The sequence below is a fragment of the Corvus hawaiiensis genome, chromosome 3, assembly GCF_020740725.1.
Source record: "Corvus hawaiiensis isolate bCorHaw1 chromosome 3, bCorHaw1.pri.cur, whole genome shotgun sequence".
Classification (NCBI taxonomy): domain Eukaryota; kingdom Metazoa; phylum Chordata; class Aves; order Passeriformes; family Corvidae; genus Corvus; species Corvus hawaiiensis.
In genome coordinates this window covers 58,266,504-58,396,116 of record NC_063215.1, presented here as the reverse complement: position 1 = coordinate 58,396,116, position 129,613 = coordinate 58,266,504, and the positions used below count along the sequence as shown (strand labels likewise).

The 129,613-nt window shown below is 42.5% G+C and overlaps 1 protein-coding gene and 1 long non-coding RNA gene across 5 annotated transcripts; one reads left to right on the top strand and one right to left on the bottom strand.

The window, feature by feature from the left end:
• Positions 1-26,372: 26,372 nt before the first annotated feature.
• Positions 26,373-107,663, top strand: SGK1 (serum/glucocorticoid regulated kinase 1). 4 transcript variants are annotated; one of them, XM_048297340.1, is made up of 14 exons: positions 26,373-26,390; positions 59,879-60,094; positions 82,930-83,005; positions 102,166-102,241; positions 102,679-102,754; positions 103,199-103,303; positions 103,750-103,833; positions 103,935-104,066; positions 104,351-104,463; positions 104,666-104,789; positions 105,121-105,216; positions 105,327-105,482; positions 105,590-105,679; positions 106,403-107,663. In XM_048297340.1, exons 1-14 carry the CDS (start codon positions 26,388-26,390, stop codon positions 106,568-106,570), a joined length of 1,515 nt encoding a protein of 504 aa, XP_048153297.1. In that variant the 5' UTR covers positions 26,373-26,387; the 3' UTR covers positions 106,571-107,663. The 4 variants fall into 4 exon arrangements, with proteins under 4 accessions (XP_048153297.1, XP_048153296.1, XP_048153298.1 ...); XM_048297339.1 differs by lacking the exon at positions 26,373-26,390 and adding an exon at positions 36,168-36,711; XM_048297341.1 differs by lacking the exons at positions 26,373-26,390; positions 59,879-60,094; positions 82,930-83,005 and adding an exon at positions 99,258-99,583.
• LOC125322936 lies at positions 26,656-82,958 on the bottom strand. The gene is made up of 4 exons (XR_007202297.1): positions 82,882-82,958; positions 80,722-80,832; positions 27,821-27,946; positions 26,656-27,525 (listed from the first exon to the last, which is right to left on the bottom strand). It is a non-coding gene; the product is annotated as an uncharacterized LOC125322936 (long non-coding RNA).
• Positions 107,664-129,613: the final 21,950 nt, after the last annotated feature.

The window sequence follows — 129,613 nt, the reverse complement described above, 5'->3', positions numbered from 1 at the left end:
AGCAGAGCCCCGGCCATGCGGCTGGAGAAATAAACATCTCTCTGAAACAGCTATCAAGAATCTGTCTGTCCGTATATATATTTCCTTTCCACGGGACTCCTGGTTTGATATATGCGTGTTGCAGGATCCCCACTGCAACAGGATTTGACATGTGAGACCACATTAGTGTGACTTGCTGCAAATTTGGTATGTGGGGGTGTGCAAACCAGGACAGCTTGTGCAAACCAGGACAGCTTGTGCAAACCAGGACAGCTTGTGCAGTCAGGGACAGAGAGGTCAAGGAAAAAGAGTGTGACAGGACAGAAAAGCATGCTGCTACATGCACTTGAGTCTTCTGGTCACTCTGCTCATTGTTCCTGATGGCACTTTCACAGATTAACCATATGCAAAGGTGTGGTGCTGTGTAGTGCCCACCCAGGGCAGCTGTACCTGTGGAGGTGACTGATGCACAGGACAGTGTTTCCTGACACGATGCTGACAGCCAAGCAATTTTTTTACGAGCCATCTACCTGTTTCCAGGAGTGTTGCCCTTGGTCAAGTCTTGATGAGTTCATCAGGAGCTGGGAGTGCTCCATACTAAAGCAAATTGTTCCACTTTGGGGATACCAGTTTTAAGGTTCCATAGATCATTTTGCTGGGAAGATTCAGTTAACCTAACAGAGATGAAAATTAGAACCTGGATCCCTCTTGCAGCTTTACACTCTGGTTTTGCATGCCTCTGCATCCAAGACAGCCCTTCAGATTTTCCTCCTCTGTAAGGCCAAGAAACAGGTGCTCCCAGGACGTGACTCCCCTTGGCCCCAAGTAAAAGGGGCCAAAGGGAGTAAGTAAAAGGCTGTAGTGGTGTGAAGAGTTGACAGCAGCCGCTCAGGTGTCCCCATCCCACCCCTGCAGAGGCCCTGGCAGGGCAGCAGGGGTACAGGAGCTCAGCCCCTTGACAAACTCTAGCCACTATATCTTCCTTGATCCCAGTGGCAACAGAGGCCAGGCTCTTAAGACGGCCGCCAGTTCCCAAGCTGGTTCATGGGGCACTCATTTACCTCCCCTTTCTCCTCCCACCACCACCCATCACTGGCAGATCCCATGCTCCCCCCCTGTCCCTGCCATGGGGATGCTGGGGGCATTAGAATCGCACCGCCACAGCAGCTGGCACTGGCCCTGGAACAGGCCAGACCCACATGTGGGCTTCTCCCTGTGTGCCCGTGTGGAGTGCAGCCCTGTGGCCTTTCTGAGAGCCCAGCAGTGCCTCCTTGACTCCTTGGGAGGCAGGGAGTCCTAACAGCCTCTTGCCACTGTTCATGCCCCTCACCCAAATACTTCCTTTTAATAGCTGATGTTGCGGTATTCTAGTTAAAATCATGGTGGCCAGAGGCATGGGTAAACTCACGAGCAAGTGACCAGGTGATTGAGACCGGAAAACACAGCCAGCATGGCAGCACTCCAGGACAAGCCACCCTACAGGCAGCCCTACAAGGAGCTCTTTGTATTCGGCCAGGCAGCACCATCAACAACCCTGCCATGTGCCACACTCTCTGAAAAACAAGAGCATCTGCCCAGGCGCCAGAGCTCTGGGTTTTATTAGAGCATGCTGGTATTGCCATGGGAGTTTCCCTTCCCCCCACCCCGACCCCCCCACTTCTCTGTGTCTGTCCCTCCCCAGCACCCAGTCAGCACAGCTGCCCCAGTAGCCCCATCAGCCAGTCCAGCATGTAGCCACTGACTTCCCAGGCTGTTTGCAGATGATCAGCAGCATGGCTCCTCACTTTTGATAATTTCCAGCTTTTCAGCATTGCAACTTTAGCAACATTAACATAAGCTGAGTCCACCAGAGAGCCTCATGATCAGTAACAGGGACAGCTTTTATTGCATTTCTTTGTCCTTTACTCATAAAACCATTGCCTTTTCATCTTCTTGATGCACTGCTTGTCAAGTTGCTGGTCAGGGATTGAAGGAAATGCCTACTTAGATGTCAGAGAAGGTGACATGGCTGTCAAACATGCAGTCAATTGAAAATCACAGGGAGTGCAGGCTGGCTGCAAAGGCGGAGGGAAGTGTGCATACATTGTGCCAAAAGTAATATTTCATCAGTTTGGAGGGAAATGTTAAATTGATTTAAATTATATTGAGTTTTGAAGGTGCTATACTGCCACTTATACTCACCTTTCTTCATACTTGATTCCAATCCTCACCTCTTGTTGCAGCACTGAAGATCTCCCAGACAGGAGATCAGTGATTTCCCAGACAGGAATACAGCTTTGCAAAACATCTGTGTAGAGCCTGATCCATCTGCTGTGTTTGCCTACTCGCTCTGTGTAGAATCATAGGATCATAGAATGGTTTGGGTTGGAAGAGAACTTAATGATCACCTAGTTCTGACCCCCTTCCACTAGACCAGGCTGCTCTGAATTCCAATTCTCCAGCCTGGCCTTGAACATTTCCAGGGACAGGGCATCCACAACTTTTCTGGGCAACTTGTTCTAGTGCCACATCACCTTAACTGTAAAGTATTATTTCCTAATATCAAATTTAAACCTACTCTCTTTTAGGTTTAATCCACTTCCCCTCATCCTGTAACTACATGCTGCTCTTGTAAAAAGGTCCTTGTGTTTTTCCTTGTAGGCTCCCTTCATACCCAGATACGTAGGTTATAATCACATAGCTCAGGAAGTGTGAAGGGATCCAGGGGATGAAATATGAGAAAACTGTACTTGGTTTAAGGCTCCTTTTCTCTTCTTTGACAGTGTATAAAGTCATTAGTGTAAACACGAACAGGGCCAGCAGAAATTTCCTCAGCAGAAGTCTAACGGAGAACTGCAATCAGACACAGAGCTACTCCTGAGCAATGGCTGCATGCCTTAGCTGACATGTGGCACTGAGCTAATGAAAGTCACGCAATTACCCTCCAAATGGTTGTCACTGAACTGAGAGCTTGTACAGTGGTAGCTTTCATGGCTAATAACCGAAAATAGAATCAGACCTCACATGAGCTGTGTAAATGTGCACTGTTTAAAATTAACTTCTATTACATGGTAGGATGGGTTATATTTACACCCCAGAAGCAGACAGCAAACATAATTATTACTATAATTATTTAGATTGCATTGCCTAGAAAATGATGTTTTAATTCTTTCTTCTTCTAAGTCTTTTTGAAATATGTAAGGGCACAGAAAACATGCATAAAAAGAACAAATGTGCCTTTTTAAATGAATGCACTTTGACCATCATGAATGGTCAGTAACAAGATTCTTACCCTGTAATGTTGGACATGAAAGTTATTTATCAATTTGCAACCTTTTAAATATATCTCTAGTATTTAGAGTGCCAGGATACAGTGATCTCTATGTATGATAGCACAGTGCAGATGATCCTCTCCCATGCCTTTCCACATGCTGATCAAATGATGTTCGCTGTCCTGAAACTATATTTCATCCACATATTACCTCCATCCTTACCCACTCTTTCCAAGAAAAACAACAGAGAGCTCTGCATGGCTGTATTAACAGTGAGAAAGTGATGACTGGTTACATGAGTCTGGACTTGCTCTGGCTCACAGCTGGCCAAACAAACCTCCCTGCATGCTGTAGCCTGCTCTTCATTGATGAATCACAAGCAGAAGTTGAAGAACTTAAAACCAATAAACCAGTTTCTACTAGCCTGCATTTCAACCTGCGATTTTAAGGGGAATATGTTGGAATGGGTAAAGTAGCTTGAGCCCTCCTCCTCTCATTAACTCCAGCTGGTATCAGGTGGTTTGTTCATGGCTTCAGGGCTGACAAGCTTTTCTATTTTTGTCTGAACTGCACCCTGAATATATTTTCCCCTTCAGTAGTCACAGAACATGTTGGCTGATTTGAACCAAATTTGACAACCTTTGGATATATTGTTCCTGCGAGGTTCCTGCAAGGGTCACACGAACAGACTGCTATTGGAGGGGCCTATGAGTGAGGCTCAGACCTTCAGAAACTCTGGGTATTAGCTGCAGAAAGGAAGAGAAAGTCAGATAAAAGCACTGAGTACAAAACATCAAGTCAGTCTTCTTACAGAGATGTATCTCTTGGCTGATTTAACATAACAATATTAACATTTTCTGTCCCCTCTCCTTGTACTTTTTCACCTTTCAGCTCCCCTCCAGAATAATGTTCTAGCAGTGAAAACCATTGAGGGTTTCAGTCATGTCTTGAATTTGCTTCAAATCAAGGAGTAGGTTCAAAAGCTAAAGAGAAACAGAATATATGCATACAGCTCACTTAGATATGTCCCATTAAAAAATAAAAGGCTAAAAACGTGACTGAAAGAGGCATGCCAATAATTCTTGGTTTACACCTAAGGTTTTGTTTTTGCTTTTTTTCCTTCTCACTGAATAACTTCATTTGTGACAAAAGATTTTGTAAGAAACTAGGTATTTCTCATGGGCATCTTATAGAAGTGACCACATACTGAATATAATTTTAGGTTTCTTCTTCTGGCATAGCCTTTCTCTGTTTCTTTCTTATCCAGCTGTTTCTGAAAACTTTAATCTTCAAGTTCACAGAAGGGCTACCAGGCACAAGACCATGGCTGTTTGCTAGTCCTGGGATAGGCTCCTCACACAGTGTAGTGGGGAGCCCTGCGTGCGACAGTGGATAACAGCAGAAGTGAAGACAAGCTGATGGAGCACTATGACAACCAAGCCCAAACTCCTGTATTCCAAATCTACTTACAGACAGGTATCTGAATACTTTCACTTAGTGTTCCCAGGCTTTAATTTACATTAGAAAGGCTGTGTCAGTGCTCTTCCTTCAAACACACTGAGTGGACATTACACTTTTCTTCAGTACCATGACTGATGTTGGCATTTATCGGGTTGTAAAATGTTCTTTTAACTGGTGCTCAGAAGAGTGCCAGAAGCAAAGATTTCTTCCTCTGAAGTTTAAATTCCCCCAGGCAGAGAAAGGACAATTAAACCTGTGTCAACTGACCACAACTCGGTTGGACATTTTAACCCTTTACCAGAAACATAATTATGTTTTTCTTGTCCAGCTATGTTTTAAATTGCATTTTGAGTGCAGTGTGCTCACACTGGGATATTCTTGAAACTCCAGCTAGATTAGGTTATTAAAGGGAGATATGGAGAAAGAGTTCCATTTTCTTGATTCTGATAGGGAACAGAAATGAGACAGACTTCAAGATGCTCATCGCTGCCAGGGTACTTGCATGAGGAGTTTGGGCATTGTCAGGATGGGCCAGTGGCTGAGAAGGAGTTTGTGTGACTTTGTTTTAAAAGTTTACTTGGGTGGTGGGCTTAATGGCCCAAGAGAATTGTTTGAATTCCTGCATGTCCCAAAGACTACAGTTATATTAAGCATTGGTTATAATAAGTGTTTCAGATTTTTTGAGAAAAAGCTCTGTACCAGGTACAAGAACAACCAAGTACTGCACCCTGAAGACCCCTGACAATGAGGAATTCCAGCCTGCAAACTACAATCCGTGCTGAAGATAAAGGGAAAAAAAATCTCTCAAGATCCTGCTTGGCTATCTTTGGGACAAAAATGCTTTTCCCACCCCAAATCTGGTTATTGCTGTGACCCTGAGCACCAGGGGAAGATACACAAAGCAGAATGCTGAGAATGTTTAGTGCCTTTTGCCAGTGGTCTACCCAGTCATTGTCCTGTTTCCAACTGGTGACCAAGTTCTGACACTTCAGAAAGCAGTAGGTTGATAGGGAAGTAATCAAAATATATCTTGGAGACAGAGAGAAGGAATTCTTTCATAGCCTGAAGTCAATCATGTGAGCTACTCACCACTGATTACAGGCTGTGATTTAGAGTTTCTCCCACCAAAGGACATTTATCAGTGATTGGATCTTGTCACACCTTCGTCAGTAAAAGTTTAAAAGCTCTCTACTCTCAGATATTTATCCTGTGTGCTAACACTTGTACAAAACACCCAAATCACTTCAGGTTTCTTTTTTTCAGTAACTTGAATAAATTGTGGTCTTTATGTATGTCTCCCCTCCTACAGTCTGCTTGGCAGCCCACAAGCCAGCTTTGTGGCTCCCCTTTGAAACCTCTGTAGTCTTTCCTCAGCCTCCCTTAACAGCAGGGACCAGAAAGGCAAGCCAGCATGGCTAACTAATGCCATACACTCACTTCTCTGCTTCTGCTTTCTAAATAGCTGTTAAACACTTTTGACAGAGCACTTAAAGCACTTGTTAAAGGTAGCAGCAATAGTGTTCCTCAAGGTAAACCTCCACTGCACTCACGGTTACTCACCCAGGTTTCAGGAGGTGCCAGGGTTCAAACTCTGGGTTTGGCACAGACCCTTTGGGCAATCTTAAGAAATTAATGTGACCTTCCTGTGTTGCCATCATTGTTACCTCATCCTCATTTCTGTAGGACATGTACAGGACTTGCACTGCACCTTTTCCACCTGGTATATCTGCAGGCACATCTGCACAGACAGTAGCTCTGCCTTCCCTCTGAGTCAGACGAGTGAAAGCCTTCTCCAGGCTGGAAGCTGTTAGGACGTGTTACTGAGGGCTGTGTCCCTGCTAGTTTTTCCTGCTTCCCCATGGAAAAAAAAGGCTAGTGAGGGAGTTGAATTGACTGTTGTAAATACAGAGTCTTGGTGCTGAAGCTGTCTCAAGTCTCACATTTCTCCTGTCTGGCATCTGATTCTGCCCTAACTGGGCTCAGCCCGATTTCCTCCTTCAGCCCTCCCCAGTCCTTCTGGAGGGCTACATGAAGGTTGCATTACAGCAGATGGAGGTCTCAAAACCAAATGGGCTGGCAGAGGCAGCCCTTCCCCTGCCACCAATCCCACACAAGGGCAGAAAGCATTTAATTTGCTCTGGAAGTGGGAACATGCTGTCCTTGTGTTGCTGCTTGGGAATGCTGTCATGATATAGCATCAAGGTGCTTTCTGATGACAGAGACTCCTCGGGTGGTGCAGCTGCTGGGTTGAGTATCTCTTGTGTGCTCAGCTGCCCTGAGAGCTCTCCTGAAAGTCACAGCTGCAGTGAGACACCAAACCTCTCATGTGCAGTCCCTTGCCCTGCAGTTGCAAGCTTTTAGCTTGCAGTGAGTTTAGTCTGAAGTACTGTGTACAGCAAGTTTTTAAACCTACTATTAATCGTACGATCCACTAGCAGTGTTGTGGATATTTTACAGCTGGGTAATAAAATTATTATCTCCAGATGGAAAGTCCTAAAGCCTTTGTCATTACAAATAATAAGTAATAACATTGTGAGCTACAAGTCTCCTTTTCCCCCATCACCATTAATGGTGGAGCAGTGCTAAATTTATTTCTTCGATTTTAGAAATGTTAAAATGATAGCTAAGCTTCTTGACACATATGATGTAAAATAGCCATACAAATTCACAATATTCTTTCAAAGTATGGGCATATCCAGGCACTTCTACTGCACAGAAGCAGGAATCATGTAATGCTTCCTATGGCTTGCTATGATTTCCCTACACCCTTGCTGTGTGGGCTTCTGTGGTGGCAGAGGGGATGATAATTAAAATGGCAAAACGGCAAAGGAATGTGTAAACTAGTAAAAATCTAGGGAGAAGGTTTTGCTATTGTTCCTGAAGCATGACCTAAACTCATTTATTCCTTTGTTTATCAATTTAACCATTTATTTGTAAGGCTTAAGCCTGGGATTTTCTTGTTTAATTCCTCTGAACAGTCAGCCACCAAACAGTCTCTGTGATGCTTGTTCTTGCAAATATATGTCTAGACATAATTTAGATTAATTCCCCATAATAAAGCTGTCAGTTTGAATATATTACAATGCAAGTGCATAATGTGCAGTTGAAATGAGAACTCCAAACAATCTTTGCTCTGGCTTACCTGGTGTGTCTTAATATACTGCAATTATTCCAGTAAGAAAAAAAACAGGGAACAGGTTTCTTCCTCATTTAGAAGGGGAAGTTTTACAAAGTTGGAATTTAATCAATTCAGATTACATATATTCAGAGGCTGATCCTACAGTGTTGCATGGCTTCCTCTTTAATGGCTACCCATCTTGCTTGAGTCTTCTTTTTGAAAGGATTAAAAGTACATTTTAATGAATTTTTGGTACTTGTGTCAAGCTTATTATTACAGAACATGAGAAGGTATTATAGTCTATTAAGTATGGGCAGTTCCTCTCTGAAGACAATTTCATTGCCATACAGCTAGAGACTGTGTTCCTCCCTGTCACATGTGCAAGACACATTTATGACTGACTAGAAGAGACAATGACAGCCCTTTGTAGCAAGAGAAAATGGGACTTTCTAGAACTTGCTGCCCCAGGCAATTTGTCACATGGCAAACAATATCCCCAACAAAGGCTCATGGTCCTCGCACCTCTTGAAAGCTGTGAAAGAAGTAAACAGATAGTAAGAAAAGTGTAGTCACCTTCAACTGGGGTGGAAAGTCAGACCTTCTTATTGAAAGAACTATGGAAAAGCAGTCCTGGAAATGGAGGGCCAGGAAAGGGCTGGCTGCTCTTTACTTGTACTGTACTTGAGGGGATAATCTCCATATATATTCTCTGACAGTGGCTGGGACTGCAAAGGGAAATGTCTGATTTACGTAGCCATTTTAACCTATAGCTAAAGCAATTCTGCCTGAATGTTAAACAGTTTATAGAATCACAGAATGATTTAGGTTTATCAGGCTAATTGACTGATATCTGTGCATAGATATGTATGCATGCATGTGCATCTACACAACTCTGCTCTATAGTATGCCTTGATTCTCTGTGCTCTTGTAGGAGATTTTCAATTCTCTCTACTGGCACCTTGGTTAGTGGAATATGTGGCTTGGCCACTCCCAGAACTGTGTCCATCTCCACTTACACCTTAGGAACTGGTAATTTGAAAGTGTGATGGAAGCAGTGATGAAGTGAAACTCCCAGCCACCTCTCGTACGTACTGTACGTCATGTCCTAGAGTAAAAATATGTTTTAATATCAGCTACCTATTTGGGAGATGGACAAATTTTACAATTTCAGAGAAAATTTAAGGCACATAAAAAATTAGATGACAAGCTCCAGGCCCCACAGGATATCTGTACTATTGACAAAGAATCTATGACTTGGAAATCTGGTTTTATACATTGATCAAAGTCTTTCAATGTCCTTATATCATCCTCCTCAGAAGCATATGGTTCAAAAGGTGTGAAGGTTAAAGAAAGAACAAGTCTAACCTGCACCAGGAGGGCTTCTCAAAAATTCTCTCTCTTGGAAAGAGCAATTAATTCTGTTCCAAATTCATTCTGATGGCATGAAATCACTACTGGCTTTGCAGGTATGAATCTAAATAAACAGTGCATGCCAACCCTGCAGTACTGCAAGCAGACTTCTCACATGCCTGCCTACATAAAACCCTGCAGGTAAAAGAGCTACATTACCCAGAACATTTTGTAAACCATTAATCTAACTTATCCTTGCAAGAGAGGTTAGTTTTACAAATGCTCTTCCCCTCAACTTCCAACGATGAAAAAATCACCCTTTTAAGTAGCTGCTTTCAGGTATTTGAAAAACATAGACCCCTTAAACATTTTAATTGAACGTCTCAAAAATGCTGCCTAGTGCTTGATCAATTGCCTTTAACTTTTTGCTCCAAGCATTCCAGTAATTGTGGAACCAAGCAAACGTGAGTGCATTAGAAATTCTACAGGAAATCAAAGAGCTGTGTTATATTACGCATAAGGTGAAGGCTTGGTCTAATCAGATTACCACAGAGACATTTGGTTATAAGTGTTTTGCTCTGTTTTTTTGAGATATAGAGCACTATCCCTGTCTAAATCCTGAGCAGTCTAAATCCTAATCCTGTAGGTCACTTCTGAGAAATTATGTCAAGTAAATACATTTTAACATGAAATGTCATAAAAGCCTTCTTTGGTTCAAAATGAGAAATAGTGAATTTTTAAAAATTTTTATCATGAAAAGGTACAGGGATCCATGGGGTTCAGGGATTGATCTGTAATCAGCTAATGCATTATGTAAATGTGCAACCCTCTCTTACGAAATGCAAGTTTACAGAGAAAAAGAAAGAAAGGGAAAAAACTGCATTGAAAGAGTTTTTGTTTTTTTTTTTTTAGTCATCTATTCTTTTTAAATTCTCAAACACCTGGCAAGCAGTATCAGAAGTAAAATTTTCTCACGATTTCTTTTCTAGACATTTCCTTCACCAGACTAATTTTAAAATTAAATGAAATATGTCATACAAACTCTGGTCCTTCCTACAGCTATGCAATTACTGAACAACAAGCTCGAAGATATTTACAAGAACGATATCCTTGCCCGGTTTTCCACAGCTGTTTCTGCTCTTGCCTCCCATAAGACACTTGACAGAATAATTACCAAGCATGACAGTATATCAGCTTGATATTCAGACATGATTTTTACATCTCTTGGCATGGCATCTCAACAGAAAATGCAGTGGCAAGCAGTAGCGGCAGCCGGAGGGAGAGCCCCCATAGACAGAGTTTGTCCCAGGACACTCAAAGAGTTAAAAACCACATGGTAATCTTCCCATACTATCACAGGCAGTTAATCTTATTTGAAGGAACACATTTTGCCTGTAGACATCGTAGCCTCGGGGTGTGAGCAGGAGAGGGGTGCGCGGGGCAGAACAGGAGTGGCCGAAGGGCACAAGGGAAATGGCCGGGAGAGAGCTGCCAGCTGCTCTGGGACCCAGCCCACGTGTGACCTCCTTATCCAGGTAAGGAAAGGAGCACCTGACTCGGTCCCCACATACCTCTCCCCCACCCCTGCGCAATGCAAATGACGCCATTCCCCGAGCTGGATTGCTGGGGGAGCAGCTGTCAAAATGCCCAGCGGCTTCAGTGAGACCAGGATTTCACTAGTATCTCTCAAAGAGGAGAGATGCAGTCTGCTACAGTGAAACGATGTTGATGCCTCCTGGCAACCTTTTAAAGCCCTTCCCGTCCTGCCCTGCAACCTTTCTGCTGCCGATAGAAGAACCATGTACGCTTCGATGCCTTCAAAACACACCGCAATGTTACAGAGAGATTTCATTCTCTAGAAGGTGATTATGAAGTACTCGCTAATTATAGGAACTGCATTAAAGTATTCCCAAAGAATATATCAGCCTAAGGGCAGACAGAACTATTCCCAAGAAATAAAATATTAGGCTACTGGGCTTTTTTTATGCTTGCTGAGCATCCTCCAGCAATATGCATTTACTTTAAAATTATTTATCTGAATGCATTTGAATTGATTATTGTCACTATCCTATCACAGGGAATTACGGTGCATATTTGTAACTGAAGCTGCGCTGTCTGGTTGGAAGCGGTCACACAAGATGCAGATTTTATTCCCTGAGTGAAGAATGCAAGTATTTCCATAGCAAAGTATTCATGTTTAAAGTAAAGTCTCCTTGAGTGTGGGTGTTTATAATTCCAGATTCCTTTAGAGCAAATATTTGTGTCTATAAAATTCATTTGCAAAAGATTTGACAGCATGTGTGCAGAAAATAAAGGTCAAAACCATAAAAGCGTACTGAAAAGGATAAAAGTAAAGTCCTTGAAGTATGGTGTGTGAGTGTTGGCATGCATGTGCTACAGGTAAGAACCATTTTAAAAAAAAGTCTGTACCTGCGTAGATGTAAATGTGCATTTCCAAAAATACATGCATTGTAGGTTGCTCTTTCTGTACTCCATAAAGATTCTGTGTGTGTGTGTGTGTGTGTGTGCGCGCAGACGTGCACGTGTGCTTGAAGGAGAGAAAGGGAAAATGAGGGGGAGAGTGGGAGGAAGATAGGTACAGAGCCAGAATCCTTTTTTTTTTCCTCCCATCAAGATGATTATAGTGTCCTTAGAAATGAGAGGGCTCTACTAAAGATTTTCAGCTTCAAAGAAAAGTTCTCAGTGAAAGCTCATCCTCTCCTTCTCTCATTAGCAGGCAGAAAAGCCTTTAACATAACCTAGCATAGAAAAGCAGAAGGGTGTACTTCCCTCCCAAGTCAGGCAAAACATTTCACAGGCACGTGACTGTCTGAAGCTAAAGAAGAAAAAGAAGCAGTAAGACTTTTGGAGGACTATGAATACAAACTTGAAAATATTAATGCAACTTGGAGCTATTCTATTTAGGGGTACCCTTTGACATAAAACTCTCATGGTAGTTTAATTTCTGGTGTCAATGTCCTATTTTTTCTATCAAATTTGAGTTGGATTTTTTTTAAATCTTCATTTTATTTCCCCAAATAGACTGGCTGTGTGTGTGAGAGGGAAAAATCTCTCTTACTTGCCTGTGTCTAGATGTTGACAATGGCTCCATGTGTTCTGTCATGCCCTAGAAGCTCCCAGCCATCTGCTGAACGTGCCTGCAGCTTTGGCACAAAGTCGGCAGCTGCAGGTGTGCACTGAGGCAGATCTCATGGCTGCCCACTGTTATCTGTGTGATCTGGGTTGAATCCATCCTGCACACTCAGGGTGCAGTGAGGAGGATGAACATCTTAGTAGCTGAAAAGAAATGCAAAAATCACTGAGCTCCAGCTTATCAAATCACATCCAGCAGCTCCCACTTCACAGTGCTTATGAATGTTCTTGTTTCAAATCAAATTAATCCATGTTGAATAATATTACCATTATTTTTTAAATCCTATGCATTTAGGGCCAAGCCGTAACCTAAAAGGTTTACTTTGTTCGGTACAGCAGAGCCTAGAGAATTTCCATAGTGTTTTGAATCGTAGAACAGCTTGGATTGGAAGGGACCTTTAAAGGTTACCTAGTTCCAACCCCCCTGCAACATGCAGGGACATCTTCAGCTACATGAGGGTGTTCAAAGCCTCATCCAATCTGGCCTTGAATCAGGGGTGAGTCATCCCCATCTTCTCTGGGCAACCTGCTCCAGTGTGTCACCACCCTCTCCCATTTGCAGGACCCTTACTTGGCTTTGTTGAGCCTCACGAGGTCCATGCAGACCCACTTCTCAAGAGTCTTCTCTAAGAGATTCCAGTGGTCAGGTTTTATTAATTTCTCCAGTTGCACTTGTTCTTTTTTTTCCATGTGCAGTGCAAATGGATTTTGTGGCAGCTTTCTTTTCAGCACTGAATTATTTTACAATACTTGGATTTAATGCTAACCCATGACACCTGCGTTTCCATGTTACCATATTGAGGTAGAAGTTACTATTGAGTGATAACAATAATAAAGACTAAAGGAAGCAAAAAAAACCCCTTCCATTTTCTTCTCTCCCTTCATGGAATATTCAGCTAGCACAAATGGGAGTTGCAGGTCCATTTAGTGCCACAACTGAAAACACAAATCAGACACTGATGCTGACATAATGAGCAACTCTGTACGCCTGGGAAACTATCATCCAGCTAGTTTGCATTACAAAAGAGTCAAAGATATTTAATGGACAAATGTGGGTCTAGAGATGCTAGGTCTAAGGCACTACTAATCTGTGTCAAGTATGAAATCATCTGTCTAATATTAGATGGCAAGTCTCCTGGCACAAAGCAGTGTGCATATGAAAATATATTTTTCCCTGGTTTTCAATATAATCCCTGTGATTGCCAAAATATACAGGAACTGTAGAAATTTTATGTACCAGAAGAAAAGAATGAGGAGTGGGAGGCTGATATACTGTTTGTAGTAAGTTAGGAGAGCTATAGAATAAATTCTTATGAAATTTAACCAGAAAATACATAAATAAAAACCCCATAATTTTTACAGTCATGTGTCTTGTAAACATGCAGACATGCTGTGACTCCCAGCCTATACTGCCCCACCTTTTGCAGCACTTTTGTCAATCACCTCACAAATATAAGCTGTGTAATTACTTGGTTTATCTCTTTCACAGTTATTATCTGAAACACTAGGAGAGCAGAACAGGAACAATTTGCATCTGTTTTAGCTCAAATGCAAACCTATAAGGACTGAAAAAAAAAACCCCAACCCCTGTGAATTGAACCCCTTAAATACTATATAAGACCTTTACTGCATTTGCAGTTTGGATAAAAATGCAATTTTCTGTTGTAAGTCCATAAAGAAACAATATTTTCTTTGATTTCACTGTGGTTCACAAGACCTCTTCAGTGTCAATGATACCCAGAGTGAGCTTGTCCATAGGCAAACTGTTGAGTATTCTGTCAGTCACCATTAGCAATTATCTCAGTATGCTTACAGTACAGTAATATAGCAATTCTGAGTAGGCTAGAAGAGATAAATGATACCTCTACTCATTCAACAGTTTTTTCTTGAAATAAATTACAGACACTTAACAGTTCCCAAAATATTCCTTAACGACTGATGAAAATATAAGTCATCTTAATTCTTTAGAAGTCATACAGGACTGATAGAACACCATACATCTCTTTAATTTCAAGTCTGCAAATTGAATAGTGGAGCTGGCAAAATTAAAAAGGATTTCTTGGAAAACATTCCATACCAAAGGTAGTTTCATTTGAAATTAATCAATTTCTGCAGCACTGCAATGTCCTGTTTCACTTGTTACCTTTAGGCAACTTTTCAAAAAACAGTGGAAAAATTTAAAGGTATGATATAGAAAGCCGAAAAGGAAATGCAATAAAAGAGAAGCAAAATACAAACAAACTTTTTTTCTTTTTTGTAAAATCTGTGTTTTTTTATTTCACTCAGAGGTAAATAATGATAACATAAAATGGAAGGAGGAGAGACATTAAGTTCTTTCCTGCCAAGATAATTCAATTTGACATAAGCACTGAAACTGGGGGTTTTTTAAGTTGCAACCAAAGACCCCTCAGAAAAAGTAACTCTACCCCAAAACTTTCGAAAGCTGGGCAGTGGTGAGGGAGGGGATCCTGGATTTCATGTGATGGTTGGTATCAGGCCAGCATGCACCATGGATGCAGCGAGCACCCTGAGCACACCTACACTTTGTTTTGTCTCTGTTGCTCAGTACTCTGAGTAGTCATTCTCACTAAGCTCCTTCAGTCACTCTTGTAAGCGTGACCTTCTCAGGGTTCAGCTCATGATTGCTTGCACTGCATTTCCATAAAGCTGAGCAATGATCAGGAACTTTGTTTTTCATGTAGCTCCAGGGGGAGTGTCTAAAACTGACATTGAAGCTAAGAGCACAAGATTAAAAGAAACAGCTCTGTGTAATAAGTCCCGAGTCACATTGTTGTAACAACAGAAGAATGCTCTGAAAACAAGAAATCTCTTTTGAACTCTGAGGAGTTTTATGGCTCAGTACTTATAATCACTAAATGGAATTTCCATGTATAATGACAGGAAGCAAACTTCAGCATATTTCACTCAATCACGTATAGAATTTGGATTCTATTAAACATAACACAGCGTAACATGTCTGTTCCAGATGAAGCCTGAGCAGATGCTGATATTTTCTATTGCTTTTGTGATCCTTATGGTTTCTACCTGTCCTGACATCTAGATCTGTATCAGGTGGAAAACTCCTTTTTAATTTCAAAGTTAATCTGGCTTTATTTGATCCAAACTTTGCATGCATGGTCCTGAGGTTGCTGTGGTAAGGTTTCACCTTTAAACACTGAGCAACATCTTATGCTAGAGGGTCACCCAGCATTAACCTGAGATATACCAAACCTTCTTACCTCTTGACTCTGTATCTCAGAGGAGGCAGTACTGAGAACAGGCCAAATCAATCTGTGTCAAAATGCAGGGGTAGAAGGTGGATGACATCATCCAGTCAGAACTCACCCTCTCTGCTTCAACATGTTTCGAATGGGCGCTCTTGGATAGTGATGCAGGGCTGTGCCTCTAACATGCTAAGCCTCCTCTTCTGCTACATGCTTGATACAATTTTCTCATATTTAACATAACCTCAAAGGCATGGCAAAACTTGTGTAAGAGAGGCATCTATACTGAGACCAATTTGAGTGTAAAGGTGCAAAATCTCATCTCCTGTAATAGCAGACTGGCTGGCTGGAGGTGAGCCATGGTATACGCTTACAAAGCCGAAGACATCTGCCTTTGGATTTAGTTCTTAATGTGTTGCTGCTGGCTAAGCTGCTAAATTATTGTTGTCTTTAACTCTGTCATGAAGAAGCCTTTGTAACTGTGTTCTCCTTTACATGCAGTTCCATAGCATTAAGATATACCGAGAAGGTAAATATCAATGTATTTTGATTTTTTATTTTGCCTGTTTCCTAGCTGGTCAGACAGGGAATATTAAAAGCAGCAATTATAGAGAAAATGAAGGCATTAGAATGTTTTTGGCCACAAACTGGATGCTTGCAATCTGAAGGATGCTGTTGTGGTGGCCCTCTCTAGGAAACAGTAGACTGAAAGTGTGAGTATTTTTAGACAGAGCCATTCCTTTTCTGACAAATCAAGAATATGGTGCATTAGGAATACAGGTGGTATTAGGACAGTTCAGGGTCCTGTCTCGGTTTTGAAAGACAGGTGTCTGCTAAGGAAGGCAGAGGCCCCCCTTGAAGTGGCAGATATAACCCCTTTTCCCTCCAAGTTATTATATTTTGAAATCAAGAGCCTTTAGGCGAAGATGTGGGAAATAGGAATAACAGTTCTTTACTATATATATATATGTATATAACCAGTCAAACAAAACAACAACAACTATGGCAGTAACAGCAATCACAAACCCAGTCCCAGCCTTCTCGGCTGTCGGGCCCTTTCCCCTCGGGTGCAGTTCCGCTCGCAGCCGGCAGGGGCGCTGGCGGCTCCCGGTGAGCAGGGCAGGTGCGATGGTTCCCCCGCGGCTGCAGGGGGCGCTCCGGAGCGAGCTCGGGAAACCCGCGGCTCTGGTGCCCTGGGATCCCGGGAAGGATGGAACAAAGGCTTCACAAACCGCTGGGCAGCTGATCCCGGGCTCTCAGGAACAGCAGGCTGGAATGGCAGGGACGAACGCAAATCCCGGGTGGCAGACGAGATGTATCCAGATGGGAAAAAACCACGGAGGCCCAGGCAGGCAGGGTGAGCAGGGCTACAGCGTAGCGAAAGCTCGAAGCAGCAGCGGAGCAGGACAGCCACAGCTCGGTCTCCAGCAGGGCAGGGAAAAGCGGCTTTTGGGGTCCCGGCGTTGCTTTCAGCAGGAAGAAAGAACGGCCAAAAAGAAAGCAGCAGCAGCTCCTTTCTCTGCAGCTTCTCTCTCCGGACGCTCAGAGCGAACTGTCCCCACACCCAGGTGTAGACAAAAGAGTAGCCAGGCCCGCCCCACTCCCCTTTTTGTCTTTCTTAAGTACAGCTATTTATTTGTCCCCTAGCAACATGCATATGGGAGAAAATTCCTTTAACAGGAAAACCTAAGACTAAACTAAAACCCCAACATTATCCACCCCGAATTTTTTTCCATACTAACATGTTACATGAAACTTAACTTTTTTAACCATATAAATCTATGCATTACCCAAATTATATACAAATATACATGCTGATATTGATACAAGTGCAGAGCCATGGGTAGTTCACCCTAAAACAAGGTCCTCTTGAGGTAAGCATCGGGTCTCTCCATCCTTTTGCATCACCCACCAGGTGCAGCCTGGTCCCTGAGCAAAAACAACCCCACGGATGGGTTTGTCTTTGCTCAAGGCAGACTTTACCCAAACAGTTTTTCCAAGCATACCTCTCATGTGCACCACTGGAACCTTATCCCCGTCTGTTGTTTGTAGGGGTTCGGATTGGGCAGGGCCTGCTCGGCTGGTGGAACTTCGAGTGTTAACTAACCAGGTGGCTCTTGCTAAATGCATCTCCCAGTTTTTGAAAGTCCCCCCACCCAGTGCCTTCAAGGTGGTTTTAAGCAGTCCATTACACCGCTCAACCTTCCCAGCTGCTGGTGCATGGTAAGGGATGTGGTACACCCACTCTATGCCATGTTCTCTAGCCCAGGTGTTTATAAGGCTGTTCTTGAAATGAGTCCCATTGTCAGACTCGATTCTCTCAGGGGTGCCATGCCTCCAAAGGACTTGCTTTTCCAGGCCCAGGATGGTGTTCCGGGCAGTAGCATGAGGCACAGGGTAGGTCTCCAGCCACCCAGTGGTGGCTTCTACCATTGTGAGCGCATAGCGCTTGCCTTGGCGGGTTTGAGGCAGTGTGATGTAATCAATCTGCCAGGCCTCCCCATACTTGTATTTGGACCATCGCCCGCCATACCACAGAGGCTTCACCCGCTTGGCCTGCTTGATCGCAGCGCATGTCTCACAGTCATGGATAACCTGGGAGATACTGTCCATGGTTAGATCCACCCCTCGGTCTTGTGCCCACTTATAGGTGGCATCTCTGCCCTGATGACCTGAGGCATCATGGGCCCATCGAGCTAGGAACAGTTCTCCTTTATGTTGCCAATCCAAGTCTATCTGGGACACCTCTATTTTCGCAGCCTGATCTACCTGTTTGTTGTTACGATGTTCTTCATTAGCCCGGCTTTTGGGGATGTGAGCATCTACATGACGGACCTTCACGGATAGCTTCTCTACCCGAGTGGCAATGTCTTTCCACTCTTCAGCAGCCCAGATTGGTTTTCCTCTGCGCTGCCAGTTTGCCGCCTTCCACCTTTCCAGCCAACCCCACAGAGCATTGGCTACCATCCATGAATTGGTGTAGAGGTAGAGCTTTGGCCACTTCTCTCTTTCAGCTATGTCCAGAGCTAATTGGACAGCTTTGAGCTCAGCAAATTGGCTCGATCCACCTTCTCCTTCAGTGGCCTGTGCAACTTGTCGTGTGGGGCTCCATACAGCGGCTTTCCATTTCCGGCTAGCGCCTACAATTCGGCAGGAACCATCAGTGAAGAGGGCGTATTGTCTTTCACTCTCTGGTAGCTCGTTATATGGTGGGGCTTCTTCGGCACGTGTCACCTGCTCCTCTTCTTCTTCAGAAGATAACCCAAAAGTCTCACCTTCTGGCCAGTTTGTAATTATTTCCAAGATCCCAGGGCGACTTGGGTTTCCAATTCGGGCGCGCTGCGTGATGAGGGCAATCCATTTGCTCCAAGTAGCGTCGGTGGCGTGATGCGTGGAGGGAACCTTTCCTTTGAACATCCACCCCAGCACCGGTAGTCGGGGTGCCAGGAGGAGTTGTGCCTCTGTGCCGATTACTTCTGAGGCAGCCTGGACTCCTTCATAAGCTGCCAGGATTTCCTTCTCGGTGGGAGTGTAGTTGGCTTCAGATCCTCTGTAGCTTCGGCTCCAGAATCCCAGTGGTCGGCCCCGAGTCTCACCAGGCACCTTCTGCCAGAGGCTCCAGGACAGACCATTGTTCCCGGCTGCAGAGTAGAGCACGTTCTTCACCTCTGGTCCTGTCCTGACTGGGCCAAGGGCTACGGCGTGAGCGATTTCCTGTTTGATCTGAGCGAAGGCTTGCTGCTGTTCAGGGCCCCAGTGGAAATCATTCTTCTTGCGGGTAACCAGGTAGAGAGGACTCACGATCTGGCTGTACTCGGGAATGTGCATCCTCCAGAAACCTATAGCACCTAGGAAAGCTTGTGTTTCCTTCTTGTTGGTCGGCGGAGACATTGCTGTGATCTTATTGATGACCTCAGTGGGAATCTGACGTCGTCCATCTTGCCACTTTACTCCCAGGAACTGGATCTCTCGGGCAGGTCCCTTGACCTTGCTCTTCTTGATGGCAAAACCAGCTTGCAGGAGAATTTGAATTATTCTCTCTCCTTTCTCAAACACTTCGGTTGCGGTGTTCCCCCACACAATGATGTCATCAATGTACTGCAGATGTTCTGGAGCCTCACTCTTTTCTAGTGCAGTCTGGATCAGTCCATGACAGATGGTGGGACTGTGCTTCCACCCCTGGGGCAGTCGGTTCCAGGTGTACTGCACGCCCCTCCAGGTGAAGGCAAACTGAGGCCTGCACTCTGCTGCCAGAGGAATGGAGAAGAATGCATTGGCAATGTCAATAGTGGCGTACCACTTTGCTGCTTTGGACTCCAGCTCGTACTGGAGCTCCAACATGTCTGGCACGGCAGCGCTCAGCGGTGGAGTCACTTCATTCAGGGCACGATAGTCCACAGTCAATCTCCATTCCCCGTCAGACTTGCGCACAGGCCAGATGGGGCTGTTGAAGGGTGAGTGGGTCTTGCTGACCACCCCTTGACTCTCCAGCTCGCGGATCATCTTGTGGATGGGGATCACAGCATCTCGATTTGTCCGATACTGCCGGCGGTGCACTGTCGAGGTGGCAATTGGCACTCGTTGCTCTTCCACTTTCAGGAGCCCAACTGCAGAAGGATTCTCAGATAGTCCAGGCAGGGTGTTCAATTGCCTAATGCCCTCTGCCTCCACAGCAGCAATCCCAAATGCCCACCTGAGTCCTTTTGGGTCTTTGTAGTAGCCATTCCGGAGGAAGTCTATGCCCAGAATACACGGGGCCTCTGGGCCGGTCACAATCGGATGCTTTTGCCACTCCTTCCCAGTCAGGCTCACCTCAGCTTCCAAAAGGGTCAACTGCTGTGATCCCCCGGTCACCCCAGCGATGGATACAGGTTCTGCCCCCACATGTCCCGATGGCATTAAAGTACACTGTGCCCCAGTATCAACCAATGCATCATATTTTTGTGGCTCTGATGTGCCAGGCCATCGGATCCACACCGTCCAGAAAACTCGGTTCTCCCGTGCCTCTTCCTGGCTAGAGGCAGGGCCCCTCTAGCCCTGTTTATCATTCCTACCCTGGGCGTACATGCTCGAGGTACCTTCAAGGGGATCCGACATATCATCCTCCCTTCTGTAATGCCTGGCAGCTCGGTCACGGGAGGCTGAGGCTACCTTCACCTTAGCGGAACCCCCTCGGTTAGTGCCTCCCTCCTTGAGTTCACGCACCTGCGCTGCCAGGGCAGAGGTGGGTTTCCCATCCCACCTTCTCATGTCTTCCCCATGCTCACACAGGAAAAACCACAGCTCAGCTCGTGGGGTGTACCCTCTCTCTCTAGCAGGGGGACGACGGGCTCTGACTTGGGGGCCTGTGACTCGCACTGGTGCCACACTGACCCTCCTCATCTCCTCCCTCATCTCCTCCATCTTCTCCTTCATCTCCTCTTTGAGGTCCTGGACCACAGCAGAGACATGAGCTTTCAGCGGGCCATTGATCATGCTGTCATAATGCCTGAGCCTGTTGGCAACAGAGCCCACTGTTTCTCGGGTATTGTCAGCATCAATCATTGCAATGAAGGTGGTGTATTGCGATGGCCCTAGCCTTGCCAGGTTCCACATCATCTGTCCTGTGCACCTGACCTTATCGGGGTCATTATCATGCTGTCCATCCTTCCCAAAGAGTACCTCTAATATTGCCACCTCTCTTAGCTGTTGGATCCCTTGCTCGAGTGTCTTCCACTGCATTCTATGATGATACTCCTGCATTCTTTCTTTGTGAATGAACCTTTCTCTCACACTCATTAAGAGCCGCTCCCAGAGAGAGAGAGGCCCTGGCTCCCTCACAAATATCTGGTCCACACCTGGGTCCTGGGTCAACGATCCCAGATACCTTGCCTCACCACTATCCAGTTGCACACTTGTGCCCATAAGGTCCCAAACCCGAAGCAGCCAGGTGGTATAAGGCTCACGCCCCCTTCGCACAATGTCGTTTCGCATAGCACGGAGACTGTCGTGCGACAGGGACTCAGTAATGATTTCTGGCTCTGGCTCTCCTGCTGGTTGTGAGGGCCCTGGTTGCCCATCATCATTAACTGGTCGTACTGATTTGGTCTTATACTTCCTCCTTTGCACAGGGGCGACTGCTGCTGGCTGTGGTTGTCCTTGTGGTTCAGCTGAAGTCTGGACGGTTGTAACATCCGTGGGTTCCACTGCTGCACCATCGGACTCACCCTCTTTGGGGCAGGGAGAGGGTTTTTCACTAGCTGAGGAGGTGTATTCCCTTAGCAATTGGCATATCTCCTGGCGCACCTGGCCCATCTCCTGGCACATCTCCTTGCGCACCTGGCCCATCTCCTGGCATATCTCCTGGCATATCCCCTGGCGCACCTGACCCATCTCCTGGCATATCCCCTGGCGCACCTGACCCATCTCTTGGCACATCTCCTGCATCCCTTTTGCCAGTACCCCCACCCAGTTTGGGTAGTCCATTTCTGAGGTGGACTGTTGGGCAGTATCAGTCTGTGGGGCGGGATCTCTAGTGTCTGGGGCTGTGGCAGGCTCTGGCTCTGGGGTAGGATCTCTAGTGTCTGGGGCCGTGTCAGGTTCTGGGGTAGGATCTCTAGTGTCTGGGGCCGTGTCAGGCTCTGGAGCAGGATCAGGCTCTGGGGTAGGAACTCTACTCTCTGGGGCCATGTCAGGTTCTGGGGCAGGATCTCTAGTCTCTGGGGCTGGTGTCCGAGTAGATATCCAAGCCAATCTCAACTTATCCTTGAATGCTAAATAGAGTAGGCCTATCAGCAGCAGATGGTTAGTATTCAGAGGGAATTTAAACCCTTCGAAAATTGATGGGGTGGGCCCAAAGAACTGGTTGAGGGGTTGGGAGAAAACTTCCCCTGGTGTCATTTCCTCACAGAAGGTACCATTGTTAACATAACCCCAAAAACATGTGCTCAGTGTGTGATAGCTGTTTATCCATGTGCCCACATTCCGGAGGAAGTTAAAAACCCATGAATTCCTCACCTTCTCGACCCATAACGCAAGCTGGATAACAGCAATGGTAGCCTTAGTCAGAGGACCCATATTCAAGTAAGGAGCTGCAAAAGGGAAGAATATAGCCACGGCTACATGCCACCCAAACCAGGGTAAACTAGACCACATAGTGCTGCCTAACAAGGTTCCAATATCCAGCACACAAAATAAAGTTATCGAGGAACTGTTATTCCTTTTTCACCTCTATCTCTTAATGCCCTCAGGCCCCACGTTGGGCGCCAAGATCTGTCTCGGTTTTGAAAGACAGGTGTCTGCTAAGGAAGGCAGAGGCCCCCCTTGAAGTGGCAGATATAACCCCTTTTCCCTCCAAGTTATTATATTTTGAAATCAAGAGCCTTTAGGCGAAGATGTGGGAAATAGGAATAACAGTTCTTTACTATATATATATATGTATATAACCAGTCAAACAAAACAACAACAACTATGGCAGTAACAGCAATCACAAACCCAGTGCCAGCCTTCTCGGCTGTCAGGCTATTTCCCCTCGGGTGCAGTTCCGCTCGCAGCCGGCAGGGGCGCTGGCGGCTCCCGGTGAGCAGGGCAGGTGCGATGGTTCCCCCGCGGCTGCAGGGGGCGCTCCGGAGCGAGCTCGGGAAACCCGCGGCTCTGGTGCCCTGGGATCCCGGGAAGGATGGAACAAAGGCTTCACAAACCGCTGGGCAGCCGATCCCGGACTCTCAGGAACAGCAGGCTGGAATGGCAGGGACGAACGCAAATCCCGGGTGGCAGACGAGATGTATCCAGATGGGAAAAAACCACGGAGGCCCAGGCAGGCAGGGTGAGCAGGGCTACAGCGTAGCGAAAGCTCGAAGCAGCAGCGGAGCAGGACAGCCACAGCTCGGTCTCCAGCAGGGCAGGGAAAAGCGGCTTTTGGGGTCCCGGCGTTGCTTTCAGCAGGAAGAAAGAACGGCCAAAAAGAAAGCAGCAGCAGCTCCTTTCTCTGCAGCTTCTCTCTCCGGACGCTCAGAGCGAACTGTCCCCACACCCAGGTGTAGACAAAAGAGTAGCCAGGCCCGCCCCACTCCCCTTTTTGTCTTTCTTAAGTACAGCTATTTGTCCCCTAGCAACATGCATATGGGAGAAAATTCCTTTAACAGGAAAACCTAAGACTAAACTAAAACCCCAACAGGTCCCTCTGCAGGCTATCAGATAATGAACTGGATGGTTGCTCTTTTAATGACAGGTTAAGCAACTGTTTGATTTCCTTCTTGCATATGCTACACAATCTATGGATTGTAGATGACTTATTTCTAGTTTATTTCTCAGAAAAGTGAAGCAAGATAGGGAATTACTGGGTTTTGGTTTATCCTGTGTGGTGGCTGCCAGACTCTGAGCACCTACGTTAACTTGGACATGAACATCCCCCACAATTACACATCATCCTATGTCCTCCCTGCCCTTCACTTGTCCATCTGCACTCAGAAGAGATGAAGTTCACCTGTAAATGATTTTGCTAATAGTTTTCACTGGCTCTCACACTGCCAAGAGAGCATTTGTCTCCCTCAGAAGAGCCTTGCAGGGGGATTTGAAAGGTTAATTAGTGTGGGTGAGTATTTTAGCCTAAATTCTGTGTAGCCCTAACTTAAGCCTGCCCAGAAAAGCTCAATCAGATTTGTATATTTGGAGATAGATAAAGTCCAAGGTTTTCAATATGGGTCACAGAAATGGAGACCTTGGTCCAAGTCAAAGTTAGATTAATTCAGCTAAGTCTAGACATCAGCAGAATCTGTCAGTGACTGACAAGGTGACCCTTACTGGTTCTTAGACTGATGATTTGAAGCCTTTGTTCCTTTCCTTGCTAGATGCCTGAGAGGATCAGAGTTTGCCCTAAAAGCATTGTCGGGTGGCATTGTGACCTCTTAAGTGCCCTGTTGAACATGCATAAGAGTCTTACTCCATTAATAAGTGATAGATATGTATCAGTATGTTAATGATTCCTGGCTCTGCATGTCCATCTGCTCTGACCCATGCCACACACCTAAAGGAGTGACAGGGTGCCTGCACAGATCCAGTGACTGTCCTGCCAGGAGTAATTAGGTGATAAACAGATAAAGAATGAGTTGCATTACAGGGCTGGAAGAACAACTGTCAAGAGCTTCACTGTGCCACTGGCCCAGAGGCACCAGCCTTTTGCATTTGGCTCTCTTGTACTTGTGAGGACCTTTGCACCTGCCGCTGGTGAAAGAGGCACAAACTCTCCTTGCAACCACTTTGGATAAGTCTTCATGGCATACAGGGAGATTGCTTTGCCTGCACTTTGAATAAAACCAACCATAGACCAGCCATAGACTCATGGGGCTCCAAGGCAAGACGTAGCGCTGAATAACAGTGCTGGTTCAGGGCCTCCAGGCATCTGCCAGACAGTAACCCTGACCGTGGTTGTGTCTTGCCTCAACACACAGCACAGGCGTTGCCTCACTGTTAACCAAAAGTCCTAGTCACTTTGGGAACAGGCTGCTCTCGTGCTCATGACAAAATCCTGCAAAAGTGAAGCTGATACAGCAGAGAGCTGCCTCTGACTCAAGTCTCAGTAGTGCACTGAACTAGTGCTTTGATGCTTAGGTTTGGTTCGTGATAAGGATCTACGTGAAGGTCAAAGTTTTGCTTTTATCATGTAGTCCCTGCAGTGATTTCAGAGCTGTTACTGAAGAGGCAGTGTCTTTTTGGCCATGACAACACTGTAGTCTTAACTAAAACCATCCAATTAAGCAGTGAGTAGTTGAGAAGCCCAGATTTGCTGTTCTGCTAAACATGGTAAGAATTTTAACATTCCTCTTAGCATGTGAGAGAGAAGAGGTCAAAAAGTAATATATTAAATGCTCTTTTGTTGGAAAATCAGTCAATTACTTGTGGTTCCAAATTACTTTATTTAAGATCAAAGGAACGGCATTTAATAAATCATGGAACCAGCAACAGAACTGTATAACAGAAAATCAAAGGATTTGCACATGAAATATACACTGATGGATCAACTGTCTATTGCTGGCTGATAAAGGCCTAACATTGTGCAGTAGCTATTTTTATAATGTAATAAAGTCTAGGGAGAAAAAAAAAGTGCAAAATATTAACCATTTTAAACTTACATCTGTCTGAAAAGAAATGCTAAAAAATAATATGCCCTCAAATAAGGAATTTGTAAGTTTGGATAGGTTTCACAACACTGACATTGTCTCATGCCTCCTGACTAAAACCAATGGTACAGTATGCTGAGATAATCAAATGCTGACATGTGTGCAAGAGCTGAATGCAAAGCAGGTCTCTGATCTGTAGGAATTTTTGAGATTTCAAAGCTCACTCAGGACAAAGGGAAAAGGAAAATAAATTCTCTGTGATGTTATAGTAATAAAAATGACTGTTTTAGTCAAAACATGTTTTTTTTTCCTGATAATTGACTTTTATTTTTTAAACCTTTTCCATGATCCATAATGAAAATTGCTGCAGAAAAAAAAGATAATCTTATATCAGAAAAAAAGACTTCTGCTTTAAAGAACCAAAAAGAGGTATTTGACAATTTTGAATTTAAATTATCCTGGAACTTACTAAAACCAACCCCCTTCTGTGAATAGCTTCAGTTTTGACATACAGACCTTTGCAATGAAAAGTGCTTTTTACTGGAAATGCTCTAATTAGTTTTGCCTTTCTTTTCATGGCAATGTCTGACATATGACATTGTAATATAATAAGAATTCTCTTTAGAGAATGGAATCATTTTCCATATGTTAATTTTGTTTATGATATATTAAAATCAAATTTTCTAATTATATTTTTCCAGCACCATCAGATGTCTCTATGTGTGATCAAGAATACAGTCGGACATAATCCATTATGGTATGTATCTCAGCACTAATGCTATTTGTTAATGGATATTTTTGACATTATCTGAACTGAGACATTTATTATAAGTGATCAAAGGATTTCTTCAGCCAACCTGGTACTTGACAACATACTGAAAGATGCAGATGTATTTACTATAAATCCAGCCTCTGTGAATGCCATGAAATTTCAAGGAGATAAATATAAGACTAATGAAAAACCTTCAGAGTAAAACACAAATCACAAGAAGAAATTTGAAGGGAGGTTTTTAATGGCACCAGACTTCCATCACTGAGATTTTCAGAAGATTGCAAGTCCTGTGTAGGGATGAACAGACTTTTAGAATTACCAGTTTCTCCAGTTGAGAGCACTGAGATCTAAAATAGTGACACGTCTTGTGCGTTACTCAAATATTTAGAAGTGAGTGCTTGTGTCACATGGACGATTTATAACAGGAGTAGTAGAACATGTCATTAGTGTCTATAAAATGGAAGCATCGGAAAAGCCTCTACATAATCCCAGCTAAAATGGTTCCACTTTTCAATGGTTCATATTGGAGCTTTCCCATCCAGAACTATGTCATACATGAAAATTCATTAGTAATGCCAGCTAAGTGCTAAGGGACATTACTGCTGAGGCCCACAACTGTTACTCAGAAAAATTCAAGTCTTATTGTGGAAGAGTGTTTAATATGAAAAGGCTGAAGTCATCTGGCAAAACAGCTTTATCTGGGTGTTCATTTTCTCATATCTTGAAAACCCGTTTCATTTTCACAAAAGGATGCCCAGAAAATGGCCTGACACATTTTCTTCACACTTTCAGACTACAGAGAGTTTATCTTGAGGAAATTGAATACTTCTCACTTCAGTGATGTGAATATTCTCTTCACGGTTCACTCCTGTTATCAGTGACATGGAAACAACACCCGTGGTCTCAGCTGCAAGTGTCCCTGCTTTGGGCCACAATTGCACACTGTTGTCAGTCACTTCACGCCCATATCTGCTGACATTAATTACAAATACTTCTTCCCTCACTGTAAAATGTGTAATTATCCTGGGGTTTCTAAGCAACAAAGGTGTAGAGTTGCTCCCCTCCTATGCCACCTGATAGCTACAATATTCCTTTGTAATAGGAGACCACAGTGGAAAAGCTGTAAAGGAAGCAGAGGTGATAAACATCAGCTCATTACTATGTATTATTCTATGAAACTCTCAGACCTGTAGGCACTGGACACAGAAATCCAAGAAAACCGGATCCCTGCTACAAACAGTTCAGAGTCTTAAATCGCTGTTTCACCAGTGCAAACATATAGGAGAAATATCAACAACTGTAAAATTCAAAGTTAGGCCAATAACCACCTGGAGGTGATCTTCATGGATGAGCGTGAAGCAAAACATATTACAGTGGGGAGAAGGTCGTGAGTAATGTGATATGCATTTAATTACCTTAGGAACAAGTTTGTGAAGGTCTTTCCAATGATGCCTTCTCATTCCAGATGTTCAGTGCAGGCATGCTCATACTTTGTAGGCAATTACTAAATAAACTCTGGTAGGAAGTCACAAAAGCACCTTCTGGAAGGGAAGAGTGGCTTTGCATTACAGGAAAAGCACTAGAGGACATGTCAAGTGCAGAATACTTTCAAGTAAAGTAAAAAGCATGAGTTGGTATTTCCCCTGGGATTCTGCACAGAATGGTCAGGACTTACCAGGCTATCCAAAACACTGCATTTCTGTTAGTTTTTACAACTAAAGGAGAGTGTTTCTGTTGAGTTTTTCCAGAATTTCAGTCAGGCGATATGAATCACAGTTCTGGGGAAGCCTAAAAATGTGTGATTACACAATGCTAGTCAAGAAATATAAAAATTACTGCAGACACAGACAGAGTCTGAAAACACAGCAGAAGCCTCAGAAAATGGAATAATTTTTCTGCTAGAACAATTACAGTGTAATCAAAGTTTCATTATAAATGAAACTGCAATTCCCACATTGCACATATGAAACAATTAGTGACTTTAATTTGCCTTGCTATAAAGGGAGTTTTGCTATGGCTAAGTTTACTCTGAAAATAGAGTCAAGTTATTTGGTTGTAACATTACCTGGATGTTTTCCAATGACTCCAATATATAAATATTTTCTGATACAAGTCTCTTTTGTCTTCAAACCACCAAAAGCATATGCTTCTGGACAGGCAACTTATCCCTCTTTCCTCCTGAGAATATGTCACATGCTCATTTGGACTGTGCTGCTGCTTAGCCCAGATCTTACAAGCAGGCACAGATTGGTTGGCAGATCTGGAGCTATAATGCAAAAATCAGCCATCCTCAGTTGCCCTTTTGCAGGGATGGATGATGATGTGACTTATCAGAATGTGTCAGTGTTACACTGCCTTGGAGAAATACCACTTGCAAACACTCCTACACAGACAGCTCATACCTTGGGTCTGACTGCAACGGGAAACGGTGGAGCTACAAGTTTGGGAGAGAAACAGTGGAGACTGGGTGGATCTTGGCTCTGTCTCCCCTACATGACAGCCACTGTAACTGTACTGCATGTGGGTTGTTGAAATTTTTAGATTTTATGAGCCAGCATTAATAAGCTATTTCTCTGTGTCCCCCTCCCCAACCAAGTGAGGGAGTGAATGAGTAATTGTGACTCATCTGATACTTTTGAGAGATCAGGTTTCTTTAGAAAATTTCTAAGTTGATGTTGGTCATATCAGAATATTTTTCTCGTCTCTGTGCCATAGAATCATAAGCCAGCTCATTTTAGATGGACTACATGCTATTGTCTACAAGATGTTGATTTTGTACCATTGAGTTTTTCTTCTGCTTCTACATGGCAAGGTAGAGTGAAACAAAGGAATTTCAGGTCCCAAATTAAATGTAGTTATTTACTTGACTGAAGTAGTTGGAACACTTCCATTCTATTGAATTGCTTTTTTAAAGAAACAGAGGGAAATTGCTGTGGTATAGGGAGTGTGGAGGCAGTGACCTAGAACAGGTGAAAAGGAATCAAGAAGGGGATGTCTAGAGGTAGTCCCCCAAGGGCCAGCTGGCTAGGGAGAGGGAGCAAAAGCTGAGGGTGGCAATTGCTGGGTTTCATTAGGCAATCCAGTCCAGTTTGTATCTAATGGCTCTGTGATATGAGTGAAAAAGGCAGCTGAGATAAAACAACAACCTGGGAAGTGAGCAGATATTAGCTGATCTGCAGACAAAAAGAATTCCCCCAAAAGTGAAGGACAATGGCAGCTCACACCTAACTGCTGTGACAACCAATCGATTTTTTTTTTTTTTGCCTAGAGGGATGGTGGCTGTAATTCGTTTCTCCACCTGCTAGTCAGAGTGAGCAGATTTCCACAGCATGAGAACTCAAGCATGCATGCTGAGCCTGCTGGGGAAAATGAACAGTATCTCCACCTTGACAGCAGTGGGAAATGTCCTAGAGAAGTGTGTGTCCTAGATGTTTTTTCTTTTTAAACAAAATGCATATATTTGAATGAACTTGCAGTAGGAAGCTTAGACTACCAAATCCTTACAAAATGATGATGTCCTCCACAAAGCATGCTTATTTGTAATGTCATCTAAACCCAGTACTGATTCCACATCTAAGTTGTCAGTGGTGGAGGATTGAGACCAAGTCTTCTGTGGGTAACTAGGTATTATTAATGATTTTCAGTCCTGGATTTCAGTTCAGGGCAGCTGCTAACCCACTCTCGAAACACCATGGTTTTGTTTAAATCTGTCCCAGCTTGGACCTTTACCAATTTCTGTCTGCTCAGAAGCTGTATAGTTCATAAATCCCCATCCCTGTAAATCTTATGACAGTCCTATCCTGGTGGATAGCAAGGGAAGTAAATGTAAGTGAAATATTCTCATGTTAAGACCTTTATTTCAGTTTTAATGCTTTTTTTATCTGTCAATTGCTTAGGTATTTTGTAGGGGCTTTACTTCTCTGCAGGCTTCCTTCTACCTGACGAGCTCTGTCTGTTGGCCGGGATAACACACCCAGCAGCAGCTTGCAGGCAGCTGGGGAAATCCCGCTGCTGCTGGGCTGCGGCACAGGAGTGCTGTGCCGAGGCCAGGGCCAGCAGTGGCCCGGGTGCTGTGGGTGAAGCAGGCAGAGTTGCAGGGAGAGCAGGCACAGAGAACTCATTCAGCCCTGCTCTGACTCTGGCAGGCACTGCCGTGAAGGTACTGCTAGGGTTGGAGGGAGGTTTTGCTTTGTGAATGGATTCGAGGAGTGAAAAAAGAAGCCAGGGAAAATTATTGACTCAGTAAGGTTTCCATAAAATTCAATTTTTCCCCCTAATGCTTTTTGGCTCCCTATCTATAAAAACCTTACAGATCAATCAAGATACAGTTAGGAAATCTAATTAAGGGCCTACAGTAATAATGATGACCTTCCTCTATCCTGTTTTTTTTTCTCCTAGATTGGACTTCTCTGTGAAAAACAGAGTCCTGGCACAAACAAAGCATCTCTGTCTATTCCAGTGAAGTTTTGCTTGCTTTAGAACCAGATTTCCTCTTTCTCTCTCTTTTATGAATGTCAGTTTTATTTCATTTCATGGTTTCATGTATCATTTTATTTTCATTCCTCCTCTAAGTAACACTCGAGGAAATGAGATGCCTGAAATAATCAAACAGTGAAAGTCAAGTATGCAAAAATTAAAACCAGCTACCCACTTAGGCACTTTAGCTAAGCTGACTGATCTTGGTCATGGAAATTTTCATAGTTTGAATTCTGCTCAGGTCAGCAGCAAGCAAAGTTCATTATTTTCTGGTGATTGTTTTGTGGCCTATAGGATATAGATTGACGTTTTCTTCCCATGGAATAGGTTTTATATCCCCTGCTCTCTGTAGGCTAGAAATGGGAACTACATACAGCTGGACAGAAGGGGATTTCAGCTCACCTATAAAATATGGAACAATTGCTTCCAGGCCTGGAAGGATTTCAGGCTATCAGACCTTCAAATTGCTTCTGATATTGTGTATGAATAGAAAGCATTGTAAGCCATTTTTAAGAAGCTTGAAATGCTAGGGAGGAGCTAGATTTCCTTTTCTATTCAACCAGCACAAGCTGTGGAAGACTGGCATCATCAGCTGGGTCAGGTGAAGGACAGCCTGGAGTGCTCTGGCAGGGCCCAGCTCAGTGCCTCTAGCTGTGCCATATTTCTGGACAGCACTGTACTTCTTCTCTCACAGCTGAGGAAACCCCCCCATCTGCATTCTTCTGTCTTCCTACAATACTGTGGGTTTTATCTTACTGCAGGAAAGTACCATAACTTACCTAGGATCCTAACCTGTCTTAATTTTTCCCTAAATAAAACTAGTGCTAGTTCTGATCAAGCTTCCAAAGTGATAAAACGCAGTTTTTTCTTCCCAACAACTTTATTAATGTTAGTCTTTTATTGCTAGGCATTGTATTTCCAGCTTTAACTTCTGGTGTGTGAATGTGGTGCCTGTATGTTGGATCTGTTACCCTGCCACTCACTGCCCCGTTCCTCACAGTGACTGGAGGAGCATGGAGCGAGCACAGAGGAAGAACTGCTGGAAAATCTGGCTGACAAGCTGCACCGTGCAGTCCATGAGGTCATGAGCTGCATATGGTGAGGGGCAGGGTTGGCAAATACAAATGGAAACTGGGGGAAAAGTGATGCTTGTGAGCAATGCAAGACAAAGAGCACATGAGAGCTGGCCTGAGGGTAGTGTCCACACAACAGGATTTCAAGGTAGATGCTGGCAAGGCCAGTAGCTAGAGGAGCAACCACAGAGGTATCAAGAACTGCTCTAAGGCAGAGCTGAGATGAAAGCCATATGGACACTCAACTAGTCTTATTTCTGGAGATAGCATAAGGACTGGAAAATGTTGAAACACCCATTCTTCTCTCTTCAGTTACCGTTCTTACTTTCTGAGGTGGTTCTGGGGTACTCTGGTAAATGAGCTGTGCCCTTCTTCATCATTGGATACCAGGGTAAAATATCAGTCATGGGTGCTGAAGCTATCCACCTTTCCCTGCCCACAAAGGAAGGAAGGGAAGCAATACTCACAGACTGAGCAGCTGTGTGAGAACCCATAACATTCTAGAAATTATTTGCCACATGTGGTTTTGGCCCCTGCCAGAGATGTAAGCAACTACGAAAGCAAAGAGAACCACAAAAAAGGGCTGTGATACTAAAAACTGTGACTTCACACTGAACATTCTTCTTAGTCAGTGGGAGAAAAAGATTTAGTCTGTTAAGGTTGCAGCTAATTAAACTTGCCAATGTAATCTACTTGTTCCATGATAAACCTTGGACTGATTTACTACCTGTTATCTGTGACATTACATTTGTAAGCATTTAAAGCAAGGCAAATTATTGGTATGCTGTGTTCATAAGAGGCATGACAGAATTAGAATTCTGGTCCAGGCTTAGTGCCCTTTGCATACTATGTCAGTCTAAGTTTATATTATTTCTTCAAGAAGATCTTCAACAAAAAAAACCTTCATGCTCTCCCTGTGGGTCTGCCTCACAGGGGAGGGGATTCAGATGCTACTGTGTGCTTTGCAGCTCTCCAAAATTTTGTAGCTAGAATATATGTGTATTTCTTTCCTGACTGCCCTAATAAAAAACTTATTGTATCATTGAGGGAGTATATGACAATTTAATGGAATGGCTAAAGGCTGTTAAAGCATGAAGTACCTGTAGGACTTGTTTAAAGTGTTTGGTATATCTGGCAGGCCACCAAGCTGATGAAAGCCCTTGATGTTTCGTGACACTCACAATAAAGCACAACTGAGGGGGTTGGCTTGGCTGAAGTTCTTATTTTCCTACTCAATTTTTATGCCTTTTGATTGAAGTTAAATGCAGTGAACATGGAGTTTTATTTTCATTTTAGGTTTAATTATGAAGCCATGCTTTTGGCATCATAAAAAAGTGAAACACTTTTTCTTGGAAAAATATCTCTGGCTTTAAATCTTTAGCTTCTGGTGTAAAAACAAATATGTGGTGTTCCCCTTTTCCTCCTCTTTTATATTTTTGATCTCCTGTGCTTGATACAAGCTCTGCAGGCACAGAGTTGCCCTCTGATATCTGTAGTAAAAAAAAAATGTTTGCAAATAAAATCCTTTGAGGCCACAGAGCCAACAGGATTTCAACTGAGAAGAATTCTTATCAAAATATGGATATCCTGGAGAGGCCAAGGAGGGCTCTCTGTGATTCAGGGATAGTGTCCTAGGTCATTCTCCTTGCAGCAATGCACCTGCCTTGAAAAATAAACTCCTACAGTACTTTAAAACTATCAGACTACTTTAAAAACAGCTGGAGTTTTTATTTCTCTAATAAAAATATGCTTAAGTGCATAATTTGTTTGGCTGAAAAGAGGCAAACACCCAAACAAAATAAATAGCAAGAAAGGTCCAGAGGTCAAGGCCCTGGCACCAGGACCCATGAGATATCTTCACAGGGCCAGTTGCCACCCCCAGCAGCCTGCAGGGTGCCAGGTTTAGAAGGCTGGAAGGAGAATGGCATTTCAGTCAGCAGTCTGGAAATCTTATGGAGGAGGTAGAGACAACACAAATGCTTTTGTGAAGAGAAGACAGTGCCTGCAGGAGAAATATCTGAGGCTGAGAGACAGATCAAAGGTGTGGCTGAATAGATAAAGATCTCAAAAATAAATGTACGTGCACAGCAAGCTGCCTGGTTTGCCTGAGTGAAAGTCATTCTTTTGGCAGTCATTTTCTTGCATTTCAGATTAGCCAACAAAGCACGTGGTGCTCAGAACAGAGTACTGAGAGACACCACCAGTAGAAATTGGGCACTCGCCATTGTCTACATCTCTATCTGTAAGCACCAGAATATAGCTCTGACAGCTCTAAAGCACAGCAGAGGATTAATGAGAGATCAATGAGACTGAGGGACTGGCTGCAAGGTGGAGGAGGGTGGTGCTCACTCCAGGGGAGCCTGGCTGAGGCATGTTGAGAATTCCATATTTTCTGAAAATCCCCTCAATGTCCCTCTAGCTGGGCCCTCTGAATCGCGATCAGTTTTCAAGGGCTAGGCTGAATTGCTCCTTGGTAAAATCCATTAGCCCCAGACAGAGGAGCAGAGTGGAAAATTCCCTTTGTCCTTGCTCCAGTGACAATTAGTTATATAAAGTGAAACAGTTCTGATGAGATATTGGCTTTTCAGCCCCTTGCTTCAGACAGTCCTGGAAGAACATCCAAAATCAAAATTATGTCTTTTGTGCTGCTTGGACCTTGAACTGCAGCTTCCCAATGAGTGTTCTCATTTGTGACCTGGGATGGGGCTGTACCTTCTCCTCATAGTTCTGACCAGAATTTTCATCCTGAGCCCAAGAAGTATCTCTTAGAGTATTATTGTGACCACTGTGACTGCTACAATTAAGGACAAAGGGGAAGGACAGGAGAAGGACAGAAAAAGGACGGGAAAGGATGGGAAAAGGAAAGGGAAAGGGAAAGGCAAAAAATGGGGAAATAGGAAAGAGGAAAGGAGGTTTTGAATGAGTGCTATGGTGCTATGTCCTTAAGAAATTCCAAGTCTAAGATGAGTGGAGTCAAATTGTTTACAAACAGTTATTGAGACTAAAGGTACAAAGTGGGGAAATACATGTTGCTGACTTGTAAAAAGATTGTAGCCTACAAGCTGCTCAGCCTGGGGTCTCAGCAACTTGCAGAGGTCCGAAGACCTGTGGGATTCTCTGGGAAGCAGCCATGGTAGTAGATGTAAGTTCATAGTTTCACCTCTACATGCAGTATGGAGAAACTTGCACTGGGATAGGATATACAGCATAAGTACTCTTATTTTTAAAGGATCTTCAAAAAAGGGGATAAAAGGGACAGGGAAGGGTGACAGAGTATCTTCAAAGACCACTGAAAAAGTCTTCCACTGAGAAATGTGAAATGCTCAGTCTATTTACCTAACCATGGAGATGATTGACATTAGACCAGTATCCTCAAACGTACTTTATATTACAGGGCTCACCAATCTTACAGAGAAAGGCTGGATGGGAAGCTATGGCTGGAACCAGAAGCCAGATCAATACCAGAAATTAAGTCCTTTCTTGAAACTGAGGTTTATTAACCTGAACACAGGCTGATACGAAGTCATGAAAACCCACATATTATTGGATTCACTGGACTTGGTGAAATTTAACTCAACTGAATTTAATAAAAAGGAAGTTAAAAAGGTGTCATTTCTGATCCTTTTAGTCTTATTTTTCTGTAATAAAATAACCCTTCTGGCTTTGAGAGCTATATATCTATATTTCTACAGAAATACCTGAACAAATGGGTCTGTGTCTGCTTGGCTCACATTTATCTGCATCATATATAGCAAATGTACTTTATAGGAACTGCGGGTTTCCTTTAAGCTCATTGAACTCCCTACAGCATGTCCTGTCACATAACCCAGTGTTGCATTGATCATCCGATGGGCTTTTTTCCGAAGTACCACTGTTTAAATCAGAACAACATAAAAAATCCATTTTTTAAAATTGACCTGTGTTTCTTTTCTTTTTACTCAAAGGCTGTTCACGTATAAAATGACAGCTACCCCTGTCACTCTCCCAAGGGAAAGATATTGCCTTTCAGCACTTCTTTGCCTGAGGCTTCCTACTATCCTTTGTATGGTTATTTGTGTTCGGCTGCTCTGCCTGTGCATCTCTCCTTCTCTCTCTCTCTCTCTCTCTCTCCTTCCTCCCCCTTCCCCTCCCTCTCTCCCTCCCTCCCTCTCTGTCTCTCTCTCCCTCTCTCTCTCTCTATGCTGTTGCTGAACTGCAGCTCCCACTGAAATTTGCACAATCAAAACCAGCTCTCATCTCAAACAGCAGTGAATCACACCACCTGAAGAAGAATAGCAAATTGAGCACGGTATCCTCTATCCTTATACAGCATGTGGTACCAGTAGCACTCAGGATGGATGGACCTGGGTTTATGTGAGACCCACTTAGCCTGAGGTCTTCTGCCTGTGATCTGGAAGCTGTCACGGGATTTTACAGGAGTATATGTATTTAGGGGATGTTTTTAAGAAGCTAATAGAGAGCTGCATCTGAAAGCTGGAAAAGGCTGCTGCTGCTGCTGCTGCTGGTGCTGCTGCTGCTGCTTCTGCTGCAGTAGCTGGTGCAGCAGGATGAACGTGTAAAGGACAGCTGTGCCGGTGAGCCTCCTGTCCTGCTCTATCTTCATTAACTGAAAGGATACAGAAGAAAACACTAAGCAAGTGCCACACTGGCACACTGGATCTATCACTGTGTACCCTTCACTGTGGAAAATGGTCAACAAAGACATGAATGGATTTCCAGTCAAGAAGTGCTCAGCCTTTCAGTTTTTTAAAAAGAGGGTAAGATTTTCCTTTAATTCTTTCTTTCTTCCTTTCTTTCTTTTTCTTCTATTATTGCTGCATTTGTTACTCAGCCAGAGCAGGCAGAAAGTCACTGAAGAAGGAAGGGGCACTGGTCTCCTACTGTAGCGAGTCCATGGCACGGGCAGTTCTACTGAACACCAAGGGCAGTGGCAGCGTAGGTGAAGAGGAGCTGGGCAGGGGGACGGGGCTGGGGGCCCGAAAGGCATTGTGTCAGCACTCTTTGCTGTGGAATGTGTGCCTCTATCGCAGCTGACCCCAGGGCTTGACGCAATACAGCCAGCTATTCAGGCTGGGATAAGGCTCTCCAAAGCAGAGTGCAGGGATGTTGCAGCTTGTCTCTGACACGCTCCTCCACACCACCTACAGTTATGACTCCCTCCACACCTTCCATTCACTTTCCTGAAGTGTGGCATTACCCACATCCATTCATCATCTCACAAAGTAGGAAAAAAACTAGAACAAAAAAGCATTTGTGAGCTCAGGAAAATACTTCACAGCTTGTAATTTGCCTGTAATCATAATTAATGCAGGAGAAAAGAGTAAGACTGAGCTACACCTGGATTTGATTTTCTTTTCTATCCTTTAACTTAGATATATTAGGATTTAGAAAACATTTGCTATGTATTTTATTGGATGTTTTCCTCAAGGAAATGCAAGTGTAACTCTCTCATCACTTTAGTTATGTCCTTTCTGTTTCTTTGACTCTTTTATAGTGACAATACTGCACACTGTTTATTTAACTTGAGCAACAAAGTCATTTCCATGTGGCAGCAGGACAGGTATTCTGAGTAAGTCTGGGTAGACCCAGACAGGAGGAGCAAAGCATCAGAAAGAGATTGTTAGCAGGGACTACACTATGGAAAGGATTTCCTGAGTGATTAAAAGGACAACCCTCTTTTTAAACAGACTGGAGTAGGAGCAGATAAGCTGCTCCATTCACTCATTAGTTCATTCATTCATTCATCCCCATTCATTCTCTCTCTCTCCATTATGGCAAGAATATGGCCAGTCCATTTAACCCTTCAGGCCAAGAAAATGAAGCCTACACCAGTAACTAATTTGCAAGCTGGGGTCAAACCCTTTTGGGCATGAAGATACCACATTTAAGGGCAGATGTGGAAAATACTGGCAGGAAAATACTCAGAGGAAAAAAGTGCAGTGTAAGCCGACATTTGTTGCTTCCAAGGTCGTTTGTAGAAGTCTCAGACTGATAACACAAACAGCATGCAAATTCAGCCCGTAAAAATGGTTCTCATCCCAAGATGCTTCTCATTTAAGTACACTACTACTGTAGTAGTATGTCTGATAGTCAGCTTTCCAGCAAGGGTTTATCTGTTTTTTTAAAAACTGCTTGAAGGTTTTAATATAATTGTATTTTTAAAGAGGAAAGTAACTGGCATGCAATTCCTGTATAAGGTTCCTGTATTGGCAACTGTCTTCTATCTCTGTTTAGAGCCACTGAGAAGTTACCACTGGAAACCTCTACCTAATTTTGTTCTAGAAGAAGGGAGAATTTTGATCTGTGGTTTTGGGTTTTTTTTCAGAGCTATACTGATAATCAGTGAATTTTCAGTTGAAAGCAATTGTTAATTGTACTCACATTTGAAGAAACTGGCACACTGATACAGTCCTGGACAGTGGATCGGGACAAATAGCTGTCTTTGGTTTCTGAAGGTTTTAATTTTAACAGATGTTGCCTTTTTACTATTTTGATGAATATAGATGAAATCACTAAAACCAATTTAGAGACAAAAAGAAGGGAATTCTCTCCCTATACATTTAGGTCAATAGATATATGTTTTCATTGATGTTTCTCTTACCCCTCTTACCCTCCTCACAGGAAATCCCCATTGTCCAATGTCACTGCTTGAAACACACAAAACCAAAAAAAGCTACATGTTCATAACGTGTTGCTGGCTCCCAGCAATATATCTTGCATTTGCTGGACTGGTGACATGCTGCATGTTAACTACTGGCAGAACAGGGAGAGATGGTTCAAGAGTTGATTTGGTCCCCTGCCAGTGATCTGTACTCTCTGACTGAACAGCCACCAGAATCCTGCGTGTACAGAAGCATACTTGCAAGGTCTGAGTGTAGTGTGTGGTAGAGGGGTTTGTCAGGTTGCAGTCCCACAGCACCAGTGCTCCATAACCAGTGGATGCATCCCACATCCAGAGTGAGGGGCAGGTCTTGCACTGCAGAGCCCGGCAGTCCTGGCTGCTGGGTGACGTATTGCTGTCCCTCCTTACTGGCAGATGCCTGAAACCCAGAGAAGGAGATTTGTTATCTGGGTACTGCGTAGGCTTCTCCCAGATCACCAGCAGGGTCTATGATGAAACAAAGGATGGGGCTCCGATCTCTCCAGTTTGAAATCACTGTGTCTGTCTCCTCAAAATCTCACATTTCAAGTAGAGGTGCTTTCCAAGTCTAATTCTAGAAAATCCAAATCAATATAGATTAAAACACACTAATTTTTGGGAAATGCTACTATTTTTTCAACTCTGTTAGATTTTTTTTGGAAGAAGGTGCCAGATATATCTTCATTATTGTCATTTTCCATTGAGACTTATGCTTTCATTAAATTGCAATCCTGTTTGTTGCTGTGTCCGAGTGCAGAAAGGACTGGCAGAGCTCTGTGGATTTAGACTAGGCTGAAAGTGCATTCAAACATTGACTTGAATTTGAGGAACAGATTTTTTTTAAGCCTGGCTTATTCTCTGATGACAAAGTACTGACTCTCTGGGATGCTGCCTGCTGTGTCAGATGATTCAGGGTATGGACTAATCATGTCCAGAGGTCAGAGAACAGGAAGGAAAAGCTGAAATTAAGGGCAGCACACTTAATTAAAATAAAAGGGGAAATAGAAACTTTTTTTTTTGCAGAAAAGCCTGTAGCACTCACTTTTGATGGGGTTGGAACAACAAAATAGGGGGACTTCATCCACTTAAAATGGGTGCAGCTTGGAAGAAAACCAATGGATTTACAATGCCTGTCTTTTTTTCATTGCAAGAGGTGTAACAAGTAATTGTGCCTAGAATCAGAAGTTTTAATAGTTAAATATTGGATTTTAAGTAAAGATGGCACAAGTCTAAAAAGAGGAGGGGAGAGAAGAAGATAGGTCATATATAGATATAAGGGGGAAATCTGAAGTTAATCCAATGAAGATAAATTATAAACACCATTGTTCAAATAATATTGGGTCATGGCATGAAAGGATTACCTTCTGACAAGGCTGGGAGGTTAAAAGACATTGTTGTCTAAAGGCACATAATTACCTTCTTTTTTACTGCCATCCTTTTCCCTGTCCACTGACATTGCACACTGGATACTGATATAAACAGCCCATTAAACAGCTTTGGCTATAAATGGCTGAGAAATCCCTCTTTTTCATATACTAGCAGCAATTTGACTTTCCCAAAGTTAAATAAAAATGTTTTGCTAATTGGCAGAAGTCACATCCCTCTGTTTTGAGGGGCTTGCAGGTCTCATTCTTCAGAGCTGGGCAGGATTACTCACACAGCAGGACCCTGCCACTTCAAAAGATCACTGAATGTGGTAAACCTACAAATACGCTATTCCTCTTTGGCCAACAGGATATCCCGGGGCAGAGTGGCTTTTCATTTTCACCTACTGCCATCCCTGCCAGATGTTTTTTGGCAGGTGGCTGTTTGTGGTATTTGCACTGCCTCTTCTGTTGCATTGGCCTACCTTATAAAGATTTGGATAGTATTTTACAATATATGACCTTCTTCATATCAAAGTAACATGCCATGTCATATATCACAACACCAACCAACATGGTTAAACCAGGATGAATGATCATGAACTGTCCCTGCCACTTAAACACTGTACTCATTATGGTAACCTCAGTGAATATGGAAATTCATTATCCTCTTAGGTCTGGACCCAGACCAAATACAAATTTATTCACAATGTGAAGAAGATAAATGACTGATAAATGGGAAAAGAAATAGCTGTTTTCCATAAAAGGAAAAAAAAAAGAAACAGGGCATGTCTTAGAGAGGAAGTTTATTTCAGGGATTAAGGATTTGCTAGTCTGAAACCTGATAAGGGAAAGAATATCCATAATCCTTTTTCACTGAGAAAATTTACATTAATTAGGAATTTAGGTCAAGCTAGAGTGAACACATAGGAAGGAAGAGCAAATAGCAACCTTTGTTTCTATGCAGTTTTTTTAAATAAGTAGTTTGTGGAAGCCATGCCCTTCTCCTTTCTAGGTTGATATTTTATGGCACTACATACCGGCAGCTTTCTCCATACACAAGCTGAAGAGACTAACTCATAAACATCATCATGCATGAAGATGACAGCTCAGGCTGCATTAGGGCTCAAGGCAATACATGGCTGAGGAGACTGCAGAATTACCTGAATACTATTTTTAGGACTACAGTAATTTAGTGATACAGAAAGCCCTTGAATGTAGTACTTCCAGCTGACTTCCTACAGATTATGCTCCCTCTGGTAGATTGTGCTGTGGGAAGACTGCTCTCTGCTCTGCCACTTTTACAAGTCTAGAAATTCATTTCAGGGCTAGAGTTACCTTTTATTTAGGGTAATTGGGAGCTTACTTAGAAGAAAATGAGAGACAAAGCTGACTGTACCTGAGGAAATTCTCAGATTTATATGGGATGACTGATTATAATGCTACTTTTCTTAGCTGCTTGGGCCAATGTCACAAAAGTACATAAATTTTAAAGCTGATTTCCAGAGACAAGGATCTTGGCTGACTGCAAACAAGGCAGAGACTTGCTTCAGCAGAGACTTTTTTCCCATATCCCTTGTTCTGTGCAGTGAGGTGCTGAGAATCTGTGGCTCTTCTTAGCATCAGCCAAAGTTGTAAGCACTCAGCCTTGCCCACCACAGCCCCAAATGCCTTCATCAGTCTATAATCTGAGCATTGCAGGCCACAACTGCCACGGGGCTTTAAGGTAACTGAGATGAAGGTGGCCTTATATCTCTGTCAGTCTTCAAACCTGCTACAGACGCTCATTGAGCTGACCAGTAATTTTCTCATCTTCTGTCTATCAACTGTTTCCTGAAAAAGCCTATTAAATAAACACATGGGATGAAATATGAGAATGGATCAGAAACAGTGTAAGGCCCCAGTACTGGTTTTCCATATAAAAATCTGTTTTGTTCTGTCTTCCCATTAAACCAAGATGAGTTTTGGGTTGGGATCAGTGCTAATATTTTGGTTTTCAGCTAGCATACAGGAAAAAATTTATGAGACAAAACTGGCAACACCTAGACAAGAAAGTATCTGAGTCCCTTGTTCAAAACTGAAATATGAAAATGTTAACACTAAAGTATAAAAGCTTGGAATAAAATAAATAAAAGGAAAAAGAAATAGGGAAGGATAGAGGAATGACAGCAGAATGAAAGAAAAGGAAAGAAAGAAAAAATATCAAAACAGAGGAAAGTCTTCTTATTTCTTTTTCCTTTCTCCCTCCTCTAACCTCTTTCTTTCTCTTTCATAAAAAATGTAATACTAGAAAGCACATCCACACTCTTTAAGCTTAAGCTTGATCTTCTTTCCTAAACATGTCTTGTAACTCCTACCACAAATATGTCAAGCTAATGCTTGAAATTGCCCAGTTCTCTTCCAGTTTTGGAAAAATCACTCTGCTTGAAAATTCAGAAACCTCCTCTCATTTTCAGCCTAGTTTTACACATGACCAATTTATTCCCATGTGCTCTTCTACTAACACAAAGCAACAACTTATACTGCTCTTGTCCTTCCCTCATATATACCACTGGAGTATTTACAGAGAGCAGTCATTTCTCCTTTCAGCTGTATTTGTCTAAGCTAAACAAGACAACTTCCTTTAGGCTCTTCCTTTAGGATAGACTTTCCATTGCCCAGTAACTCTAGCAAAGGGACAGCTATCATATATGCTGGCCAAGAGATCTCTTCGGGGTTACTGAAACATCCATACTGTCCTCTTTCAAAGTTCTTTCTCATGGAATCTGCTACACACTTCTAACCTCCATCCCACTCTTCTCCTCCCACTCTCGTCCTCTTTTGCTAAGCAGATCTATGTGTCACTGGCAAATTTTCTGAGCACAAACCTAGGTTCTGTATCAAACCCATCTCCAGTAGTAATGTTCCTCTTGACAATACACTTTTAGCTTGTTCCTTTATCTCATGATTATTTTTGTAAGACTATTCTTATTCTCCATTTTAACTTATTTCCCCTGTGTTATCACTGTGTTACTGAGTTACCAAAGAACATATGGATTGGATTATCTGCATTTGCTTCATCAAAGGAAGATATCAGGCAAGCCTGGCATACTTGTAAATGCATGTTGCATGTTTATCTCATTTTCTACTGAACTCTTTAAAATTTGCTCTCCCTTCAGATGTGTCTTTTACATAGTTCCATAAGGTTTTTTCTTCTATGCTGCACATCAGTGTCCTGGAAAACTCAGGGCACAGAATTCATCTAAGGATTTACTTTTTATCTCACCTCACTCTGACAAATGGACTTCTTTAACTTTTTTTAAATTTCAGATTCTGACTGGATTTTTCCAGACACGCTCACAGCTCTTCTACCACTTTCAGGTCCTCATTATCCACCATCACTAAAATCAAATAGTAGTGGGGGGAGGTTCCTTTGAGAGCCTGCTCTGACTCATTCCTTTCAAGATCAGATTAGATATTGCTTGAGTCTGAAGAGTGCTTTGGTCTGCCTTCATTACATGCCTTCAGAGATGAGCATGGCTTCTGTTTGGGGAAGGGCCAGCTGTGAGATCTCCCAGTCTTCTGCCAAGTGCATATTAACTGTTTTAAATGCCACAGAGTCTGAAGTCAAATTCTTAGAGCAATTCTACCCCTGACACAATCATATGCTATCATAGCTCAGCAGCCTCAGTATCATTTACCCTTAGTCTAAACATCCAAATTGTCTGAAAAACGTTGTGATGCAAGAAAATGTCAGCAAGAAGAGCAGCACAGAGGGTTTTGGACACCCTTAGCTGTGTGGTAAGAGGTGACGCAAACTGAGATACTGAGAAAGCAGGCAGCTGTGTCTGCTGAAAAATCAATGTGATTCCTCTGCCAAATGGGGAGACTGATAAATAGAATCTGCAGGGGCTGGGAAGGACTAAGAGTTTGGAGCAACTCTGTGTATATGTTACCCTATCTGCTAATTAAAGACCTGGATTTGATGAGGGTTGAAAGCTCAGGGGAGGTCAAGGGTTGTGTCCATAGAGAAAGGAATCAGAGAATTGAAAGCAAGGAGAAAGCTTATATCTTTCTAACAAATTGGCTGATGGAAGGAGGAGAAAACAGAAGGACAGGAACCATCTCTACAGAAAACCATGTAAATGGAGATGCTAAAGCCGTGGAAAACCAAGCAAGACCTAAATACACAAAACAGTGCTGCAAAATCAAATCAATAACGCAGTATGTTTTCTTTCTAAAGAGCATGTTATCACAAAATAATTGCCAGTGGTTGTTATTTACAACAGTCACTTTTATAGCAAGACGATTAAATGTAGGGATTAAGAAAACAATAGCTCCAAAGGCAATAAATCTTAATGTTTATTGAAGACTCTGCACTGAGAGATTTCCAGATCAGCTCACAAGCAATTAACCAAGACTCAAAATGCCCTTACAAGGTAGAATAATCATACCCATTTCACAGATAAGTGCACAAAGAGAAAATAGGTAACTCAGTCAGTCAGACAAATTCATATAGAAGACAAACATTATTCTTTCTTTCCTGACCCTTACTTTAAGTTTCCACCACTAAAATAAAAATTTCCATTTCTTGAAAGAGCAGCAGCAAACATCTGCTAGGGTTTGTATGGCTGAAATTTATGCAGGCATTTTAAGCAGCTTAACAACACCAGGACCAAAATAATTTTCTTTCAAGTGGTCAGAAATGTTTAATACAGTCTTGCTGACATGGCAGTGGCATCACAAGATGCTAGATACTGTGTTAAGTTGAAAAGCTAATATTTCCAGTCTACTCAGCTCATTAAAAAATTGCAAAAGAAAAAACCATGACAAATTGGGATTCTGCCTGCCCTGCAAAGTCAAGAGTGCCAAGGGACATGTTTGTATTAGAAGTGTCTTCCAGCATGACCAAGCGTGTTCCTGTACTGTGGCGCATCAGGAAATGGCTGAAGAGGTGACAGCCTGAGACTGGAGCCTGCTGTGCTCCATAACCCAGTGCTTATTTCACTGCTTTTGTGTCTCCCACAAGCAAACCCCAATAATCAAATTTCTGCATAACATCAGGAGCACAGATAGCGAGCCGTGCACGGGGTGGGGACAGCCTCTCTTTGCTGGAGATATGGACAGACTCTGGTTTGGTGTACCAGCAACAGCAAACCATTTAATGTCCCAACTCCAGTGAAGGAGGAGCTGTATATACAGTCAGATGCTGCAGCTCAGTAGTCAAGGGGCCACTTTTACAGATGCCAACAACCAGTCTGCTTGTGCTCTTCAGGGTCACAAATATTTGTACACTGTGCAAACCGTCCCGTGGATGTTCAGTTGTCTTCTGAAAAGGTCCAGAGGACTACATGTGCTTAAAAATCTCTGTTGTCAGGCAGTACACATTAGGGCTTTTCTCAAAACATTCAATGTTCAAAAGGAGGAAGGGGAACCCTGTGTCCACTGCCAGCTGATTACAGATGTGATATGGGGATGGAACATGGCCCTGGGGTTCCCATTCTGGAAAGGCTCCATTCTCACCTACCCACAGCAGCACTCTTTCAGCATCCCTGTGGGCTGGGACCTTTTCAGGAGGTATTTTTAAGGAGCTACCTTGCACCAGTACTGGGTGCTAAAGGAGTACGCAGGAAAACAAACTCATTGCTACTCAGACTCCTGTGTAACATTTGACCCTGGGAAGCTACCTCAGCTATCATAAGAGACATCATTTGGCCAGCTGTCTAGATTGCAAGCTCTTCCAAATTGAGAAAAAGAGACTGACAACACCTAAATAATTCAGGTTCAAATCTCAGTTGAGACTTCATGGGCACAAATAAGATAGTGAAAATTGCTGGGTACTCTTGCCATCAAAATTATTTTATATGACTGACTGGGAAAGAGTTGGGAAAGAGATCTTTAATTTTATTTTATGCTCTGTTTTTATTAGATATTTGTCTTGCTTCAGTCAGTTCTTATGTATGCTTTTTACTGGGGCTGTTAAAAGTTTTCAAGTGTGTAGCAGAAATAAGTGAAAAAGGTTATTGAGTCAAATACTTGAACTGCAGGTTAATGATAAAAATTTAGATGTATTGAAAAAAATTTTACCCAAGAATAGGTCTGTAAAATGGCTTGAAATTCTTTCCATGTTAATTAATTAAGATCAGTGAAAAAAATACACAGTTCTTTCAGTACCTTTAGTTTTCGAAAAGGATCCCTGCCTTATTCTAATGAAAGACTGTTAAGCTTTAATAGCCTAAACTGTAGGTAGGTTGGAATTTGAATAATGATAATTTATTACTTACTTTAAAATTAATTACATTTTGAAGCACATTGACATTGTTTGACACAGTCTGATTCATGCAAAACTTTGGATCCCGTGTTCCTCAAGGGTTAATTTAAAGGAGGGCTCCTTGCAAGGACAGGAGTTGTAACAACAACTTTTCTGCTTGGAGTGTTGGAATAAACCTCTATGCTATGGGAACAAAGTCACTGTGGGAATCCTCTGTGTAAAACCTTTATGACTGTTAGGCTGTGATACAAAGAACAACTGTAAGAAAACTCATGTGATGAGAAGATAATGGAAGGTAATGTTGGAGGAGGACAGGCTGTGATACACAAAGCAAAGCAACCTTTAGCTCAGTAGTGTGACCATTTCTTCTCAAGCCAACAGACTGGAGGTGTGATTAAAACCAAATCTGCTGTGCCTCCAAGTTTTGTGTTCAGTTTGCATCCTGGCTCCATGTCATCATCTCTCCTGCTCCACAGACACCCTGTCCCTTTATACAGCAATATGACTGACTTCAGGCTGATTTCTTGTTCATCTCAGAAACTGGTAGACAAAGTTAATTAATAACCAAGCCTTTTTATTTAGGACTACTAGTCAGGGATGGTCTTGAACTCCCAAAAAAAAAGATACACATGAATGCTGCTTGATGTTTAGCAGCACTGTAGATAGGCATCCTAAAGATGCAGCCTTCACCTCGAGGTATTTTTAACACCACCAAGACCTTTAGAGAGGTGGAGAGGCAAGAAATAACACAGTCATCAGAAGGGGATTTAGAGTCTCTCTTCATTATCTTGGCCCTGACACTTCTGTTTTAGCTCCTGCATTTCAGTTTGACAATGTCTCTCCAGTGCAGGAGTTATGATGCACATGGTGGAGATGGGAGATGTATATTTTTGATAAGGAGATTGTGAGATTTGTTTCACCCTGTCAGAAGCATTCATTAGTGTCCATTCTTTCCTAAGCCTATGGTATCCATGCATGCACCTTTCACCAGCTCCCTGTGAGAGGAACAGGTCTCATTTCAGATTCAAAAGTTCCCTTATTTTTTATGTCTCTTCTTTTGTGCTGCACTTTTTTTCTTTTTTTTGGTACAGTTGTAAGAGAGCAAAGGTGACTGCTCCAGGATATCTTGCTTGGACTAAATAAATTATTTCCTTCTCTACTTAAGATTAATTAAGAAATGTTGAAGGGAAAAAAGGTCAGAGCTGCTCTGAGATTGTTCATTCCATTCCCCAATTATTCCGTATATACTAAGCCTGAAAGAGCTGTCATTAGATATGAGACAAGCCTGGTGAGGTTCTCTTTCTGTGCAGTTCCAAGAACACTGGCAGTCCTCCAGAAGTCAAATATATAAATAAGTCATCCTCTTTTCACCAAATTTCTTCTGTTTACCTTACTTGTCTCTTTTTTCTCTTCAAGGGCTAACCTACCTGGACCTTTCTCATGTAGTAACCTGTGTACTGAATAGGCCCATACAGAGATGAAGAGAGAGATTGCTGCTTCTCCATTGCAAGCTGCTAGAGAGTTCAGCCTAGCAGTGTGCTTTATGAAGCTCTTGGAGTAACTTGTATGAGTCTTGGAAAACCCCAGCAGCTTCTGCACCCAAGTATCTTTGCAGATGTGTGTTTATATGGGATCCAGACAACCACTCTGGGTTTCATACCAGTGTAGGTATGCCACCTAAAAATTAGTTCCCTTGGCCTAGCAGGTGAATCAAAAGCAGGTGTGCCACATGCCCAGATGCTCTGCCAGTGAGAGAAATGATTCACAGGGATGGAAAGGAGCTGAGATTGGTGCATTTGCTGCTTTTCCAAATGTTGCCTTTAGTGAAGAAGTTACTGGCCAAGTGCACAATGCTAGGCCATCATCTGATTTCCCTTATTTCATGGTCACATTACTAGGAAAACTATTCAGAGCATTTAGAAACCTATCTGTCTCAGGTATTTTCTCCTTCTCCTTGCCTTCTTCATTTTCTGTTTGCTTTAAGCAAAGTGGTACCTCTTTCTCCATTTCACTTATTCTCTGACACAGTAACTTATATTGGTGACTAGAGGTCCTGTAAAAGGATTTACACACCAAATTGAAACCATGTAAATCATCCTACCTGCAGGGTATTTTTAACATTTTCTCTGATGTCATAATTATTGTTTAACCTGTTTGGCATTGAACCCTCAAAAAATGTTGGCATCCTCAGAGAAAAAATGTGTTAGCTTTCAGTAGCTTTTGCCCGAAATAACTTCAGAATATTTTTTTTTTTTTTTGCAAAGTTAAGCAAAAGAAAATCCACACATAACCAAGCATATGGAATAAGAGACTCAAAACAAGCTGCCTCAGTCACAGTCTTCCCAAAACCAACAACCTACACATGTGGAAGGCTCCAACCCACAAGCTGATAAGTCAGCATTGGTGACTTACACTTTAACTCATGTTTCTAAAACAAAGATCTTTATTGCCATCATCTTGTAAATAAAGTGAAGACCACAAGGAATAAAAGTGCTGGGTAATATGTTTCTTGTGTGAGTGTGCCCCTGGAAAAATACTAAGCTAAGAAAGGAAATAATGTAAGCAGCAGAAAGAAAGCCTCCCTTGTTTCATACTTCTTGAGTGTGTCTGGTTTGCATCTGTTACTACATTTTTCACTTAAGAACACTTATTTCTTTAATATATATGAATGACTGGTTTTGACTAGCAGTTTGAAAATGTGGCTTTACTCTGATTAACTGTACTTTTTGTCTGTACTTAGCTCTTTTAAAAACCGTATTTCTCAAGCTATTTTAAAGCATGAGCAAAAACACCACATGGAACAATTTATTGAAATGCCAGGCAGGTTTGACAGGTGCAGGAGAAATTGCTTAGTTTCACAAATTGAAACAGCTGCAGTTTTATAGGTGATGAAATTGCAATGGGATGGGGTTTCACATTTGTTGTTCATCTTGTGTTTGCTGTTTTGTTTTTGAAGCATTGAGTCACTTCCCCCTCTCCAAGGAGGACTCCTAAGACCTATTTCCCAAGTGGAGGAGGCATCTAGTCACCACAGAGTGAGAGGAAGCTTGGTAAAATTCAAACAGATTTCAGAGTAGATTGAAATGTAACTAGAAAATAATGGTTTTCTCCTCATGGGACTACAAATAAATGTTGCTTGCAGCTTTTGGAGTGGGAAATGCTATAAACATTTGGTCCACCTTTCAGATAGCCTGAGCTAAGATTTCATTACATATCTCTAAAGAATATCATGCACAGAAAATTTCAACTCATTAACCAACAAATGTTAACCTCATAAGAGTCTCTTGTATCAAGGAGGTTTACTTTCACTCTGTGCAATTGCTAGACAAAGATTTATTTTCAAATTATTCAAGACCATATGTTCTCCTATAGTGACAGAGTATGTATCAAGTGGTCTGCTTTCCATAAGTTAATTTCTATCATCCTAGGGGGAAAACAATCAGTGATGAAAATCAGTGAATGATCTTAAAAACATTGGTCACATTTGACAATGAATTAATTTGTCAAAACACTTGAACTATAAATCCTCCTCCTAGCTTAAATCCCTGCTGATGACGGCGTTTTAAGTCATAAGTTCTTGCATGGTTCAGAATAAAAGAATATTTTAGATCCTGATGGAAATTTATTGGTGTCTTGCACACTGCATCTCAGCTGGGATGCCATTTAGAAATGGCTGATTTGAGTGATGGGAATTTTCTGTTTCTTCTCAAACATTATTCTTAGCAAAGGCAAACTGGCCACTAGAAAAAGTTAAGAAAAGAAATGGTGGACATTTTCCTGAAAGATATGCCTTTGAGCAAACAAGTTGCCTGGGACTTTGAGCAACTTGGTCAAGTTGAAGGTGCCCATGGCAGAGGGTTGAGAACTAGAGGATCTTTAAGGTTCTTTCCATCCCAACCCTATTTTATGATTCTATTATTCTATGTCTCCTTTGACTTGGAACAGAAAAGCAAAGGCACTTGCTGTGTCTGTGTTACCCAGTCTGATAGGTAACAGGACCACCCCAGAGTCTTCAAGTGGGGCTTCTGACCAAGGCTGTGGCAGCCTCCCCCATGGCACTGCCGTGCCACACTACACATGGGCCTGCACGGGCTGCTGAAGTCCCTGCTGCCAGGTCCCAGCCCAGCCTTGCCTGGCAAAGGAGCTGATCTGTAAAAAACTACTGTCATCTTTCACCAGGAGTCCCTCCGGGAATATTGCAGCTTTCTAAGATATATGGTCTGTCTCACAGCTCTGTGAAGGTTTTGGCATGTCTCTCCTGCAGGGCCAGAAGGACCAAGCATCCTAAATCATCTCCCCCCAGTGGTCCTGGTTGCTTTGAAGACTGACAAAAAATTAGGATGCTGTGCAAAGTTATATAACAAATTAGAAGGGTCACCTTCTGCCAAATCAAAAGGAGATTAGTGAAGTGCAGTATTAGGCTCAAATTCGAAATAGGAAAGTTATTAATTTCAGGCCACACAAAGTATACTTCCGTACTCTGACAGTGTGAAGCTTTTGAATAGCTAAGGATGACTATTGAATGGGACTTGGTGCTGTAACCAGTCATCCATAGTGTTCTGCCACTGCAGTCATTTTTCTTGCTCTGCAGTTAAACTTTATAATACTGGGCTATTTCAGCCCAGTTTACTGAAGGATGCAAAATAACTGTTGCATCAAGAAACTGAGATGGAGAAAAAGTACACTGAGGTATCTTTGTTTTGTCTGGACTTTTTTTCATTCACCTACCTTTGCTGCCCATTCACATCCAAACATGAATTCCCTGGCTCTTGTGTCTGGATCAGATGCTCACAGTACCCTGCAGACTGATTTGAGGCTTTGACTAATAGCTGTGGGATGTGGTGTTTATCAGAGCAGGAGTTAAAATAAACGTTGCCTAGGTTTACTGACAATCGGCTTTGCTCACATAAAACAGAGAATAGAGAAGAGAAGGTATGAGCGAGCAGCCTCAGACTATTTGCATAGGATTTGGGGTTGTATTGTTCCTGTTGTTTTTATTTGATCTAGATGAAAAGCACTTTTAACTTGGTAGCCTGGAAAGATTAGACTTGCACATACACAATAAGCCCCATTTTGTTTTGTTTTCCTCTTTGACATAATACGCAGAGGGTGTTTATACACCAGAATGGACAATGAATCTATTGTCTCATCTTGTGTAGTAACAAGTGCCATCAGTGCTTGCAATCGATCCAAGAGCTCTTACCTGATTCCAACACATCAGTTATTTATTTATTCACAGAGAAAAGAATCCCATGACACTAACAATTGTTATCATGGACAACATGGGAGGAAGCAAGAGAGGAAAATCTTAAGTGGTACCTATTCAGTTGTTTAGATTTTTTTGGTGCTACATTACAAACAAATCAGTATGAGGGCAGAGCAAAAGTTAATTTAGTTATCAATGTGAGATGTGGGTTTTACAGACTTTCTCCTGCACTGCTGGAGCTGGCAAGGGATTTCCCATTTGCTGGAACAGGAAAATCAGCCAGGCAGTTTTCTGTGTGCTCATTAACACTAGTTATTTGCAATACTGGTGTGCCTAAATTTTCTGCTGCTCTTCATGTCTTGACTTACATGGTTTACAGCTTTTCCAGCAGGAGTATTTTAAACCTATATTTAGAGGATTCCAGATTCCTTCAGTCGTTTTGGTCTCCATCACCTTTGGGATTAGTGCTTGAACGCAGTCACATGTTGACATATTTTTTTAAGGACTTTGCTGACTTTCTTCTGTGGCCTGGAGACATGTCATTCACACTTAAGATCATAAAAATCTGCCTTATTTACTTGATGTGTTAACATTGCAAGTGATGACAACAACAAGTACTGAAAAGTTTGCTATGCTTTCCCTTCGGTAGATCTGACTTCTGCCAGATGCTGTATATTCATTCCCCTGTCTTGCAATACCAAAGTGTGTTGGGGCTCCTCTGCAGAACACTCTAATTCCCTGCACTTCTCCACCCCGAGCTGTGGCCAATTTGTCCTTCGCCAGATCTTTCTCACGTGCAGGTAACCTTTCTCCTGGCACATTTGGAGGACTAAGCTCTCCATGAATCCAGGCCATGCACACCCAGGCTCGGGCAGGAACAATGTGCTCTGCTATTTGGCCTCGGTCTGCTTTTCAGCGAGCAGCTTCTCGGCTTTGCAGGGAAAGCAGCAAATGATGACTATGCAGCGAGTTGCCCTTCACTTTCCCTTTTAAAATAAAATGTGATTATTAATCAACAAAGTGATATGTCTCGGGGATCTGCAGGGAAAAAAATAGCTCGAGGTGATTTGACAAACTGATTATTTTGCGGTGCCGCATTTCCCGTGGGACATGACAAATTAAATGTCAGAGCCAGCTAGAGAGTAGTGCTATATCTCAGTCGGGGCATTAATCAGCCTGCCTTTCGTTTACCACTTTCCACTTAAGTAGATGACTCTATACAGTTTGAACAATGGAGCTTTTCATTCCCTAATCTCCCTAATTGTAATTTAAATAGCTTTCCTGACAGTCGCCCTCAAGACTGCAGGGGAGATGATTCCAAGAGCTCCGTGTCCACCTCGGGTTTACATAATGGATGAAAATTCAAATCCCTGTCTAGGGTGCAATTAGATAACGTCAGGAAAAGGAAAGAAGGGGTCGGATGAACTGCAATCGGAGAAGGAGAAATGTACATTTGATATCACAGGAAGGCAGAAATAAAACACGGGCACATACACTGACCTAGATCACAGTCGAGGCATGTGGTATTGGCCGGTAGGGAAAGGAATATGCTGAGACTTTGTAATGCAACATGTAGAGTAAAGGAGCTGACTAAAAGACAGAATAATCATAACTGATGCAAACAAATTTTCATGAAGAATGGGCATTTCAGTACAGAAAAGTTCAAGGGCACAGAGTGGTTTATTCCCATTTCCCACAAAAATATGAAAAAAAGCCCGTCCAAAGTTTCAGAGGGTGAAAATTCTGCTGTACAGACCACATGGTTGCACATGCTGTCAGATTGCATTTGATACTATTGTGTTGATGGGTGTGATGTTTCATTGAGAACTGCCTGATAATACTGGACCTCCAAGCAGTTTTTTCCACAGTTTCCCTCAAGCCATTCCATCATTCAGTTTACGCTCAGTCCTCAGCAAATGTCTGCAATTTTAGATATCTAATGGCCTATCAAATTTGTCTACAAACTTGTACCTTTTTTCTTTCACACTAACATTACTCCAGGATATGGATCTTCCCACCCTATTCCCAAATCCAACTAAAATCATTGGTCTGTTACAGACACTGGGGCTTAGTGCAGGGAAGTGACTCCCACATCCACAAAGGACCTAATCCTGCAAGACATTATGTCCCTGCATAACCTGCCTTTTCCTTTCCTATATTCATTAGTTTTGAAAGTCAAATGTTCAGCTGTGAAGCCAGAAAAGAAGCTTGTCATGTCCTGGGAAGCACCAGGTTTTCAGAGTCTCCAGAGATAGAGAGGATGCTCCAGCGTGGTCACTGGTGCCACTGGCATCTTCTTCCTCCGAGCAAAAGCCACACCTGCATCGGTGATGGCTCCGGAGAACAGGCTGGTGTTTCTCTCATGGAAAATATTGCTCATGATTACAGTGATGGGGACTGGCTTATGGATAACTGATTAAAGTGTAAAATGTGCTGAGTCGACTGATACCACTGACAACTGAGCCATATGAAATTAAAAGCTGTATCTGTTTGCTATTACATAACAGGAAAAAACTGGAGTGAAAAAAACCTGGAACTTGGCAAATCTCATTTAATCACATCTGGCAATTTTCTAGTCTGAGATTATCACTGTCGGATATCATGTTTTTAGAAAGTAAAGCAAACAATGAAACTTCAGCAAACAAGGCTCAGAAAATAAAGGGCCTTTAAAAAAAATACTTGTGTACCTTTCAGCAATGCTACAGGCCATGCTTGGGAAAAGGGCATTTAGAGCTTTTCTCTAACAACAGTCACATTTCAATTTAGTTTGATATTAGTGAAACATGGCTATATATTAGAAGGGTGCACAAGACTCCTCTGAACTCACTTTTCTTGGAAGAACAGGGAAAATTTTCATCATTTTTGTTTGTTGTCATTGCAAGAAATGCCAGAAATACCAAACAACTTTGACTAGTTCCAGAGTTCCTTTGGTGGTCCAACAAAACTACCAACAGCAAAAAAATTCTAAAATTTGACAGAATGCAGAAGTGTTTATTCCCAGTCATGAAAGTCTGTGAATATGAAGCTGACTGCATTTGTTCAAAATAATTTGTTCTACCTCAATAAATAATAATAAAAAGAAAGTAAAAATGTCATTTGACTTGGAAATGTGAAATTTTTTATTTTGGAAAAGTTGGAATTATTTCCTTTGAAAACCTCAGAACTCTTTCTTTTCAGAAATTATTCAGATGAGTAGTTATATTGAAGCTGATTAGGTTTCACAGATAATTTTGGTAAACTTCCTTTTTCTTGCTTTGCATTTTTCATCCTCTCCAAGCAAGGCAAGACAGGGGTTCTCTGAAGCATTTTGAATTAACTTCTAGCTAATAGCAGTAAGGCAATATTTGACAAATCTCAAGCCTCTCTGCACAAATGGGTACAGCTGATCTCTTGGTCAGCCTTAGAAGGCATCAAGAGACAGCAGCCCTGAGTGTGACAGAGCTGATGTGCAGCTTCAGTACGGTGGCTGACCAGCCGCTGTTCAGCACACACCACCAGCTTCTCAGACCCCTGTCCATCTGCCCAGGCCTACGAGGCTGTCCCTTCACAGAATTAGTGTGAGAACTGTGATTCTCAGGAATGCAGCTGTAGTTTAACCAGAAACTGCTGGGTGCTCCACAACAGGCATGTAGTAGAAGCAATTTCCAGCAGATACGGTTTGTTGATGAGAAGAAGGCACAAAGAAACTGTAGTCACGGTACAGCAAGAGACACTGGGAGCTCCTTCTGTTCTGCTCAATCCTACTTGGATTATTTCAGACACACTCAGAGAGTCTGCTGCTTATACTCTGTGACGGTGGATGAAATTGCTGGGTGAGATTAAAGGGCCTTGCCTTGGAAACAAACGTACAGAAATCTTCAGAGGAAGTTCAGAAGAGAATTGCTTCCTGCAGTTAGGAGCAGGCTCTAGTTTATTAAATGGTAGATGGATATCATTATAAGAATAAAAAAAGAACGTGTTTGAATGATCAAATATTCCTCATGGTGCCACGAAGAATTATGCATCTGGCACTGTGGTATTGGTACTCTGGGGAGACCTTATTACACCTTCCAGTACCTGAAGGGGCCCTACAGGATGTCTAAAGAGAGACTTTACAAGGGCATGTAGTGACAGGAGAAGGAGGAGTGATTTCGAACTGAAAGAGGCTTAGATTATGTATTAGCAAGAACTTTTTAACTATGACAGTGGTGAGGCACTGGAACAGGTTGCCCAGAGAAGTTGTGAATGCCCCATGCCTGGAAGCATTCAAGGTCAGGCTGGATGGGGCCTGGAGCAACCTGGTCTAGCAGAAGGTGTCCCTGCTCGCAGCAGGGAGATTGGAACTAGATGATCTTTAAGGTCCCTTCCAATCCAAACCATTCTATGATTCTATGATCATATAATGCCCTAAATAGTAAATTATCATCTGCTACTTGTTAATCTCAGTTTGTCAAATCAGGGAAGAAACTGTGAGAAATTTCTTTAAAATTCTTTTTATTTTTGTGCAATTTAGTGTGGGAGTTTTTTTAGTGGAAGTGAATTCAAAAGAAATGAACCTTTGCACTTTGAATCCTTTAGTGATAGTTAAGATAGCCCAAGTCAAACAGAGCTATAGATCTAAGGCACTTGTCTAATGTAAATATAAGTATTAAAGCCTCAAAAAATCTTTGAAATCTATTAAGGTTAAAACTAGACAAAAACCTATAGTGTAGACTTACAATTCAGTGACTAATATATACACATAGCATTTCAATAAACTTAAATGAGACACTCTGAAAAGTAACATATAATCTACAAGCATCAATAGAAACCTAAGACCTGCATAGCAGTGGCCACGGAAATTGGTTTTCTTCCAAAGTCTGATCTTGACCTTGCTGCTATGAAGTTGTTGCCAATTCCTGCTTTCAAATGGGTATTTTCAATGCTTTTGGACATGGATATATGTTGAAAGTCAGTGGTGAATCATTGCATTTTCTACACTCTTCTGTGCATTTAACTGTGCTATTTATGAGTTTCAAAATGCAAATGTAGTGTTTGTCTGCAAAGGGATACTGAGGGGAATTAGTCTGAATCAGCTGAAGTAAAATTAGAGAGGAGTTGAATGTCATTAAAGTCCTCCTGAACCTCTCAATTCAGAATAAAACCTGAAATTTTAGCTTAGATAAATGGAGTACATGGCTGCAGAGTTAATTAAACCCACCGTAACTCTGAACCAAGCAGTCCACACAAGGGCTGAATGTGTATTTACCTAACTTGTGATTGGACCAGCAGGTTTTAGCACATCCATGTAGGCAAGCCCTAGAAGCAACGCACATGCCAGGTGCCGGCACAGCTCCTTGGCAGCCGTGGTAGCCCAGCCCAGCCCAGCACGGCTCCCCTCGGGCGGCTGCCAGGCACGTCAGGGCGCGTGGGCCAAAGGCTTCAGAGGAAAGAAAAACAGCTTCCCTGGGCTTAGCGATGCTGGCCTTGGGTTTCTATTGAAAATTTGTAGATTATATATTACTTTTCATAGTGACTCAGTGAAGTTTATTGAAATGTTAGGTGTGTCTCGCTGAGTCAGCACGGCATGCTGCACTGAGCAGACCTGGCTGGATGTACGTGAACCTGGACTTTGTCCGACCTAAAGAAGGAAAACAGTTTTTAAAGCTCTCCTCTGACAGTGCATTTGAACTGTGGGTGTGCTAACCTATTTGAACTGTTTCCAACTGTTAAAAAGAAAAAAACAATTCCTGCTGGTCCATTCAATCTCAAACCTGGATGCTCCTGAAATTTTTTCACCTTAGTTTCCCCAAAACTCTGCATCATTAAACAGAACAATAATATGATCAGATCAGTGTTCATAATCATTTTTCATCTCTCAGTACAGGATATAATGGACAAATAATACGGACCTATCGCATGAAAACTTTGATTTAGTCCAACATTTTTAAACAGCAAAAAGTAATCCATAAAAAAAGATATGTATCTGACTTAAAATCAGGAGTCAGCTTGGAATAAGTGATAGTAAAAAAAGTTCTTTAGAATTCAGCCTGAACTCAGGGACCACTTGCTGATGCTAGAGATAGAAGATGCCACCTACACTCTGATGTGTGAAGCTTCATAAAATACACTCTGTGTTACTTTCCCTCAACATTAAAGCACTGGTGGTTAATTTTTAATTTATGATCATTATACTGCAGAATGTATATTTCATTGCCATTAAAAGGTACAGCTACAAGATCATTCCATACCAACAGATTTTGGTGTATCAGAAGTACCCAGGACACATTTTGAGTGCTTTTTCAAACACAGGCAGGCTAGAGATATGTAAATGGAAACACAGGACAGTGAAAAAACAGGTGAAGTTACAATAGAAATTATTGTTTAACTGTATCACTGCAAATGTCATTAATTTGAAATCATAAAACCAAACATCATAGGGTCTAAATGAAAGCTTAAATCCACATTTACATGTGAATTCCATATTCAATTGAGAAGTCTCAAGGAAAAGACTGGCCTATGTTTCCTGAATTTTTAAAGAAAAATGAACCTGCAGCTCATTGCAGCCCCCATCCTTTTCTGCTGTCAGTTTGCTTCTTCATCCATGCACATTTCTGCACACTGTGTGCACCCATAGAGATATGACTGAAGTTGCATGATATCAAGGAAGAAAGGCAGAACCAGGTCAGAAAACACTTAACTGATCACCAGGTCTAACTTAAAAAGGACAAATTCAACAGATATTTACTTCTCTCAGAATCACATTAAATATTTTGGATGTTTCCCATAATAAAACTACACTGGGAAATCAAGCATGGGGGTTGTTTTACCACTAATATAATTGTTATTTTCAACACACCAAAATCTGAAATTAGATCAAGACACATAACCACGTAGTTATTTGGGAGGAATAATATATTTAGTGATATGCTTAATAACCATAGAATCAATTACGCGTGGCAAAAAGAATTTTTAAAAAAAATCTGTCTGAGTTAAAAGATTAGTTTCAATATATATTTGTTGAAATGAATTCTGAAAAAAGTAATCCCTCCCCCTACAACTTCAACCCACCAACCTGAAGCTAAAGCAGTCTGGATGGTTTTGTGGGGATCCTCCAGAGCATGGAAGTAGAGGGTAGTATTATCCACACGAACTGACACTAAAACATGCAAATGGGGAATGCACTGGGAAGTGGCTCATTTGCCCACAGAAGGAGAAGTGTTTGCTTGGTTTCCATAGAGAGGAAAGAGAAATTTTCCTAATCTTGAGATTTCCGGCAGGTCAGCACAGCAGGGCAATTGCAGGCGCTTTGCTCATGGAGGAGTGAGCAGCAGAAGGCTGGTTAGAGATGTCTCATTCTGTTTGTTTATCATACGTGATCCTGGCAACCAGTTGCTGTGATATAGACTTCCACTGTTAATCATGCACTTGCCATCCTGCTCATGACTAATGTAACATAAAATGTTTGTTTTCCTGATGTAAAGCATCCTCCAATGGCAAATATCATCTTCTAATGAAGAATGGAGATGCTGAGGTCAGGGACACCAAGATCACAGAGCAAAGAGATTGCATCCTGTCACTAGGAGGGCTGTCAGCCCTGGCTGTCTCAGCCCTCCCCCTCCAGGCTGGGAGAGTGTGTCCTGAGACATCCCTATCCATCCTTTGCATTCAAATGGCAGATTTCTGATCAGATTCAGTGCAAATATACCACAGCTCACATAGTGGTCTTTTTGCTTTCACAGTGCAAAATAACTTGGAAAAAGAGCTCAGAAAGGTCTCTCACTCCTCACTTAACTCCTTAGAAAATCCAGTACTTTTGATTCACATGGCAGAAAAGAGACAGTCACAGAAGTGAAAGGAAAAGCAAACAAAGTGCACGAGGCTGACACTGTGCCCTGCCAGCGCAGTGTATTATGCTCATAACCAGTGTCCTTCCTGCTGTAGTGCACTGGGTCCTAGCTGGGAAGCTACAGGCATGAGGAGAAGGAAGGTTAGAGGAGTCAGGGTCAAAATCTGGGGCAGGTCAACAACCTGCCAACTCTTGAATGGAGTGATAGGAGGCACAGAAAAGGCTGAAATAGTTTATGAAGTCAGAGATGATACAGGAGAAATTGCTGTTGAAAGAAAGGACTGCAGAAAGCAAGTCTTGCAATTCTATTCCTGCAAAACCAGTCTACTTGTTCTCATGGGGGAAATTGAGCTGTTTAGGCTGGAAGTATTTGCCTTGGGTAGTTGTCTCTCTCTTCTTAGCAGTCTACTGTGTATTTCAATATATTTATAAAGCCTTTATTTTGTATATAAACTTATGGCAGACTTGCACAAAGCAGCAAAAAATTCTCAGCATAAAGAGCCTGGCTATGCTGATGTGTGTTCACCCTGACTTGGCCAGGTACTTTCTCCTACAGAAAATTCCCAGTCTGTGCTGTAATCCTCATTGGAAACCCTATTGTGCCATCCCAACTGCTGTAAAGCAAAGAGAGTCCATAATCTCTTTCTGTGTTGGCAGGTGCGGAAGTGGATTAAGAGCCCGATGGTCAACGTTGAAAAGCATCCACAAGCCAGCCTCAAATACCCGGGGTCCACTGTGATGAATTTACCTGCAGGGGATTCAGAGCTTGAGCCTCCACTCTGCCAGACCTGCCTGAGCGACCACCCTTTCCAGCGAGGGATTGCTCCTCAGGAGGTGGAGTCCTGCTCCTGGGAGACCCAGAGAAACAGCAAAGTAAGCCACTCTTTCCTCCCCACAAACTTTGCATGTTTTACGCTGATAGCAGGTCTGTACTTACAGTGGGTCTGTATTTATGAGATTGTGTGCCCTGGAAGAGAAGGGATGCTCCAAAACCTGAAACTCTGCTGACCAAGGCTGTTGTGCACATCTGGGCTCTGCTTTCTACCTTGAAATTTGGTACCCATGAAAAACAAAAGACTCTTCACTAAAGTGCTGTGATGAACTCTCACAGTATTTGAAGAGATTAGCAGTAACAATAAGTATTATTTCCCTGTTTTACAGAAGCTGAGGTGAGGATAGGTGACATCATCCTTCCAAGATAATGAAAAGGACATGGACTTGCTAATTTTTTTCCTTTAGTCCCACAAGTACAAGACCACCCTTTATCCCCCCTACCCCCCAAACCATGTCTAGCTTTCTTTTTAGAAATTAGAATTTGGCTCAGGGAGTTTTCCCAGACAGGAGGTGGATGATTCAGTGGGTCTTCTAGCAGAAGGGGAACCCTGTTTTTCCTCAAGCCATGTCAGTACTTTATAGACGACACCATTCCTCATCTAGTGCTGGGCAGCTACACACAAATGTGAGGATGGCAAAAGTGTAAGGGCTGAGATGAAATGGTCAAGAAGCGGCTTTTCTGAGGCAGACTTTGGACCTTTCTTTCATCATTCAGCTCCACCTAATCCCTGTGGAAAAAAGCCAAATGCAGAACAGAAAGTTTTGCTCAGAGCCCGTCATCCCTGACAGAATTATCCCTGTCTGGAAATGGTGCACAAAAAAAGGGAGAGAGTTGTAGAAACATAAAAGCAAACAAATAAGAATCTCTCCAAGTACAAAGCAGAGCAAATGTGACAAGGCATTTATCAGAGCCTTAGCATACAGCTCACAGCAGAAACATTTTTTTCAAGCTACATCTGCTGCATTTTTAAACAGAGAAATCCAAGCAGAAGGTAAAAATGGAAGTCCTGTGCTCTTCTGAAAAACAGCAAAGGCATTGTGGTGAAACATGTGCAAGTGAAGGAGCTAATTGCTCTTCCATTTTAGTTCATTAAGAAGATTAATTTTGCTCAGGCTGAAGCATTAAAAAATGAAAGCACCAAAGATGCAGGATTCTGCAAATCCTTTGCCTTGCTGTAAATCACATGTACTCCTCCTGTACAGACTCACAACTGATTTCCATTAAGTTTCACATGCATATGGGATAGATTTGGCTGAATGCAGATTCCCCTGGACCTCTCTCGCAGTCTCCTTACCGCAGACAGTGGAGAGGCTGCTTACTTAGCAGCTGGAGTCTGCAGCAAGAGAGATATTTTGCACGCTGCTTTAAAAACATCATTATCTGGCAAAAGACTTCTTGGATAAAGCTATCCTGCATAAGGAGCCTTTTAAGTAAGTTAAAGCACAGAGTCCTTGATGTGATTAAATGTAAGGTCACTGCCTCTCTCTCTACAGTAAAACCAGGCAGGAAGCTTTTAATAATAAAGGCTGAAGGAGTTCTGTATCTGACCTTTTCAAGGTTTAAAGAGAGTTTCTGGGTGAGATCGTGTTCGAGGGTTACAAATGGCACAAGCTGCATAAATGTGAAATAACTCCCTTCACTTTAAACCAATGAACTTGAACAGATAGTTCTGTATTTCAAGGAGAAGAGAACATGACCTCTGTTAAATCAGCAGGGAGCTTGGATTGTGCCAGTCGTCTCTCCTGGATAATTCTTGTTTCTTTTTCTCCACTGCTCTTCCTTCTCTGTTTTTCAATAATGCAACCAGGTACTGGTATAATGATTATGGTTCCTTTGCGCTGTGCTCAACACCAGCTCATACAAGGGTCCTACTGACCCTGTTCTTTTGCTCAAGGGCAACCTAACTCAAAAACAAATCAGCTGTGAATTATTATTAAAGGCTTATTCTAGGCAACAAGCTTTTTCTGACAGGCTTCAGGCTATTCTGATCAGTTTGAAAAAGGCCTTATAAAAACCAACCTGATTAAAACATGTCACCCAAAGGGACAAATATCTGTATTCCCATTCTTATTACTAACACAGAACAAGGGAAAAAATCATTACTGCTTGTTTACTGTGCTCGTAATTATGTAATGGAATCTTTAAAGATTGACTTAGTGTAAGTAAGATTATTTTGAAACTAAAAGTATTTTAAATAATGATTTTTCTTTCTTGCGATATGCCCTCATTTCTACCTCCCCAGGCTTTTCCATTAAGGCATGTGCCAGTTGGAATTTATAAAAATTATTACTGATGTAACCCCTACTAAGTCTCCTCGGTTATTTGTATGATAATGTATTATGTCTGTATTTTGATGACTTTTTTTCTGCTTTGTATACAGTGGACTAGATAATTACCAAGCATTGCCAGAAAATCATGCTAATTTTCACATGACTGGCTTACCTAGGTATATTATTGTTTCTTGTAACCGATGTGGATTAGTTATATGGGAGCTTATATTTGCTCTACTAGTGTAACAGCTGAAGCCCTAGGGGCTTGGACCACTGCCAGGGTAGTGATTTACAATAACCAAACCTCACTTTTCTATGTCTATCTGCATAGTTCAGGTTGCACATAACTCATTGGCTTGATGAAGAGGGTAAATTTGCTTTCAAAATAAATTACCATGCTGTGCAATGAATACCTCATGTGAATAAGCTGGTTTTGAAAGAGTGGGCAACCCACCTCTTAAGAGTTGCATGGCAGTCTGCTAAATAGGGAGAAGCAAACATGGTGAAAATTGGGTGTGATTTAAATCTCTCAGGTGAGGGTTTACCAAGCTGGGTTATAAGAAGCAAATCATACTCACATACACACACACACACACACACACACATAAAATTCTTTCATGCTCTGCGTGACCTCTGTATTCCACTTGCACTGTATTGTTATGTCCTTGTTTCAAACCTTAATATAAATAAGCAAAAGATAGGACCTTGTTAATGAGCTCAAAATATCTTTCTTTTTTTCCTCAGAGCCAAGAGCTAGGTTCAAGGCCTGTTTTGTTCTTTTCTCTTTGTCTAAAAAAACTTCTTCTGCCCTATCCATCAGCTGGCATTTGCCCTGAAGCACCACAGACACATCTCCATCTCACAGACCAAAGCCTTGAATGTCTAGAGCTGTCTTTTCTTTCCAAAGCTAAAACCCCTGTGCAGCCCCTGGCTAAGGGATGAGAGCAGGGAAAGGGGCAGCTAATGTGTTCACTCCGTTTAGGCAACGTGACTTCAGATTGTCGGAAGCACGTCCAGTGCGGCTGTGGCAGTGTGAGGGGCGCTCGGGGCGCTGAGCGGGGCGTTCGGCCCCAGAAGGGGCCTGTCCCCATGCCAGGTGCCACATGGCGCGCTTTGATCACTCTCTCTCTGATCACTTCTGTGAGGCAGGCATTGGAAAAGGGATGGAGGCTCCTGAGGCAGTTGCCTTGTCTTCCTCCACCCACAGCAGTCCATCCATGCCTAGTGACTTCTGTAAAGGAGCACCAGGAAAATCTTAATTAGGGCTGCAGGGAATTCAATGCTGCCACCTTCTTGGATAAGTCCTTTGCAGCTTAGTGGAAGTTAATTACTCTCACGGACACTTTTGGATCATGGTATTAGATCCATAGCAGGAATTTATTTTACTATTGAAAGTCATTCAAGGCTCCTGTGTATAGAAGAGCTCTTGATTTCAGTCAGATTTCAGCACTTTACCATATTTCAAGTCTTGCTTCAGAGATGAGGAATGTTGAAAGTAATGTACCCAAGCCAAAGGCTGGGCAATTAATTGAGACAGTTCTACTTACAAATCTCTCCTACAAATAACTTACAGCTTCTAGAAACTTGCATTTGAAATGGGGTAAGAATATGTTTCAGGCAAAATATATTGCACAAAGGGGCATCATAAAAATAAATGCCTTTTAATGGACTATAAAAATGTGGAGATGAAAAAAAATCTGACTAGCTCTCCATAAAGAAAGAGTTTGGTGACAGATCTGAGTGGAAAGATGGTTTTCTCATACATTTTGGGTAAATAACCCTCCTACATTTAATAATCTGCTTTGGTAATGAGGCACCCTGTGATTTACACCCTGGTAAGTGCTAGTTAATACACTAACATATGCACGTACACGACAGAGGAAATGAAAATCCTGAAAGCCCAGTAAGGGAAAAAAATACTCCTAAAACCAATATGTGTGAAAAGTGCTGCAATAAAAGACAATTTGGAAAAGAAAAGTAGATTAAAAAAAGGAAGTTTGGGTAACAGAATTACAGAACTGTTCAGTGAAATCAAATCTGGAGAGGACTGTGAGAGGCTCTAATAAACCTAGACAAATTAACAACCTGATGGCAGATTACACTTGATAAGAGACAGAAGCACAGTAATGCATTTTGACGTAATAATTATAACTACTCAACACACACTGTTGGGTCCTGAATAAAGTGTGACTGTTCTAGAAGGATGCCACAGAAAGTAGCTTGGCTCAGGTCAATCCCACACTAAGCAAAGCAGAAAATCTCTGCATTTATTTAAGAGTACAGCCCTCCATCCACTCAATCTACTTCTGTCCCATATGGAGTGACATGGGGAAGAACGTCAAATAGATATATCTAGTGTGGGTTAGGACAGAGCAGCAACACCAGGGTAACACATGCCTCTGAAAGGCCTTGCAGAGCAAATTATATTACTTTTTTCTTCATCCATATAGTGAAATCCACATTGAAGTGGCTGGCAGAGACCCTGGTAAGTAGGATCCTTTGGAAAGAGGCTGTCAAAGAGCAAAGGACGGACAAAGAGGCCAATGCTCCCACAAGCCTATAGCACAGGCTGACACTGGTGTGAGCTTTATTGTCTTGCTGGCATACCCCATGCAGTGATTTAGGAAAGACTTATGAAGATCATCTCAGTGAGTTTTGGTTTTTCTTTTGTCCCTTCCTGTTCTTTCTCCAGGAAAAGGAGCTGGAGAAAAAGAACCATATTATTAACATAATTCCAGAAAAATTATGCAGCTTTATATTCCTGCTCCATATAATGAAAAGTAATGAAAAGTAGAAATAGATCTGGAAAGAGAAAATTTAAAAACAACTGAAAAATTCCTATTTAAGCACAGAAACAACAAGAAAATATTGTATAAAATATTTGTGGAATAAAAGACTTAACATTATAAGCAGACTTTAAATATAAAAGCTACAGGGATATGGAACCGTCTGCCAAAACAGAAGACTCAAACTTGTTGACATCTGGCTGAAGTTTCATATATTCATGCATAGAATGTTCCTGCCTTTACAGTTGGTTATTCCAGATTTCAGGGTATGTTTTCCTATGCCCCCTAAGACTGGAAGATGGGGGTTTATCTCACTGAGCTGGGAAACTGTACCTTGTGTTCATGAAAGTGACACACAGAGATAATCTATTGGATAACCTTTTTTTCAATGGTCCATGTTAGACTGACAAGGATACTTGCAACATAATCCTAAGGAAGAAAATGTTAAAACCAGTAAAGGAAATAGTTCCATGCTATGTGTAATTTAACTTCAGACAACCACAACCACTGGAACTCCACAGTTTCTCTTTGACTATTTTTCATGTACAAGTAAACCCAGTCATGATATGCTGCTCCAGAAATGTATTATAGCACTATCTGAAGATTAAAGAGAGTTTAAGAGAGGAAGGTGGTTCAAGATGAGCAATTAGAACAGTAAAGAAGGTATTTTGTACTTCTCTTCATTCCATAGTTTCTGCTTGTAGAAAGTCCGTCTTTTCTGGATCATCACAAGTCAAAGCTGTAGCTTAATCTTGTGAGTTGACAGTCTCTAACAAAAAAGCCATTTTTCACCAGCAGAGCTTACAGCTATTTCCTAAATAGTTGTTTCTAGCTGGCTACACCGAAGCTCTTTCAGCTAATGACATAAATGTGTCACTAATGAGGTTTTGATGGAATTTGGAATGGAGTATGTTTGAATACTTACCTCCACCCATAAGTACAGGCTTATTTACCTGCCAGTAGGTCTCTGTGCTTTTGGAATTTGATCATGTGTATATACAAAGACCGAGGACTCAAACATTATTTTATTGCAGATCCTATAGCTTTAGCAAGATGAAAGCAATCGTAGATTTCTCTGTTGCTCAGATTTCTCAGCAGCTGTGAGCATCAGCTGGGAAAGCAACACGTGAGTGAGGTGGGAACAGGCTTTGTTTGAGGGATTAAATCTAAATGCACTATGTAGTTCCATGGGTTTGTAATGGATTGATATACGGTTATTATGGATAATATTTATTTAGACAAGTCAAAAATGTTTAACACAAAGGCATTTTCAGATGGAAATGGCAAAGCATAGTTTGCAAATGCACAGGCTAAAATTATGTGTAATTTCAGTGAATGGGAAAGACTGAATAGCAGACAATTGCCTGTGGGGTGTTTTACAGTCCCAACTGACAAAGAGATTGTCTATACAGCACAGAGCATATAAATCAGCTACATGGCTCAAAGAAAGGATGTGATACATCAATCATCTGCTTTACAAATATGCAGTGAGGCACTCAGTCATTTGTATGTCCATCACAGGTCTGTTCAAGTGCCACAGACTTAGTAAATTAATTGGACAAGTCAATATCAAAATCTAAAACCATGTTCTCCTCCTTTTTGAATGCTGGTTCAACACTACTGAAGATAATTAAAATATCTCTTATTTTAAAGAAACTGTCAAGTGTTTTCCCTGAGGATATCTACAGCTGGAAAATGATTCATTATTCTTTTCATGGGGTTCCCATAATACCTGAACTGGAAATGACATCCTTTTCTCTCTCTTTCTTAAGTTATTTTTCTTTTAATATGGTATCTGTCTAGCACCTTTTTGAGCCAGAGATTTGAATGGCTTTGCTGACAGTCAAAGAGATCAGAGAAAAGTACTCCTTCCTACATTAGTGATAGTAACCTGAAAATACTCAGCAGAGTGGGTATGAGGAATTTGGACCAAACACAGTAGACCAAATTTCTGTTTAATTTTGTTCTGTCATGCAAGACAGACAAAGCTCATTTCTGATTATCAAGTGGTCAGCCCCATAAGGCCAAGAGATTTGCTCACTAGAATTGAAGAATGTTCTCCATTTCTCCAGAATTCAGCTTCTGGTAATATTTAGTACCTGATATCAAAGAAGAAAGTGAACAAAACCAGTAAAAAAGCACTTAGTTTGAAAAGAACTTTTTTTTTTTACAGTCAAATGCTGTGCTAGATTCCTTTGGTCTACAAAGGTTCTATTTAGCAGGAGCAACTGGAGTTTGATTTTAATCTGTTTATTGCCCATCTTGTAATCATTGCTTCAGCTCATTTTGAAGATAATTCCATCCTTCACAGTAGATAAATAAAGGAGTCTGTTGCATTGTGTGACAAGGTCATAAAAACAGTCTGACAGGCAATTGATACTCCCCTCTTAAAGAGTAACAGCACTAAAGATAAAACAAACTCTTTCATATATGTGTTGATAAGACCACATACAGACAGCTAAAGATCTGCAAAATAGCTGGGTTCATCCCCTGGCCAGTTTGTGTCCACCCCTCCCTGCCACGAGACATTTCATGGACTGCCTAGACTGTGCTTTGAGTATTGGCAAGGGCTAGTCCTGTATGTCCTTTCTCTCTAAAGAAATTCATCTCTGACTCCAAAACATGTTTCTTAAAGAAAACCTTGTTTCTTCCTCTGGCTACCCTATATGCCCCAGTGCGTCTACCCCTAGAAGTCACAGACATAACTAGACACCCAAAGTGTTTCGGTCAGTGCTAGTAACACAGTGAACAATTTTGTTCTCATCTTAGCATTGGAGATGTTTCATTCCTTTGCAGTTTATAAATTGGTGTCACCATTTTTCCATCTAGAAGTTCTAGATAATGTCTTATTTACAATTTTCCTCTTTGCACAAATAATAATTGGCTAAGAACTCCATAGTAAAGTCATGTATTCTGTAAATCCCATTATAATGTTAGTTAATACACTGCCTGCTGCCCATTTAAGGTAATTTAATGGAATCCACACCCCAGGACTCCTCAGTGTCCCTTCTCTTAGTACAGTGTGCTTGCTCTAAGTCTAATTATAGAGTTTCCATTTTGTGAAATCTTTTCACCCCTCTGAATAGTCAGTTCAGGATGTTCTAAGAGTTTCTGTAATGCACTCTCTGGATTTGACGGATGCATGATAAATCAAATCTTTTGACCACTTGCATTAATGGAAAAATAATTATTTCCAAAGCAGCAGTGCAGCTGCACAAAAACTTGGCCTGTATTGCATCACACCATATTAACATTTACCATTGAAACAAAAAAATCCCCACCCTGCTCAGGCTCAAAACAGTCACACTCTCTCAAAATTATTTTGGAGCCTTACTGGAAAAGACATTACTGTTTTTAACATCCCGTGGTAGTTTTGCATAAGTTGGAGAATTCATTTTATAGGGCAAAAAAATTTAAAATTTTCTGAGACAGAGCTCAGGGGGATTATGGGGTGGGTGTCATCCCATCTGATTTCTATAAAAGGCATATGAGTCTGGAAGAAGGAGTCAGGCCCATGGGATTTCCAAAGATTAGAAATGCCAGTTTAAAGGAACTGAAAATATATCTAAACCTTCTAATCAAGAAATCCTTAGCTGTGAGCTGTCATATGAAACCATGTGGGGTTTTGCTTTCCTGTGAAACTAAGAATTTTTTTGCAGATAAGTGGACTTACAGACAGAAGTAAAACCAAAACAAAACACAAATGTATTAATTCCAATAAACATTTGACAAGTGATGTGGCAGTACCTGATAACATCTATTGCCTACAGTTACATGCTGAAGTCTTGCACACATTTAAGTGCTTCAGAACAGTGCTGAGCAAGCAATAGAAAAGACAAAAAGAGGTTAGCTGTATTTCCCATAGGCATTAAGAATGGTCTTAAAGAGAATGTAGTAGGACCCACTCTTGCCCTTGAAAGATAAGAAGAGCTGCTGAGAGGGAGTACCTCCCGCATATTATTACTGAAAGTGTGAAGTGGAAATCTGAGGACTACAATTTAGATAACTGTCAAATCTGTTAGGTGGGAAAGACAAGCACCTCCCTACTCCCAAAGCATATTCTAACTACTACTCGGTAATAAGCTTGTCCAGGTGAAAATGGAAGATGCTGTGAATGCCTCCTTTTGCAGCTGCATCCCTCTCTAAGAGCACACACAAAACCTTGAAGCTTGCTTGAACCCTGGGCAGCCTTCCTGAGACCCCTTATTTGAGTATTAAGGGGTTGCAGGTTGAAGTGCAGGTGCGAAGGAAAGTTACAGCTCCTGCCTGCTTCCTAAAGGTCTGATTCTTGAGAGTGGCCAAGATTTGCCATCGGGGATTCACCTCGACTTCAAGCAGACTCGTGGAAGGCAGGAGAAAGAGATCTGATTTCTACAGGTTGGAAAGACCTGTCAAAATTGGAGCATTTGTTGACAGGCTTGGTCTATTAGATACAAACAGGGATTAATGCCCTTGAGAAGCTCTTCAAAAGTCACTCTTGAAAGGCAGGAGTTAGATAGCTGATGCTAACATTTTTCCCTCTATTGTCAAGATATTGGCTGTTGTTACTCTTACTATGAAGCTCCTAGTGCTGCTAAACAGGTACCTGCAGAGGCTCCTATAAACTTAGAGTTACAGATTATACCTAGAAGGCTGATGTCTAAAAGCCAGCATTTATTAAGATGATGATGTTTGGTTTCTTAAGGATTGTTTTTTTTAATCTAGCCTGCAGGAGTTGAGGCTCTTTGAGAGATAAAGATATTTTGGCTTAAAAAGCAGTCCTTTCATCAAAACAATTCCCCAAGCCCCAAGATACATTTACTGAAAGAAAAATATAGCTACACGCAAAGCCAAATGCATACAGAAATACAACACAATCCTTTTTTCTACATAGTAAATGACAGCTACTGAGGGAATGGCTACAGATGAAAAGAACAAACTAGCTTTCTTTTCAAAGCACCAAAGGGAAACACATGGAACAATGAAACTGTTGAGTAAACTGTCAAGAAAAATATCATATATCTGAAAAGAAAAGTATCTTTAAAATCCGACTACTATAACTGGAAGAATTTCGGACATCTGTGTACTTCAATCATCAGTTGTTTTTGTCAGAATTGGAAGTCCAGAATTTTTCTGTTTAGTTTTGCTTCCCCATGCATCACTGAAATGTTACAAAGTTTTCAGTTCCAGCTGACTCTGAGGGTGGCTTTTGTTTTTCAAATTCAGCATGTCAGCTAACTATGCTTATTATATTACTAATGTGTCAAAAGCATTTAATATCAACATTTGGATTGATTATAAGCATTGATACTGACAAAGTTGTCAGAAGTGACCAGCAATGTTAGGTGCTTTGCTTCTTGAATGCACAGGCACTGAGCTATTCTTTAATAACTTTGCAGAAAGTAAGAAAGGCCCCTCATATGCCAGGGACCAGTGCAGGGCTCAGGCCAGGATCTCAGAAACTGTGGCACTCAGAGCCGGCAATACCTCTAGGAACTCTTGCTCATTATTTCTCATAATTGAAGCTACTCAGCAGTGACCTTCAGGGATAACAGCTTTTAAAAGGAAGTGCTCCCCTCTCTAGGAGCACACAAGGCAATATGATGAGAAGGGAACTTCTGCTCTACAGTGAAGTTACATAGTTATTGCTAGTTTTCACTGTCTTATTTTGGTTCACATTCTGGCTAGATAATGAAGCAACTGCCTGGGAGGGATTTTCAAATTCTTCAACTTCGATCAATGCAATCTTGTCCTGAGGAAGAGATAGAAAAACTTCTGCCAGTACTGTGTTATCCAGTGTGATCTGCAGAACATACATGCCCCATGTGCAAGCAGACCAGAGTTTTGTGACCACATCAATTTCTAAAAGCCACGTGAAACAGGGATGACATAACGGTGCAGCAAAGTGAAGTTCTTACCACAGGTTGTGTGGCTGTTTGAACACATTGCATATTCAGGATGTCACTTCACACATGAACTGCAGAGTAACTTTCCACTCTGATAAAGCACTGCTTAATACTTTCCACACTCTACAGTTTTGGGTGGACTCTGAATATCAGGAACTGGAAATAGAAGACATACGTAAAAGATTTTTATGCTCAGGTAGTTCCTCGGTCAAAATGTGCCTCTTGTACTTGCTGCATTATAGGCACAACTGGAAGACGAAACTCAACCGCAAACCTGTCATTTTCTGCACTACTTACAGCCACTTCATTTCAAGGTTTTGCCTGCATTTGGAGGGGCATTTCACACTCAATTCAGAAGACACTCTAACCACAGGTCTGGCCCCTCCTTGTCCTTCCAGGCTTGTCCCTGGTGGCAGTGATTGTAATCTTTGGCCCCTTTGTCCTCTTACAGCTATGGAATTGCTGCTGTAGTCTGTGAATCTGTGTTTTTACCACATTAGCACATGCTGAAGTCTGTACTGAACCTACCCTTGCCCCAGTCTATAACTGGAGGAGCACAAGAAAAAGGCAATTTGGACACTCTCCAAACCTGTTGCTGCAAAACGCAGATTGTATCACTGCCATGGATGCCATTAGCAGCCTGATTCTTCCTTACATTTCATTCCAGCAATACTGAGAAGAGTGGAAATAAGACCTTTAGGAATATTTGCAGATATGTAACCCCATACAGCTTCCTTTATGAGCTGTCAGCAGATCTTCAGAGGTTGTTGTTCCTTTCTAAGTTTTGCAAAAGTGTTTTGGGGAGGGGAAAAGGGTCTGGTGCCTTCATAGAACATTTGTCAATATTATTTTTCTTTCAGTGAAACTGCTGTGTATGCTGAGTTTTGAATTTTCGGTGTCTTGGCAGCAGTCTTGTGGTGAGGCTGATAGAAACAGACTTGCTCAATTCTGTCACAACCTCAAAATCTGTTTGGCTCTAGCTTGATTGTTGCCAGTTTTGGGTGGGTTGGAATCATATGCTATCATTTCACTAAGAATGCTGCTTCAATTTCTTTGAGGGAGAAGCATAGGGTCTTCTTGGACCAAAGCCACAATTTATAAATCAATTAATCCTGCTGATGGTCTTAGTGATAATGATGGACCACTGGTTATACTACATCCTCTTTGAAGTTTTGTGGGCAGCTGGAAAGAAAAAGACCTGCATGATGAATAAATCTTTTGGAGGAATGGAAAAACTGAATCTCTGACTCTTTAACCACAAGTGGGAACTTTCTCCAGAGAGATCTGTAGCTATGAACCAGCATTCTCATATCTGATTAGGTAACTAAATGCAAGCAAATACTTGTGCTGTGAAAAAAGGAGCGACTGCCTTTCAGAGTTGCAATGATTGTTGACACTTAAAAGTGTGTTAAATCTTTTCCCTTTTAACAAATCCCATTTTTCTTGCTGCTATGACTAGACATAAAGTGAATTGGAAGAGAAAGTATTAACACATCCAGAAGTCTTGTTTTGGTGCTTTTATGATTTGAAATAAGCAGTGAAATATACCTTTTTCTTCCCTTACCTCTCAAAACACATGGCTAGAGACAGTTCACAGCAGCAGAGACTAAGGACCAACATATATGCTCAGTGGACATGAGAGTCGTCGGGTATTTTATGCTGAACCTTTGGCCAGCCCTTTTGTGCAAGATCACGTCTTGTTAATGATGACAGCATCAAATATCAAACTGTCAAATGTTCAGAGCTAAGACTGTTCGCAAATGCAAAGCCAGACAGCAAGGACCATACAGGCCCTACTCATTCATTCCTTAGAACATGTATTGTGGATTGCAACTGGAGGAAAGAAATTTGGTTTAAGTGTGATTTAAACCAGGTTTCAGCCAAACTGGATATTGCTGTGTGGCTGATCAGTGTAAAAAACATCCATCCAGATAAGAATGATGTTCATATAGAACTTTATAGCTTAAGTCCCTCAATTTATTTCTTGGGTAGAATGAAGTTTTAGAGGTTTTTTACACCAACACTATCCCAAACTCATGTCTTAATGCCAACATGTATGTTTATACTGACATACAAGTTGTATTGTACCTAGGGTGGCTGACAGCAAAAGCAGAGAGGGATAGGACGCTGGACACCTAAGCTGCCTTGACAGCCAGTCGTAGGGAAGTGTTGGAAAATGATCCCAGTACTGTTGACAGTGGGTGAGCCCATACTGAAGCCACTCAAAGGATGTCAGAAATGCTTTGGTGGTCACCATGCTGTTACTCTCCCCAGTGCTGGGAGCTTCCTCAGGACAGAGCCATTGTTGGGCAGGTGGGGGATACCTCTGTGACTGGCTTCAATGCAGTGGGCATGTGTTGCATGCTAACTTGCATGAGTGACCCAGCCTCTTTTTTTTCCTGTCAGCAGAGCCAGAAGAAACCCACTGATAAGAGCTAATCATACCCCTGACATAGCAGTAACCTATCCATTTAAGTATTTTCAGTGTCTATACCTGTTTCTAAATGGCAAATAACAATCACTGTCCTCATTATCAGGGCAGCATCACTCCACCTCCACCACCTCTTGCAAAATATGGGTGTAGAATAACACGGGCTTGTCATAGTTGCATATAATTACATTTCAAGTTTTGCACTCACACAGCATACAACAATGGCATTATTTAGACACCCATTTTTGTCCCATATACAGCTTTGCTTCATTTCTTCCTCTCAGCATTCAACCATTGCAACCATAAATGAACCTAAGTAAAAAAGTACAGATTTTGCTAATTTGCTTTCTTTCCCTGCAGATATTTGTCTCCTGAAGACAGAGTGAGATTTTTCATTGTTTTAAACAGAGAACAAGATTATTTCCTCACTATGTCACTGAGTTGTCAGAAATTAATGGAAATATGATTTTAAGTATAGCATAGGTAGACAATGACTCTCCAAAAAACATTTTGCTTCTAAGCCTCATTTCCTTTTCATTTTCAGGTCAAATGATTCCTTAGCAGGGAATATGAAATGGAGAATGATCAGGCACTTTAAACAGAAAGGGTCAAACCTAAGTATAGTAGACAATCTTCTCTTGTAATAATATGTTCTTGACCTTGCTGTCACAGTACAGAACTGCAGTACTATGAAAATATCAACACTTCCCAGTCAGTAGGATATTGAAGCTGTCCCTAGAGCAAGTGACATTGGCTTCCTCAGGATATGTACATCTCAGGCAGTGGCAGTGGAAGTCTCGATGAAGCAGGGCAGTTGGTGAGTGCACCATGCACTTGCTACTGGTGGGTCCAGGTAGTCATCTGCTCCTCCTTCAGCCTCACCTTCTGTTTTCAGTCAAGCATATCTGCCCCTCTTCCTGTACAAATAAGTTTGTGTTCCAGACAAGCATCCTTGTACACAGGGACAGAGACGACTGTAGAGAGCTCCCCATCGCTGCCAGCATAGACATTGCACAGGGCTAGGGGACACAAGAGGGCTTAGGCTATGGCGGCATTTAGGGTGGAACAGGACACCTGGCTACTACCAGGAGAACATATAGGTCTCACAGAACCCCTCAGATAAATTGCTTCTGATTCTCTCAACAGCTGTAAATCTCAGCTGGCTCAGGGTGGACCCTGCACACATCAGAGCCATTATCCTTCACCTCCTCTCACCAAGTTGCCAAGATCTGGAGCTGTGCTGCAACAAAACAAATAATTGAGGAACAAATTTAGCCCTTTTCTTGAGTAATTCACCCTTTTCTGAGCAAATCCTATATATGTGAGGTTTTGAAAGCTTATTAGTCCTGTTGGCAGAATTTCAGATCCCCTGTCTCACTTAACCGAGTTCAGTCCCTTTGTATCTGAATATATGGCAGAACTGGAAGCCTTGGAAAAATGATTCCCAAGTTCTTGATGAGCATCAAGAAAATACACAGAGAGAAAGGGCTTCTCCACTGGTATAAACCCCACTGTATGTGTAAATTGATTGTCATACTTATGTAAGAATGTATTAGGGGATATCACTTCATCATGAAAATTAATTGGAGGATTGGAAACTAAAGCCTATTCCAGATTCTTTGAACTGAGATTTGAGTTTGAACAAATCTTCAAACTCTTTGTTATTTAGATTTTCCTCTGTAAAATTGAGATAATTAATCCTTTGGCTCAGTACTTCAAGATGCCACATATTATCAATTTTCTCTGGCTCATGGAAGGCATACATCACTGCATGAGCAGTCACTGCTTTAATTTCTTACCACATATAGAAAAATACAGAACAAAACAATATTGCATCTAGTTTTCTCTACTAGTTCCCAGGACAGAGTGAGGATATATTCTAGAAGGCATTGTGATAGTTAAACTGCAGTCTTTAGGTTGACCTCCTTAAGACTACATAAAAAAGGAAAAATGGCAATAAATCCCATTTTTTTGATAGTCTAGACATGTTTTCTGTTTCTATTACACCTTATTTTGGAAAACACAACCAATGTTAATTAAAGGTTGGGGGTTTTTTTATGAACTTGATTTAGGATACAGGTACGTGTTATTGTGAGTCAACTGGAAGGACTCAAATTTATAGCTCTGTTTGCTAGTTTGTAGGAACTGTGTATGTTTTTCCTTGTGTCAAATGCAAGATTGCTTAACCCTGGATGAGAGGGCCATGATGACTCCATTAAAAATGAATTTGAGAGGCAACTTGACTGTGGCCTACAAATATCTCCCTGGTGAAGCAGCTACTTGTAACACAAAGCTCTTCAAAGAAAAGATATAAAAGCAAGACTGGAAGATCAAGCAAAAGCAATCAATAGGAAAAAAAGTGAAAAAAATGTTGAACAAATAACTCATATAAGGAAAGGTGGATTTTACATTGCTGGAAATCCTGAAGTCCAAATCAGACATTAAATGCCAGAGGTGAGGGGGGTGAGGTAGCAATAAATATGGCAAGATTCCATAGCCACATTATGCAGAATATTAGGCAAGATCCTTGTATCATCTACTTCCAAATCTACAGTCATGTACCTGAATTTCCTCTCCATTCAGCATTGTCTGGTCTCAAGATTCCTATTCAGTCCCATGGAACAAAACACAGATATGAATCTGAACCCAAATTCAAATTCTTTCAAAATCTGAGGCTAGAAACCTTGGATCTCATATTCTGGCTTTAATGAATTTTTAAACTAAAAGAGAAAAATGTAGCTTTAAAAAAATGTTCCATTCAATGCTCTCTTACTTCCACCACTTGACATAAATAAAGCCATTGGCTGCTTTATAATGATCAATCCAAATAACATTTATATGCATTGTTTGGATTCGTGTAGTTCTACTGTAGAAAAAGCACTGGTGAAATTTCATGTAAGTGTAGGTAAGAAAAGTGCTGATTTTCACTTCTGCTTGTTCCATGACTTTGTTTTGTCAGGAGGAAGGATTCCTTCACTAACTGAACAGGTGATATAGCTACAGCATGCTGTACATTCATAATGAATTGCTGTTTGACGCAGCATTTACACTGCACTGCAGGTTTGCAGTTTCATTGTCCCTGGGACCCTGTCCTGTGAAGCACAACACAGTCCCCCCTCCTGTTACACCAACCAGTCCCATTCAAACTGATCTGGTTCCCAGCATCATCAAATACAGCTCTGGTTTACGCTGTTGAAGGCAATGAATCATAAAAGCTCTGATTCATAGAATGTTCAGTCATGTCCCTGAGCTTGGCTGTAGGCTGCGATAAGGTCTTTGGTTCAAAAACACAGTTAACCCAGTGCCAAATACGTCCTTCTGCAGAAAAATGCATCTTCTGTCCCCTGGCAATGGTCAAGCAACCTCTGGAAGAGGGTTATGTCATTATGTTTTTGCAGGTTAGATGTGAGCTACTCCAAATAGCTTGAACCTGAACAGATTAGCAGCAAGTTTTACAATATCTTATGCATCTAGTTATGCTATTAGATCTTCGTGCTCTGCTTTAACTTAGTTTTTAGTCCACCAATAATATGTGTTTCTCCCTTCCCTGATAATCTTAACTGAACAAAACATTGCCACAAATAATAAGGTTTCTCAAAACGTCGAGGCAAAAGCCTGATATTTATTGAAAATTAAAGTTGCTATCTGATTGTAAGATTGCTTTAATGAAAGGAGGACATATTTTCCAATAATTAACAGCACCACCGAGTGCTTTTTTGTTATTTAGCAAAGATATGGCAGGAAATTATTTGAATAAATCAGTAACACAGTTGAAGAACATTATTGTTTTCAGTCTTGGTGATTCTTCATGGAAGAGCATCCTTCAGATCCCACTGGCGTATCTATATTGTGGCTGTCCCACAGACAAAAAAAAAAGTATTTTGCTAAGATAGAAAACCCTCTTCTCCTGAGAGATAAATAAAGACACCTCTGCCTTTGCTGCTCTGTGTTGTGTGTTTATGGTAGTAATAGCCCAGGGAGCTGTGCCTGAAACTATGAGTGCCTGCAGCTCGCTGTACCCAGGACTGGCGCCCTTTACAGAGATGGTGTCCAAGGATGCAGAGTATTGTGTGGAGCAACACAGAGCTTGGAGAAACAGCATTGCAGCACGTGAAATGGCTTTCTCTCACCTTGCACCTCACTTAGTTATGGCCTTTAATTATGGCCCTGTGATGCAGCACAATCAAACCCAGTCCAAGTCATGGTTGGTTTATGGAAATCTGCACCACTGCTTTTTCCACCCATGGGAAGAACTTAGACTTTTCACAATTTTTAGAACAGCTATGTAAACCTCTGAATATTCTTTCATAGGAAGGTTGGGAGAACCTGCCAGTAAGAAGCTACAGGAGCCATGTGCTGGTCTAGGCAACCTCAGATTCCAGACTCACCTGGGGTTCTTGCTTTGGACACCAGCATGGGGACATCCAGTCTATTCTCATTTTAGAAGCTGCAGATGACTGTGGTCACCAGCAGTGGTGACAGCCCTTCCTGGGCACTAGGCCTGGTGATGGTGGTCTTGGCAGATGTTTTGGACCTTTACTCAGGTAACACCACTGAGACTTCAGGAGTGCTGAAGTCATCATGTCAAGAGAAGTATGGATGGCTCCCATTCATTTCAATGGGTAACTGGCTGTTATGACTGATTGTAGAAATTTTAGCCACCAACTTTATGAATGTTTTAACTTTAGGTGAATGTTTCACAAACACACAGAGCTAATGCATGCTTGGCCCTGTCACTTTCTGATGTTTTCGTCATTGGAAGAGATTGTCTACAGGAATTAAGCTGTAAATCAGAATATGCTAACTGTCATAAAAGATTCAGTGACTTATTTGTACAATTGATAACCTCAAGCAAAACCAGGATATTAATTGTCACCCCACTGGCAAAAATATGCTGGATTCCCAGGCTATGTCTTGCTGAATAAGGTAGATCCTCTACAGGACTCCAGAAAACAGCAGTGAAAGCAGACAGTTTAATAAATGAGTATCATTTTGTATCTATGAGCAACATCTTTTCTTTCTAATACAAAGTGGCTGTGGTATTTAGTCTAGATAATATATTCTGCTTCCACTGTTGGTATTGATGTTCTTTCAAGTGAACAGAATATGCAGCCAATAATGAGCTCTTGCTGTTAAGATGTTCAGCAATGAAATAATTAACAAAGTTGATGTGTAAATTAGGCTTCAGAGTTGAAACTGCCTTTGTAAACCACATTTCTCTGGCTCTTGGTTCAGCAGAGCAGGTGGGAACTGGCTGAAAGCTAAGCAGCAGCAATCCCTCTACAAGCACATGCATTAGAGTCACAGGTCACTTCTAGACCAGAAGTGCTACCTGCCTTGCTAACATTGTTTTGAGAGAATAACATGTCTTCTTTAAACCATCTTCTTTCCCATTTTTTGGTGCTCTCCACCCCTGATACCTTGCTGTGTGCAGTGAAGGAATGTGGACCCCACACCACAGCAAAGGAGGAAGCAATTTCCCCAGGTCTCAGCTCCTTTGGGGCTCCTGCAACCACAGAATCATAGGGTAGTTTGGGCAGGAAGAGACCTTAAAGATCATTTAGTTCCAACTCCCCTGCGATGGGGAGGGACACCTTCCACTAGACCAGGTTGCTTGGGGCCCTATCCAGCCTGGTCTCGAACACTTCCAGGGATGGGGCATCCACAACTTCTCTGGGCAACCTGTTCCAGTGCCTCAACACACCCACAGTAAAGAATTTGTTGCTAATATCCAACGTAAACCTACCCTCTTCCAGTTTAAAGCCATTTCCCCTTGTCCTGTCAGTACATGCACTTGTAAAAAGTCCCTCTCCAGTCTTCATGTTGGTCCCGTTTATTTACTGAAAGCTTCTATAAGGTTTCCTCAAAGCTTTCTCTTCTCCAGACTGAACAGCTCACTTGTATGAATGTCTAGCCACAGAGACACTTGTATGAATGTCTGGATGCCCTTAACCTTTCCCATATTGGATGCCATGGGAAAGATGAGCTTTTTCAGAGTATCTCATGAAGTATTTGAATTTCAACAGCCTTTCCCATTCCTTGTCCCACACCAAGAATGGGTAGCTAGTCTGCCTACCTTGTCTCTTTCCCAGTCTTTCTTTTAGGGGTGGTCTCCAGGCTGAGGACACAACAAGACACATTACAGCTGAAGAGAACTGTGTGCCTAGGTTAAAACGAGCAGAGAAGGAAGTGATGCAGTTGCTATTTTATTAAACATTTATAAAGGCTGCCATCCTTTTACTTTCTAAAACAAGAAAAAGCAGGATCATGCAATTAATGGCATGTTTGCCCAAGATATACAAAGCACTGAATGTTAGCCAAAATCGGTACTTCAAGTTAAGTGTTGCTTGCACTGACATATGAACTTCTGACTTCTACTTCCCTTTATCTTCTTCCAGTGATACTGAGATAGGAGAAAACTCAAAACATAGTCTAGTGCTGTTAAACTCTGCTTCAGAGAAAGAGCCTCCAACATGGTTTACCCCTTGCAAATCAAAGGATGTAGTGTTCACAGCTGATTCCTAGGGCAAGGCTTAGTGGGAGCAGTCCCTCTCACCTGGGCAGTTGCTCTTTCACGGTCACATTATTGGAGTACAAGAAATGTGGGAAGGGAAAAGTTCTGCTTTGTGGTATGAAAAATGTGCTGGTTAATATGCTGAGTCACTAGTGTATGGATATTATTTTAAAGTATTTGATCTGCTGAGGTCTTATCTGCTGTGGCTTATGTGTACTCAGCTAGCACAAAGACTTGGCCACTTGCATTAAATTTCTTGTCTCTTTTCCCCTCACTGAACTTTAAGCTTGGGCAATGTCAGCTAGGAAACAGACTTAATCCAGCATTTTACAAGCACTGTGGTAAGGATTTGACTGCTAAAAATGAAAAAAACTTCTTCAGTGTAACTGTTATAGAATTGAACGACTGAATTGGTAGTATGTAAACATAATCCAGGAAAACATACAAAAGAAACATTCTGCATACATTAACAAGTGGGCTCTTCTTAAGGAGGCCTCAGGTTTTAAGAACCTCAATTGAAATGGAAGCACAGACATAAAAATGGAAGGTGTGACTGAAGTGCCGCTGTACATACAGATAATTGTGAAGAAATTAAAGGAGAAAAAGTAAATTACAAAATTATTGAAATGGATGTAACTGTTAGCAATATAATATACAATTAAAGTGGGCACACTTAGTGCTAAAGGAGTTCCACAAGCGATTTCAAACTAGGTTTCCTGCCCATTTGTGTCACTTCTGTACCTGGTGTTCTCGGGGTTTCACTAATTTAATTCTTTTACCTTCCATCCCTGCCGTGGAATACAGAAATGTTACTGGCTGTGGCCCTGCAGATTGGCAAACTCTGGAGTGCAGTCAGGTTGTTGTCCGCTCTGTGACTTCCTGGCATTAACCTGTGATGAGACACACAAGGGTGATGCTGCTGCAGTGTCAGTGTCTGCTGTGAACCCTCCTTCTGTCAGCAGGTACAAATGCGTGCCTTCACTCTCACCCAGTGCCGCTCCTGTTTGATGGACACACTGCTGATCTAGGTCCCTTGATAAAAGCCCCAACTGCCTTTGCTTGCACATGCAGGACACTGTGTGTGCATGAGGTGAGGGAGAGATGTGCGTGATCCTCCAGGGGGTCATTGGTCTTAGTGCACTGTTCCTCTTCTGCTCTGCTCCTCTTTAGTACCTGTTTAGCACAAATTTGCTTCCTTGGGAGTCTTTCCATGTGGCCTGTCTGTACAACTTCCCAGATTTTATCTTTGCAAACTGTGATAGTGATGCCTCTCATCTCATGGCAGGGTAGCCAAGAGTTTCCACTTTTACTGGACTCCATTAAGTAACAGAGTTGAGGGTTCGCAGCATCCGAAGTCTGAATTGTATTTCTCATGGACGTTGTGGACACAACACTTCTGTCTCTGACGCAGTGGCTTTGGCATTTATATTATTTTGTACATACATAAAGATGTGCTTTTCTGTAAATGCAGATCCATGTGCTTTCTCTTAAATGCTTTTCCCTGCGTTTTCTGAGCTTGCATTTTTCTGGGCATTATCACAGTTCTGCCTGGAATGCATCAAAGTTTCTCTCCTTCTCTCCCTTCATCCTACACTTTCTATTTCTGTGCTGCTTCTTTCCCACAGTCCCTCTGGTTCTTTAATCAAGGAGTTTTACAGTAGCCAGAACAGTGGCTGTCCTGAATGCCATTTTCTTCCATATTATTTGTCATGTGCTTAATCTTATGAAATAAGATAATCAGAAATATGCAATCAGAAGAGTGAGCCACTTTTTAAATGTTCTGCAATCCTGTGCATCCTCCAGACAGCTTCACACCTGTCTAGAGTGTGTGTAATGGGAGGGAAGTGCCATTTGAGTTGTGACTCTTTGTGATGAAAGTATTTCTAAAACTAACACTACAAAGAACAGGACAGTTGAAAACACTACATAGGCGACCCACCAGAGTTCCAGACCCACACTGACAAACTCCTTAATCAATCAGGACTGCAGACTTTGAGAAAAGTGCATTTCTATGAAGAAATGTTTAAGTTTTGATGCTAACAAGAAAATTTCTCCTGTTTTTGGACACCAGAACTCTACCAAAAGCCAAAATTCCAGTGGGAGTTCTTCACCTTGTTCTTCTACAGCACCTTAATTGCTGTTTGACTGCTGCTTCCCATGCTAATGCTGGATGCAGCGTTTCAGTAGGATGGAGAGCCTGGAAAGTACTTTGGGATAGATAGGGTTAGCAAAGGTGTAATCCTGCTGACTGACTTCACCCTCCCACTCAGTTTATCACCCCGAAACAGCACCACTGAGGCAGGAGTTTTTATCAAAGTGGTGTCAGAGGACAGTCACACCCCTAGTTCTCAAAATTCTTGCCTAGCTCTGATTCAAACCTCATGTGTGAGTAAGAGAGGTCTAGAGGGCAAGAAGTTAGATGTACTGCAATAGCAGGGATGAGGATGAAGTGTTAATCAGGAAGGGAAACATGCGTCTGTAGCTTCCACATTGGCGATATCCCAAGGATATGTGAAAGGATTACACCTGTGCATCCCCTACACCAAATCCCACCTCTGTTAAGGTTGTCCCTGCTGTGAATGAAAGCAGGCAAAGTTGCTCTCTGCAAACGGTTCCATACCAGGAGACAGACCCTCTGGGTCCCTGTCCACCATTTCCTTTCCCTTCCCTTACCTCTGCAGGGCCAAGGCAGGAGAATGGGGCTGGACCATCTGGTCTGTGGTATAAAATCAACACACATACTTTAAATGGAAAAATGCAATTCAAAATACAGTGACTCACAGGGCCCTTTTCTTTTCTGAAAGATCGCAGTACCTCACACCTCGTAAGTTTGCCCCTGATTATAGAAACAGCTGGAGAGGGGCCTTGCACTGTTGCCTGAAATATGCACTTTGGATGGAAAATAATTTTGGTCTTAAGTGTTGTAAAGCAAAACCCACCTCAATAGGAAGCTCTCATGACCTGATGTTTCCTTCTGTGTTTTTCAGATGAAGGAGCCCCAGAGCAAAGGAGATTTGCTGCCCAAGCCGGAGCCCAGGACCCTCTGGGGTGGGGAGGACACAGGTACGGGTGGTGTGCTGCAGGGCGGGCAGCGGGGCTGAGCAGGCAGCGTGCTCTGCTTCTGATGCGCCTTTATTCTGGGCTGAAGTGCTTTGTCTCCAAGCCAAGCCTAATTGAAGGATGTTTTTCATGTCAAAGTGAGACGCAGGCTCTCACCCGCGGAGTGTTTGCTGGGCGAAAACAACAACAACCGCACTTGCATGCATGGCCGCAGCGCACAATGTGCAGCACGAAGGCTCCAGAGGAATTATGCAATGGCATAATGAGGAGAAACAACAGAATTCTAGCAGATCTGTTTAATAAGCTGTCAGACACGTTTCAGCATTGACCTGCTGTGTGAGCAGAGCTCTTGTTAGCTATAGCTAGAGTCCTCTGAATGCATCTGAGGGCAAAAGTGGCCACTCAGTGACCCCTGGTCTGTATGCAGGAGAACTAAGCTGTGCACAAAGAGGAGCCTCAGTAGTTTTGGCATAGATAGATTAAATTGAATATGTTGAACTCACATGCATTCTTCTTACTCCATCTCCTTTTTATCTTGGAGTTTTGTTTTTTAGAGGGATGTGGATTTTTTTTGTGTGCTTTGTTTGTCTTTTTTTCCCTTTGCCTAATAATAAGCTTTGATATTATTTACAAATGAAAAGTATACCAGATTAACTTGGATTGTTGGTATTGTGGTTAGATGACATGTCAGAACTACATTTAAACCAAGAAAAAACTACCCCTAAAAATGCTGTGACGACACAGTGCAAATGTCCCAGTAAACATAAACTGCTCCTAACATGACAGTAGATGTCTGATCCTGAGGCAGATTTCACTTGGATGTTTGGGTGATTTTTTTCCTGCTTTTTTTGCCATTTTTGCAACTGCCCCCCTGGGAAAAATCCCAGAAGCCTCTGTCCCCATTAGGAGGAAATCTTTCACTTCCTTGCTTTGATTTCGAATACTTAATGGTCTTGGTTAATTCCCCTGACCTATAACCAGTCTTGGCTTCTATGCATAGACATTAAATCCTGATCTAGATGATAAACTTTTATGAAACAAGTTTAGAAATACATTCAATTAGCTTAATATGCTCACTCAGTCATGAGATCTCACGGTAGTGTGTGAATGCTGCAAATTACACTGATTCCTAAGCAGTGGTAGCTATAGCTATAACAAATTCTTTTTAAAAAAATATGGTAGTCCACACAGGGAAGCTGATTTAACTCATTTGAGTGGTGTTTTCTTCTGCCTGAAGTGCACTAGGCCAGTGATTACCCCGCTACGAGCTATGTGTGCAGTGGGAGGGCTCTCAATGTCCTTTTGCTCACTCCTGCACTCTCTTCACTACCAAGTTACTGTCTTCTCAATTAAGTCCACAGCTGGCTACATGTGGAACCCCATCTGGGAAATGACCCAGTTAAAAATACAGTATTTAGGGACCACTTCTTGGCAGTGGTGATGAGATGGGGATGCTAGCTGTTCTTTTCTTACCCATGTTAATTGGGTATCCAGGCTAATTTCAGTTAAAGCAGAAAAAGTGCTCACGGTTTGCTAATCTGGGACCTCTTCCCAGAGTAGTTGAAGTTTAAGGGCTGTTCTGCCAGGGCACAACTGCCAAATGTAAAGATTACAATTTCATGCCCATGGCATTTCTCAGTTTAATGAAACATCAGCTTTTTTTCTACTTTTCCCTTATCTTTTCCAACAAAGCCCTATTTCCTGACACAAAAGCTAGCTCGATTAAAAATGTGATGAAGGTGTTCTAAAGGCACAGCTTGAAATTCAGCTTTGCAACTTACAGAAGAGAATTATTTTACATTTGATTTTTCTTTTAATGCATTCATTTATACACTACAACATGGTAGCAGATCAAAGGTCTAATAAAGCTTAATTGCAGTTAATATACATGTCTCTCTATGTGTCATACTGAACTTGCACTAAAAAAGAAATGTAACAGTCCAGATTGAAGGCATGAGAAGTCCTTCCAGATTTCCCTGCAGGTCAACCTTGAGCCACTGGTGTCAGGCAGGAAACAGAACTCCATGGCGACTCAGATGCTGCAATTTGCAAGGTCTGTGATGACTTCACATTCTAAATTTTTTGTAAAAAATTGTGCTTCCAGTACCTGTAGCTCTGAAGAATTTTTCTCAAATAAAAACCAAAACCATTGTTTCACCTGAATTCAGACCTCTGCAAAGGGGGTGCTGCTGTCACAGTTGTCACTGGTTTTTGTGACAAAGAACAGACACCATTCTTCTGACTTACAGGAGAACTGGTTGAAGAGGAGAAGAATCAGTCCCTACCTGTGTCATTTTCTCTCCCTTGACTATGAAGGAAGGCTGGATGAGCTGGGTTTAACTTATTCTTGGAGATATTCAGTGGCAGGGAATCCTTGATGTCCATTTTCCTGGACAGCCCATTCAGATATAACACAGAACTAAGTATTTGTGGGGTTTAATACTTTTTTTTTTTTTTTTTTTTTTAATTTGCATCTTTTTCTGTTGATTTATAAGTCTGGCACCTGACCTACTATACCATATGGTGAAGGAGGTCAGCACCAAATTGGCCAAACCAGAACTCTGGATGATTTCTTCCCGAGTGTGGCATTAGATGAGGTTTCCAGAGGATCTGCTACATTGCTGCAGTTATGGAGGATGAAGGTAAGGGAGGGCAAGAGGATGAAAAAAACACCAGTGGAGAAAATAGCAGAGTGATGAGCAGGTACTATATCCAGATCTGACCTTTTCTCTTGCCCTAACATTTCCTTCACAGTATCCCTTCCAGACAGTATCTAAACTGTGGCTTTATTATGTTTGAGGTCCTGTTTCCCCAGCAGGGATCACATTTTGGCAAGACCTTAGAGGAGAGCACCGTATGTTTGAAAAGCAGTACAGGGGCCATCATCTACAAGCTTTTTGTGTGTTATGCACACAGCTAAGCAATAAATAACACAAATGCATGGGTTGTTGCAAGATTATTAGGGTGAAGTTCTAGGAAAATGTGTCACAGAAGAGGAGTATCAGGAGTCTCCTGGTTGTTCATTTCTATTGATTGACTCCTGCCCAAGGAGAACTATTGCTCTGAATTTTATAGACATTGAAATAAACTAATTTAAAAGGTCATATTGTGAGGATCCCACAGGAAAAGTTGCTATAATTTTCTGGGTTTTTTTGATGTTGCTTGTAAAAGTGACCTTGACAGTGGGCATGTGCTTATGTTGCTTCCTTACAAGGAAAAAATACAATTTTTTTTTCTTTTGTCATGGTGGTCCAAGGTTTCTCTGTGTTATATTTTTCTGCAATACATTTTGCAAAGAAATCTGTGTGACTGCACTTCTCAATGAGTGAGGTTTGTCCAGGAAAGGGGAACCCTAACCAAGGCAGAATGTAATGTAGCAGCATGCTGGAATCCATCAGCCCTTACCACCACACAGCACGAATGGATCCCGTAACAGAACAGGCTGACTGCGGAGACTTTTAATTCTTTTCGCACCAATGCAAGTGCTCTGAGGTGTTTCAGAAGAGAGAAGGGCTAACTAAGGCTTGCTAAGCACTAGCCCCTAATTACCTTTCAAGGCCCTAGGCAGAGAGCAGGGTGTCCCTAGACTGATTGCCTTAGGAAAGAGTTGAAAGCTTCTTCAAGGACACCTTCTGCTTCTTCAGCTCCTGCACAGGAGACAAGAGACTTCTGTTCATGTGGAGAAGAAACTATGTTTCAAACTTTTCCATGTAAACAGTAGCAATGACTGATGTCTAAGACTGTTTGAAAACCTCGGAAATCTTCCCACTTCTCAGGAATTTGTGGACTAAGGGGTGTGATCTCAGTCACTGGCATAGATTCATTTTAAATTATGTCAACAGTCACAATGCTCTTTGATATCCTCTGTAGTCTCAAGTAGATACTTACATATGCTTTGTCACTGTACTTCTCAGAAGGCAATTTGTGAATCAGTTCAGTGGTGAGGGAAATGAATTAAAACCCTTTTATTATAATCAGAATTTAATATATTTGAGGAAAATTGCTTAGTTTACCTGAGATATGTTATCATTTTCATTTAGTCTATCACATCATTCAAACAGTATTGTCTTGAAATAATTACTAAAGAAGACAAGCTCTTGTCTGTGTAAAACACAGCAGCATAAACTCATTTACTGCAAATTAAAACAGATGGAAAATTGCTGTTGCTTTTAATGTGGCTGGACAAAAAATAAGATTGCAAGTATGTTAAAAGAGAATGCAAGACTGTGGCTTACGACCTGTCCTAAACAAAGTATTTAAAGCATCCCAGTAAAAAAAAGTGAATTTATTCATGCCAAGGAATTGGAAACTTTAAAAGAAACACAGCCCTGTAAAAAGCATTGGATGCCTGTAGACAGCCCCAGGAAAAACAAAAATTGAACAAAGATCTCATTAGAGTAACTCAGAGAAAAGACATAAATATTGAAACAACAAATAAAGAATGTTCATTCTAGAGGCACACATATACATCAGTGCATGGATGTGAATCATCCCACTAAAACTAAAAGGCTACTTGTCTACCTAAAAATAAAAACCCGTGTCTGCACTGGTTTGTAGAACTGAGAGTAAACATTCTAATACAGGGTGACCTACATGGCCTGGGCTCTATAGATACCCTTCAAGCTCCAGAGCAGCCTGGATGGGGGATAGAGATACTTCTCCATGCACACAAGCTTTTTCCTCCTAGGTCTGTTACTACATAACAGATGTGTCAGAATCCCAACACAGTTTTAACAACAGAAAGTACAGGTTCTGGTCTGCTGGGCATGTTTCCTGGGCTCTCAGCATTGTGCTCTGCCTGCACATCTTCTAGCACTTCCACAAATGTAGGGTTTTGAAAGGGAGGAAAAACCGATGGGACAATACCTGCATGAGATGTATCCCATTTAAAGCAAGAGTTAGAGGTATTCTACTTATGCCAGAATTACCTTAGCTGTTCAAGTTGCTTTATATGATCCTTCACTTAAAAAAAAAGAAAAAATATTATTTTCCTCTTCCCATTCAGGAGGGATTGGCTAACTGAGGGAAGCACAGAGAACTCTTCACTAAGTGTTTTGAGGGGATAAATACATGTTTGTCATGTTTTAGTGCTATTTAGAGGGGCCCTGTGGATCACCCATCCCACTCCAAGGCCAGACTATGATCAGTGCTGGAGCAGGTCAGTGTGGCTTTTGTCTGATCAAGGCTTGGAAACCTCCAGGGACAGGGTTTCCTCCAGCTCTCAAAGCAGCCTGTACCCAGGCTGCACTACGCTCCAGTATTGCATTTTGTTTCCTAGTGGCCAAGCTGAACACTCATCTTGCTGCTGTTGCCTCTTCTTGCACCTTCTGTCACCACTGGGAACAGTTTGGTTCTGGTGTCATCATAGCTGTTGATCATGAAGTCATAGGCTGCTGTTCAACTGCCTTTGGCCTCCTCCTCATCAGATTACACAAGCTCAGCTCTTCAGCCTCTCCTCAGTGGTATGGTGCACTAGAACTCTGATCAACCCAGTAGCCCTCCACTCTGGCTCCCTCCAGTTTCTTAATGTCCATCTCTAAGTGGGTGGCCAAAACTCTCCCGTTTTCCACATCCTATTTGACTTTGCCCTATGAGATAAAACCATGAGAAATGATCTCTTTTACTTGAAATAATTTTGAAGATGACTTTGAACTCATGATGTTCCACTGAAGGTGACTATAGCTGATGATGTTGCTTTCAGAGTGCTGGCTTCAACGTGATGCAGCTAGGAAGAAAGAAAGGCCTGAGAGAGCACTGGTTTGTGTGCTTCATTTCATCTGTAGAAGGAGAAATGAAGAAGCAGATTAAGGCAAAAAGATTACTCCAAGGAGTAGTGGAAAGGTTGGAAAGAAGACAGAGGGAAAAACAAGGCTGAAAAAGAAGACATGACAAAGACCAGGGGAGCAGTGCAGGAAATTACACCATGACACTTTTGCTACACTGTGATACAGGACAAATGTAGACTAATATGATCTACTTAGCAAAGGGGGATGGGTCAAGTTTGAAATCATTTAAGCTAAGAAGTTTCATTCTCCAGAGAGGGGAAAGCCAATGGCAAAACGAGTCCTCCAAATAATTGTCCCACTCTACATCATTGAGCATGTTGCTCAGGAGCTTTATGATGACAGCCCTTGAAATATATCTTTCATTTATTTCAGTCCCTTTATAACTCTGCAGGAGAATTGCATTTCTGTTCTGGAGTGGAAGATCCAAAATATCCTCTGTTAGGGATTTTGTCTCAGCTTTCTGTGCTGCTCACTTGCACCAGCATACCCAAGCTCCCCTCTCTGCCTCCCAGCTGACTGAGGAATGACTTAGTAAGGGGAATCAAATCTGGAATTTTAATTGGCCCTTCTGGAAATGCTATTTGAAGTCTTCCAAAACAATGAACAAATTGTCCATACAAGGACTTCCTTTAAAAATTACTTCATTGCATTGAGGGCAGTACACTACCCTCCCACAACTCTGCAAACATCTGATTAACAGCAACTTGCTCAAGAGAAAATGAATAAGCAGAACTTCACTTTACACAAGAAGAACTGTCACATTTTTGGAATTTTTCTCTTGGTTCTGGAAAAGATAATCACGTGACAAAACCAAAGGAGTGAACAGCCCTGACATCACAAGGGCTGGCAGTGTACTTCAGACCAGACAATGTTTATGGAAAGATGAGGGCTAAATTTCTATCCTGTCAAATCTGTGCATGGTAAAGAAGTGCCTTGGCAGGCAGGATCAGAAAGGGCTTTCATTGTGTTTGCACCTTGCTGCCGTGCCTATTTCCCTGGAGTTTTTGTAGCACAGACGTATTCCAGAGTTTTTGGAGGTAAAAGAGAACAAACTCCTCTCAGAAAATACAGCCTGGAAAATAGCCTTCTCTTTTTATAGAAGTCAGAGCATTGTTTGTGATTCTTGCAGCCAAGAATGGCTCTACAACACTGCTATTTCCGTGGGATGTTGTGTTTGTGCGACCTACCTTCAGCTGTTGTGCCGTGTTGCTATGTGCAAAGGCTGACAGCTGGTGTGTTTCTCTCCAAATTAGTGCCTGCCTTTCACTCTGGAGTGAAGTAATATCTAAATGCAGGGCCAGATTCCAGTTCTCTATGGAAATGCCCCCAAAACAAGTGAAAATACTACCAAAACACATGCTTTGTACCCATTTCCTGATCAGTCACACAATACTTCCTCTTTCTATATGGAGTTCCCCACACACTCCCACACCAGTTCCCTTTTTTTTTTTTTTTCTTTTCTTAGCAGTCTAAACATTTCGTGTTGTGAAAAGAATTCAGCATCTCAGCAGTTCTGCATTTCTTGTAAGCCGGCCTCACAGAAGTGTCAGGATGCTGAGCCATGCTCGTGGATGATGGCATATAGCCTGGAAGCATGTTTTTGTTCCAGTGGAGCCAGTTCAGAGTAAAATGTGATTTTGGAATCTATTTTAAGATTTTCTGTGAAAATGACAGTGTCTTACGAAACAGGACTTTTTACAAGTCGATAGCTGTAATATACTGATAAAATAGTTTTTAACCAGTTTAGCATTCTTAAATTGCTTAAAGAGAATTTGAATTGTCTCTTTGTTCCAAGCAAAGGTTCTCTTGGTCCAGGATCTCATCTCCAGTAATGGTTCGTGTTAGGTACCATGCAGAGGTGTTTCACGGTCTTTGACAGTACAGGAAGTCCATTAAACATCAGATGGTGACCTAAAGTAATAGCTGCAAATTTTTTTCTAGGTAATCAGTAAAGCAGAAGAAACACAGAAATAAAGGAAATAATATTCTCAAAACACTCTTGATAAAGGCAAGTGAGTGAACACTCAAAGCTTAGCTTCATTATAGGGTTTTTTTGTGAATTTGAATCCTGTAGCTGTGCTGCACAAGGTGGTCCATTGATAGTTTTCCAAAAAACTAAGCAATCCCTGAATTAACAGGACTTGAGAGACACTGTTAAAGGCACAAGATAATGAGAAATGTTCAGAGATGTTTATGTCCTTTCCTGGCAGCCACGAATAAGCTTATTTAACAAAGTGGGACCTGATGTATCAGTCTCATAATATTCTTCAATATTTAAAAACACCACATCTGAGAATAAAAATATGTATAAAGGGAAAACACTCATTATATTAATGAAATAATGTTGGTTCTCACAGTTTCTAACCTCGTAATAGCCTTCCCCCCCTCCAAGAACAAAACACATTTTCCTATTAAGCTGCTTCTAACAAATATGTTCACTAATTCATTAGTCACTACTGTACATATGTTTCAGTGAGCACAAACGCATGAATAGAAGTCATTTTATATTATTCTATGATTCAACTCACACAGCCAAAGTGACTTGGAAGTTCTCTAGTTGTGGTTGCAGCACCTAAAGACAAATATACATGAAATAATCAAGGCAAATGCTCTGGGGTTGGAGTGGTTACAGACCTTTCATCAGTGTGACCTGAGACTTGATGAAAGAGTTGTAAGTTCTGTGTATCCTTTTCAACATAGAAGAGTTAAACAAGATAGAATAAATATGTATTCCATTAAAAACACAATCACAGCAAAAAATATATAAATATATATCTATACATACTACTAAATATGAGAAAAATGTGGTCTGTAAAAAATGCTTCATAATGCTATCTCCAGACAAAGCTGAGCATATTTTACTACCATTCTATTCATTTTGAAACAGATATAGTGAAATCAAAATAGGATTAGGCAGTTGTAGAGTTACTACTCAGCTGAATCTGGCATATGCAGATCATTGCTTATTTCATACTTTCATATCTCAAACACTGTCACAAACACCTTTTCTTCCTGAGAAATATCTTTCCTTTCTGTGCCTCTTGTCTGCCACTAAGCACTAAGGAATTCAAAACTGTGGATCAGGTCAAAAACAGAGTGCTACTTTCAAACCTCATGGAACCTGGGAGAAGACAGCATTTGACTTTGATCCCAAGTCCAATAGTTGTAATTTAAACCACTGTTTTGAGTCAGTCAGTCTGGGTCAGTCACCAAAGGAGCAAAACTGCTGTCAAGTTTTGCTTTGTAGGAGGTGGGCTATATATCAAATGAGTTGAGCATGGGATTGAAAGTCACAAGCCTTACAAAATGTTTATTCTGTTTCAGGATCATCATATGACAGTGGCCCAAGTCATCCAACTTCCCCATCTCCTCATTCTTTAAAATGTCACCGTTAATATTTGCCTGTGTGAAGGTTTAAAGGGCTCAGGATAAAACATGCATAAGTGAAAATCATTGCTGAGTGAAAATCGTGAATAACAGCACTAGTAATGGAGTTCCCTATAAGTGTAGAGAAGTCCACAGTGTTATGCTTTGCAAGTGACTAAATGCTGCCATTAGCAGCTAAATTATTCTTAGCCTTTCTGCATTTAAACTTTAAATTTGCCCTCAGTGGTTCGTCTGTCTGCACTAGGGGTAGAATACCAAAGGCCAAAAGTCTTGTTTTCAGTCCCCCATCTCATTGGAGAGTACCTTGCTTAATCTCTTTATGCTTTTATTTCTTCAGCTGGCACTTTATCCGTATTTCTAAAGAACTCCACTGTCAACAACGTACAAGCTGCTTAGTAATGTTTCCTATATTGCAACAAGGCACATTGGCACATTCACAACAACTCAGAGTTCCAGGACTTAATTTTTCTGATGCCCTATTAAAAATATATAGAGATGGTCGATTTTCTTTCTCATGTTCTTCCTTTTAATAAAAAAATAAATTCTATAGTGTTATTAAGCCTGCCTTGTGTGAAAGATTGAGGCATTATATTCAGCTAGGCAGAGAGGTGTTGTGGTCATCTCACTGAGGGTACAGAGATTAGTGTCACACTGAGAATTATGTACCAGTCACACTGCATTCACCAGGAATCCAGTAAGCTAGACCTGCTCTTCCCCATTCCTGCATGCAAGCATTTTCTGAAAAAAATATAATATTATAAGGTTCTGACAGGAGCATTACAGAAATTTCACAAGTAGTTGGAGCATGGCACACTTGCAAATCTGTATTCCTTTTTTTTTTACGAGTTTAAAATAACAGTGCAGGGAAGGTGTGCAAGGCCAATGGCACTATGCCTTGCCCACTGAGTGGGCTGGGACATGTCTGCCTCCAGCTTCAGCTGCGGCAGCGAAAGAGGCTGTGCCCAGCTGCTCATCACCTGGCTGACTAATGCAAGTCAGTGGGAGCTCCCATATGGAGATCTGCCAGCTGATCCAAGGGTTGGTAACACCCACCATGTGGGTGCTGATGAGCAGATGCAGATGTACAGGGGCGAGGCAGCCCTTGCTGCAGGCTGGAAAGGTCATATACTCACAGCCTGTGGTCCACTGCATGACTGTGCATGGGTGGGTGTCTGTGCTTGTCAAGCCTTGTGATTCTTATCCCTGAATTGGATGAAAATTTGGAGATAGTCAAATATGAGTTAAGAGGAAGAGACAAGAAACCTCAGAGGTAAAGTTGTTGGATCTGATATACATAGCAGCAAATGCAAGACTTGTTACTCAGACAGCCAGGTTATATGTTCCAGCATCTTCTTTTGGTCTTGGAGCCTAGTAAACATCTGGACAAAACACTTGAGCTTTTCTTTGTGGAGTCACACAAAGCATTTACAAAAAAGGTAAAGACAGCTTCTAGCAAAGTAAATAAAACCCATATCAAAGGTTTCCAATTCACTTTAGGGCTTAAGGTGTTAAAAAAAATTGACTAATTGGAACACTACAAAGAGATTCACAGTGCAGTGAATGACTGAACAGGTTTGAAGATGGCATCTGGAAGTGAAAAAGAGAAATTAATGCTGGGAATATTTATGGCTTTTTCTTTCTGTGTCAGCCTGTGAAACAGCTGTGGGACTTGTTGTCTTACAGTAATATTCTTTGTGGTGATCTTGTGCTGTGGGAAAAGCACTTTCTTGGCATTTCCAACGTGTTGGATGGTGGCAGGTGATGCTACCACTTGCCAGTTCAATGTGAATATGGTTATACTTCCTTCCTTCCTCACAAATCTGGATTCAGGTCCTTCCTGGCATAACAGCCTTTTAGGTGTCAGTGTTCCAAGTCCCTCATTTTTCACTGTGATGAGTGGCTCCTGCTGGGAAAGGAACCAGGGCTATAGTAATATCAGATATCTCAGTAGCATTCCTCCAAGGTACAGCAAATACCTGCAGTGCTTGCTCTGGCTCTTGCCATCCAAAACTGTCTGTTTACAATGCATGTTATTACACAAATAAGGGTACACAAAAAGGCAGATATGGAATATACGTTGCTGTACAGTAATCTTAATCTAGATACTAGAATGGGAGAAAGTTAGCTCCACATTTAATTTTTGGTTCTGCCGCAGACCTCCCTCAGATGAGACACATTGTCTACCCTGTGGTTCAATTCTCACCTTTGTAAAACAGAACTAATACTTTCACATCTGTCTGAGATGACATCAGACTCAGTGCAAGGCAAGATAAAGTCAATTAATTTTAAGAAAACTGGTATGTCTTGTATATCCACTGCACCACACAACCACACAGGGCTGCTAACTGGAAGCCAACATGTATAATTCGATCTTGAGGAGCACTATGGAGAGTTATAACCATGTTGAAAGTATTCTTTCAGGTCCATAACTAAATTGGACTAAGGTTGGGAATCTCTGGCTAACATATATGTTGTTTAAATTTGCCACAGGATTTTTTCTTTTTTGTAAATATAGATAGATCAGGAATAAAATGACCAGCTCTCTCAGTGTATGTTGACTAAATGATCCTCTAAAGTGATTCCACATCTTTTATATGTAAAGCTTCAGAAAAAGGAAAGAAAAAAATCCCCTGTAATTCAAATCAGCCTCTTGTTATCTGTGGGTTTCAGGACCAAACTCCTTCAACTTAACAGCAGACACTGCCTGACTCAGGCCACAGATGCACTGAGTTGCCTTCAGGGTGCTTATTTGTCTCTTCTGACCAAGGAGGGTACCTTTGGTGACTATATGCCTAACTCAAGTAACAAAACTTAAGGAGAGTAAATATATTATGACTGAATATAAAAATATTTTTACTCTATTCTGCACCAGTTACCTAGGGCAAAATTAACACTTCTTCCCTTGCTCTCTATCTTAGACTAATTAATCTATGCTCAGAGATACTGTAATAACCCCACATTTATCTGGGTCATGCAAGGGACCCAACGTCTCCTAAAATTACAAATCATTGAACACAAATGACTATAGATAAAGCCCTGTTCAGCATGCATGTTTTGCATCCTTCTGCCTGGGACACCTTTTAACACTTCTTGAAAGAAAACCTCCTACAAATAACAAGGAATATTGAAGCAGTCAATATAATGGCAAGAGACATGGTGGTATCACCAAGAGGAAGAGCACTGACACCTGGCAGTGTGCATCTTCCTTTATCAGGCCTCTGTTTTCACATTGCCAAGAATCTGAATTGTTGTTTTGAGTTTGGACCCAGATGAGCTTCTCTCTAGCAAAATTCTTCTCTTTGACAAATTCTCTCACTATTTACATCATTTGGCCCCTTATCTGCAAGGTTGCTGGAGGATTCACACCCTTTCTTTTAAGATAATGAACTGATGATGATGACAATCATGATGATGGGGGTTTTGTTTATACGTAAAAGACATCGAGATATCGTGGTAGCCAACACCTAGTGGAACACCAGATGAAGAGATAAGGGAAAAAGAGGTGACCCCATAGCTAGGTTAGTTCAGTTGATATTTGTATTTCAGGCCATGTATTTCATGCAAGATGTGCAAGGAAAACTTGTTCAAATTATGTCCTTGATAGAAAATGCCTAAATGCCCCTCTGCTATTATCCTTTCAAAATTGAAGTTCTGGAAGAAAAAACTTGAGTGCAAGAGTCAGCTGACAGTACATGCTTATACTATTAATTCTGGAGCTCCTCACATACGGCTGCCTCATGACCAAAGGAAACCAGCAGACTGAACTCATAGCATCACTAAGAATCTTCATTTTTCTCATGACTCGTTTTTATTAATAACTTTTCCATCATATGTTTTCACTTCCTTTTCCATATTAGCATTATTCAATTCTGATAAGACCTTGTTCTGTCCAGTCAAAGTTCATAACATCAATAATGAATTTAGGTATCTGTCATCCAATGAGGTTTTATGAGAATAAGCTAGACAGACTACACAATATTGCAAGGACTTTTACTAACCTTGGGGCAGCACACTCCCAGGAAGGCACACCCAGAGGAAGGCACACAAATATGGTTTTTCTGCAGCCATCCCTCTCTGGCTGCTACAGGCTGAAATACCTGCAACATTTACTCATAAAGTCACAGCAACAACAACTGTGTTAGACTCAAAACCATGTGCTGGAAATAAAATCAGAGGTCAGGGCATTGTTTATCAGCTATTTTAACTAGAGGTCAGTTCACCTAAAGAATGCTGTAATTTTCCACTCTTTCTACAAGGATGGGAATTACATTTTCTCAGCAGAGCCCTGCATCACTCTATGATGCTGTGAGAGTAATCCCTTGGCACTAAAGCCTCTTATTGACTATGCAGTAAACCTGCTCTGTAAGCATCAGAAAAGGGAAATAAAAGATGTTCCAAATTTGTATTTGACAAAATATGACACTGAAATCAATTAGATGTTTCCAGATCAATGGGAGCTTCAGCCAATAAACTTCCTGTCAACACAATGTCCACAAGACTTGTTGACAGCATTCGAAAGCTCCCGATTTAAAATCTCTGTTGGGGATGTTATTAAAGCTGTTACTCAGTTCCTTATCTGTTTGCTGCTACTTGTAGACATCATTTGTGGGGACAGCATGAAGGTCTTGACTGAAAGTTTTGGCTGTTGCACATGAAAATTACTAAGGTCAGAGACTTGTTTGTTCAGGATTTACAGGAGGAAAATAAAAGCTTCCGAGATTTTGCTTCAGAAGACAGATGCTGTTAATGAGTGCCATTGTCTTCTGTAGTTGGGGGCTGTGTCATCCTTGCAGTCCAAAGCCGGAATTTCATCTTCATTTATTTAACCCAAAGCCAAATACTGCTGAAAATATTTGCAGAATTTGAAGAAGTTTCCTTCCAGAGTCAGCCAAGTAATTTTAGGAACCTGCTGCATCCTAAGGTCTTGATTCAACAAGATAAGTAAGCAGGAATTCATTTATTCAGCATTGAATTAATTGCCAAACTGAAGTTCAGAAGCTATCAGAGAATTGAATTCCTGAAGGATTGAGGCACTGAATTCCACATTAGACAATGAGGACCAGGACAGAATCAGAAGACAGCTCACAGATTCCAGTTACCATGTGGGCTGCTGAAGCCTCTGACCTTCCTGAAGGGCAAGAGGGAGAAGCTTCTGTGTGTCCTGTAAGTAGTATCAGGCAGGACTACCACCTGCCTGCCCACCACAGATGAAGAAGCCCTCCAAGCAGCGAGGCTTTTCTAGGGAGACGAATTTACACAGCTCAGCTACTGCTGAATGAGCTTTGAACTGCATTGAGCAATACGGGACCACACTAGTGATGAGCTGCTGTTCGTTCTTTAAGATAAATTGATTCACATCCCTCCCGGCTTTACTTCAGGTACATCCCAATCTCTGTATCAGCAGGACCCTGGCGTGACCCATACCAGTGAGCCAGCACATTGTCTGCTCTGCCCTCTGCCTAAGCCACCCATGGTTCCAGCAGAGTCTGTGTCTTTCTGCATCTCTCACAGCCTGGATGCAGGGCTCTGTTTTGGATGCTGTCCTGGTGAAGGGTTTGATGAGCATCAGTTTACCTAGTGCTACTTTTACGTGGAATACAGTTACTTGGCAGAGTCAAATGCTTCACATTAGGTTACAAATCAAATCAGTTATCTTCCTTCTTGCCAGTGAGCAGCAGTTCCTGGAGTTTTCTGAGTTGGTTAAACTCTGGTACTAATAAAGCAGTATCATGCCACTCAGAAATGCAATATAAGACTGTCAGAAGGTCAGCAGGGGCAGGTCAGTCTGGGTTACTGGGTTAGCTGGTTAGTTATCACTATCTAACACTGCATTAATACATGAGAAGGAAAGAACAGGCAACTATTCAGAGATATGCTCCAACCTATCCCTGGCTTACAGGAATTTGTGGTACAGGAACATTGAAGGTCAGACATGCTGCCTGTGTAGTCAGATCTTGAGTGTTTTTTCCTATTAATTTGTCCATCCATTCTTGAACTCATCCATTCTTTTGGAGTGTGCATATTCTGGGGCAGAGTTCTACAAACTTTTAATATTCCATCTGTGGAATCTCCCTTTTTATTTTCAACATCCACCTTCTTTTTTATTATTAGTCATTTTGCTTTGAAAAACTCTTAATTTAGAATTTCAGGACAGTTTGTCAATTTTTTTACACTGAGGTAGAAGAGCAACCTGAGTGTGGAACATCACTGTAATTCTTTGATTCTTTTCCTGTATTTATTTTTCAGCTGTACCATTGTCTATACAAATTCTTAATGCAATTTATTGAGATATTCACAAGGTCTGATGCTTTCCCATAAGGTTTGGCATCCGAGAAATGGGATCTTTGGTTACTTATTCCTTTCTTGTGTTCCCTCATGCCTTTCAGCTGTTGAGGTTTGCTGCCGCCACTGTAGGGAAAAGTTTTAAAATGCAACCTTAGGACACACTGGGCTTTGGAGAACCCAGTTCATCATCTTCAAAAGCTGCGTGAATTTTAACTAATATAATAATAATAATTCGTCCCTTGGGTGTCATTCCTCCCTTCCACGTTAAGAACGTCAATGCTGCGAGGCACCTCGAGCACGAGGAGGGGGCGAGGGCCCTGCCGGCTGCGGAAGCCGCCAGGTGGGTGCCGCACGGGCGGCGAGCGGCTTCCCGCGGCGGGGCGCGGCCGGGGTGCGCGGCGCCGGGCCGGGCCGGGCGGTGGCGGGCGGCGGGGGAGCGGTGCCGCGCGGGCGGGGGGCGCCGCCGGGGCGCTGCCGGCGGAAGGCGCAGGGTGCCAGGTCGGAGCGGGGCGCCGGTGCCGCCCCGGCGCTATCCGGCCGGCGGGGAAGCCCGGTCGGGGGCAGCAGCCCCGCGCCCCCCGCGGGCAGCAGCAGCAGCAGCCCCCACCCCGCCTCCGCCCGTCCCGGAGGGAAGGGGGCGCAGGACCAGCGCCGTGGGTGCGCGGCCGCTCGCACCGCGCCCTGCCCGGGGGAGCGTGGGCAGCGCAAGCTTCCGTGGGGCAGGGCTGGCCGCGGCCGGCAGGTCAGGGAGGGCCGGAGCGGCCCCCCCGCCTCGCTCCGCCCGTGCGTGTTTGTGTGCGCGCTGATTACAGTAATTTTGAGGGTGATGTTGCAACGGGGCAGAGTGTGCGGGGCGGCCCGTGCTGAACTTTATAACGCTCCCGCATGTCAGCCGCCCTCGATATTGCGTCCATAAAGGGGTCAGCGGGAGCGCCGGCCGGCCTCGCCGCCCTCGCCGCCTCCCTCCTGCCTGCGGGCCGCCCGGCCAGGAAGGGGAGTTATTCGGGATTGCAGCAGCGGCCGGGAGCGGGAGCCCAGCCACAGCCTCCGCACCGCCGCGCCGCGCCCGGGGTCCCGGCAGGCAGCAAGATGAGGGGCAAAGAGGAGAAGTCGTCGCTGAAAGGTGGGTTCACCGTTCCGCCCTGGCAGGAGAACTGTTCTCCGCGGGGAAAAGAACCTTTCCAGCAGCGGGGTCCCCGCTCAGCGGTGCACCGGGGAATACAGGCGGGTGCGTGTGGGGTACAGCTGAGGCAGCTCTTGGCACGAACAGAGGCCAGGTGACTTGGCGAGAGCAGCAGAGCCCTTGCAAGAAGACCGACGCGGAGCGGGGGCGAGGGCGCTGGTGTAGCCGTCTGGAGCGGGGGCGCTTGCGGGCCGGGTGGGGGGCCGCGGCTGAGCGGGGAGGAGGGCAGTGGGTGTCAGCCCAGCAAGCTGGGCAGAACAGCGGGTGGGTTGTGCTGGAGACTGCCCGGGGGCTGGGAGCCACTCGCCTCTGTGCCTCTGCACGCTGGCAGGAGCGTGCCGGGGGACCGTCGTCGTGTAGCCTGGAGATGCCAGGGGGCAGCGGGCAGGGGACGGGGATTCCGGTGACCCTCCAAACAGTGGACCTCGAGTGGCTTTTAACTGCAGCACTCTGAAAACAGTACAAAGGGGCAGAAAAAACTGTGTCTCTTCCAATCTATCAAGCCTGGTTTTTTAAGGATAGTTTTGAATCCCACATTTTATTGGGGGAATTTTTTTTTTTTTTTGCTCTTCATTTACATTAATGAGAGTGGCAATTTCTGTGTGCAACAGAGTCAGGAAAGCAACAAGTGGGAGAACCTAGATCCCTGCCAGCTGCGGTCCCCATTTCCTTGCTTCTCCCGTCGCCGCTTTCTTCCCTGGCGCCGGCTCCCTTCCACTTCCCGCACCGGCACGGCGGGAAGGGCCCCTTGCTCCGGGAAGGACACCGGAGGCTCGGAGCGGAGCCGGCAATCATCCCTCTTTGCTCTTTCCCTATAAGGCCTTTCCAGCACTTTTTTAAAGACCTGTGCCAAATTCACAGGGGTCTCTCTCTTCTCCGGGTCATCCGTCTTGCTGTTCAGGGCGAGCTGCTGCCTGTGACGGCTGCTGTGCTGCGGTGGTTGCCATCCCCCCCGAGGCGGAGGTACAGGCTGCTGCCAAGGGATGCCGCCCAGCGGCCGGCAGTGGTTGTGGGGGGAGGCAGCAGCAGCGGGTACGGAGAAAGAAAATAAAGAGTAAAAAGACGGTCTTCGGGCGGGGGGAGGATGGGGGCAGGTTGCAGCTGGAGCCGCTGGCCGCAGCCCAGCGCCCTTCGTTCAGACAGCGAGGCGAAACACGCGCATGAATAACACCCCGTCGGGTGGAAAGTTCCAGCCGCCGGTAGGGCGCAGGAGCTCGGCACCCGCCGGACGCGCCTGACCCGTGCCAGGGCTGGGAGCGGGGATGCGCCCGGAGGGGGAGCCTGACGGGAGCCCGCCGTGCCTTCCCGCGCTCCCCGGCAGGAGGGCCCCGGCTGCATCGTTTCACCCTGGGCTTTGTGCATGCACCAGCGCTCCTGATGTGCCCCCGGCGCGCCCGCAAGGAAGCGACTGAGCCATTAAATCGCAGGTATACGGTGTTCCCAAATGACCGTGTACAGTAAAAACCAAATCTGCAGAGCAGAGTTGTTTCCCTTTTTCTTCCCCCCCCTCCGTTACTGCACTTGTCCAGCCCTCGGTCATCTCCCTACCTTTTCTAGAAGCAGATTTCTGCTCTCTCCTTCAAGTTCAGGGAACAGATTATTTTCACCCCTTTGTTTCCCTTTTTGGCATTTTGGTTTTTTAATTTTATTTTCCTTTTAGTTATGTCCCAGCCAGGATCAGGGCAGTGCACAGAAGGGACATTTGTTTGTTTTATTGAAAACCGGGCAGGAAATTTTGTTCTTCTGAGTCACTGCGGCTCCTTCAGGGAAACGTCAGCGTCCCTTATCGCCGCTCAGCCGGTGCGGCGGGACCGTGAGCGGACGCGGGTTGCGGGGCGGTGGGGGGGACACCCACAATTTCGGAAGAGGTGGTCGTCCTAAAGATAGAGCCAGATTTCAACTTTATATAACCGTAAAATAAGTAGGGCCGGATTAAAAAATAAAAGGAAAGAGGGAGAGAGAGGGAGAGAGAGCCGGGGTTCGGGAGTTTGCTGTCAAGGAAAAAAAAAAGGGATTTGATGCGTTTGCCTGTGGATGCCAGGCATCCTGAGGCAAGGTGCTATGGCGGGTACTGGGGGGGGGGGCTCCCCTGAGGGCTGCGCCCAAGGTAGGGCGGTGGTAAAGGCAGCGACGATTGCCTTCCCCTCCCACCCTCGACGTCCTCCGAGGCGACCAGTGGCCGCCCCCCAAAGGACGTCGAGGGGGGGCGATCGTCGGCGCCCCGCCCCGGTCCCGCCCATCACCGCCGCCACTTAAACGCCGTCGGGTGCTCCGCCAAGTCAGTGCGGTGCTGGGAGCTGGTGGTGCGCTTACTGTTTATCCCCCTCTCGCTTCAAAATGACCGTGAAAGCAGCTGAGGCGTCTGGTTCTACCTTGACCTACTCGAAGATGAGGGGGATGGTGGCCATCCTCATCGGTGAGCGGCGTGGGGACTTCTTTGAAGATATTCAAGGGGCTGTGGTTTTTCTCTCTGATTTTTTCTGGCTTAACGATTTTGTTTCTCTTTTCCTTTTACATTATAGCTTTTATGAAGCAGAGAAGAATGGGACTAAACGACTTCATTCAGAAGATAGCCACCAACTCCTATGCATGCAAGCAGTAAGTATCAGAATTTTTGGGGGGATTTCAGTCACAAATACCACTACATATTGCGAGATCTAGTTTAAAAATAATGCTTGTTTACTGTAATGCCTCCGGCATGACTGTTACGGAAGAGTTAATTTGTCTTGTTGAGCTGTTACTCACTTCTCAACGATCTCTGTGAGCTCGGTTTGGGACAAATAAGTCGGAGAAGATTTCTAGGGACCCGTCCCTATTTTGTGCAGTACTTAGCGTATAAATAATTTTCTTTGTATGATGAAACTTACTGTCTCTAGAAAAATTTTACTCCTTAAATCGAATGGATTGTTTTGGTTGCCTTCTGTAGCAGGCTCAACCAGAACTTCTCTTCCGCGATACACGCTTGCCCTCTGGTGGAAAGATCTGCCTGCTGCTCCTGGCGACTCTCCTAATAATGCGTGCTCTTATCCTTGCAGCCCTGAAGTTCAGTCTATCTTGAAAATCTCTCAGCCTCAAGAGCCTGAACTTATGAATGCTAATCCTTCTCCTCCGGTAAGTAGATTTTACTCAAGTGTGACGTTTTTAGAACATCAGTTCTGCCACTAATAGAAGTGTAGCAAAATTAGCATCATGAATACTGTGCTAGTTCAGCTCATAGCACACTAATGTAAACAAGAAAGAGTAATCGGGTTGGACTGAAACTTTTTTGTTTCAAACATGAAGAAGAAATTCTTAAAAAGTGTTATTAGTTGTTATTTCATTCTGGAATTAGTCTAAGACTTCAACAAGAACTTCTAAGTAAGCTATGGTTGTTAGACTCCTCTTAGGCAGTGCCTATTAAATTAAGATATCTGTTAAAAATCAAGTTTTAGTGGCAAGAAGAGTGTTAATCTTTATTTTCAAGGTCACTTTAATTACATTTTTTAAAAAGAGAAATTGTTGAGACTCTCACTGCTGAACTGTTTTAGTGAATGTGGTTTCTGTTCATTTTTCTAGCCCAGTCCTTCACAGCAGATCAATCTTGGCCCATCATCCAACCCACATGCCAAACCATCAGACTTCCATTTCTTAAAAGTGATTGGAAAAGGCAGTTTTGGGAAGGTAAACTTAACTTTTTTTTTTTTTTAATTTATTTACTCTTGAGCTCTTCTGTGAAATACTGGAGAGTGGGGTTTGTACTGCCTTTGGTTAATGGTGGTCACTTAAACCTGAGCATGTCCTGCTGCCCAGTGCAGGGAGAGGGAGTGGGAGCAGGGATGCTGCATTCGAATGAGTCATAAAAGAGCCAGGGAATTCGGTTCACTAGAGCTGTGAAGAATAGATTTACTTTGCTTTTGGAAGGGAAAGAAACTAGACATCGTATCTTTGGGCTAGATTAATCTGCCAGCATGGTAACAGTGTTAGGCATTTCCAGCAAAGGGCTTGCACACTGAACCAGAGGGATGCAGCAGTGCGCAGCAGTTAACGTAAAGGCTTGTTGCTTGTTGTGTTTACGAGTTGTTCTGTATTTCAGTATTGCTCAGTTCTGGAATTTTATGCACTTTCAGGTCCTCCTTGCACGGCATAAGGCAGAAGAGCAGTTCTATGCTGTTAAAGTCCTGCAGAAAAAAGCAATCCTGAAGAAGAAAGAGGTAAGCTACCTTTCACGATGCCATTCCAATGTCCATCAAATACATTTTTACTGCAACTACTAAGCAAGTGTACTAAACATTAATGATTTCTGGTGTTTCAGGAGAAGCACATTATGTCAGAACGCAATGTCTTGCTGAAAAATGTGAAACACCCCTTCCTGGTCGGGCTTCACTTTTCCTTCCAAACTGCAGATAAATTGTATTTTGTCCTGGACTACATCAATGGTGGAGAGGTAAGCAGTAAGAAAATTTAATATTATTTCCTATCATGTGCATGGTGGTAGGGTAGATATTTTCACCCTTCCTTTTAAATACAAAAAGAGTTGCAAGGGGAAAAGTCATGGGGGAGAAGTTACTAGATTGAATGCTTCTGCCTGCCAAGTTTTGAACTACCGAAGGATCGTTAGGCCATTTCCTGCTATTGTTCTCCCTTGCTATATATATTGAGTCTAATTAAGTGCATTGTTAACAGGCTTTGGCGCCGTTTACACAACTTTGTTCTCTCTGTCTCCTGTAGTTGTTCTACCATCTCCAGAGGGAGCGTTGCTTCCTGGAGCCGAGAGCCCGATTTTATGCTGCTGAAATTGCCAGTGCACTGGGCTATCTGCACTCCCTGAACATCGTTTATCGGTGAGCAGCCTTGTTCAGTTTGTTGTACAGAAGAAATATGTGCTTTGTTGAATAAGCATTGAAAAGTTCAGCTCAGTAGGTGCTTGGGATTGCTTTTAATATTTTGTGGTGGCTTAGTAAACCTCTGTAAACATCTGCACCCAAAATCTTTTCACTGCACCTCCTCTAACTAACATTTCTCTTCTTTCTTCTCCTCCTACAGGGACTTGAAGCCAGAGAACATCCTGCTTGATTCACAGGGGCACATTGTCTTGACTGACTTTGGACTCTGCAAAGAAAACATAGAGCACAATGGCACGACCTCCACCTTCTGCGGCACACCAGAGGTACAGCCAGCCCTCAGCCCCCACTCTCAGAGCAACAGCAAGAGCTGTTCTCATCAGTGAAAACTGACTTGTCCCACGTGTATGTACATCTGGTTAGATGAGTAGGGCCTTCTAATACAGGGCTGCCAGTGAGGGCATGTAGGACATGTGGAGCTTGCTGAGCAGGAGAGATCAGCTCTCAAACCATCTGCCTGTTTGTAAAAGTCTTGTAGCTTTCCTTTAGCTTAGCTATTGCTGGGATTCAGTAAGCTGCTTTCATTTAAGAATGGGGAGGCTTTCCTGATGTAAAGATCCTTGTAGCTCACATGGATCTCTCCCTTCTCTTACACAGTATCTTGCTCCTGAAGTTCTCCATAAGCAGCCCTATGACCGGACTGTGGACTGGTGGTGCCTTGGAGCAGTCCTGTATGAGATGCTTTATGGCTTGGTAAGCAACGAATCCTTCATGACAGATCAAACTAGCTAACTCGACCTTTCCCCACAAGAAATCCCATGCCTGCCTGTCAGCCTCATTAACTTCTTTTCTGCTTCCCACAGCCACCCTTCTACAGCAGGAACACCGCAGAAATGTACGACAATATCTTGAACAAACCCTTGCAGCTGAAGCCTAATATTACCAACTCGGCTAGACATCTCCTGGAAGGCCTCTTGCAGAAGGACAGGACAAAGAGACTTGGTGCCAAGGAGGACTTTGTAAGTGCAAACTGGCCCGTGCCCACATGGAGTGCGGGATGATGACTGGGCCATTCTGTTTACATTAGCTTGGGTCTGAATTAATCTATTTTTCTCTCTCTTAACAGATGGAGATTAAGAATCACATCTTCTTCTCCCCAATTAACTGGGATGATCTCATTAATAAGAAGATTACACCCCCTTTTAACCCAAATGTGGTACGTATCACTTCTAATTATAGAGTGCATGGAGAGTGTCTTTTTACCCCTTGTCTTTGTGGGCTGCCCAGGAGCCAGGGGCAAGTGGCCAGACGGCTGTGTTTGGGGAGTGCAACTTTCCTTCCCCTGTGTCTGTCCAAACAAAGTTAAAAATAAGTGGTAATTGACTTTTTGCTGATAATCCATTTAAATTTAGCTGGTTTTTTTGTTGTCTCACATGCTTCATTTGCATGGCAATTTTAAAATAATCCCCAGCCTCCCCATTTTACCAAGGGGAAGTTAAGGTACAGAGAGCAATGAGCTTCCCTAAGGCAGAGTTACATTTGGCTTGTCAGATACTAACATGGAAAGTGAGGGATCAGGTTGTGGAGGTTGTTCCCCATTGTTTCCTGAGCATTTTATAAACTACATTTAATAACTAGGAGATCAAGGTCCTCCCCTGCAAACTGCTGTGAGGCAGAGTGGCATGTTTGCATTTAGCTTCTGCTGCATGAGCTTAGTGTGAGTGTAGCCATAGTAAATTGAATCATCTTTTTTTTAGTGAGACAGTGTGCAACAGGATACAAAATAAAGGTCAAACTAAAACTGTCAAAAGCTGCTAAACAGTGGGCCTGAGGTGATAACACTGTGAGTGTCCACACAAGGGTGCTTGTCTCCATATTGAATTGAACTGCCCACTCACAAAATATTTGGGTCTAAATTCCTCTTCTGCCCTTTCCACAGAGCGGCCCCAGTGACCTGCGACACTTTGATCCGGAGTTTACAGATGAGCCAGTCCCCAACTCCATTGGCCAGTCCCCAGACAGCATCCTCATCACCGCCAGCGTCAAAGAAGCCGCTGAGGCTTTTTTGGGCTTCTCTTATGCCCCACCTGTGGACTCTTTCTTGTGAACGTTTTTCTTTAATTCTTTTTTTAATAATAATAACTACCATTATTTTTATTTTTTGTTTGGCCTTCTGGTGGAACTGCCAGTTGACCAGTCACCTTGAAAGAGAATTTGCACATTTCCACCATGGCAGCTTTGCAGCCTTAATTTCAACAACACTGTTTGCTGGAAGATTTTCTGAAGAGCACATCACTCTCTAAATGAGCTTTACAGGCTTTTCATTTCCATTTGTTCTTCCCCCAAAGTGGTGCTGTCTCCTTGGGAAAGAAAAAACAGAGTGACTGCTGCCATAGACTGCTACGGCAGATCGTAGGAGTAAGAACAAGCTGTTTTGTAATCGTGCTCGAAAAGCCTTGCCTGAAGATCTATCTGAACGTGATAAGGATTTTATGAAATGTGCCTTTTTTTCTGATGAGATCTTGTGAGCTCCAAAGCTTTCCCTGTTGCAGAGTGTGTTTCTCAGTTCATTTATGTGGGTTTACTATGTGAACAAATGGTATGCGTGTGGTCTGCGTACTACAGATGGACTTAGTTTAAAGCATCAGTGTGACACTTGCAGGATACCACAATGTGGGGCATTGTTTGTTTCTTCCATATTTGGAAGATAAATTAAGTGTAATTTTGAAATTTCTTTTGTAAATCTATACTGTCAACTAAAATTATTGAAATGAGCTCACAATTACTTGTATCCAAATGCTTGAAGAAAGCATTGCTGCTATGAAAAAAAGATTTCTATTTTTAGAAAGGGTTTTTATGGACCAAAATGCCCCAGCTGCAGTCGGTCAAAGCTGTTGGTTTCTTTTTTTTTTTTTCTTTTTTTTTTTTTCTTTTTTTTTTTTTCTCTCTTTTAGTTTAAAATATATCATCTGTAAAATGGGCATTATTTATGGTCTTGGGGTTTGAGGGATTTTCATTCCTGATTGTATGTATTGTAAAAAAGATCTGTACATTCAGTTGTAACTCTAGATGTATATTTAAACTTACAGACTTACTTGTAATGTATACCATCATTGTAATGTAATATAATTAACCTGGTTATATGTATCATATTTTTTTGTGACCAGACCCATTGGTTTGCAGTAAAATCCTGAAAAATACTTCCATAAACTCTGTCTTATTTTAAAACAAAGGTTTTTAGCAAGATTTTAAAAAAGAAAAAAATTAAAAATAAATCCAAGCTGCCAATCAGCTAAGATAATTTTGCTTAGGTGTGTGATGGTTATTCCATCTGTAGACTTCTTACCATGGATACAATTTGGCAAAGTACATGGATACAACTTGGTCTTCCAGCTAGGGCTGTGAAGAGTGGTTGTGTATCAGAGTGGGTTTTCTTTCGTGGTGCAAATACTCCCACTTCCCCAAAATGAGTTTCTCTGCCACTAAAGGTACTGCTCTATGGTGTAGACAACGCATAACTACACTTGAATTATGTCCTTAGGTAACAAAGACTGGAGCTGTTTAACAATGTGTTGCAGACCTACACTAGAAGCCGGCTCTCATGAGGCTGATGGAAGCAGTCCCTGCTGGGACTCCGTCCTGGAGCAAGAAACATTGCTGCTGTGATGTGGGGCAGTGCACTGTACCTCGAGTTTACCAGTGTTCCAAAATCTATTCAGGAGCTGAGTTTCACCCACTGATCATATGCTTGCAGATGGGGTAAAACTGACTATTCATCTAAAACTATTGAATAGTTCTTTATTACTGAGTACTACTACCAGATGGCCTGCAAGAGGGGGGACTCCTGGGCCAAGAAGTAAGATAACCACTTCTGGGGTGATCCTATTCAGTTTTTTGTGTGGAGATGGATGGCTTTCTTGTTTGAGGAGCTGAGCATCTGCACCTTATTTACAGCTCCCATTATCCACTGGGCACTGCAGTTGGTGGTGGTAGCAATTCTGAGAACCCAGATGAGCAGTTGCTGAGAAAAGTTGGACAGTTGAATGTTGCTTAGGCTGCTGCGATAACAGCAGTGTAAGCAAATCTCTAATAGGGGTGGTATTTCTGTTCATTTCATTTCTGAGATAAAAGCCTGCAGTAATTTTCCATTTTTTATTATCCGTTGGATGTAGGAACAGAAAAACGTGTATGGCTTCAGCTATGAACTGTTTCTGGGAGACCACACTCAGAGTTGAAAATGCTAATTTATCGCAGCCAAGAAACCTTTCAGATCCCGTTATTATCTGAAAGAGATGCAGTCACCTCCCCCTCAAACTCCCAACAAACTCCCAAATTCATGCATTCAATAACTCTTTGAATAGTGTACTGACAGGCTCTGCAAAGTCTTCCACGGCTATAATGTTTCTGAAACATCTTTTGTGACGATGACTTGTAGGCTAGAGATGTTAAAATATATAGTGCTAATTTGTCTCTACAGAAAATGAAACTGTACTTGCTAAGCAACGAAGCTGTGCATACACATTATCTTTGCCTCACATTTCCCAGTCATGAGCAAGGTGCTGCGTGCAGATACACGAGCCGAGAACTGCAGCCCCAGGGTAACAGAACATTAAATACCATCTATCGTTTTTAAGGAAAAAACCTGCTGGAGTAATTAATAACAAAGAAGCATAAAACTTCAGCGACTCAAAGGTGTACATCGTGTGCTTTTCATTTCTGCCAAGACGTAGGGTATTATTTTAATGGGTTACTTTTAAAAAACAATGTCTGATTGTAATTCTAACTGTTCTACCATGCGTAGGCTTATTATGCTGCTGCTGCTTTCTGCAAAAGTCTGCAACTGCTAGCAATGAATATTCAACACATGCCGCCTCAATTGTTTGGTGTAGAAAAGGGGAAAAAGTTGTCCATGATTTTAATCTCGCTGATTTTAATGTATTACCGTCATGCCTGTAGGGAGAATCTGTGGGAGTCAGCTGGGTTTTGGATTTGTTGGTTTGTTTTACCGAATTCTGTGCCTGTAAGGTCTGTATTTCCTTTAGAGAAAAGTCTCTGCACTGGGAAGCAAAGGGCTAGGACTCCTGACAGGTGACATAGGAATTATGTGTTATTTTGACTAAGAGCTGAATCTGTGGTTTAATTTCACTCATTTATAAAATGGAAATAGTTGTCCACACTTTCTGCTGGTGGCAGTGTTGTAACCACCACCAGCTTGGATAGCTTTATTTAGCAGAATGGTCGATGCAACAAAACTTAGAACACTTACTATATTGTATTCTGCATGGCAAGCATGCTTGGGCTTTCATATGCTCTTTGGGTGGAGTGTATTGGTAATGCATGCAAAAACATTTAAATACGTAAATGCAGACATCTCACGTGGTTTGTATATGCTACTTATCTCCATGTCCCATAAGCCACGAACTGTTTCATGAGCCTTATGGAGATAAGAGAAACTTCTTAGTGACTATTTTTCTTGTGTTCCTTATACTCAGCAGACTGGAGGACAGATTGGATCATAAGCAAATTAAGCAGGAGGTTCCTGTCTCTCCTCCAAAATATGAGTAAAAAGTAGTTTATGCCCACCCTCTGTACACTTATAAAGAGCCTGGAGAAATTAATGAAAAAAACCGAGATTCTAGCACAGCCTTCCACCTCCAGTGAAACAGTTCTACAGATAGGTGCTAAAAATGAGGAATGCTGCTTAGAAAAGTGGTTTGGCTATTGGCCCTAATTCATCATCTTACCTGGGGTACCTAAAGGTAGGGGACATGAATCCGGGCCCATCTGGACTCTTCTAAGAAGAGAAATGAAATGTTGCACACCCTTAAGTTCCTATTTAACTGTAGTTACCAGATCTACAGATGTTTATGTGATACCATGTGGCTGTAGTCACTCCAGCAGGGCTGGTATGACAGCTTGCAGTAAAGGTTTCTGTTGCTCCCCACAGTTGCAGTTTCTGCTTGAAGGTCTACATTTCAAGACCGGCATAAAATTTTCCATGCTGGCTAGAACTGATCATGGAACTTTTCTGCAAAAATGCTTCCAAAACTTTCCCCAAACAATTAATAAAGATATGTATTGCATTTATGTTTTGGGTCAGACACAATTTGTCCAGCAGATTGCTCTAGAGTCAGGTCAGGCTCTGAATGAAAGGTCTCTTCTTTCACAGACTGAAATGTGGTAGCTTGAGGCTTTCCTGCACAGGCACGGGCACTGCAGTGACAGCGTATGGTCCCCATGCGCGTCTGTTTGGTCACCTGCAGCTCTGGGTGTTTGTAGGGCCGGAGGGAGCGGGGCTGCGCTGTTTGTAGGGCCCGAGGGAGCGGAGCTGCGCTGTTTGTAGGGCCCGAGGGAGCGGGGCTGCGCTGTTTGTAGGGCCCGAGGGAGCGGGGCTGCGCTGTGCGCTCGGTGCCCCCGCGCTGCCGGCCCGCGCTGAGGGTGACACCCTGCGGTGCCGCCGGGCAGCGCTCGGCTCCCGCTGGGAAGGGAGAGGCTGGGGTGGGTGGGTGGATGGCTGCCAGAACGCGGGAACAGGAGGGCGTGGGAGACGTCGCGTCTGGGAAACGGTGCCCTCCTCCTGCACCTGCATGAGCCACGTTCAAGCTGCGGCTGAGAGAGGGGCAGGAGCGATGTCACAGCTCCAGTTCCTCTTGCGCAGAGAGGCATCAACTCGTGATGATAGAGGGGCTGCGTTCCTGGAGTTGTGCCAGCCTCACTCAGCCCAGGCTTCCTTCTGTCAGATTCAGTTTTCCCTGTAACATCCCCATCTGGACTCATCTGCCTCTGAGATGCACCTGGCTAACACAGGAGTTCCCTCCAGAGTATTTTTGGGTGCCTAGATTGCCAGCTGCTGCAATGGGTGCTGCCTCTCTCCCTGTTCTCCAGCAGAAGGATAGGCAGCACCAGGCGAGAACAACACTGCACCGCGTCCATGGCTCCTTCAGCAGTTCCTTATTTGGAAAGGTTAGGCAATGTGGGAAATGATCCACAGCCTCGGCCTGTTTATTTTTTAGGGTTCTGTTAACGGAATCATTTCTCCCCATGGGTGAGGACGTGAAGAACTCGGTACTCTGTGGATGGTCTCTTGCATGTTGATGAGGAGGAGATATCCCACAGTTCAGGCCATCTTTTATGAATGTAATACATGAAGCACACAAATAAGTGGTTTATAGGATAAAGCCTAAGCCTTCTTAGACTTTATCCTGCTTTCTCAGTTCTTGTAAACATCTTTCCCTCTGCACTTTGGAGTCTATACCTATGATTGTTCTCTAGTGGTTTGGTATTGAGATTTTCTGCTCTGGTATAGAAAATCCATATACTTACTTTTGAAATGTACAGAAATCTCTCTTTACTTTTCTAAAGAAATAATATTCTTTAAAGGTCTACTGGAGAGTAGAAATCTAGCACACAGTCCTATATATCTTCAAAAATATATTGGAAGTCAATCAGTTGCCATTTTTACTTTTCTCAGGGAAATAAATTTATCAGTTCAGGTAAATGCACATCCTGCTCTGAAGACAGCTGTACAGCTAATGTCTCCCCAAGTACAAAGTATGTGCCATACAGAGTAGCTTCCTCCTGAGAACTCTTCTGTATCAATTCAATTATAGATGCAAAAAATAGACTTCGTATGGATTTGAACAGAAGTAATATATACCATACAACCACAGTTAATGACTGATTGTGCTGAAGTGAACACTGAAATAAAAAGTAAGAATGATGTGTGGGTATACAGGGACCTAGCTTTTGTGAAGGGACAAAATAGTCCGTATACTTCTTTTAAGTGATGACCATGAAGTGAGTTACGGGATGTGCTTAATCAGCTAATGCTAAAGAGGGTCTTGAATGTGACTTATGTTTCCAGATTTGGGTCTAAAGTTTCTCTGTATTCCAAGATCACTTTGGCTTCCAGACATCAGGTTATATTTCACTGATGCGCTGTGAATGATAAATTTGCAGACTTGTAAGAACCATTGCTGCTTAATAAGAGATTATCCAGTTATTAATTTTTCAACCCTGAATATGGAATATCATCTCACTGAGATACACTGGGCCACACGTCAGTCAACAATCTGTGGCTAAGTTAATTGAATCATGTCTCTTGATCAGTATGGGTCAGACCTGAGCATGCAACCTAGTCTCTTTACAGCAACTTTCCAGGTACCCAGAGAGAGAAAATGATCTCACTTGTCTTAAACAGAGATGCTGGGTGCTCTGGAGGGGATGGTTTCTTTCCATTGCCTATAAATGGAGTTTTCACTGACTTGTAAATGCAGTAGCTTAAAACAGATTCCTCCTCCCTCTCAGATGATCATTCGGCATGTGCATATTTTGCTCACGGTCGGTGTGTGTTTAGCAGATCACATCCTGGGCACATGGGATTGATATCAAAAGACATGGAACTAACTGGAAATGATGCAGCTCACTAGGGAGTTGAAGTATTTTACCTCTGCAGATGCTGATAAGCCCTGCAAGCAATTAAAAACATTTAGCAGAAAAAAGCGTATTTGTTTAAAACATGACTGCAAGCCAGTAGAAGGCTTAACAGATGTGATGACCAGCTTCCAAAGCATGGATTTTTAACTTAAGGTTTACAGATGACTAGTGATATACCGCTCCTTATTTTGTGGCCACTACAAAGAAGTATTTCAGCAACTACAACAAGGAGATGAGAAGTAGAACAAGCAGCCAATAAAACAGAAAGTGCTAGAAAAGAAATATGAAAAGCAAAAAAAATAAATTGTTTTATTATTTCTAAAACACCTATCACTTTGGATATCTGCCCTGAAATATACATTATATATTAACAATTACTAACATGACATTGCATCTCTTGGCATGTTGCCATCATGCACAGTATTATGACAGGTAATGACAAAGAGCTGAAAATAGATAAGACACTGGTACATTCCATTAGAAAATCAGCAGAGTAGTTCTTGTGTGAAACAGTGCCAAAATCTACAGGGAGTTATACTAAATCATGTAAACCTGTAAACCAGTTTTTCGTATAACATGAGAGCATCATTTGCAGAGCCATTCAGCTGGCATGAGTCAAACCAAACATTTGATGAGGGCCTGTTACCATCTGGGTCAAAAATAATTTGCCAACTGTTCGTGCTAAAATACTGCGGTTAGTCACTCTGAGCCAGATTTTAGAGCCTTGTAACACACAAAGCCCACGACATATTCACTCCACTGGGACAGTTTACATGAATCAAAGTTAATGCTGGTGGGTACCTGCTCTACTGCTGCGTGTAGTATAGCTCTTGCTGGTACATTCCAATGTGTATTTTTCATATAATTGTAGAATTAGAGAATGGTTTGGGTTGGAAGGGAACTTAAATATCATCTAGTTCCAACCCTCCTGCCATGGGTAGGGGCACCTTCCACTAGACCAGGTTGCTCTGGGCTCCATCCAACCTGGCCTGGAACACTTTCGGGGTGGGGCATCCACAGCTTCTCTGGGAAACCTGTTCCAGTGCCTTGCCACCTTCACAGTAAAGAGTTATGTATTTACTGTTTTCCTTCACTCCAGCTGTGCAGCTCCTGTTGCAGTGGACAGGCCAGACATACAATGTCTCTTGGTTTCCATGTCACCTTGACTGGAACTGCCTGGTAAGAAAAACTGCTAGCAGAGCTTGTGAATTCCCTCCCTTGACTTATGGAGCCATTGCTGAGGTGGCTTTTGTCCCTGCTGGAGGCTGTAAAGTAAAACTTACACGGTCAAGCTACGTAAGTGCTACTTTACTCAACATCTGGGTTAGACCGACAGTGCCAATGTGTTTTCACAGACCACTGAGCCAAAATTGCAGTTCATTTAATCAAGAGAGAAGGGTCCCATAACCTTTTCCTTATTATGGCGCAGAATAATGGTCCAGCACAGGGGTGGAATTGTAAAGGGACGCAGAACAGCAATATTTTGGCAAAAGTGAGACTTTGTCTCAGCACTCTCACGTATGTGCTAAAGCCACTGATGGTCGTCCAGCTGGGCTATGGGAAAGCAATCCCTTTGAGTTGTGTGATTGCAACTGGAGGTTAGAGGTGCTGGCTCGAGACTGCAGGCTTTTGGCTATTGGCAACAGGACCTTTGTTCTGTTTTGCTGTGTAGAACCCTATGTGTCAGGGCCCAAGACCCCAACAGCCATGCTCCAACATGGACTTGGAATGTTCATGGATTGTGCAACATTTTGACATGGTTCCTATCTTTCAACTATAGTGTCCACATGAAGGCTCTGAGAGAAGCAGTGTCGTCTTCCACATAAGCACGGATGGAAGATAATCTTCTCCTAAAGATGTTCGTGCATCCAAGATTTTCTTCTTCCCATTATGTAGTTAGGTCTCCAGTCATTTCAGAAATCCAAGAATGCTCATACTTGACTGTCTGAATGCAGTTCACACCTTTTAACTTGATAAGTTTGATAAATATAATTTGCTAAAATTAATTTGGGAAGATCACTGATTGTGAAGTGAAAAAAACCAGAGTGAGCTTGATTCTCTCCTTTCTTTCTGTCAGTTTGGTTCTGGCACAACAAGATTGACTTTACTGGAATTTGTCTGAGCTTCCTGAGCAATTAAAAAAATTTAGTCCCACAACCACTTGAAAATTGCAAGCAAGTTTTTATAGTGAAAATATTTTTTTACAATATATCTTTACCATTTTCTGTTGGGGACAGTTTTATAAGACTAAATTAAACAAGTCACAAATATCTACCAAGTGTGAGGAATTGCAAACAGATTATTTTCATCTATCCTTTAGCATTTTATGGATGTACATGAACCAAGAAATGACTATTTTTTCCATGTGTAGCCAAGTATATGGTCGCTATTCAGTGTTTTCATTTCAGCTAAGGTCTTTCATCTGTTTGCAGCAAATACACCTTTATGTTACCATATCATCCTGAGAGTCCTCTTCAAGTAAAAAAAAAAAAAAAAGAAAAGTGCTGCAATAGTTCCAGAATTGCCTTTTTGAATAGACTACTTAAAAACAGAGGTTAATACCCTTCCCTGGATGAGAATTCAAGAACTCAGTTTTCACTGCTCTTGTTCTCCTGGCACAGTGTTCAGCACTGATGGATGACACTTGGGTATACAGTATTAGTCATACAGGCACATGCAGTACCCAAACCCACAACACGTGGAGATAAGATACACATTGCTTACAGTTTAGAATCCAACAGCTACTCATATAATGGCATATTAAAAGTAGGATCTATTATACCTCTCTATTTACCCACCACTGAGTAGTGAATTGTAATTAGAATTTGGTTTCACAAAGGTGACACCTGAAAACCCATCACCCCAGTTACCTGTGACCCCCTCTATTTGTCTGCCCTTTGTCACACCCTCATCTCTGAGTCCTTGTCAGATTCAGACACATTTTCTCTGCAAACAAGAAATCTCACATCTTCTCTTTTCCCTCTAGAGATAGTAGCTTAATTTTCTGTAGAAAGCGCTGACGTGCACCTTTGACAGCTTGCTTTCTAAGTCTTTTGATTCAGGTTCTGCCCTGATCATGGCATAGCAAGCCTCTACAATCTGATCCAAATTTTTTTTGAGTTGTAGACATCTCTAACGATATCCTTTCAGATCTAAAATGTAAGGCCTTTCACATCTCAGCTTTTCCTGACTCCATTGCTCACATTTTATTTCCAGGGAAACTTTTATTCTAACTGAGATTTTTAATTCATAACCTCAGAAACAACTTGTTGCAGAATAGTTAGGTTCCAAATTAGTCCTGGAGGCTCTAAATCCAAATAGAAATTTATTTCTATCTGAAAGACTGAAAATATTGTTTAAATCTTTTTTAAACTGGCCAATTTTCAAATAAGGTAAAATTTTAAATAATAATAAAAAAAAGGAGAAAAATCTGCTTTTATTTATGTCAACATAAATTACAGTAAGGCCAAAGAGTCTTATGGGTTTTCATAGTTAAAACTGAAGGCAAAATCTGGCCATCATGGTTGTTATCATCACAAAATAGGGAGTCTTGCTTAAGAACTGAAACACCTGACCGTACCCTGTTCCCACAATACTATTAGCTCTGAGTACAATGCTTTCTGTTACCTTTCCTAAATTTAGGCTGTTGGTCTTTACAATTTTATATTCTCCCTTTATGTTGACCATAAATCAGGAGTCTTTTGCAACCGACCTAAATAAGGTGAAGCGCTAATGCCAAATTACTTGCTGGCTAAGGACAAAAATACACTGATTACACCATCAGGATATAAAAAGGATGTTAAGAAGCTTGTGAGTTCAATTGTGGTATTTCCAGGAAGCTTAGTCCTCTATAAATGTGGCTTTATTATTATTATTATTATTATTAAAATCTTCACTCTGAAAAGGCAGCTGGAAAAGCACTGTTACTAAAATGAAGAATCAATTCAGAACCTAGCTGATCACATCTAGTGCAAAATCTAATCCCCTTCCCTCCTTTGAATATAGTGTCAGTTTACCAATATATCTTCCAAAGCTAGGATTATAGAACTTTTATAAACTCTTCATCAGAAGAGCATTATTTGCACTTATTTTAAATATTCTGTGCTGATTTTCTGCAAATAAGCTTATTAATGACATCTCCTTAATGACTTGTATGACAAGTTAATTTATGCTCCAAATATAACAAAAGAGAAGGTGTAGAAGCACAAACCCAAACACTGATAGCAGCTGCATCTTGAAATCAGCAGAGGTATACCCTGATATTTTCTCACTCTACGTATACTACTTCTATCTTAATCCTTTTTACCTCAATAGCAAGAAGAGCACAATAGGTCAGGTTTTCTGCCCTCCAGGTAAGTGATATAAGAAGCTTTTCCCATTTGGGTTGATCCAAAATTACACGACGAAAGCACCAGTTTGCCATACTTAGGAGGGGGCATGGTATTGCATGTCAGCAGTAGGAAATCCTTTTTCCCAAACTGTAGGTCGAACCCACCCCGGGAGGGTGTACATCCAGTAACCAGAGCGTGCCTGCATGAACGCACAGGCAGCCTTGAACTAAATTTAAGGTACCTGTAAGCTGCTCCGACGAAGGAGATGGCGTGAACATCCCAAACCCTCGGCAGAGGGCTGCTAGCAGGGAGTTTGACAGGTCAAATACTTACTGTGCTTCTTAGCTGGGTGTGACAGCCTGCACTCAATTCTGCTGCAGGGACATCGTTAGCTTGATCGATGTTTATCCTGGTCAACTCTGACAGCTACAGTGAGCAAGGTGAGACAGCCAGGCTTTCAGTCTCGGCTCTGCAGGCCCACAGGGGACATACAATGCTCACTTCTGCAGTGAGCTTGTGCAGAAACCACAGAAAGTGTTCTTCACTACCGCTTATATTCCGGCTCACCAGATTAAGTTTCAACAAAGTGCATTTCCCTGTCCTGTCATCACACCTTCTTGGGGCAACAGATCTTCCACGTTTCCTGATATGAGATAAAAGTGTCAGGTTGAACACCAGAGGTCATGTCTTGCCTGTCAGTTTCTACTGTGGGAGAGGACAGCCATGGTGCTTGGTTGTGGCTGTGAGCTATTTCTTCTCCCAGATCTCTCTTCTACCTCTTTTCCCTGATGACCTAGAATTACTGTGTTAAGAGGACAGTGAATGATCAATCCCTGTTCACCCTGTCCATGCCACTTGTGATTCATAAGTGAGCTTGAGGAGAGCAAAAGTAAGGGGGGGTGAACATCCATGATTTAGTGAAAGGCTAATTTTATTCCATCCAGGGGCCTTGCTTAAGCTGTGCACATTGGTTCTTTGACCCTGAACAAGAAAGGGCAAAAGCGATGTTAACAATGACCAGGAGGAGAACTAGAGAAGCACCGTGTTCTTTGTAAACCACACAGATTTCATTGCAGTGACAATGCTGCTGAGAGGCACTAGCTGCCATGAAATAAAGATGACTGATGTTTGTGTAAGTGTGGAATAAAATTGTTCACATATACAGTGGCTTAGCTGTTCCTTCCAAAATCGTAGTTCACAGTGGAGCACTGGAAAGTATTTGCTCCAGTTCATGCTCCAGACATCCCAAACATGAGTGGCCGAGCTAAGCAGGTGGGGTTTTGCTGTCTCTGATACCTCTAAATCACTCCTTGCTGCCAGAAACACTAGGAAGTTGCAGCTACCTTCTCTATCTCTCTGCCATGTTCCTCCCACAGCTGAGTGTTGCAAGGAGTTAGCATTTTGGCAAGCACTCGAAAAGCCCAGAGACAGTACAGCCAACACATTTGGTGCCCTATTGTGAATTGCTCCCTGCCTGACACCTGCTGCTCTCTCACAGGCAGAAGCTGAACTGCTCTGCTGCTGATGGGGACTGTGGGGGCTCTGAGTTTCATGCAGGAGGCTGGTCCCTTGTCTGCTGACCTCCTTTGGTGGAGCACAGACAAGGTGATGTCCATTGAGGGGTGAGGTTGGGAATGTGGGTAGGCCCAAAAGTGGACAGAAGAACAAGGAAATAACTGGGGTAAGGCTTTGCAAAGTGTTGGGGGCAGAACACAGAAAGGGAAGATTTCTGCAAAGTGCATATGAACTCAAGAAATGTTTTATGTGTAAGCCATTGCTCATGGAGCTGCACAGTGTTTGGCAGCTGTATTTGCTGTTGATATCTGTTGATTCATGAGCAGTGCACGACTTTCTGGGAAGACACTCTTTTTGTTTCCCGTTGCCTGGCCCCTGACCTGGTCTGTCAGCAAAAGTGAAGTTCCTTTTGGTGTGCTATGGGCTGTGCACCATGAACTGGGCTATTGTGCACCCTTATCTCCAGGAGCAGCAGGATGTGTGATGGCCCTACTCCCCTCTGGAAAAGCATGCTGAGGCCTGTGATTGCATTATCCATGGAAAAATACAACGTGGACTAGTATAGATAGGCTGTGGCTCTAGGACCTGATCCTTTTTATATGATGAGGTGTCAAGACAAGGCCATGCTAAGGCCTTAGGATAACAGGTTAAGTAGGGCTTCAACTTGACACTGCTGCAGTGACATGGAGGGAGATAAGTGCACAGTGCAGCTCAGGGGGGAGAAAAGTGGATGCAACAGTGCTGCAGGGAAGCAAGAGGGGAGCTGTGAGAAGCCTCAGATTGCTGCAGTGGAAGGGCAGTTTTGGTGGTCCCTTTAGGATACTCCTATCTCCAGATATGTGAGAGACAGGGAACCAATTTAATAACTTAATTTAATAATTTAATAACTGTTACTGCCACCCTTGGCTCTGATGAGGGTGTTTTATAACTTATCACAAGAAATTTGATATTAGCCAGCTATGATTCCACCCACAATGGGGATGTGACAACCACTTGCTGAGCTCAGGTCCAAGCCCCCAGGAAGAGGTAAGATAGCTGAGAGAACAGCACTGCAGGAAAAGCAGTGCCTGACCTGAGTGTGTCCCTCATGAGTTAAATTGCTGCTGGGACCCCAGACTAGGTCCCCATATGGCTGCAGTGAGGAGGCAGCAGAAGTGCCACAGGTAGGGGTATCTGCCAGCCTACTGCTAAGTGTTACATACTTTGGAGTAGCCATAGGGCTACTCTCAAGTCTGGGTTAATGTATCTTGACATAAAACATCCTCTCTGGTCCTCATTTACTGAGCTGGCCACAAGAAAGGAGGAGCACAGAATCTAATTTCAAATTGTTATTTTAATTTGCTCTGCCATTAGTGAATATCCCTCTTTTTACTTGTGCCCTCAGCGCTTCAAAATAATTGTTCAGTGTACTTATTTTGTATGATCTAACTTTTCTAAGCTATCCTTTGTGGTGTGAATAAACTAGTACAAAATTAAAGTGTTGGGGTTTTGTTGGTTGGGTGGGTGGGTGGGTTTTTTTTGTTTGTTTTTTTTTTTTTTTTGTTCTGTTTTGTTTTTATTTTGGGTTTTTTTCTTAAAAATTATCAGCTATCAAAGCAAAAATCTCTGTGAGATGGTTCTCAAAAGTAGTTTGGTACTGTTATTCTGGAATGATTAGCTGGTCAAACACTTCACATAATTAAGTCCCAAGTGAAGTCCTTGAACTGAAATTAGATTGTTCTTTCCTGTAGTATGCTTTGAAAAATATAGTGCTGGTGACCTCTAGTGGAGTAAAAAGTAGAATTTTTTTTTTTAAGGTAGTTCAGCAGTTAAAAGCAGTGGATTTTCTCCCCTCCAAACTGTATTAAACTGAAACCCATAAAACAGAAGCTTATTTTGCTTGTCTGTGTTCAAGAAGCTGAAAGCAACCATACAAAATCTGCTTCTGTGAGCTCACATTTCTGAGGGATTTATGTAATGCAAAGATTATGATGCAATTCTGATAAAGGAGGTGCATGACATTGGTGTAATGCATTTAACTGTGGATTCTGAGAAAAGGCAAAGAGCCCATAATGGATAATTCCCTCCAAGCCTCTTATGAATTCGATGTCAGGTCTCCTGTTTTCATTCCTGTCACTAGAGGGTGAAGAATGTAAAAGGCAATTGGTTTCTTAAAGGTAGACCCTCAGTGGATATCCAATAAGCTTGACAGTTAGTGGGGTAATCTTTATGCCAAGAATGCTTTCCTCTTCCTGCAAAACCCTAGGTTTTGTTAAATCAGGAGTTAGGGCATGTACAGGCATGCTAGAGCTTAAAAGCCGAAGTCTCTGAAGATGCTGTCTTCAGGGAGCAGGTCATGTCACTGCTTCCCATCTCCTGATGCCCAAGAAGCTGCACCTTGCCCTTCACTCTCCTTAGGAAGAGAGAGTTGCCCCCATCCAGCCACCCCAGAGAGTTTTGAACTGAACAGCATGAAAAAAATTGCCCCACTGTGGAGGTAGATGAAAGTCAAGCTCCAACCCCTGCCTGTTCAGCCCCTGATTCTAGGGAAGTTACCCACACTGGACTTTCCAAGTCAGTTTGTTCATTGGTAGATGCCTTCTTTCTTAAATACATGGAAAATAATTGCAGTATGCTTTTATATATATATAATTGCAAGTAACTATGATTATTTGTTATTAATTCTTAATAAATATTAATAATTATTAACAAATAATTGTCAGGTTGGAGGAAAATCTGTTGTCACTTTCACAGTGGTCTGTCCTGGGTCTGCTTCTCTTATTTTCTTCCTCCTCCATCACTCATGTCATTAGAAGATGTGTGTATTAACTTTGTGTGGGAGACCACAAAAAACACCTAGCTGAGAGGGGAGCTGAAGGCACACAGGAGGGCAGAAGACTGACAAATTAGTATAGAGAGTTGAAAAAGGGTGGGTAATAAGTCAATTAGACCACAAAATTATACATATAAGCAAGAGTAATTTGCTACAGAATTATGAAATGGGATGTGGCAGGTTGGCTAAAAGTTCTGCAGAAAGGAAATTGAGGTTGTAGGATACCCTATGTTATTAATGAACAATAAGGCTGACACTGTTGTGAAGAAACGTGAGGATCACATCTGTGAAATATAAGCAGAAAAATTAACACACAAGAGTCATGAAGAAATTTTTCTGCCTTATTCAGCAGCCCTAAGGCCTCCACTGGTGTTGCATGTTCCATTCTGGGCAACATTCCCCCAAGAGAGGTGTGATTCAATGACGGCTCTTGAGTCCAGCAGCAGATAACCAATATCTTCAAAGAGCAGAGAAATATGCAGTTCTTCATATCCCCTGGGAACAAAGCAAGGAAAGATGGACTAGCACTTGTACAGAAGGTTTAAGAGAAACGTGAGTCTAACAACGAGCATAATTAGGCACTGGAAGACACCTGCCTCAGAAGACAGTGAAATCTCTGTGTTTAGGCATTTTTAAAGAGCAGGTTAGACAGGAAAAATTTAGCAATAAAGATAAAAAGCGAAGGCTGAGACAGCTGGCCTTTTGTTAGGGCAGGAAGATGGGCTAGATGGCCTACAGGGGACGCTGTCAGACCTAGTTTTCCTCTTTGTGTATTTTCATCTGTGTTCCAGACTCCTAAGTGTGAACAGTCAATAGTAACTGCTTTTATGTGTTTTAAGACTTGTTAATACTAAATCACAAGGACAGAGCCTAGGTTTCCCAAACTGGGTGTCCAAATAAAAAGGATGTTTTGGGTTTTAAAATAACATCTCTTGGTTCCTCAACCCCAATGCAGAGTTAATGTTATCCATTCATTTTTTGGTCATGTTTTAAAGGTGGATTAATTCGGTCTTATGAAATTTTTATATATTACAGTACCATCTAGCATTTTATACTGCTAACCATGTTTCCGTGACGGATTATGTCCATTTTCAAGGTTAATACCATGGGCTGAAAAAAACCCAAACATCGTAATGCTCACTATCACTGTAGGTTATAAAGGCAGCAGCAATGGCTGTGGTTTTGCAGATTGAGTTCTGATGTGCCACAGACCTCCACAATATTATTAGCTAATAATTATCTTCTATGTGTACCGAACAAGGTGAGGGTGTGTGAAAAAACCTGTATGCAGTACAGATATTAAACAATCTGTTGTGCATGTGCACAAAAGTGCAGAGCAACAGAAGCATGAATACCCTCTGCTTCTGGGATTTACCAGCTTGTGCATAGCTGCCTTTTGTAATAGTGTTTCCATGTGCCTTCATGCATGAAATCAACCTATGCAGTACTCAAACATGAAGAGCACGTTTACAGGACCCTGAGACTGGCTCAACTGATAAGAGCATGATGTTAACACCAGGGTGATGGGTTTGATCCCCATACTGCCCATTTACCTAAGAGTTGGACTTGGTGATCCTTGTGGGTTTCTTTCAACTCAAAATATCTGTGGTTATCTGTGATATGAGTCATTGAGACAAACCTGTATTGTCATCAAGAAGAAGCTATTTGGTTCCTTTCTCCACTCGGTTAAGCAGGGAGGCGCAACACAAGCTGTTGTTGAGACAGTTGTGAGTTGCTCTCTTTCCCAGACTGGCACAGCCCAGGCAGGAGCCACATGTACAGGGAACCAGGTCGCCCCTGGCTTGTCGGGTTGCCCAGAAATCTCTTCTGTCTAAACTCACAGCAACCTACAGAGATCAAATGTCAATTTGATCTAACAGTCACTTGGAAATGAATCTGGAGGGATGGAATGATGTGGGAAGCCTCTGAAAGCTGTCTGAAAGAAGACATGCCAAATCTGAGAGCAGCCTGTGCAGCTCCAGAAGACTGCAGAGTCCATGCAGTAGGTGCAAGCCCATCTGTTGGCTGCAAACACCTGGCCAGCTGCAGTTACCATGCAGAGCAGTAGCACTTTTGCTTTTCCTCCAAAAATTCCCTCCAAATCCCACTTGCTCCATGACACCCATTATCTCTGAGGAGCCAGGATCCAATACAAAGGTGGAGACTTTGATAAGGCAAGTTGCTCTGCTCCTGTCCCGAGCTCCCAACACCAGCAAAAAGACGTAGGCAAATAGTTAAAGGGGAATTCCACTGCAGCTGTGTTCCTCAGCCCTCACTGCTCTAGCTTGCCACTGGCACAGGTGTCTCCCTTGGCAGGGAGGATTTCAGGTGAATGAAGCAGTTTCAGGCTGTGCTCAGGCCCTCCCTTTTACCTGGCAAATTGAAAACCTGCCTTTTAGGGGTCTTGTGGTTTAACCCCAGACAATAGCTAAGTACCATGCAGCCTCTCATTCACTCCCCTAACTTGCCCTGGTGTGACGGGGACAAGAATAAGGGAAAAAAAGTAAAACTGGTGGGTTGAGATATGAGCAATTTAATAATTGAAACAAAATAAATAATAATAATCATCATCATCAAATGAGAGAGGAAGAGATAAAACCTAAAAACCCTCCGGTGATGCACAGCACCATTGCTCGCCTTCCACTGACTGATGCCCAGCCCATTCCTGAGCAGTGATCAGTGTCTCCCAGCCAACTCTATCCCAGCCAAAACTGGGACCAGGGGTGTGTTGCTGCACAGCTGAGCACTGTCCCTAGGGTACCTGCCCCCTACTGCCCTATCCATATCAATGGTGCAAGGGCTGGACTGTTCCTGCAGTCATAAACCTGAAGGATTAAATATCTTCTATCCACTGAACTGATTCTTCTCCTCAATTTCAATGTCATGTATGTTAAAGCTGAAGATAAAATGTTAAACATGTAAATGTTAAACCTTTCATAAAATAATCAAAATGCTGGCTTAGAAAACATGTCTTTTTAAAATAAAAAATGCTGAGTTATTTAATTCATGATCTCACTCTTGAGTTTCTATGAATGAAGCTTAACTAACTCAGGCTTTCAAGTTTTTACAGCTAAGAGGGTGGGTTGTGTAGATGTGATAATCATAAGACTCCAGGAATTAGGCACTCTAATATGTTGCCTCTGATTTCCATGGCATGTATCCAAGAGTTTGAGAGCTGGCACAAGTGTATTAGCTTCTAGAACTGCCAAGGGATTTAAACCCCACAGCTGTAAATGTGGGTATATATGCCTGAACATGTTACTTAGAAAAATCTCTAAATCACATAGAAAGCCATTTCAAAGTCAGATGTCCTGCAGAGATCTGGGACTTTTTTCAAAATGGTACTGAAGGCCTGATTTTCCTTTCTCACTGCGGTAGCTGCTTTGCCTCTTTGGGTGGGCTCAGGAAAAGGAGAGGTCAAAGAGCTTGGAGTAAAAATGCGCGAGTGTGCGTGTGATGGGGGGCGTGAGGTCATTTTCACTGAGAACAACTGAAATTTGAGAGCTGCTATCAGGCGGGAACAGACACCCACTGCAAAAAGCCAAGGTGCAATTCAGGAAGGTCACAGACCAGGGAGACTTTCCTTTGAGAAGTGCATATTGGTAACTACCTAGGAAAGGGTAAGATTTGGAGAAGAAAGCGAAACGTGAGAGATGTGTTCAAACCCAGTCTGAAGGGGGAGAAGGCAGTGCCAAAACTCATCACCATGTTTCCCAAAAATCAGTGAGCTGAGGTTAAAGAAGGAAAATGTGTCTTTCATGTTCCCAGAGGAGCCAGGAAGAGACTTGCAAGCTTCCTTGCTCTCATAAGAGTAGCTGCAACTAAGCAGCCCCTCTAGTGCTGCTCTGGAGTTTCTGATTACTTTTTGTGGTGTGAAATTAACCTTCAACCAAGTCAGTAGCTTTCTGCCTATTGACTCCACATACCCAAAAATCTCCCTCATGCACTATGTCCATGGTAGAAAAGTCTTTTCCGAGAGCTAAACTTTATCAGAGCTAACTACAAAACTTCTCTCTTGTTTGACAAGACCTGCTGAAGTTAGAAGCTGTATTGGAAGGCTAAAGCTTTGTGTGCAGCCTGTTTGCTGCGAACCCATTCTTTCTTTGGGGCATTCCTGCTCAGAGGCAGTACAGTGGCTCTTCAGGGCACTGTGAGTGCCCAGCACAGCACATGCTGTACCACTGACAGTCCCTTGGGCTTTGCCAGCAGCTATTTCATCAGTGTGAATTTAAACAACTAATGCTTCAGTGATTAGTCTGCCACAGAGAGGTTTAAGCCAAACTGAGCAGCACAGAGTCTGAATCCGAATGAGAAGGGAGGGAGGAGGGTGTCTGCTGAGTGGAGTCGCTCACAGGCTGGCTGCCCCTGCCATGTAGGAGGCAAAAGAGTGCACCAGGACTTCTGCAGTCTTCAGAGAGGCCCAAGCCTTAATGCTGAAGTCTCTTGTTGCACAGCAGTAAGTCAGCCAAGCAGCCACATTGGGATGACAGGGACCTACACTGGTGACAGATGGCAGCTGACTTCTTGCAAGGCCACGTCTGCCTTTACCAGGGGTGTGGAGGGAGGCAGCAGCAGGGCCCCCAGGCCGCAGTTCTCAGCTGCTCAGGGAAGTCCTTCATACAGATCGTGCTGGTAAACTAAACAGAAAGTTACAAGAGAGGGCTTGCTTCTACCCAGGACATCATAAAATTAGCTTTGCCAGAGGTGATATGTATTTTGGGCTTAAAAAAACACCAATCAACAAATAAAAACCCATGCCAGAAGAGTAAATGCCAGCCCCTGAATTGCAAGAGGCTGCAATCCCCACCAAGTGCTTTTGGAGGATGTGTATTGGGAATCCTGTCTGAGGCCACAGCCCAGATGAGGGTTTCTTCCCTGATGAGGTTCCTGAGGGCTCCCATGGGTGTGTTTCCCCCACCTGTATTTCAAAAGATGGGATTTTGTTGTGTGCAGAGGGAAGGATTCTGGGGCAGAAAACCTCCATTTCTTCCAAAGAGCCTCCCCTGCATTGCGCTGGGTTCTAACAGATCTGTCACTCCACCTACTGAGCTTTCAGTATCTCCAGCTCTGAAGGCAAACAGTAGTCTCAAAGTAAATTTGAGACACCTCCAGATGCACAGTGTCCACTGAAGACCACGTTTGCTACCAGTTAATGGACCCAGGTGACAGAGGTTCTGGGGAACAGGTGACCTGAAGATTTTACCGCATTGAGGGAGAGTTCACTGCTCACTTACTCAGGACCACTAAGTGAGCACAAAATGACCTGTGCTTTGGAGGCTGGTTTCATTTCCTGCTTGTCTGCAATGACTTGAAAATTTTGATGGACTTTGGAAAGCTTTACCCAGACATTTGGTTTTAATGAATGCATGTAAAACTGCTTTCAGATTGCCAGCTGTGGTCAAAAACCAGCAAGAAGTCAAAGCAGAGCGTTAATGACATTTAGTTGTTTATTTTTGCAACAACAAGATTTTCAGGAGAAAACAAAACACTTTCTCAGTGGAAATAATTAAAACCATGAAAATGACTGCATTTCCTGTGTGACTGACATATTCCATGTGGGAGAAAATGTTTCCCAGCAACAAAAATAATACATTTCAGCAACTCAAACTTTTCTTAGCAATGTACATCCCTGTCCTAAACTGGAACAGGCAAAGGGAATTTCAGCTTACACATTTTTAACAATTCATCACAAGAGTAAAGAACAATCTCCGCTTTCCACTGCACAATGATCTTAAGGGCTTCCATTTTTGGCACCTTATTTGGAAATTCCTAGAAACCACCTGATTTCAAGCAGGGGGTGACATTACTAACTGGCTTCTCCGGGCTCAGTCCTTGCACTGAGAATGTGCACTGCCTCCCAGTTTTATTTCAGATGAACAATTTTCTTTCCAGTGCAAGGGCTGCTCTTTCCATGATTTGTAAAAAATAAAAAAAAGTAAAATATCCGAAGCTAACAGGAAAGAACAGTGTGTGATGACAAACAGCGGACATGTTATTCAGCAACAAAGTACAGGTGGCCCCTTCAGGTTGCCCAGAAGTTAAAAGACCTTTCCTTTTATTTGTTGGAAAGGCTATGCAGCCATGAAAGTAGAAACCTGAACTAAAATTTATATTTTACTTTGTTTTCTCAGCTCAGTTCTATTGATATTGTATTTTCCAGTCTTCTGTTCTTACTTTCAGTTTGATTTCAAGTTTCTGCCAAAACATAAGTCTTTAGAGTTGCTTACCAAGGCCACATTGTACTTCTAAACACTACTTTTAAAGAAGACACTAACAGAAGACCAAAGCATTAAATATTTATGCTGTGAGTCAGCAGGGACTCTGGAGGGAGTTGTGAAGTGTGATGAGCTCTGGACTGTGTCTATGATTTGAGTTTTTAAAGCCAGAGAAAACTATATTGGTACAAATCAGTGCCTCTCAATGAGTAAGAACATAACAGAAAGAGTATGACTTAGCAAGAAACCACGGGACTCAGAATGAAAAAACTTCTCTTTTCAGTTCTGTCACGGATTTTCTACATGACATCAGACTATATTATTTATTTACTTACTAAGTATTATCCATTCATTGATGTATCCGGCGTTTATTCCGTTGCAAAATGACACAAATGCCATAGCCTAAACATTATGTTTATGAAATATATCTTACATTTATAAAAAGCATCTCTGCAAATCTGACTCCTGAATTGCGATTCTTTTGCTGCACAACAGTAATAATGATAATCCTTATATTCAAAGTTCCTGAAGGATGGATCATTTTACTTTCTTGAGGCAGCTCTCTGGTTTTTTCATCCACTTCTCATTGCTCCATAACTGGAATTTTGGCATATTTTCCTCCTTGTGTGTGGGTATCAATGTGTCAACACTAATGGTAAGGGCTACTCACGCTTTTTTAGACCGGTACCTCTTTTTTTAATAAAGAGTATGGTTTTCTTTTGTTTTTTCTCCATTTCTTTCTTGTCTCTCCTCTCCATGCCACTTTCTTTCATCCTGCCAGCCTTCCTCCTGTTGTTCCAAGCCAGCTATCTCATGAACATGTTCTGCAAATGGCAGACTATTAGTTCTGAGAGCAAATCTCAACAATCAAAGATGAAGACAAAGTAACTTAAGCTGATACATCAAGAAAATGCTCTCCATAGTTTGCTGAGAAGCTTTGTTTCTACATTTTCAAATAAATTAATTGGGAGACTTCCACTCCCTTCTTTTTGAGAATCATAAAATCTACAGAAAAAAGATGACCTTACTTACCCAACTCTGATGAAAGTGGCTTACGAAAACTGATACAGAAAACTCTTTGACTCTTAATTAATTTTTGTTGGCTTATTGCAAACTTCTCTGTCTCTCCACAGTCCCAGATGTGAGTTATTAGGTCACCAGAAATACAAATACAAATAATGACTAGAGATTTTAGAAGAAATATCCACATCAACCTCACAGATTTTCCAGACAGATTATTCAGCAATTTAATGTGACTATCTTATTTTCTTTATCCAGCCTACTTATGTTTATAGTACTAAAGTGTTTGGCCAGCTTTGAAAGCAAGGAACTGAGAAGATACCAGTAAAGATGATTTGCACGTGGATAAAATCAGCAGGGGAATCTCATGAGAGTGTTGCACTCATACCCCTTGCCTGTCTCCTGACCCTCTCCTGCTTTGGGCTTCTAAATCTTTTCCACTCTTTTTTCTCTCGAAGGGTGTGGCCTTCTGCCCAGCCTCCCACAGCACAGCTCTGAAGCCAGGGCTCTTGCTCTGCAGAGCATCATTAATCTGTTGCCCATCTCAGCATTTCGGATTTGTTGCCTTCTGGCAACATTTCTCCCTGCCCCTTTGTTCCAGCAGGACTCCCTTCCTGGGTAGCCATGACAGGGGCAGAGCAGGTGCAGTCCTGTCCTAGCCTGCCACCACCCTGGCCAGGCTCCTGGCCCTGCTCCAAGGGACACCTTGCTCCTGGCACAGAGCCCCAGCCAAACAATTGTTCTGAGTATTGTGCACAGGCAAGGCAGTAAGAGGAAAAGAATGGAGAACTGAAAAGCATTGAAGGACACTTCTTTTTCAT

Bases quoted from the DNA above. Each gene is read 5' to 3' on its own strand.
- SGK1 (XM_048297339.1), top strand. From the start codon at position 36,643: ATGGTCAACAAAGACATGAATGGATTTCCAGTCAAGAAGTGCTCAGCC. The intron at 102,755-103,198 runs GTAAGTAGATTT...TCATTTTTCTAG, and splicing joins ATGCTAATCCTTCTCCTCCG to CCCAGTCCTTCACAGCAGAT. The intron at 104,464-104,665 runs GTGAGCAGCCTT...CTCCTCCTACAG, and splicing joins TCCCTGAACATCGTTTATCG to GGACTTGAAGCCAGAGAACA.